The sequence below is a fragment of the Hypanus sabinus genome, chromosome 4 (genome assembly GCF_030144855.1).
Source record: "Hypanus sabinus isolate sHypSab1 chromosome 4, sHypSab1.hap1, whole genome shotgun sequence".
Taxonomy (NCBI): domain Eukaryota; kingdom Metazoa; phylum Chordata; class Chondrichthyes; order Myliobatiformes; family Dasyatidae; genus Hypanus; species Hypanus sabinus.
In genome coordinates, this window is record NC_082709.1 from 119349952 (window position 1) to 119494130 (window position 144179).

At 39.6% G+C, this 144179-nt stretch overlaps 2 protein-coding genes across 4 annotated transcripts in view; one reads left to right on the forward strand and one right to left on the reverse strand.

The window, feature by feature from the left end:
* Positions 1-15901: 15901 nt before the first annotated feature.
* mospd2 (motile sperm domain containing 2) lies at positions 15902-120538 on the reverse strand. 3 transcript variants are annotated; one of them, XM_059968019.1, is made up of 15 exons: positions 120317-120538; positions 120164-120221; positions 99842-99997; positions 95804-95890; positions 87885-88039; positions 83624-83684; positions 68311-68349; positions 68102-68226; positions 57624-57800; positions 46600-46688; positions 38757-38853; positions 37705-37801; positions 27918-28050; positions 19951-20056; positions 15902-17962 (listed from the first exon to the last, which is right to left on the reverse strand). In XM_059968019.1, exons 1-15 carry the CDS (start codon positions 120335-120337, stop codon positions 17837-17839), a joined length of 1527 nt encoding a protein of 508 aa, XP_059824002.1. In that variant the 5' UTR covers positions 120338-120538; the 3' UTR covers positions 15902-17836. The 3 variants fall into 3 exon arrangements, with proteins under 3 accessions (XP_059824002.1, XP_059824004.1, XP_059824003.1); XM_059968021.1 differs by having other exon boundaries at positions 120175-120221; positions 120317-120367; XM_059968020.1 differs by having other exon boundaries at positions 17824-17962; positions 19947-20056.
* Positions 120539-124529: 3991 nt separating this feature from the next.
* fancb (FA complementation group B) overlaps positions 124530-144179 on the forward strand; it is a 22791-nt gene continuing 3141 nt past the window's right edge. Inside the window, exons 1-6 of the mRNA XM_059968018.1 lie at positions 124530-125956; positions 126825-126980; positions 127464-127562; positions 135375-135503; positions 136189-136355; positions 138594-139030. Coding sequence (XP_059824001.1) covers positions 125024-125956; positions 126825-126980; positions 127464-127562; positions 135375-135503; positions 136189-136355; positions 138594-139030 — 1921 coding nt within the window. The 5' untranslated portion in view covers positions 124530-125023. The remainder of the gene's footprint in view (positions 125957-126824; positions 126981-127463; positions 127563-135374; positions 135504-136188; positions 136356-138593; positions 139031-144179) is intronic.

Here is a 144179-nt window from a genome sequence, read left to right on the forward strand (position 1 = left end):
ATTATTTCCAACAGTACACAAGTGACAAAGTTGGGATAAAACTTAAACTCAGTCTTTAATAACTTTTACACGTTCACTCACAGCTCCAGTAAAGATGTGCATGGACTGTCAGTCATGCTAATGAAGCATTATTGAAAGAGTGAAGAGCTGCCATTACTGTGTTTCTTTATCCTGTAGTTATCAACATTTGTTATTGTTAACAGTCCAGAATATTAAAAAGGAGAATAGGGTTTATGAAAGCAAACCTCACTTGAAGCTTGAGACTGAGAGCTCCCAAAAAGGAAGGGGGTACCTTAAACACAAGAGCTTCTACCTATGCTGGAAATCCAGAGCAACAGACAGAAAACAGACAGAACTCAGCAGGTCAGGCACCAACAATGACAATGAATAAATAGTCAATGTTTCATAAGAACTGAGAAGGAAAGGAGAAGATAAGAAGATGGGGAACAGGAAAGTAGTAGAAGCTGCAAGGTGATAGGTGAAGCCAAATGATTGGGCGAGGGAGAATGAAGTAAGGAGCTGGATGGTGATAGGTGGAAAAGGTTAAGGCTGGAGAGGAAGGAATCTAGTAGGAGCATGGACCATGGGAACAGGAGGAGGAGGAGGGGCACTAGAGGAGGAGATAACAGGTGAGGAGAAGAGGTAAGAGGCCAGAGTGGGGAACGGAAGAAAAGGAAAGTGGAAAAAAATATGGAAATTGGAGAAATCGATGTTCAGGTCAGAGGCTACCTAGATGGAATATGAGATATTGCTCCACAGTCTAAGAGCGGCTTTCTTGAAAAGGAGGTTATGGACTAACCTCTTTGTAATAGGAAGGGAGACGTGAATTAAATTGCTTGGCCACTGGCAAATTTCGCTTTTTGCGGATAGAGCGGAGGTGCTCAGTAAAGCGGACACCCCAGACTAAGTCTGATGTCACCAATGTAGAGGAGAAAGCATCAGGAGCACCAGAAACAGTAGATAACCCCAACAGATTTGCAGGTGAAGTGTTGCCTTACCTGGAAAGACTGTTTTGGATCCTGAATGAAGGTGCATGGGCAGGTGTAGCACTTCTGCCACTGACAGGGATAAGGGCCAGAAGGGAGATTAGTAGGGAGGGATGAATGGACAAAGAAATACTGTAAGGTAGCCTTTCACAAACTTATTGCCCTGGAAGAACCCTTGAACCCTTCAACCTGCACAAAAATTGTTATATCTACAGCTCACAGTATGTTAGCATGATCAGAAAGTTGCAGGTATAATAATCCAAAAATAATTGTCAATGCTGTTTCGAGTAGAGAATGAATTTTTAGCTTACCTTTCTTGAAATTAATCTCTTTCCCTTTCATATTTTTTAAAAAACTCATAAGGCAAATATGATTAGTGGGAAGACAGAGATTGGAAAGCTTTTAAAAACCCACAGAGAACAACTAAAAGAATCATTAGTAGGGAAAAAAATTGTAATATGAAAGCAATCTGTCAAACAATATCAAAGTCGATAGTAAAAGCTTTTTCAAGTATGTAAAAAATAGAAGAGAGATGAGAGTGGATATAGGTCTGCTAGGAAATGAGACTGGAGAAATAATAATGGGGGACAAGGAGATGGCAGATGAATTAAATGCGTATTTTGCATCAGTTTCACTGTGGAAGACTCTAACAGTGTGCCAGATGTTGAAGGGTGTGAGGGAAGAGAAGTGAGTGCAGTTTCTGTTACAAAGGAGAAGGTGGTCAAAAAACTGAAAAGACCTGAGGATACATAAGTCACTCAGGCAAGATCAACTGCACCCCAGGATTCTGAAAGAGGTAGTGGTAGAGGTTGTGAAGGCATCAGTACTGATTTTTCAAAAATCATTGGATTCTGGCATGGTGCCAGAGGACTGGAAATTCGCAAGTGTCACACCACTCTTTAAGAAGGCCGCAGAAAAGAAATTATAACCAGTTAGCCTGGCCTCAGTGGTTGGAAAGATGTTGAGTCAATTGATAAGGATGAGGTTATGAGTTCTTAGTGACACAGGACAAGATGGGGCAAAGTCATCAGTTTTCCCTAAGGGAAAATCTTGTCTGACCAACTTGTTGGGATTCTTTGAGATTGAGGATAGATAAAGCGGATGCAGTCGATGTTGTATATTTGGACTTTCAGACTTTGACAAGGTCCCATACAAGGCTGCTTACCAAGTTATGAGCCCAAGGTATTCCAGGGAAGTTACTGGCATGGTTAGATCATTGGTTGATTGGTAGGAGGCAAAGAGTGGGAATAAAAGGATCCTTTTTTGGTTCGCTGCCAGTGACTAGTGGTGTTCCGCAGGGGTCGGTGTTGGAGCGGCTACTTTTTTTGCTGTACCTCAATGATTTAGATGCTGGAATAGCTGGCTGTGTTGTCAGATTTTGCAGATTATATGAAAGGGCATTAGGTAGGTTGCAGAAAGGACTTAGATTAGGAGAATGGGGAAGAGGGTTGCAAATGAAAAACAATGTTGGAAAATGTATGGTCAAGCATTTTTGTAGTTGAAATAAATGTGCAGACTATTTTTTAAACAGGGAAAGATTCCAGAAATCTGAGATGCAAATTGATTTGGGAGTCCTTGTGCAGAGCACCCTAAAGGTTAACTTACAGTTAGGGTCAGTGATGAGGAAGGCAAGTGCAATGTTAACTTTAATTTCAAGAGGTCGAAATACAAAAGCAGGGATGTGATGAAGAGGCTTTATAAGGCATTGGTGAGGCCTCACCTTGAGTATTGTGAACAGTTTTGAGTTTCTCATCTAAGAAAAGGTGTGCTGGTATTGGAGAAAGGTCAGAGGAGGTTCACAAGGATGATTCAGGGAATGAAAGGGTTATCGTATGAAGAACTCTTGATGGTTCTGGGTCTGTACTCACTGGAATTTGGAAAGATGAGGAGAGATCTTATTGAAACCTTTCAAATATTGAAATGCCTAGACAGAATAGTTGTGGAAATCTTGTTTCCTATGATGGGGGAGTCTAGGACAAGAGGACATAGCCTCAGGATAGAGGTGAATCCATTTGACAGATGTAGAGACATTTCTTTAGGCAAAGGGTGGTGAATTTCTTACCACAGACAGCTGAAGAGGCCAGTTGTTGAGTGTATTTAAGGCAGAGTTTGATCAGTTCTTTATTGGATATGGCACCAAAGGTTACGGGGAGAAGTCTGGGGAATGGGGCTGAGGAGGGGAGAAAAGGATCAGCCACGAATGAATGGCCGAACAGGCCTAATTCTGCTCGTGTCTTATGGTCTTCTAGTCTATAATAAGTACCTCAATTCTGTTGATAAGCACACACAGATTTCGTCTTCAACTGAAATGAGACAATTTCTATCCTTGCTCTTGATGCTTGTTAAAGAAGAAAAAGCTTGCTCACACAAGTAAGAAGTTGAAAACTGCAGCAAAATATTCATTGCTTTCCTCTGAATTGCAGAATACTCTTTCACAGAAACCCAGGACTTGTCCAGGGGTAGGTCAGTAAATCTCATCTTGAATGCATGATCAGACTGTAGCTCATGTGTGTGTCCTCATCTCTCAAAGTCAAGTTCTCAGGCTGAGCAGAAGATTCTGAGAAAGAGTTCCTCAGCCAGTCATACACTTGCATTGAAAGGAAGGAAAATTACTGTTCAATTTTGTTTTGCAGTTGCTCCGCATGGTTTTCAATAAGACTCGAGACTTTCTCATATCCTTCTTCACTCTGAAGCCCAAGTAGGAATGGAAATATTTCAAGATTTCCTTTTGCAGTATAATTTTTCCAAAGAGTTGGTTTCCTTTTAAATCCAAGAATCTTTCATTTGAAGTCAAAACATTTTCTCCAGGGTCTTGCAGAGACTTGTTCAACTAGTTCATATGATGAAAAATGTCTGTTAAGTAGGCTATTTTCTGCAGCTCTTCTTCATCTTCAAAGCACTTAGCAAAATCTGGCCTACAATTGTCTTGAAAGTACTCTTGCAATTTACCTTTCAGCATAAACACCCTGTTGAGAGCTCTTCCTCTGCTAAGCCACTGGATTTCTGTATGTAGCAGCAGATTGGTGTGCTCTTTGTCCAGGTTTTCACAGTTTTTTAAAACATTCTCGAGGGTACTGGTCTTAAAGCTACCAAATAACTTGTTTCCAGAATCCCTTTACTGACTGTGACTTATTTTCAAAAGCTTTAAACTGTTCGTTTTGAGATTCCAATAGTCATTTATGATAATCAGCACTTTTATGTGGCTGTGATCTTAAGTTAAGTGTCTTTTTACTTTTGCTGTAGACATTGCTACAGACAAGGCACAATGGAATAGGACAACTCGGATCACCAGTCCATGTAAAACCCATTGATAAGTTGCTTTCTTTGTAAAGACACACTTTCTTTTTGTGTTCATTGTCGCACTAGTGCAGTGAAATGACTCAGAAGGTTGTAATTCATCATCATTAACCTTATTAGATTTGTCCGTAGGCCTAAAATCCTCTACTTCCATCTCACACCTCCTCTTCAAATATCGCCACACTAGACCGTCTTTAGAATGAAAGCTTCCCTCCAATTTTTTACTACAGCAGTAGAGTTCATTTGCTCCCATAAGTCAGTCAGAGGTGCATAAGGGGAAATTGAGGGCAGGGTTTCAGGAGGGAGAGGCTGATGTCACAGCCCAAGTTGGGAGAGTACATTCAATGTTCGGAAAGTGCTCTTCAACAGTCTGATGTCCTCCCTTCCATGCAATACAGCACTCACCAATTATCAGTCTACCGTCCTCCACTCTGCGCAGACAGCATTCATCAATTATCAGCCTTCTGTCCTCCGCTCCGTACAATACAGTGCTGACCAATTATCAGCCTACTGTCCTCCCTTCCGGTAATACAGTGCACACCAGTTATTAACGGCCTCCCCCATCTCACATGGAAAACTGAGAATAGATTCAACCAAATAATTATGGTCCAACTATACACTGCCATACTGGATTGAGATTGCCTCCAGAGCTGCTCGCTCACTGCCCATCATGCAAAGTTCAAAAACAATGTTTTTTTTAAATCATGATCTCTCACAGAACCCCAGTTGAGAAACCCTTCTTTAAAGATTGGTATGAAATAGGCATATAAACAGTTTTAACTTTTCCCACCCAAACAACCCAAACAACTGTTAATGTTATAGGTTCAGGAGAATATAGAGGTGCTGGTAAGTAATTCTGAAACATGTAAACTACAAAAAGCTAAGTGTTATGCACAAATAATTCAGAAATAAAATTACACCAAGTTTTTGGTAACCTCCTAAGTTGTAAGGTAGTACTATCTTTCAGGTTCTCATCCAGCTACGTGATTGACTGCAATTTGCCCATCACTATTATAGGTCTACAGCAGATGCAGTCACCTGGACAATGCAAATTCCTCTGTCAGGATGCTGTTTATTGACAATAGCTCAGCATTTAACATCATCGTTCTTACAGTCCTGATCGAAAAGCGAGAGAACCTAGGCATCTGTACCTCCCCCTGCAAATGGATCCTTGACTTCCTCACCAGAATTCCACAAACTGTGCAAATTGTAAATAACATCTTCAGTTTGCTGAAAATTAACACTGGTGCTCCACAGGGATATGAGCTTAGCCCACTGCTCTACTCTCTCTACCCCCATAAATGTGTAGCTAGGCATAGCTCAAACAGCATCTATAAATTTGCTGATGTTATAACTATTGTTGGCAGAATCTCAAATGGTGACAAAAGGGCATATAGGAGGGAGATATACGAGTTAGTTGAGTGGTGTAGCAGCAACAACCTTGCACTCAACATCAGTAAGACCGAAGAGCTGGTTGTGGACTGAGGAAGGATAAGACAAGGGGACACAAACCAATCCTCACAGAGGGATCAGAAGTGGAGAGAGTGAGCAATTTCAAGTTCCTGGAGTCTATACCTCTGAAGGACCTAACCTGGACAGAACATTTTGATGCACCTATAAAGAAGGCAAGACAGCAAATATACTTCGTTAGGAGTCAACTAAAACACTCAAAAACTTCTACAAATATACCGTGGAGAGTATCCTGACTGGCTGCATCACCACTTGGTATGGGGTGGGGGGGGGGGCTACTACACAAAATCAAAGTAAGTTGCAGAAACTTGTAAAATTAGCCATCTCTCTCTCATGGATACCAGCCTTTGTAGTATCTAAGACATCTTCAAGGAACAATGATTTTGGAAGATGGCATCCATCATTAAGGATCCCCACCACTCAGGACATGCCCTCTTCACACTGTTACCATCAGAAGGAGGTACAGAAGCCTGAAAACACATACTCAGTGATTCAGGAACAGCTCCTTCCCCTCTACCATTCAATCTCTAAATTGACATTCAACCCATGGACACATTTTTATTTGCTTTATTGCACCACTTGTTTTAATTTAACTATTTAATAGGCATATATAAACTTAATGTAACTCAGTTTTTTCTGAATTTATTTATCATGTATTTCATTATACTGCTGCAGTAATTTTAACAAACTTCACAATATATGCCGGTGATATTAAATGTGATTCTGACTCTGATTTTTCACAGCTGCTGTACAAAGACTTTTTTCCTGATCTTACTGAGTTTTTTTAGTTACAGATTCAGAGTAACAAGTCTTTTGGATTACTGGATGTGTGCCGACTGTCAGACCACCCGTTTCTCCTGCACTTAAAGGAGTGGAAAGCTCACGCCGCTGCTGCCTCATGCTACCAGACAATGGAGATTCAATCCCAACCTCTGGAGCTGTCTGTCTCTGTGGAGTTTGCACATTCTCCTCTTGACCGCATGGGTTTCCTCCCACATCCCAAAGAAGTGCAGGTGGGCTAATCTGCTTGTCAGTAGCTCGTTAGTGTTACGTGTAGGTAAGTGGTGGGATGGGGTGGGGGGGGGGCAGGGGAGTGACAAGACCATAGGACGAATTTTAAAATAAAATAGGATTGATATAGTGTTGGCAAAAATGGATGGTTTGAAGGCAGGCACAGAACCAAAAGTCCAAAGAGCCTGTTTACCTCTCTTGCAATGTTAGGAGCTTGCATATACTCACATCTGCCTTCACAGCTTCTACTGATGATTCCAAGGAATAAATGATGACAGATTGAGTTATACTGTGGATTGATGGCAAGCTGAAGCATTCTTTGCTTTTCATCAAAGAGCAATCATATTTAATCATTTCCCATCCTGAGTGTAGATGGGAATTAAAGTTTTGAAAAGATTTTGGTGACCTAACTTTAAGTTCCCAATATTAAGATAGAAGCGTCTCTTCTGCTATTTAAAGATTTAATTTGAATTAAATTGAAGCAAATGTAGGCTTAATTATGCAAGCCATCTGATAAACAGCTTGCTTTTTAGTTTGAGCAATAGTATGGTTCTCCATTAGCATATTAAATGATTTGATTACATGAATAGGGAGAAATAATTTCTGGGATGGGTGTGCGCTTCCAGGGATGGATCAAGAGCTGCTTCACAAAGGAAGCAAAAGAGGGGCGTATCTTGACTCAAAGGATAACAAATATGGAATTCTCTCCCTGAAAAGATTATGAAGCTGGGGCAATTAATTTTTCAAGACTGAAAGATTTTTGGGAGGACAATGGAAGCTTTGAATAATATGGAATATCATATAGAAATGAAGATACAGATCAGAATTGATCAGGGTGAACAGCACAGAAGTCTCCGTGGACTTGCTCTTATTCTCATTTCATTCACCATGTCTGACAATGACAGGAGACCGGTGCGGGACAGTTTTCCAAGTGGGGGAGTTCCACTCACTTGACCTCAGGAATCTGGCTGTGGTACGAACAAGCATCACAGTCTTCCTTGGTTGCAGTGAATGACCATGACGTCTTGTGCCTTGTCATGTACTTGACTCTGCAAGTAGCATTGCAGAAGTGCCTTCCTGGCCGTTAGAGCTCACTGTAGATCTCATCGTCCCACTGTTCCAGAGCTGACTTTGCACAGTAGGACAGGCATGTCCCTACCTCATCAGGAAATGAGGCCCTCCAGCCTCCCTCACCTGGTTTTGCCTGGCTGTTGAAGCAGTGTACCATTTCCTATCTACACTGGACTGGGATTTCAGATCTTCCAGCTGATTTATCTGAACAGATCGTATTAATATTTCACAACTCTTGAAATCCAGATCAAGACTTAGGCTCACAACTGTAAAAAGATTTCAGAATGGATTGTAGCTAATCCCCAGCATAGGCTCCTCTTCTCATGGGTCACGTCTGGTCACATTTCACAAATTAGACTCCCCATACGTTATTTTGACAAATTTCTGATTTAAATTTAAGAGTCATTCCTTTTGGGACCTACAGCCTGGACAGTTGAATAAGTTCAAAGCATTAACGTCACTGCTTGGCCAGAGTGAAATAATGCCCCAAGTCTTCCTCTTGACTGAATTGTCAATCAACCTTCAGAGCTACAAAGAGTCCCTTCAGTAGTCTTTGGAGATGTTACTGCACAACTGAATGGTTATAACAGAAACACTCCACGTTAATTGCTATTTCCTTCAAAGCCAGCCTTTTGCTCTACCTTAAGGTATTTTTTGACCTACTGAGTGCTTCCATTTCTTTCTTCATTTCAGCAGCCCTGGGGTTTTACACATTACACAACTTCACACATTTGTTGAAGCAAGCCTGAGCGCATCTTGACAGGAGCTAATATTGAGAACTATAGGTGGGTGATCAGCAAAAACAGGAAATAAATAAGTGAACAACTCAATTATAAAAAACATCTATAGAAATAGAAACAGTTAATATTTCCAGAATCTGCCATTCTTTATATTTTCAATGGTTTACATAAAAAACAAAGTGTTAACATCAAAGGCCTATTAATATCTATTCTATTATTTAATTATTTTAGCTGTACAGCTTGGATTAGGCCCTTCTGGAACTTTGAGCTATGCTGCCACAACAACTTCCGATAATCTTAATCAAATCATGGGACAATTTACAAAGACCAGTGAACCTAGCCGATAAATCTTGACTGAGAGAGGAAACTGGAATACCAGGGAAAAGCTCATGCATTCCACAGGGAGTACGTACCGAGACTTCTTTCAGAACATCGCTGGAACTGAACTTTGAAATACCTGAGCTGTACTAGCATAATGCTAACCACTTCACTACTGTGGCGCCCACAGTATTTTGATACACCAATTATTTCCCATGGCAATTGTCTGTCAATGTTCAATCGATAAAAGAGACTAATTGCATTCAATCCAAGTAGGTTTGGACCTGCAGTGTAAATAGATGGTTTTGAAATTTCATTTCTCAAAACTGCACTCGAGAAATATTAGGCTTCAGGAGAACAGCGGGGGGGGGGGGGGAGAGACAGGATTTTGAAAGGCCATTTTAGAAGATTCTTGTTTAAACTAGGAATTGTTTTGAGAGAGTCTTTTAAAAAATCTCTGAAGGGCAAAGCTGAAAAGAAAAGCTTAATTAGCTACAGAATGCTTAAAATGACAGGGATTTCTGGTATCAATTGTTTTAATGCAGCGTTAAACTACGTAAATGTGTTAGTGGACAGAAACAAATCACAATTTATGTAGCAGAACAATACTGTGTCACAGAGTGTGATGTCTTTCAAAATAAGTAATAAATGCGGCAGGGGGTGGAATAACATTGTGCCCAAAATAACCCATTTGACGTAGATGGGAGCTGGAGCATTCTGGTCTCAGTGCATCTGTCTGGCGGCAGCTTGCTTCTCTGAATTAGGTCCTCTGATTCCAATTGTCGTCAAATGGGATAATTTGAAAGATTGAAAAAAATATTTTGTATTTGTTCTGGTAGAATAGCACAGTAAGCATAAGTACTGCCTGACAGCTTGAACAACCTAGGTACAATGCTGACATACAGTGGAGTTTTCATGGTCTCTCTGTGATTGAAGCTTTAGTTTCTTCCCACTGCCCAAAGCACTGGTAAGTTAACTGGCCATTAAACTGCACCCAGTGTATAGGTGAGTGATAGAATTGCACTGTGGGTGGGGGGGGGGGGAGAATGCTGGTGGGCAACGGTGAAACTAGGACTTGAGCAGAATATAGAGATCAATTGGGATTAGAAAAAAATGGGAGCTTAATGGTTGGCATGAATATAGCCGCCCATTGGTCCTGTTTCTGTGCAGTAGGTTTATTGGCAATGATGATGTTGCATCATTGGGTGTTTAAAAAAAACTCAACATAACCATCACTAGAGCATCATTCAGGTAAGTGGATTTTCTAAGACCCTTTAAGAGACAGCATGTGAAAACAATCTTTGGGCCAACTGATCTGTCACTGTGCATAAAGAAAAAAGCACAAATGTCTTTCTTCACAGACAGCAGACACTTAACACACTCAAACTGCGGGGAGAGCACAGAAGTAGCCAGCATCTATGAAGAGGAATAAACGGTCAAAATTTTGGACTAGTACTCTTCAATCAGGACTGAAAAGGAAGATGGGAAAAAGCCAGAATAATGTGGTTGGGTGGTGGTGGGAGGGAGAGAGAAGTACAAGCTGGTAGACGATAGGTGAAGCCAGGTGAGAAGAAAGGTGGGTGGATGGGGGAGAGATTATGAAGTGAGGAACTGGATGGTGATAGGTCAAAGAGGTAAAGAGATGTAAAAGCCAGCTGATGAGACATTGGACCATAGGAGAAAGGGAAAGAGAGACTCCAGAGGGAGGCAAAGAGCAGGTGTAGAGAAAAAGCGACATGAAAGGGGAGTCAGAATGTGGGATGGAAAAAGAGAAAAGGGGGAGGGGCAGAAATTATATAATCAGTACTCATGCCATTAAGTTAAAAGATACCTAGAAAGATTATGAAATGTTGCTCCTCCAACCTATCTGTGGCCTCATCGTTTCAGTAGAGGAAGCCATGTTGGAATGGGAATGGAAAGCTGAAATGAAATGGATGGCCACCAGGAAATAGCACCTATCGTACCAGAAGCAAATAAAGTGCTTGACCAAACAGTCCACAATTGACATTGTGTCTCACCAATGTAAAGGAGGTTGTACTGGGCAAACAGCTACAGGAAATGAACCAGACAGATTCACAGGTGAAGTGTCGCCTCACCTGGAAGGACTGTTTAGGGCTTTGAATGGTGGTGAGGGAAGCAGTGTAGGGGCAGGTGTTGCACTTGTTCCACTTGTAAGGACAAGTGCCAGGAAGGAGATCAGTGGGGAGGAATGAGTGGGCTAGGGAGTCACGTAGAGAGCAAACGCTGTGGAAAACTGAGCAGAGATGGGAATCTAGTTGAATAAACCAGATCCTTAGTTTCCTTGTGCAGGTGTTGGGTTAGTTTGATTAAATTGTGATGATCACCTAGGTTACTAAATGATTCCATTTCAAATTAGCACATGCTTTTTGCTTCATGGGGAATCTGCCTGCATCTCAAGTACTCATAAAAAAGTTACAAGAAGGCAATTATCATAAATACTTTGAGAAGAAGGGGTGTAAGGACAGTGAGTTCCTAAGATCAAACAAAGAGGCTGCAGAATATCACTTTCTTGAGGATTTTTTTGGGGGCAGCAGACCTTTTGTTTTAGAGAAATAGAACAAGTTTGGGGATGCAAAAATGCAAAGAAGCAAAAAAGAGGTAGTGGGCTACATTGCCCTTCATCCTTGTTCCATTATTCAATAATAGCCAATTTTCTACGGCACAACCACATAATTTACAGGGAAGAAGGAATTGTAAAGTACCAAGGCAGGTTTTGAAGAAATAGGCAAAAGGCCCACGTTTCTTTTTGCACAGTGCATCCCAAGTGATTAAAAATCCTTAGTCTGTAAAGTATTTTCAGAGTAACTGCTGGGTCATTCAGGGAGAGGGGTGGATAAAATGTAGTCATTGCTGAGATTGAACTGAAAATATAAAGTTTGGGGCTAAAACTGTAGATCCAATATGCCAATGACCAAATTAACACAATCTCTTCAAAAATTTAAAAAAGCCATCAAATGTTTATTCAATTTTGATTAATGAAACTGGCTTCAGGAGCTAATTATCTACATTAAAGATGAATGCTTTATAAATCCTTAACGTTCAGATTCCAGCATTACAGCATAATGTAAAACTAAATAATCTAAAACTTAGAAACTTGGCTCCTTTTGTAAAATCAGAAGTAACTAGTCTAGGTGTTATCCTTGATTCAGATTTGAATTTAGAATTCCACATAAAGAAAGTCAGTGGAGCAACATATTGCAAAGGTATATCAGTTTCAATCATATAATGATGCTTAAGAATTAATTCGCACCTTTATAGCAAATAGATTAGATTACTGCAATACACTTTATACTGGCCTTTCAAAGCAATCTATTAACAAATTTCAACTCATTCAGTATGCTGCTGCTGACTTCTAACTAAAATCAGGATGAGAAAACATATCACTCCCATACTAGCTACTCTGCAGTGGCTTTCTGTGTCCTTTAGATTTGATTTTAGAGTTCACTTTCTTGTTTTTAAAGCTCTTAATGGTTTGGGACCAGAGTACATCACAGAATCATTTTTGCTTTATAATCTTGCTTGAGCTCTCAGGTCTTCTTCCACTGGTCCTAAATTAATTTGAACTACACTCCTAAACAGTGTAATTTAATATCTAAGACTATAATGGATGTAGACTCAGCTGACTGTTTTAAGCACCAGCTCAAAACCTATTTATTTAACTCTACTTTTAACTAACATCTTGTCTTTTATTCTTATGTTTGCTCTGTATTCCATTGAAAAGCACATTGAACTACATCAACTGTATGAAAATTGGCTTATAAATAAGTTATTATTATTATTAAATTAACTTCCATGTTTCAATTCTGGCATTAATAAATGCATTGGAAGTAGATTAATAGTGAAGCCTTTGGGAAATTCACTGTTAATTTTCAATAGCTCTCTAAAATTGTTATTAACTATTTATCTTTAATTCTACAGAAGTCTAAGTTTATGTAATGTTCTTATAGGGCCATTTAAAATATTATTTCAAAACCTATTTAAATATTTGCCAATAAGTTCCATTGTTTCAGTAAATCAGTATATTTTATTGCTTTTACTATCCCTGTACAGCAAACCTTGCAGGAAACAGTATATAAACATGGGTACAGACAAGGGTCATTTCAATTAATCTACATTCTGCAACGGACTTCTGAAATACTGGATTAAAAACAACTGTATTTCCAAAGTTCCACAATTGAAATGTATTCCACAGCACCCCCCCCCACCCAAAATTCATATCATGATTTCAGAATATAGGGAATGTTGGATCTGTTTAATCCTTACTTTCTTTACAGCTTAACAATGAATTGTCCGCTTGTATTTTTTTTACAATTACTTATATACAAGTAACTGTTTAGTATGCTTCCTTATGGCCTCAGTATGTATATGCAGTTGTTCAACGTATGTCCCTTCAAAGGTTATATTTGTATGATTCTGAAAACTCTCGGAAGCTTTTCTAGTGTTCCATCATTTGAACAGGCACTTGTGAGTATCACATGAATCTGCAGATGCCGTTAATACCTCTAGCTGATGGGTATGTCAGTATATACCACACACTTCAAAATATTCCATACAAGGCAATCCTATAGATTCAGATCAAACGTGTCATGTTCTTAAACATTCTGTTAACGGTGATGTTGATATTACATCTATGATTTATTATTCTCAAAGGAGACAAATATATGAGTATCATGACTCCCACATGCTATCTAAAATAGGATCATGTATGTAAATATAATCAACATGATTTAGGATGTCATATCATATCTGAGCCTATTCATGACATCCTGGGATATCTCTATATCTACATCTAATGTTCATGACAAAGCTATATCTTTCCATGTGCTCACTACAGCAATTACCTTTCACGAGTTCAGAAGGTACCATTCCACCAGGGCAGAGTTAATACAATTATAATTTTTTAATTTACAGTATTTCTGTTTTTGCTAATTTTAAAAAATAATCTATTCAATATACGTAATTGATTTATTTATTATGTTTTATTTTATTTTTTTCTCTCTGTGCTATATTGTGTATAACATTGAACTGCTGCAGCTAAGTTAACAAATTTCACATCACACGCTAGTGATAATAAACCTGATTCTGATTATACTTCACATTGTCCTAATGGGGTATTGACGCTGGGATTTTCATTGATGACACCCATCAGAATATTACAATTCAACAAGGCTCCTGTTGAGTAATAAGGAAAGTCCTACATTTATGGAACAATACATACTTTATGTATGGAAATGGAGCCGACATCTCTCTTCCACATAATTGATTAGGGTCTTGTTATTTAGGGTATGTTTTCCCTGCTATGAGAAATTTGCATATTACCTTTATGACCTGAGTCTAGAAGTAAACGAGATATTTCAGAAGGAGATGATGGATGGGATTTCTTTGAATGGATTCATTTAAGTCTTGGAAGCTGGGGTTACTCAATATTATGAGTCATATTATTCATACTAATATCATAATTCACATCGTTTTACTTGTATAAGGGAGATCATTAATAAAATAATTCAATTTCACGTAGGGTGCTTATTATTCTGCCAAACCATGACATAATTCTATGAATACTGTGAAGAATATATTTCCTTTGATATGATTATTTTTTCATTATTTTGTACTTAATATAGATACAAGCTTTCCTGCCTCAGGATTTTCAGATGTAATGATTCTAAATGGGGGGGGGGGGGGGAGAGAAGAGATTTTTCAATCCTACTGCTTGTTATTTACTTTGCAGCTTAACAATTAATTGTCTTTTATATTTTATATCTATATACAAGTAACTGCTTCAGTATGCTTCATATTAGCCACAGTATGTATATGCAGTTGTCCAGTATGCCCCTAGTGCTTACTTTTGCATGATTCTGTAAAGTTCTGGAAGCTTCTCTGGTGCTGCATCATTTAAATATAAGTTGCTGATTGGTTAACTTTTATCTGCAAATTTGAATGGATTTTTTTTTATCAATGGAGTACAAAAATAGCTGACATTACAGCACCATCTTTATCTTTGTTCTGCCTTCTGCTACTAGTTTGTTTCTACTATCCATTTTCCAACTTTCTTTGTTCTATTAAAGCATATTACAATGACTGTGAAGCAACAAGTTTTGTACCCCTTTCCTGAGTTCCAAAAGAACCATGGAGTAAAACATCAGAATCCAACAGGAAGCTTTACATAATTGTCAATTTTCCACTCTCTCACTGATTTCTGCAAACATTACCTACATGCATAACCACAGAAGCCCAATTCAAAAAATTCAACATTACTACTATAGAAAAAGCCAGTGACTGTTGTGCTCCCAACTAGTGTCAGAATGGAGATTAAAAACGAAATATTTTTGCTTTGTTTGGATTTGAAACTTTGTCTGGAACTACAGTGGTGGTGCAGCCATGATCTCCATACAAGTGTGGATAACAACTACACCTTAATATTTTTCTTAAACAATGTAGGACACATAATTAATTTCCATGCTAAGCCCGTAGTAGTAAAAAGGGGAAAAAAATTGTAAACATTGAAATTATTCCCAGGCCAGCAGAAATAGTTACTTTAGAAATAAATCACAGTTAAAAAATAAACATAGAGATGAACTAATTAAGGAAGATTTTGTACAAGAAGAGTGCAAAGTAATCAACATCAATATAAAGCACAATCAATGGAGTAAAGATAATCATTCTCCATTGTAGATGTTGCTCACTGATTTCTGAAAAACAGCAATTACACGATGTTCTTCATTTGATTAAAGGGCCAATTTTTACAGTCAGAGAGAACATGGAAACAGGTTCTTCAGCCTGTCCAGTCTGTACCAATCACTAATCAAACATTCATACACTTATACTACCATACTCACTGTACTCTTATATAAAATGAGCTTCTAATACAACAATCACAAATAATACACAACTTCTGCAATTTGTACATGCACTTTTTATTACTAACGTTTTATTCATAATTATATTTCTGTAATAACAGTCTATAATAAATACTCATTTGTTCTTGAAAACTGGTTACAAACAAAAGGTTTATTTGCAAATAATATAAAACACTTGCAATTTTTTTTGCAGTGTTAAGACATGATTAGCAATTTTATTATACCATAAAGTGCATTTTAATTTAGACTTCTAGCTCTGGAGTGATAATCTGTACAATAATATATCATGCATTACAGCACAATTCTTATCATGAAACTCAAATTAGATACTTGATAAATGCTTAATTTTTATAATTTTTGCTTCAAATATGAAGTCCCAAATAACAGAAATTCTTTCAGCTTCAGTGATGTACAACTCTATTAGTTTTTAAACAAGATCTGGGAAGGAAGCAAACACTACATAATGCAATCACCGCAATCCAGCAAGTCTCTCCTATACTCACAGAAGTAATTTAGCTTCATATTTTCTCGTTACTAACAGATCTGCATTTTTGCTTGAAATTTATTTTTTGATATTATTCTTTTACATCTCTATGAATCAAATTCAATCAGCATGCCAGTGGACCATTTGGGTGCTGGTTCTATAATGTCAATAGTTAAACCTAGTCAAATGTTTTGTCATTTATGCATATTGATGTACAAATATCATTTGCTTTTGGCACTACATACTTTAATATTAAAAGATCTATTGCCACTATTTATCAGGTATCCACTGAATGTGAGTTAACTTACAGGGCAAAACTTTTAACAAAGTAGGTAACCAAATTGCAGATAATAATGCAGTCCTAGAATTAAACTTCCTCACGTTGGTGGCACTTGTTTCTTCTTAAATATCTACGTCTTGAGTAATTATAGCATTCTCCTTTGAGGACTAAACCCAAGTTATCATTAAATATATCTTTATTTCCTGGTTTTTGAAATGAAATACAAACTCCTCCAGTAAGGCAGCAACACAAAGACTGGAGTTTGAAAATTTTATCAAAATTACAAAAGGCAAATAACTTTACACACAAGCAAGCACAAGTTATATGAGGTTTAAGGGCAACTTTGCCATTGCTCACTGGCATTGGTTTCCCAGCACTGTGCTTTTGTTCTTGTGCCAAGAGATGGACTTCTGGTATTTAGCATTTAGTTATAGGATTCTGAATTTTGTGCATGGCACTAAATATCAAACAGGAAGGAAATTTAGATCAAAAGGAAAATTATCTTCCAAAACGAAAATGAAAATGGACCAAGATTATTTACAACAATTTAAGTCATGTGGTATTCAATTGGTTTAAACAAAAATCAATGTTCATGTATTAACTATAATTACACTATTTACCCCAAACATCCAGTATAAACCCAGTAATTTGCATTTCTGTTAATAACTCATTGGAATAGAAAAGTTCAATATCATTTCTCTGGTAAACATTATCTTCTAACCTTCTCCTTCTGATTATAAAAAAGGTACATTCGATAGTCATCACTATAGCACTTAAAGGGGGATAATAAATGGCTAGTCATTTCCCCAGAACCTTCTTGCCAGAAGATTCAACTTGTTCTAGGAACTTCAGGACTGAGCACATAAATTAAGGGACTATATAAAACAAATCAGTTGTACATTTTGCTTGTCACATTTGACAAGCACCAAGAGATCAATGTGAATTACTACCTGCTTTTATTCATCTTATAGGCTTCAGCATTACACCAAATAATCCTAGGGAGAATAGTCATTTTTGCATCGTGTTGTTAGTAGCACCAAGATATATTACAGACCAACTGCCAAATCACAGTCATGATTCATTACTAAACAGCTTGTTTACAACATTAACATTAATTTCTTACATTATAAATCTTATCAAAGAGTTTCAAAAATGGCAAAATATAAAACAAAACTGGTCATCTTGTAGCCTTCAGCATATCACATATGATTGGCAACTTGTGAAGAGAAAATGCAAAACAAGTCAGCAACTTTGGTATATCTTGTGTGGATCAAGAAGTTGGCTGAATTACAGCATGAAGGTTAGAAATGCCAGGATAGAACGTGTATGACCAAAAATGCAACCATGATAGTTAATAATTGCAGAAAAAAGAGACAACGATCAATCCGCTCTTCCAGATGTCTATTGGACACCATTAACTTATTTATCTGTTAAAACAAAATGCAACATAAAATACAGAACTTAATTCAATTTGCATTACTGTATACAATACACCATCAAAATCATGCATAGTGGATAAACACAAAAGTTGAAAATTTGTTAAACATATTGAAGAAAATAAAAACTTAACAACCTCACCCAATTAAGTTGCTGCATCCAATAGATTCAACATTTATTCTTGAATGCTATGTTACTGATTATAAACACCAGCAAGTTAAATTAAAATATACTCAAAGTAGTAAAGACAAGAATTATTTTTGAATATTAATATATAGTTTAACCCAAACATTGAACTGTTGCACTTCATAAAGATCAGATCACCAGAAACAAAATTGGAATATAGTGTGATAAGTAAATTTTACAATGTGGCACAGGTCATTTGTTTTTAGAATTTGATTTCTTTTCCAATTAGTCAAGTCCTTGAAATTTGAGACCATTCTTTTCTTTTGATAAGATAGACCAAATGGACTTCTAGTTACAGGCATTTTTGTAGAGTATTAAGAAAAGGTACAGAAAGCACACACTCTGCGATTCAGGAACAGCTTCTTTCTCTCTGACATCTGATTCCTAAATGGACATTAAACTCTTGGACACTACCTCACTTTTTAAAATATACAGTATTCTGTTGTTTGCATGTTTTTTAATCTTTCCAATATACGTATAATGTAATTGATTTAGTTACTTATTTATTATTATTTTTTTTCCTCTTCTATGTTATGTATTTCATTGAACTGCTACTGTTAACAAATTTCATGTCACATGCCGGTGATAATATACCTGATTCCGATTCTGACAGGAGGCCTATCACAATGTGCCACAGGAATCTGTACTGGGTCCATGGCTGTTTGTCATCTACATCAACAATCTAGATGATAATGTAGTAAACTGGATCAACAAATTTGCGGATGACACCAAGACTGGAAGTGTAGTTGAGAGCAAGGAAATCATGCAGTGGGATCTGGACGAGCAGAAAAAATGGGCTGAAAGATGGCAGATGGGATTTAATGCAGACAAGTGTGAGGTGTTAGACTCTGGGATGACAAACTAGGGTAGGACCTACACGCTGAGTGGTAGAGCACTGAATAGTGCAGTAGAATAGAGTGATCTGGAAATATAAAATGATAATTCTTTGAAAGTGGTGTCACAAGTAGATAGGGTCATAAAGAGAGCTTTTGCCACATTGGCCTTCATAAATCAAAGTACTGAGTTCAGGAGTTGGGATGTTATATTGAAGTTGTATAAGATGTTGGTGCAGCCCAAATTGGAGTGTGTGTAATTCTGATTACCCCTCTACAGGAAAGATATCAATAAGATTGAAAGACTGCAGAGAAAATTTACAAAGATGTTACCAGGACACAAGGACCTGAGTTAGAGGGGAGGGTTGAATAGGTTAGTACTTTATTACCTAGAAAGTAGGAGAATGGAGGGAGACAAAATTATGAAGGGTATGGTTAGAGTAAATACAAGCAGGCTTTTTCCAGTGAGGCTGGGTGAGACTAGAACTAGAGGTCACAGATTAAAGGTCAAAAGTGAATTGTTTAAGGGGAACATGAGGGGGAACCTTTTCACTCAGAGGGCTGAGCTTGTGGATTGTGCTGCTAGCGGAAATGGTGGATGCAGGTTTGACTTCATCATTTAAGAGAAATTTGAACAGGTACATGGATGGGAGGGGTATGAGGGCTATGGTTCAGGTGCAGGTCGATGGGTCTAGGCAGATTAATAATTTGGAATGGATTAGGTGGGCTGAAGGGCATGTTTCTGTGCTGTCGTATTCTAAGGCTTAATGATTCTAGCATGACTGCCAGATTACAGTAATTGTCTTGTCAATAAAATGCATAGAGGCATAGTAAATTATGGGTGTTAATTATGCATTACCAAGTCTAATGTTTCAAAATCTAAATTAGATGAAAATTAGATTAACATTTCATTTTGCATATGCATTACTATAAATAGTTCAAAATCTTTGCTTACCTACCTTTGAATGCAAATCGTCTTGGTTTGAAAAAGCTACATGCCCTTTAATGAGATTTTCTTTGGCAACAGCAGAAGCCTTAGAGCTTTCAACAACATGACACCTCAATCTGCAGAGTACAATAATCAAAAGTAACTTCAAAATTATTGTACAAAATGTTATTAGCAAAAACATACCTCACAAGTAATCTAATGGCTACACTTAGTAATTCAGAGAAATATAACACTGCCCATTTCAAATTAGGTAAAACATTATTTTATAAGACTTCCTAAAGCAGCTTTGGATCTAATTTCATGGAACATTGCAGGGTATGTCATTTGTCAGTGGGACAGCATTTTGAAGATACTGACTATAATTCAAAGTTTATTGAAAGGGCAAGGGTAGACTGCAAGCTAAGGTCCCAAATCGGCCAATTTCATTATCATAAAACTGGACCTGGATTTAGACTGAAAACGGCCTCCTTCACTGTCACAATGAGGCTGGAGGTGCAGCACCTTGTTTTCTGTCTGGCTAGCCTCTATTTCTCAACTAATGTTGATTTCTCAAGCTTCTGGTAATTCACCTTTCATCCCCCTGCTCTTTTTTTCCATTCCCTAATCTGGTTCTCCTCTTACCCCTTCTTTTCGCCTCACCTGCCCATCACCCCTCTCCTCCTTCCATTATTATATGATTTATTGTCCGCTTGTATTAGATCCCTTTTTCAGCATCCAGCTTCTTATATCAACTCTCTCCCACCCACCCATCTTCCCCTCAACTGCCCTGACCTATCACCTGCTAGCTTTTGTACCTCTCCCTTCACTTCTTATACTACATTCTGCCCCCTTCCTTTCCAGTCCTGATGAAGGGTCTTGGTCTGAAACATCAACTACTCATTTGCCTCAATTGATGCTGCTTGTCTTGCTCAATTCCTCCAGAATTTTGTGTGTGTTACCCAAGAATAGCCGCTTGAACATCTGACTGATGTTAAAAATGTGAAATCGTGGTAGTTCAGGATCAATGTGCTCCTGTAAGGTTGAAGAATCATGATAGCAAACCCAAGGAATCCTGGATTTCAATCGTTGGATAGAGTGATGTCTTTTCGGGAAGAGAAAATGAATGGCAAAGTCCTAGGGTTTACGTAGGACAGAAGTCCATGGATTCACAAATGCAACAGCAAGAAGGTGAAGGTAGCTTGTAAGATGCTTGGTTTCTTTAGCCAGGGCACAGAACATGTGACAGTAGGGAGGTAACGATACAACCAAAATATTAGTTAGGTCATAGCTCGAGTACTGGGAACTTTAATGGCTGTCACATTATGGAAGGGATTTCACTGTGCTGAGTTTCAGTTTAGAGGACAGACTGGATAAACCAGGTTGGAAGCTGAAACAGCGGGTTAAATGGTGCTTAATTGAGAAATGCGAAATTATGAAAGGCACAGACGGAACAAAAAGTGAACAACTTTCATCATCTTTGAAATATATAAATATCGGAGTATTTCAGTGGATCCAAGGGGAAAAAGAATTCAACCACTGAATGTGGAAACCAGAATACACAACCTGAGGAGAAGGTGGTGGGAGAAACCCTCACCAATTTAACATCTAAATGAACACTTGAAACTCAAGGCATGGAATGCTATTAAGTTGGAAAATGGGATTATATATACATGGCTCTATAACATGCCTTGATACGCTAAATAATTCAAAATTCTACCATTGTCTTCTTGCTCTATTACATTGTTCCCCTCAACTAACTTTGAATCTTCGTATTAAGAGGTTACACACTTGCAATCTCGAATAACATCACAGAAAATCTGGTAACTTTCTTACTGCTTTTTGTTGGGATTTGCAGTGTTCAAATTCATTGCTAAAATTTCATTATCACACCAGTAAACATCTCAAAATAACCCACTGGTTACAGGCTGCTATATGAATTGAGATTGTAAAACAAGTATTTTTTAGTTTCATCAACATGTAGAATATCAGATGAAGTGCAAGGGCAGCAATAGGTGAAGGAAGGATAAAGTACAAGTGTTATAGCATGGTCAGCACAAACCAGGAATCTAACAGTATTATCAAAACAATTTGCTCTGGATAGCTGTGCATAATACATTGTTTAAATTCAAACACTGCTTATCTTCATCCCTCAAAAGCTTCTGATAACATTTAAATAATTGCTTGGTTTTGAAGATATTCTTCAAGCAACTTAATAGCATAAATACATTTGATTTTCTGTATATATATCATGGCTGTGATATTTCTATTCCCTGATCTTAACATGAACACAGACCTTTCTAAGTTTTTCTTATCAAAAAGATAAAAATATACCTAATGAACACTCTTTACATAAAATATCGATCCAATAAAAATTACACCATTGTTCGGAACTTACTTCTGTTGCTCAGTTCTACAAATATTATTACAAGACCATAAGATAGGAGCAGAATTAAGCTATTTAGCCCATTGAGTCTGCTCCACTATTCCATCAAGGCTGATTTATTTTCCTTCTCAACCCAATTCTCCTCTTAACCTTTGATGGCTTTACTAGTCAGGAAACTATCAACCTCTACTTTAAATATACTCAGTGACTAGGCTTCCACAGCTGTCTGTGGCAATGAATCCCATAGATTCAGCACCCTCTGGCCAAAGAAATTTCTACTCATCTCTGTTCATCCTTCTACTTTGAGACCATGCCCTTGGGTCCTAGATTTTCCCAGTATGTCTGCTCCATCCATACTTTTCAATGAGACACCCCCTCATTCATTAAAACTTCAGCAACTACAGACCCAGAGCCAAACACTCCTCACATATTAACCCTTTCATTCCCAGGATCATTCTCATAAACCTACTTTGGACCCTCTTTCATGCCAGCACCTTTTCTTAGATGAGGGGCACAAAACCGCTTACAATACTCAAAGTACAATCTGACTAATGCCTTATAAAGTCTCAGCATTACATCCTTGCTTTTATTGTCTTGTCCTCTTGAAAAGAATGTTAACGTGCACCTTCGGATTCAACCTGCAAGTTATCCTTTAGGATATCTTGCACTAGGACCTCCACATCCCTTTGCATCTCTGATTTCTGAATTTGTTCATTGTTCAAATTATATTCATATCATAGGAATGACAGTACTGCATGAACAAGTTTCACAAAACTGCAATAAGAAATTCCACATAACAAAATAATATTCTATGCTTCATCGAATATAATTGCATAATTACTTCTACAGTTCAAATGTAGTTGGAACAGCAGAAAACATCAGTGTATTGAGTCACAGCATATTTCTGGACATAATAGAAATAGGCTAGTATACAAAAAATTAAAGAGCTAGTGGACTTAAGTGTGTTGCTGCGAAGAGTTCAATGGTATTGAATCAACAACACAAGCACACATTGCCTCAACCAAAATGGAGGATTCTTTACGAGTTACCGTTTCCCTGCATCAAAGTGGAAGCTAGAGTACTGAATTCAGTGTCAAAATAGATATGAATCTGATGAGAAGACCGGATGAATGAACAGATTGAGTGGAAAAAGTACAGGTCATATTTTAATTAACACCAAATGCTGGAGGAACTTAGCTGGTCATGCAGCATCTATGGAAAGGAATAAAGAGACTACGTTTCAGGCTGAGACCCTTCATCAGGACCGTGCTCCTCCAGCATCTGGTGTGTGTAAATTGATTTCCAGTATCTGCAGAAGCTCTTGCATTAGGGTCATATTTTAAAATCACAAATAAAATAAGAAATTATCAGCTACTCTAGCTCCCATTGTTTTGTTACAGGGTTTGAGTGTTTGATTGTTGGTCATTAACAACTTTCACATTAAAAACTGTTTACATTAAAATGGGGACTGTCTAGTCATTATCTTTGTAGAACAGAGGTTTTGGACTGTTCAAAACATCTCTATGAGGTAGTAAATATTAAGATGACAATTCTGTAGCATAATGGAGGTGTAATCCAACTTGGACTGTAATTTTCAGGGCTTCATGATTAAACACACGATGCATAACTAAGATTTTGAATCCATTACTTGATAAATTTAATGGCAGCCTTTTGAAGGCATTTTTGAGGAACATTTCTATACGAATGGGCACTATTAAATCCTCTAGTAAGATAATATGAGTAAATTGTGATACAATGATTATTTAAATCATGAATAATCTAAATGGTTTCAATCCTACAGATTTAGACACTTCAATTACAGTACCATCCCAATGGTCCTGAAATTCATCACTATAATTATTACAGTTTTATTTAAAATTATACTGTATAATTTTTCATTCAAGCATATTTCTTACTTAATATGCCATTTGCTTCAACACAAATCTCCAGTACATATTCTCTCTTGATAACTTAAAGTGACCTTTTGTTCTAAAAGGTGGATTTAATCAAAAATCTGAATGTGATATATATATCAAATTATTCTAGTGCCTAAAATTAGACTTAACAAATAATTTAAATTAAGAGCAGGATGAATTTACTTGAGTAATAAACACTAAAGGACCTCACGGTATCATAAATAGTCCAAAGGCATTCAGTTCATGACAGCATAGCAACTACAGTTAATGCCCAATTAAATTTTAAAGTGGAATTTAAAGTTGTTTAATTAATGGAATTCTAAATATATTGTTAAACCAATCAGGATCTCAGATCAATATCCGTTTCTGGCTTTACCACAATGTGAATATACTGTCCTTTCAAGCCTGTTGATCTTATTTATTTTAATTTTATTTAGACGTGTAGCGTAGAACAAACTCCACCTATTTAATCCTAGCCCAATCACAGCACAATTTACCATGACCAACCAACCTGTACACCTTTGGAAAGTGGGAGGAAACTTGAGCACCTGAAAGAAACAGGTGGACTCATGGGAAGGACATACAAACTTCTTACACACAAAGTTTGCATTGAACTCTGCTGCCCCAAACCCTATTAGCCAGTTTTCTCTGCAGGTGGTTTGCCATCTGGATAAGCACTGAGACCATCTGGCATTGTTTTGTTCAAAGTTCAAAGTAAATTTCTTGCCAAAGTACACATACAGTGTGTTCCTATATACTACCTTGAGATTCGTCTTCCTGCAGACATTTACAGGGAAAAAAGAAATGTGATAGAATATATAAACTGACAAACAACCAATGTGCAAATACAAGCTGTGCAAAAAAAAAAGTTAGGACCATGAGTTGTAAAGAATCATTGAAAGTGAGTCTCTAGACCGCAGGATCAATTCAGAGTAGTGAACCTGATGGTTGTGTGGGAATAAGTGTTCCTAAACTTGATTGTGGGAGCGAGAAGAGAGCATGGCCTGGACGATAGTTTTCCTTGATGATGAATGCTTCTTTCTTGAGGCAGCACCCATGTAAATAGTGCAGAGTAGTGGGCACATTTGTGTATAAAGCTTAGATCAGTACTAATTATTTGAAATTTGAGATGTCTGATTTGTACATGGTTTTACAAAGAACTTTGATTGTAATTAGTGAGATGTAAAATTCCAAGTGCAAGATATCCTCCTAACAAATTACCTTTGTGATGACACTTATCTGCTGGTCCCAGAGCAGATCCTCTGATATCTTAATGCCTAGGAATTTGGATATTCCACTATATTAGAAGCAATGGTACAATTTATTTGAGAATGCAGAAATGCATCAGCTTGGCAATATACCACACCTATGCTGAGAAACATCACCAGACAGAAAAATAAAGTGTTCTTCAAGCTTCTGAGTTCTGTCGCAGAACCAAGGGTTTTTTCTAATTATATAAAAAATGTAAGAACCAGTGGCAGCCATGACTCAATTCCTGTTTGGATATGCTCCACTCAAGATTAAATATCATCTTCTATTTAATGCAGGATCAGCCAAACTGCTTGGACAGGGAAAGAGAAAAAGATGACCTTTCTTTGTTTCCATTGTCAAATATTTTTAAAGACCAAACACAAAAAATATAGTTTATGTTTATTCAACTAGAGTGGCCCACATTTGTACACCCCTGCTTTCTCAATTTAGTCACTCAAGAAAGTTGAGATGCAAGTCCCTCTCACTGAAATGGATTACTCACATTCAGATTGCATTGCGCCTTACGATTAATTACATGTTTCTGTTACCCACCAAAGCTTGGCACTTGCAAAAATTGCACCAAAAACACACATTGGATCAGACAATGAGGAACCTCAGTTTCATGGTATGAATGAGCACGACTAAGTTTATGTACTATTCATAATTTAGAAATAGTTCTGAAATGAAAAGCATCCAGAAAAATTGCCAACCTTCCTGCGCATCCTCAAATGTAATTAAACAATCTGCTGGAAATCCACTGCTCACATGAAACAAAAGATATATTTTAAAAATCATCGCCACTTTTGATTAAATATTAGACTAAGTGTTCTATTTCTAAAGAAATAATCAATCTCTGAATGGCTTGGCGACCAAAGTAGGAAAAAAGCCTGCAGTCAGCTTGCTCACTCAAGTGGATAGTCACGAATGAGCATGACTACACATGGATAGCTGGATTATACTTCACTGCCCCTCATCCATTTATTCAATCTGATGAAATTTTTAAGTGGGTAAAGTAAACCTCTGAACACCATATTATTGATGCAGTCACATGAAACCATGCTATCAGACAAATTGCTTGGAGGAATTTTTACACTTGGATTTTAAAGGACTCACTTCTTTGTAATACCATATAAAAATAAGTCATCTCAGATTTCAAATAATCAGTACTGATCTAAACTTTATACAGCAAAGCACAATTCTTTTCTAAAACTTTAATCAACAAATCCAAGAAACATCCAGAGCACACTACATGACAGTGCAAGGACCCTGCCGTTAATCTGCAAATTGTTGGAAGAATAACACGATGATCAGCTCAGGAGATGGATGACTAACATGGGCCAATGAAATTTACAAATGTAAAAGCACACAGTAATTTGAGAACTAATAACTGAAAATTATTACAAAACTCAGGTCAATGTTACACGCTAGGACAGAAAAAAACACTTCATTAACATTTAGAACATGAAGGAGCCAAACGCTATCAGTGCAATTCAAGCATCTTAGAGATAAACCGTTAACTCATAACCTAAAATATCAGCACCATGCACCATTTCGCTATAGGTTAAGTGTATTTCATTTTGGCATCATCAACATTCAATCTTCAGTTCATTTCATAACAAACATTTGTCCTTTGCTACAAATTTACCATTTTAGAATACCATTTCAGGATAAGCGCAAGAGATTCTGCAGATGCTCGAAATCAAGATAAAATGTTGGGTAAGGGGAAAGAGGACAAGGTGGCAGGTAATAGACGAAGCCAAGTTAAGAGGGAAGGTGGGTGGGTGAAGGAGAGAAAATGAAGTCAGAAGCTGGGAGGTGATAGGTGGAAAAGGAAAACAGCTGAAGAAGAAATCTGATAGGAGAGCAGAGTGGACAATGAGAGAAAGTGAAAGGGGAGGGGCACCAGAGGAAGGTGATAGGCAAGTGAGGAGAAGAGAAGGGATAAGAGTGGGTCTAGAATGTGGAATGGGGAGGGAAGAGAGGGAAGGAGAAATTATCCGAAGTTAGAGAAATCGTTGTTCATGCCAAGTTGGAAGCTACCCAGACAGAATATGAGGTGCTGTCCTCCAACATGAGTGTGGCCTCATCGTGGCAGTAGAGGAGGCCATGGACAAATGTGTTGGAATAGGAAAGGGAAGTGGAATTAAAATGAGTAACTACGGAAAATTCCACCTGTCGTGGCAGGCGGAGCAAAGGAACTTGATGAAATAGTTCCCCTGTGTCTATGTCAGATCTTATTAACATAGAGGAGGCCACACTGGGAGTACCAGATGCAGTAGATGACCCTGATAGACTTGCAGGTAAAAAGTGTTGCCTCAGCCGGATAGGCTGTTTGAGGATATTTTTCTTGCAAACAAAAAAAAATACACACAACAATCTGCTAACTTCAATTTAGTCAAAGTTATGGATGTGTTAAAACTACATTCAGGCAAAAAAAATCTTCACCACCTGTGTTCCATCACTTGGTCTCTAGCTACTTCCTTCCAGAACTGACTCAGATCAGGGGGGGCTGCTGCTCCTGCTGCTTGGTTCATCTCAGCTGCCATCACTAAAAACCTGTCCTGTGGGGATGCCTCGACACCTAGGAAAACAAAAAGTTATTTTATGGTTTTCTAGCTTAAATCTATAGAAGTACCCTACATCATTGACCAATACTATAAAGTATCACATAATATACAGATGGGACTGCAGCTATACAAGTTAATAACAATTATAACATTTTAAATTTTGATTCAGTTTTCCAATACCAGGATAACTCTGGATTAAACATTAAAAACTGTATTTGAAACAGTATACCAAGTTTTGTGCTGTAATTTAGCTCAATGTGTTGAATAACATTCTTGGACTAGAGACAGTGGACAATGTCTACATGGACTTGAGCTGCCAGAAGTGGTAGATGCATGTTTGATTGTAACATTTCAAGAGAAATTTGGCTAAGTACATGGATGGGAAGGGTCTGGAGAGCTATGGTTTAAGGTGGGGAGGGAGGGTCAATGGGACAAAGCAGAATAAAAGTTTGACATGGGCTGAAGTGCCTGTTTCTGTGCTGCAGTAGTCTACAAAGGTAGCCCTAAAATATCTATTGCAGTCTGTTCCTTCTGCCTAAAAAAATTCCATGAGGGAGAAATAGAAGTGGTATTATTGCTTACAGTATTAAAAATTGCAATTAGTCATAACCATGGACAAAGCCATTTGCCCATAGGTTGATATCCATTGCCTTGGATGTTTAAGAACATAATGGATTTTTCACATTTAAAAATAATGTAATAAAACTTGCATGCTTGAAATATAGCCTCAGACATTAAAAAATGTTAACTGCTAAGATGCCTGGTTTGCCATGTAAAAATTCTTTAGTCTGATTGGCTTGTTGACCAACTTGATGACAGTACTATTGCTAAATACCATGGAGGAACAATGAAATACTAAGTGACAACTGATGGTGAAACGTGGAAGTCCAAAGCACAAGATCTTTGTGGATAGCATTGCAAAGTCAGCAACAAGTCGGGTAGTCTGTTGCTGGATGTAGAACAGGGCAGGATTGTCCTCGCCTGATCCCCTATCCTTAACACTGACTCTTCACACATACTTGCCTAGTTTGGTGGATCTATGTTGCTAGCCTAAAACACATCACAGACAATATTACTTTGCAATGGATAAAAGGGCCTCTGGAAGTGGAATGAATAAGCTACACCCGAAAACCTGCCTCAAAGCTGTTAACAGCCAAGAAAGTTCTACTCACCACCTTCTGAACAGTAAGTTTTCAAAATGGATTTGTCATCAAGTTAAAATTGAAATTTAAAAAATTTATTAAAATATCAAAATATCATTAAAAGCATCAAACCCAAAATAGATATATATTTTCAGTCTCACAACTCCCATCACAAATTAGTAGAAACTCATATTCAAATTTATTTATCCATATAGCTGAGAAGTCATCGATGTCTTCAGTTAGAACATGAAATGATGTGATGTCATCAGAAAATGGATTTCCAAGTATAAGTGTTTAGTTTGTTTCCAATGGTGTGACATGAGTGGCCACCTTTTTTCTGGCTTGTCCTCAAACTGTTGGGACTTGTTTGCGTTTCCTTGAAAGCTTCTAATTTGGCTCCATCTTCCTTGGAGCAATTCCCAGTCTGCCTTTGCTGATGATTGTAGTCAACTAGGAAGGGCGCCATCAAGAAATAGGACCATCATTAGGTTATAGACAGAATATAGACAGCTGCAAGGCAGCAGGACCAGTCAGCAATCCCAGGGCGGGTACCTTGGATGTGTGTGGCACAACTGGCAGATGTGTTTATAGACATTTTTAATATCTCCCAGTGTAGAGTGCCCGCCTGCTTCAAAACATCCACCATTGTCCCTGTACCCAAGAATACCAAGGTCACATGTATGAACGACTGGTGTCCTGTCGCACTCACCTCAATAATAAGCAAATGTTTTGAGAGGCTGGTCAAGGACTACATCTGTACATGCTACCACCCACACTGGACCCCCTACAGTTCACCTACTGACACAACTGATCCACAGATGCACACTGTCCTTACACACCTGGATAAGGGGGATGCTTTTGTGAGAATGTCATTCTTGGACTACAGTTCAGCATTCAACACCATAATTCCCTCCAGGCTTGAAAAGAAACGCAGAGAATTCGGTCTACATCCTGCGTTGTGCAGCTGGATCCAGGACTTCCTGTCAGATCACCAGCAGGTGATAAAAATGGACTCTCTTTCCTCTGCCCCTCCACACAGGAGCCCCCCAGGGCTGTGTCCTGAGTCCCCTCCTTTACTCTCTGTAAGCCCATAACTGTCACCACACATAGCTCTAATCTGCTAATTAACTTTGCTGATTGGCCTCATCTCAAATAATAACGAAGCAGCCTTCAGAGAAGTCATCACCCTGATACAGTGGTGCCAAGAGAACAACCTCTCCCTCAAAGTTGCAAAAATCAAAGGAGCTGGTTGTGGACTACAGGAGGAATAGAGACAGGCTTATTGACATCAATTGATCTGGTGTTGAGGGGGAACAGCTCTAAGTTCCTCGGTATACACAGCACCATGGAACTCACTTGGTTTGTACATACGGGCTGTGTGGTGAGAAAAAGCACAACAGTGCCTCTTTCACCTCAGACAGCTGAAGAAGTTTGGCATGAATCCCCAAATCCTAAGGACTTTCTACTGGGGCACAACTGAGAGTATCCTGACTAACTATATCACTGTCTGGTATGGGAACTGTACTTCCCTCAATTGCAAGCCTCCGCAGAGAGTGGTGCGGACAGCCCAGTGCATCTGTGGATGTGAACTTCCCACTATTCAAGACATTTAGAGAGACAGGTGTGTAAGAAGGGCCCGAAGGATCATTGAGGACCCAAGCCACCCCAACCACAAACGTTTCCAGTTGCTACCATCTGGGAAGCGGTACCACAGCATTAAAGCCAGGACCAACAGGCTCCGGGACAACTTCTTCCACCAGGCTGTCAGACTGATTAATTCACGCTGACAATTGTATTTCTAAGCTATATTGACTGTCCTTACTGCATATACTATTTATTACAAATTACTACAAATTGCAAAAAAGAAGACATAACTTAAAGATTATTACTCCTCATGTACGTGAAGGATGTTAGAAATAAAGTCAATTTAATCCAGCCCACGAACATGCCTTACAGCCCACAATTTTGTCCTGAACTAATTAAATTAGTGAATAAATGCCCTACTGAATTAATCCCTTCTTCCTACACAATTTCCGTATTTTCCACTCCTGCACATTCATGAGCCCATCTAAGAGCCTCTTGAACATCTCTACTGTATTGTCTTTGCCTCCAGCGCCAACCCAGGCAGCACACTCCAGGCACCCACCACAATGTAAAAAAAATGCCCCACACATCCCCTTTCCACCTTAAACACATCCCTCCTAGATACTAAACACTGCAAACCTGGGAACAAAGATACTGGCCGTCTACTTGAGAAGACAGGTGTATAGGGTTGAGTGGGATCCGGGATCAGCCAGGAGGAAATGGTGGAGCAGACTCGATGGGCTGAATGGCCTAATTCTGCTCCTATGTCTTATGGTCTAACTCTGTCTATGCCTCTCATAATGTTATAAACATCTATCTGATTTCTCCCCAGCCTCCCATACTCCACAGAAAACAAACCAAGTTTGACCAACTTGTCCTTAAAGCACATGCTGTTTATCAATGTAGATCCTTGTAAACGTCTAGTTTCCAAAGCCTTGACATTCTCCTAAAATGAGACAACCATAATTCAATGCAATACTACAGATGTAGATGATTTGCAATTATAGAAGCTAATGCACATATATCCAATGTTCCCTCTAATTTTTTTATTATTATACATCTGTGTGCACCAACCATTGCTCTGAGCAGGAAATTTTTACATGGCCTAAAAACTGCATGGATATTTTAATGTTTTTTTGGAATATACATACTACGAATATTTAGAAAGAAAACTGAAAAATCACATACTTTTTGATTTTATTATTTGAAGGGTATAATACAGTACAAAGAAATTCTTTCACGTTTCATAAACATTTTCTCATCTGTCTTTATCACAAATCCATTTCCAATAAACACTGTCCAGATTAATTTTGCATCCAGTTGGAAGATATGTCTTAATCCGCTTTAGATCATCCAAATGTTCTGCTTCTAATCTGTTTATAGATTTACATTTGATTGAATTCATGAGACTGAATCCACATTCGCAGTCAGCACTAAAAGCTTGAAATATTCCAACAATGTCAACAAGAATTGATGGCTCTTCAAAATCTTCATTTCTAAGCATGTGGTTCAACATATTAGTGAATGCACTGACTTCCTCAGAAACAACAAGTTTGAAATCACAACGTTATAGTGATAATTTTGAGGCAATACCTTTGGAGTTCTTCATAGCCTAGTATTTTTTGTCAAGTTATACAACATTCTCTTTTCCAAAATTGGTTGTTTTTGAAATAGCAACAGGGTCAGAAACTTGCCTTTCTCTTAGTCATCGTCAGGAAATCGACAGTCCAAGTGATTCAACACATGTTAAAAGAAATCAAAGAATAGGTACTGCATTGATGCAAGAAGAGATGCATGCAGATCCTTCACTTCATCACTCCATTAAACAGTATTGCCAAGATGCTGTGACTGTAACTTTTGCATACTGCAGCACTACAATTGTACTCAAACAGCTTTTCTGAAGGAATTTACAAAAAGATGCCAGATCTTCTAAAACATTAAGGACAGTTCAATGCTACTTGACATTGTGAATTGGTTAAAATCTTCAGGCAGTAGTTGTTAATTAGATTGTTACATTTGTTATCTTGCTGTTTGCATTACTGGATCAAAACTTTGCAATTCTTCATTAAAGCAGTAACGGCAAAATGCCTAGGCAGCCAACTTATTTCATTTAGTGGTCTAAATGACACAACATCACATTCTATGATATCAGCTAGTTCTTTCAGCTTTCCTTTTTTAACCTATAACCTACTGAATATTGCATACCCTACTCGTCACAGTTCTTCATTATTCTACATAACTGATACTTTTCTTGCCAACCATCATCTCATCCCCACCATACTTTCTAAACATAAAATTTGCCCCATCTGACGTAAACATTATCATCTTTTGAATATTACGATTGCTGTTGATATACTTTTATTGCTTCAACAATAGTGATACTGCCAAGTGCAGCTAGTTTCAAAATACGCCATAGTCCTATAGGGAGTTTCATTTTCTGGTAGAAACTTAAACACAAAATTAACATCTTCTGTATAGAAATGTCTGTACTTTCGTCAGCAATTTGTGCATGGAAAGCAGATTTCTGCAATTCTTCCACTGTCCGTTTTTTGAAGCATAAAGCTGGTGTACTCAACAAATTCAAACACATGGTCCTTGCTGCCCCAACTCTCTTGCATATTTACATATTAGGCCACAAGTTAATTAATTTCTTGCACTGAATGCATAGAAGCATTAATATTAATTGCTAAGAAAATGTTATCAATTACCATTTTGAGCATATTAAGAGTTAGACTTGCTTTGTGTATCTTGTTCCACTCTTACTTCATGCTCTTCCGCAGTTTCAGTTAACATGTGCAAAATTTACATTTGTTCTGGTTGTGTAATTTGTTTACTGCATCTATGAATTCTCTGATTAAGATGTCATTTTAAGTAATCTAACTTCCATTTTTCCCACGACTGAACTCTCCTCCAACTTTCAACTTCCACATAAGTGGTGCATAGAGCATTGTCAGTATATTGGCATATAAAAATATGGTCAATTTTTATTTTTGATTCAAAGAGGGCAGTTCAATAACCATAACTTCCAAATCTTGAAAAAACTTTGATCTTCAAAGCATTTAACTCTTCTGATTTTCTTTTCAACATTAACATGCTAAAAATAATTTTGAGAATACTAAAAATAATAATTTGAAAAATGTAGTAAATCAAAAAATATAATTTTAATAAATAACCAGTCTTGCAAACAATTTTATAATAAACTTTTACCTTGTTCAAACAATTCTTTAATTTAAAAGTTCTAAATAGATTATTTCTTTAATAGATTACTTTCAAAGAAATCTAGATTAGAAAACCAAAATAAAGAATTTTGCACATCAAACACAAGTAAACGATGTCACACAGTCAAAACAACTGAAAAGCAGAATGGCAAAAGTAAAATGTTTTGACTTGATGGTGTCAGATTCAACAGGTCAGCTGCTTATGAGAATGAACTACTGACTTCCATTCTGTGTTAATTGTTACAATTTGTAACAAAGCTGTAACTTCAAAACATTGATGCTCTAAAATGTATTGAAGTAAAGGTTATAGCACTTTTATTATTTGGAAACTATGGATTATATTCATTAACATAATTAGTTACATGGTATTTCAATTAGATTTCAAATTTATATATGCATAAAAATTATATTAACATAATATAGAAGAAAATCCCAGCTGTGTGTCAACAAAGGCTACGTGTGCTTGAGCATTTCAGTTATTGTACAGCTGCACATCCACACAGCTTAGAGGAACAGTGCTACATTCTCTTTAAATTTGGATTAAATACTCTAACAATGGGATAACACTTAAACATGGCATTTCAAACAAGAAATCAAATTTGTGACTGCATTCTAGCTCAATAATCTATGAAGGGCCAAGTTTGGAATTATTACATTCCTTGTGTTTAGCCTTATTAATGGCCTTCATTTCATAACTTGTGTTCCTTTGTTCAATCTGTCTCCATTAAACCACTGAAATGATAAGCTTGTTTACGATTTACCTCATGGCATCACTCTTCAACATGCTCTGCAACTTAAAAACCATTCAGTTTCCCTCTCTTTCCATTTGTAACATAGCAATAGTGATCTGAAATATTAACTCTTTCTCCTTTCACAAATCATGCTGAGTGCTTCTACCATTTTTATTTCATATTACCAGCACCTGATTTTTAAATATAGTTTTGGTAACTGACCAAAGGAACACCAGAATAATCAACAATATGCACACTGCATATTTAAAGTCCACTGATGAAACACCAAAGTATTTATATGAATTTCCAAAGATCAGACAAAATTGTTTATCTGAGTTCAGAGAAATTTTTAGTGTACATTTATGTAATTTACTAATGTTAAAATATTTTTATTAAACTTACAAAGTGAGCAAAAAAATATTCCTTTTGAATTAAGTTTATTAAATATTAACATATTTAAATGCCTATTCTAAAAACATTACACCTACTTTCACAAATGAGTTCTCAAAGCTAGGTTTAAAAAAAAGAAAACCATTTCAAAACGATGCATTGTTGTACTTTAATATTTAATGCTAAGATATTGCAAGGCTATTATTGGAACAAACATCTCATGATGTTTTGCTCTTCACTGAAGCATGAGAATTTCTACGAGCAGTTAAGAGCACTTTTTGTTGGATATAAGAAAAATATGTGATAAGGAAGCATAATTTGCAATAATTTTAATTTTACCTTAACCAAAGGCCCAGTGCTTAATAAAAACAAGTCCCTCACATGGTAAATGCTAGTTCTGGTAGTCATTAGGGGACATCACCATGGTTCAGAAAATCTTGATAGGAACAATCCTTAGAACAATATCATCTGCCAGTTAGAGTTGCAGTTCATAAATTACAATGATTTCCCAAATGCTCCATGAAAAGAAGCACTGATAGGAGAATTGCAGGACGATACAAAACAGAAATTAGAAGCTACTGTATAAAAACAATTGCTTCTGAAGAAAAAATTCTCAAAAGTTGTTACTTATCCTAGAACCTGATAGCAAACACCTTGGATTTGGATGGGAAATATTGGACATCGAGTTGAAACTGGAGCATTCAGAAGAAACCTGCGTGGTCACGGGGCGTACAGACCAACTCCTTATGGAGTGTGGCAGGGATTGGACCCAGATTGCTGGCAATGTAAAATCTTACACTGCTACGCTACCATGCCACCCATTTGGTTTCACCAGTGCAGAGGAGGCCACAGCGTGTACACCAAATGCTGTAGATCAGGATGGAAGAGGTGCAGGTGAACTTTTGCCTCATCGGGAAGAAATGTTTAGCTCCTGGGGGAGGTGACAGGAGAGGTGTTACACATTCTTCGGTGCCAGGGATTAGGAAGCGATGCAGGGAACGGGAAGGAATGAGAGGATAAAAGAGTCTCGTGAAGTAGAAGGTGGGGAAAATGAGAAAATGCATAGCAAAAAGAAAGGGGGGAGGTTATATGACTGGTTTTAGAATCCTACTAGAGCTGGCAGATGATGATGTGATAGATACAGGGGTGTGAAAGAAAGGACAATGGGAACTCTATTGCTGTTCTGCCTCCCTAGTACATGATCTCAACCTGAAATATTAATTTGTATCTTTTGCCCCACAGATGCTGCCTGAGCCAGAGGTCTTCCATCATTGCTTTTTTTAAAATTCGAGATTCAAGCATCTGCAATCTGTGGTTTCTTTCTAGTTAAGCTGTTTTATACAACTGTATTGCTTGCAATCATTTACTGTTACAAACAGGTGAACTGAAGGACTATCTCCAGTTACAGAAGCAATATCATTTTCTTTTATTTAAGATGAGAAGCATGAAAAGTAGAAGCAAATTTCATTTATTACTAACTTTTAAAACCCTCAAATCCAAATGTCAACACTAAATATATTTTTATTATTTTCTGCATGATCCTTCAGAGTTCAGGCAACATTCATACCAATTTCTGCTATTTGTTTGAAAACAGCCTAGTAAAGACATTTACATAGATCTTTCTTCCTTTTTCCACAAAAAAAGATCATTTTTTGATCTTTTCTTCTTGGAAAATTAACTAAATTGCTATTTTCAAATTACTGATGATATGTTTTCATTAGGAGGACAATAGAGTTGAGAGCTGAGACACATGAATAAAAGACTGCATTCAGCATTTATATATTCTGTAGCAATACAGTAAAACATGCTTCCTTTTTAAGATAAACTTCCACTACATGCGATATGAGCAGAAATTTTTTTTTAAACTAGCTGGACCAAGCAAAATGTATACTCAGTGGCCACTTTATCAGGAACACCTGCTCATTAATGCAAATATTTAAATCAGCCAATCACATGGCAACAATCCAATGCATAAAAGCATACAGACATGGTCAAGAGGTTCAGCTGATGTTCAGAACAAACATCAGAAGGGGAAAGAAATGTGATCTAATTGACTGATAATTTGATAAGAATTTGATAAGAATAATTGTTGGTGCCGTCATAATGATTGTGATTTGAACATCTCGGAAACTGATCTTCTGGGACTTTCATGCACAGCAGTCTCTAAAATTTACAGAGAATACTGCAAAAAGCAAATAAATAATTGAGTGAGTGGCAGACCTGTGGGCAAAAACGCCTCGCTATTCTGGGAGATCAGAGGAAAATGGGCAGACTGGTTCAAGTTGACAAGAAGGTAACAGTAACTCAAGTTATCAAGCATTGCAACAGTGGTGTGCAGAAGAGCATTTATGAATGCACAGGATGTCAAACCTTGAACAGATAAGCTACAGCAGAGTACCACACTGGGTTCCACTCCTGTACCTAATAAAGTGGCCACTAAGTGTATATGTTTAATAAGTTGAAATGCTGAGGGAAAGTATAAAAGTCAGATGGCTTAACGATTACTAAATATGCTTGCTTAAATTCACTGCATTACTAATTTTTTTTTTACATTTAGCAATGCGCTTGACAGAGAACAGTTAACATAAAAATAGCATTTTTACCTCCATGAAGTGATACCAAAATATCCATTGAAGTACCAGGTTCAAAGCTGCCATTACTGGGTTTCACTCTGTATTTATCAGGGGCTGTTGTTCTAACCTATATTTAAAAAAAAAACACAAAATAAGAACTTCAATATTAATCAGTTTTATTCCATTTTGGGAATCATGTCACAATCCTATCTAAAAGCATTTTAAAGATGTATTTAAAAAAATCTACACTTTAGGATGTAAAAACAAACATCAAAATAGAAATACAAGTTTCAAGCAATTACTACAAAAATTCAATACAGTAAACAAGCCTGCTCACTAATTGCTTGAATATACATGGAAAATATTCAGCCTGGTGTGGATGGTTAATGCTTAGAACAAACTACTTAGAACATCTTAGAGCAAACTACTGTGAATGATGAAGTATTCTTTGCCACTCCAAACTTCAGTATCAATATTCAATACAATGTTAAGTGAGCGCTTCATAGTAACATGAAAATCAGCAGCTTGCAGCTTAATACAGTCATGAAGTATTCAAAGTAGCAGCAGCTGGTGCAATCTTGTCATTCATAAATTAACAACTCCATTTTCTACATAATAGATAACCCTTAAAGTACTTAATTGGTCATGTCTTGCAAGAGGATATTGTGCAACAAGGTTGAACATAAACCACCTCCTGTGTGTCTGCACAGAATCATACATGTCAGGCTCCTCAATCAGCACCTCGACTCAACCAGCAAAAGTCCAATGAGAAACAGCAATGGCATAGAGGCACAATTTGGGAGTGGTCAGCCCCGGAGGTCTTTAACATTGACTCCAGATTCTGAAATCTCATGGCATCACATCAAAAATGGACAACAAACTTGTTGGACAACAAACAAACATTGCCCCAATGAATCAAGTATTATTTGTTCACCACGGAATGACAATAGGAAAACAACTTAAATCAAATCCATATTTCTTCTGACATAATTCAAGAACATTTGTTCTAATTACAGCTAACTTTCACAACTATACAACTTTTATTACATGATGGCAAACTGAATGATTATCAAACAACTTACCTTGAAAGCAACAGGGTTCCTCGTCACATTGGTCAAAACTATCAAACATTTTGTTTCTCCACTTTCTTTACAACCAAAGTGAATATCTTCAGCAGGACTGTTTCAAATAAAAAGAACTATTTAACACATGACTTGTTGAAAAAAGCACATATATTGTGTGAACACAGAAAGTTGGTTATATGAGCTAGCATTTGTAATGTTGCCCACAAAATTAACTTATCATGAATAACCCTTTAGGAAAGGGAATGTGTGCCTCTCTTACCCAGCATGACTTGTGTGACTCAAGATCAATATAAAATGTAGTTTAAGTTAAATGCCTTGAGCTGTGCTAAGAGAATCATAACTCAGTCTTCAAGTCCTTTTGACTTAACCTGGAGATTGGTACAGGTGAGGTGGGTTTGGCACTGGGAGTCTTCAAACTTGATTGTTCAAAGCCTCACTGCACTATACCAAATATGTACAAAGAAACCTTCTGATTACAACCCCTTGCTTTCTCTCAGCTAATGAATATGCATTCCTCAATCTTCAGAACAATTTTTGAGAAATGCATGAGTAGCAAAAAGGACAGAATGTATCTTCAATTGGTGAAATCTGATGTTCATCATTAATATAACTTAGCCAAGTCCTTAATATATAATTGCCATCCAAACTACCAGGAGAGAACAACATGACTGAACCTATCAACTCCTGTCTGAGAAGTACCCAAGAACACAAGAAATAGGAGCAGGAGTTGGCCATTTAGCTTGTTGAGCCTGCTCGCCATTCAATAAGATCATGGCTAATCTGGCCATGGATTCATCTCCACTTATCAGCCTTTTTCCCATAACCCTTAATGCAAAAATCTATCCAGCCTCGTCTTAACTATATTTACTAAGGTAGCTTCAACGGCTCATTGGGCAGAGGATTCCACAGATTCAACACTCTCTGGGAAAAGCAGCTCCTCCTCATCTCTGTCTTAAATCTATTCTCCTTAATCTTGAGGCTACGTTCCCTAGTTCTAGTCTCACCTACCGGTGAAAACAACTTTCCTGCCTCAATCCTATCTATCCCTTTCACAAGTTTATGTATTTCTATAGGATCTCCTCTCATTCTTCTGAATTCCAGTAATACAGTCCCAGGCGACTCAATCTCTCCTCATAGCGCAACCCCCTCATCTCTGGAATCAATCTAGCGAACTTTCTCTGCATGCAGTACTCCAGGTGTGGCCTCACCAGTGCCCTGTACAGTTGCAGCATAATCTCCCTGCTATTAAATTCAATTCATCTGGCAATGAAGGCCAACATTCCGTTTGCCTTCTTGATAGCCTGGTGCACCTGCAAACCAACCTTCTGTGATTAATGCACAAGCACACCCAAGTCCCTCTGCATAGCAACATGCTGCAAATTTTTAAACTATTTAAATAGTAATCTGCTCTTTCATGTTTTCCTTCCAAAGTGGATGACCTTACATTCATCAACATTGTACTCCATCAGTCAGACCCTCGCCCACTCACTTAAACTATTTATATTTCTTTTTAGATTCTCCCCATCTTCTATAAAATTTGCTTTTCCACTCAATTTAGTATAATTAAACTTAGGCACACTATACTCGGGCCCCTCTTCCAGATCATTAATGTATTTCGTGAGCAATTGCGGGCCCTGCGGCACACCACTCATCATTGATTGCCAACCAGAGTAACAGATGTATCCCAACTCTCTACTCTCTATTAGTTAGACAATCCTCTATTCATGCTAATACATCACCCCTAACTCTATGCAACCTTATTTAATGGATAAGTCTTTTATGCTGCACCTTATTGAATGCCTTCTGGAAATCCAAGTAAATAACGTCCATGTTTCCCTCTATTAACTGTGCTTGTTACATCCTCAAAGAACTCCAGTAAGTTTGACAAACAGGACCTGCCTTTGCTGGATCCATGCTGCATCTACCTGATGGATCCATTTCTTTACAGATGCTTCACCATTTCTTCTTTAACAGCTTCAAGCAGTTTCCTAACTACAGATGTTACACTAACTGGCCTATAGTTACCTGCATTTTGCCTACATCTTTTTTTGAACAGTGGTGTGACATTCACCATCTTCAAATCCACTGGGGCCTACCCAAAGTCCAGAGAAATTTGGTAAATTATCACCAAAGCTTCTACCATTTCTTTCAGTACCCTGGGATGCATTCCATCAGGACCACTGTTTATCTTCAAACCCACACGTTTATTTAGCACTACCTCTTTTGTGATAGCTATTGTATCGATGTCCTCACCTCTCATTGCATCTATAACATCTTTCTTTGGTATGTTAGACGTGTCCGCCACCGTGAAGACTGATACAAGATAGTCATTCAAAGCCTCTGCCATTTCCTCATTACCCAGTATCAATTCCCCCTTCTTCTCCTCCAAGGGACCTACATTCACTTTAGCCACCCTGTTTTGCTTTATATAATTATAAAAACCTTTACCATCTGTTTTTATATTTTGTGCTAGTTTATTTTCATAATCTAGCTTCCCTTTCTTTATTGCTTGCTTAGTGGTACGTTGTTGTTTTTTAAAGTTTTCCCAATCTCCCAGTTTCCTACTACTCTTGGCTACTTTGCATGCATGAGCTTTTAGTCTGATGCCTTCTTTTATTTCCTTAGTTATCCAAGGCTGGCTTTTCCCATCCTTACTGTCCTTGCTTTTGACTGGAATATGCCTTTGTTGAGCACCATGAAAAATCACTTTGAAAGTCTTCCACTGTTCCACCATCCCCACCATATAGCCTGTGTTTTCAGTCTATAACAGCCAAATCCTCCTTCATCCATTCCAGTCTCCATTGTTTAGGCATAATCTACTGGTTTTAGAGCAAACTATTGCATCCTCCATTTGAGAGGATGAGAAACTCAATCATACTGTGATCACTCTTTCCAAGAGGGTCACTAACTACAAGATCACTATTTTTACTTGTCTCATTGTGTGCAACCAGATCTAAGATAGCACATTCCCTTGTAGGTTTAGGAACATGCTGTTCAGGAAAGCCATCACAGATGCACTTGGTGAGGTCCTCCTCGAGACTACCTCGATCAACTTGAATCACCCAATCTATGTGCAAGCTGAAGTTCCCATGATGACTGCTGTTCATTCTTACGTGCCTCTGATATTTCTCTGTTTATTGCCTGTGCTGCCACTGTAATGTTATTGTTCAGTGGTCAATAGACAACTCCCACCAGTGATTTTTTTCCCCTTTGCTATTCCTAATCACTACCCGGGTGGATTCAACATTCTGTTCTTTAGAACTTACTCACTATTGCCCTGATCTCATCTTTAATTAAGAGTGCTATTCCACCTGCCTATCCTTCTGTATTACCTGCTATCCTTGGATATTTAATTTCCAATCCTGTCTACCCTGCAACCATATCTGCCTTGTACTGATTTGTGCCTCAAGTTCACTGATCTTGTTTAAAAAACTACCAGCATTAAAATAAAGTGTCCTTACACTCATTTTGCTTTTAAAATCTTATCTTTTACTTCTTTGCACTTGACTTTCCTTCACTCAGCTCTTTTCTTTTTTTTAATCTTTTGCTTTTTCTTTACCTTTATCCATACTTTACTTCTCCAATCTGTTGAACCCATTCCCCTACTATTTAGTTTAAACCTCTATCCATAGCCCTAGTTATGCAATTTGCTAGGATCCAGGTCCATCACGATTCAGGTGGAGCCTGTCCCACTGGTACAGCTCCCTCCTTCCCCAATACTAGTGCCAATTTCCCATGAGGAGCAGATAGGAAGACAGATTCTGAAAAGGTGCAATAATAACAGGGTTGTTTTGGTGAGAGATTTTAATTCCCCAAATATCAATTGGTATCTCTCTAGAGATACCAATTGATAGGGTTTAGATGGGGTGGAGTTTGTTAGGTGTGTTCAGGAAGGTTTCTTAACACAATATGTAGATAAGCCTACAAGAGGAGAGGCTGTATTTGATCTGGTATTGGGAAATGAACCTGGTCAGGTGTCAGATCTCTCAGTAGGAGAGCATTTTGGAGACAGTGATCACAATTTTATCTCCTTTACAATAGCATTGGAGAGGGATAGGAACACACGTTAGGAAAGCGCTTAATTCGAGTAAGGGGAAATATGAGGCCAACAGGCAGGAACTTGGAAGCATAAATTGGAAATAGAAGTACTAAGTACTCAGGGAAACAAACAGAAGAAACGTAATAAATATCAGGGGATATTGTTTGGGGTTCTGCGTAGATACGTTCCAATGAGACGGAAAGGATGGTAGGGTACAGGAATCGTGGTGTACAAAGGCAGTTGTAAATCTAGTCAAGAAGAAAAGAGGTAATAAAAAACTAGGTAATGATAGATATCTCAAAGATTATAAGGGTAGGAGGAAGGACCCTAAGCATGAAATTAGGACAGCCAGAAGGGGCCATGAGAAGGCCTTGGCAGACAGGATTAAGGAAAACCCCAGGGCACTCTACAAGTATGTGAAGCGCAAGAGGATAAGGTGTGAGAGATTAGGACCAATCTAATGTGACAGTGGAAAAGTGTGTATGGAACCAGAGGAGATAGCAGATGTACTTAATGAGTACTTTGCTTTAGTATTCACTACAGAAAAGGATCTTGGTGATTGTAGGGACGACTTACAGTGGACTTAAAAGATTGAGCACGTAGATATTAAGGAGCTTTTGGAAAGCATCATGTTGGATAAGTCACTGGGACCAGAAGAGATGTACCTTAGGCAAGGTATCTTGCGGGAGGCAAGGGAGGAGATTGCTGAGCCTCTGGCGATGATCTTAGCATCATCAATGGGGACGGGAGAGGTTCTGGAGGACTGGAGGATTGTGGACGTTGTTCCCTTATTCAAGAAATGGGTATACAGATAGCACAGGAAAACAGTGATTCTTACTGCAGTGGTTGGTAAGTTGATGGATGACCTGATAGAGGTGTATAAGATGATGAGAGGCATTGATCATGTGGATAGACAGAGGCTTTTTCCGAGGGCTGAAATGGCTAGCATGAGAGGGCACAGTTTTAAGGTGCTTGGAAGTAGGTACAGAGGAGATATCAAGGACAAATTTTTTTATCTTTTTTTTTTAAAACAGAGAGTGGTGAGAACATGGAATGTGCTGCTGGCGAAGGTGGAGCCGGAAACAATAGGGTCTTTTAAGAGACTCGTGGATAGGTACATGGAACTTAGAAAAATAGAGGGCTATGGGTAACCCTAGGTAATTTCTACGGTAAGGACATGTTCAGCACAGCTTTGTGGGCTGAAGTGCCTGTATTGTGCTGTAGGCTTTCTATGTTTCTATGAATTCAAATCCATTTCTCCCACACCAATCCTTGAGACACGCATTTAACTCTCTAATCTTCTTGACCCTGTGCCAATTTGCACATGGCTCAGATAGTAATCCAGAGATAACCACCTTTTTGGTTCTGCTTTTTATATTAGTCCTGAGCTGTTCAAATTCCTTTAGCAGAACCTCTTTCCACATTCTACCCATGTCATGGTATCCTCATGTACCACAACAACCGGATCTTTCCAGTCTCACTGCAAATTCCTCTGCAGGTCAGATAAGATGTACTGAACCTGGGTACCAGGCAGGCAACACAGCATTTGGGACACTCTATCCTAGTGATAGAGAACTCTGTCTATTCCCCTGACTATGCTATCCCCAATTACCTCTATATTTCTCTTCCCTTCCCCCCTCTTGAATGGCTCCCTGAACTATGGTGCCACAATTAGGATGCTTATCCTTCCTACAGCCCCCCAAAGTCATCCACATGGAGCAGAAATCTCAGACCTGTTGGGCAAGTTCAAGGGCTGAGGCTCCTCCAGCATTGTCTCTTGAATCCCACTACCCACCTCTCTCACAGTCACTCTCTCTTGCCCCCAACTTGGCAAGAAGTGTTTGGATCTGCTCCAATTTGCCTACCGGACCACCAGGTCACAGCAGATACCAAGTCATTGACTCTTCACTCAACCTTGGAACATCAGGACAGCAAAGATGCATATATCAGGATGCTTTTTATCGATAACAGCTCAGCGTTCAATACCATCATCCCTCCAATAATAATCGATGAGCTTCAAGATGTTGGCCTCGATACCTCCTTGTGTAATTGGATTCTCGACTTCCTCACTTCGGATTGGCAACATCTCTGATCTCCATCAGCAGAAATGCATCACAAGCCCCCTGCTCTACTCTACTATGTGGTTAAACACAGCTCCAATGCCATATTCAAGTTTGTTGACAACATCATTGTTGTAGGCTGAATCAAAGGTGGCGATGAATCAGTATTCACTGAGACTGAAAGTCTGGCTGAGTGGTGCCACAACAACCTCTTACTCAGAAAGACCAAGGAGCTGATTATTGACTTCAGGAGAAGGAAACAAGAGGTCCACAAGCCAGTCCTCATCGGAGGACCAAAGATGGAAGGGGTCAGAAACTTTAAATTCCTCAGTGTTATTATTCTGGAGGATGTGTCTGCCCTGGGCCCACTACGCAACTGTAATTACGAAGTAAAGGAATGCCCTCTGCTTCCTTAGGAACTTGTGAAGATTTGGCAAGATATCTAAAACACAGACATGCTTCTATAGATGTGTAGTGGACAGTATATTGACTAGCAGCATCACAGCCTGGTACAGAAATACCAAAGCCCTTGAACAGAAAATCCTGCTAAAAGTAGGATTCTGAGTGGAGCTATGATGACACCAAATGGCTGCTTCCCTGTGGAAACAGCTTAACTTCCTCTCTTTAATGTCTTTTCTCTCACCCTTTCCAAGGCGGCTAGGGGTCTGTTGAGGTCTGTGATCTGCAACAGCACTCAAACTGCAGCTTTTCACTGTGGATAAGTTTCTGCTCCTGGAGCTCACCGACCAACCGCTTTCCAACGTTCTCCAGCAGCAGCCTAGAATATGGGCATCTCCCCTGTGCAGTCCTGTGAACAACTGATTCTAGGCAGGTACTGCTGACTGAGGCGTCGCAGAAGGAACAGCAGCATTTTGTGGCAGTGGATGCTATGGAAAGATGGTCTCTTTAGTCGAGTGATCGCTCTTTCTCTCTCTCTGTCTGATGGTGAGGAGAGTTTTCTGCCAATTCTCTGACAGCAACGAGGGGGAGAGACAAAGACAGGGACACACAGTCACATGCAGACACCTTCCTCCTGCAGCAGTGAGCAAGAGGCTGGTAGACTGTACTGAATACTTGGCCACCCTCCACACGCGCCTTGACAATTTCAATCTTCCTCAGTGCTTCAGTCAGCAAAATTGGTGAGAAATGGAGTCGATCATAGGCCCAAAACCCATATCCAGGCTTCCTGCATACATTGCTTGCAGCTTCATGGAACCCTCTCAGAAACCGCAAAGCCCCAGTTAGATAGCTCAACTGTCCCAAACATACACCAGCAGAACGTAGATCACAGGCTCCACCAGTAGCAGAGCCACATTTGAAATAAAAGGAAGACACAAAAGAAGTGAAAGGAGTAGCTTTAAAAGCCGTCTTGAGGGTGTCAGCTTTGGTAGCGTTACTCGCTGGCATAATCTTCCCCTTGATCCTCCCTATTCTGCTGAAATTACCAAACCATCCCCTTCTCTGTGCTGTTTAGATGCTGCCTATAATTATAAACGCCAACATTTTCTTTGCCATTTTCCTGTTTTAATTAAGTTTTAAAAGGGCCTTAAAACAAAAAACAATTCAGAATATAGATATTCAATTACCATTAAACCAGTGACAGCCAAATTCCAACCAGAAATACAATTAATCAAATATCTGACAGTTCTGATCTAATCACTATAAATAATTGCCTTGATTGCATGCTATTTAGTTTGATATTGAGTATATGACAAGAGATGTGTGAACGTAACCAATGTACCTTATATGCAGCAATGATCCTCTAAACATAGTTTGTGGTTTCTTAACTGATTTAGACTTCATATCTGATCGATCAATTTCAAAGGTGACCTGCATGTAAAAAAAAATCATTAACTAAAGAGAAAAATGATATTCAATTTAGATCTATTTCCATATGAAAAAAAACAATAGACATGCAGACTTCTGGATGAATTTAGAGTATAATGTATCTGAGTGAAAAAAATTCCACAATGCAGCTATTGCCATCAGCAACATCTGTACATGCTGAATATCTTGAAATCACACATTACAAGCTTATGTATTCAGATTATATAACTGGAAAGAAAGCCATCCTGGAGGTACTGGATTTGTAATGCATTTAATATTTGAAATGAGATAAAAAGACACTCATACATCCCAAACCTATTAGTTCTGTATCATATAACAGATCACGAGCACAAGAGGAGGTAGGTATTGCCCAGCTGACCTGAGTTGAACAACAAATTACACTGGATTTTTACTGGCTTTGTTGCATCTTAACTCTATGGCATAAAATAGGTATTAATAATCAATGAAAAGGGTGTATTGTGCACTGGTCCTTACTGTGATTTTTTTCACCTCCATATATAATTTTCTAAAGTCGTCAGGAACATTGGTTAAGAAAATTTCATAAAAAGGGGTGGATAAGATAATGTTGTGTAATTTCTGGTAGTTCTCCTAGATGATATATACCAAGAGGACCTTGATGTTTGTGAGGACACCGTAAAACAGGCTTGCATGCTAGAACATGTCAACATTAAGAAAGAGGACACACTGGAACTTTTGGAAAACATTAGGATAGACAAGTCCCTGAGACTGGATGGGGTATACACCAGGAAGTGAGGGAAGAGATTGTTCGCCTTTGGTGATAATCTTTGCATCCTCATTTACAACAGGAACAGTACCAGATGATTGGAGGGTGACAAATGTTATTCCTTTATTCAAGAAAGTGTATAGGGAAAACCCTGGGAATTGTAGACCAGGGTGTGATACTTCTGTGATGGGCAAATTATTGAAGAAGATTCTAAGAGACAGGATGTACAAGTATTTGGAGAAGCATCGTCTGATTAGGGATAGTCGGCATGACATTGTGAGGGACTGTTCATGTCTCAAGACCCTGATTGACTTCAAGGAAGTAACAAAACAAATTGAAGAAGGTAGAGCAGTGGACACAATATATATGGATTTCAGTAAGGCTTTTAATAAGGTTCCCCATATTAAGGTCATTCAGAAAGTTAGGAGGTATTGGATCCAGGGAAATTGTCTATGTGGATTCAGAACTGGCTTGCCCATAGAAGACAGAAGGTGGTTGTAAATGGAGGTCAGTGATCAGCAGTGCTCTGCAGGGAACTGACGTGGGAACCCTGCTCTTTGTGATTTTTATAAATAACTTAGATGAGAAGGTAGAAGGCTGGATTAGTAAGCTTACAAATGACCCAAGGGTTGGTGGAGTTGTGGATAGTGCAGAAGGCTTTTCTTAGGTTACAACGGGACACTGGCAAGAAGCAAAACTGTGCTGAGAAACAGAAGATGGTGTTGAACCCAGAAAAGTGTGAAATGATTCACTTTGGAAGGCCAAACTTGAAGGCAGAATACGTGGCTAATGGGTTCTTAAGTGTGAAGGGACAAAAGGATCTTGGAGGTCCATGTCCATAAATCACTTTGAGGTTGCCACACAAGTTGATAGGATGGTTAATAAGGTAAACAATGTGTTGGCCATCATTAGATGGGGAAATGAGTTCAGGTGGCATGACACAATGTTGCAACTCTGTAAAATTTCAGTTAGACCACACTTCATTTCTGGTCACCTCAATACAGGATGTAGAAGCTGTAGAGGGTGCAGAAATTTACCAGGATGCTGCCTGGATCAGAGTGCAAATCTTACGAGGATTGGTGAATGAGCTAAAGCTTTTCTCTCTGGAGAAAAGGAGAATGAGAGGCGACTTAGTAGATAAGAGACAGATCAAGAGGGCAGTCAGAGGCTTTTTCCCCGGGGCAGAAATAAATAAAATGTGGGGTCATAAATTTAAGGTGATTGGAGGAAAGTATAAAGAGGATGTCAGAGTTAAGTTCTTTACACAGAGCGGTGGGTGCATGGAATGTGCTGCCAGGGGGGTGGCTGCAGCAGACACATTAGGGCATAGGTGTCAAACTCAAGGCCCGTGGGCCATATCCGGCCCGCGAGATCATTTTAGATAGATCTATTATTTTAATTAATGGCCCAGCGATATGAAGCCTATGATTGTAAGTTAATACCAATCATAAAAATAATGCTTGCTCAGCAGTCTTCTTCATAAGAAATGTAATTTGTGAAGTGAAACTCTTTGTAGTTGTAGCACAGACTGAGACACATGAGAACAGGCTGAAAAAACGGAGGCAAAGAAAGCTGCGTTCACACGCGCCCGACTGATCCGGCCCGCATGAAGCTGCATTTTGCCCAATCTGGCCCGTGACCTAAAATGAGTTTGACACCCCTGTATTAGGGACATTTAAGAAACTCTTGGATAGGCATATGGATGATAGAAAAATAGAGGGCTACATAGGAGGGAGAGAATAGATCGACCTTAAAGTAGGTTTATAAGCTCGGTCCAACACAGTGGGCCGTAAGTTCTATACTGGATGCAGTGTTCTATGTTCTAAATGACATGGCCCAGGAAGATTAATAAAATCAAAAAAGATGTGACAAAAGACTCAGAAAAAGTATACACGACAAACTGTAAATGTATCTAGATGGAATGGGGTGGGGAAAGAAGAGAGAACATCTGGGGCAGGTGGGGTCTTTGATTACATTGGCCACTTTACCAAAATAATGAGAAGTGTAGATAGAGTTCATGGAGGGAAAGCTGGTTTCCATGATGTGCTGAGCACAAATCACTGCAGGATTTTTTGAAGTCTCATGGACAGTTGTTACCAAACCAAGCTGTGATGCCCTCATAGGATACTTTCTATGGTGTATCCATAAAAATTGGCAAAGGTTAAAAGGGACATGCCAAATTTCTTAAGCCTTCTGAGAAACTAGAGTTACTGGTACACTTTTTTGGCCACGGTGTCTATGTGGTTGGACCAGGAAAGGCTAGCGATGATCTTCACTTCTTGGAACTTGAAGCTCTGAAATCCTTACTTCAGCACCATTAATATTAACAGCAGCAGGTGTGGTGCCTTTTTATTATCAATGACCAGTTATTTTGTTTTGATGGCATTGAAGGGAAGTTTATTGTCATGACAGCATGCAACTAGGCTTCTTATCTCTTTCAGATACTCCAACTAGTTGTTAGCTGACATTTGACCCACTTTGGCTGTGTTATCTACAAACTTGTACATGAAATCAAAGCAGAACCTGGTAGGGGGCTGAGGATACATCCATGTAAGAGGCAGTACTAAGGATAATTATTCAAAAGTTCAGAGTTCAAAGTATATTTATTATCAACGTATACTAGAGGTTGACCACTGATTTTTCACAAACGGATTGTTCAGCACCTCTTTTAATATGGATGAAATTACGAGACGTAGTTTACTAGGCAGCCACCAGATGGCACTGTGTGTAGAGCATGCAGTGTCATCAGTGGCAACACTTGACAAAAGCGCACTATTTTTATTGTTTACTTTGCACTTGTTGGTGGTGGTACCAATATTTTGAGCTTATTTTACAGAAATTTAACCCTAGCTATGGCTTCAAAGACAAGCACAAGTACCAGTATTGGTGTCAAACATAAACACCTGTCCATATCAATCCAAGAGAAGGTCGAAATGTTGAAAAAATTGGACCAAGGTGTTTCTGTGTGTAAGCTGTGTAACTTGTACGGTATTGATTCGTCAACTGTATATGATATAAAGCACCGAAGGAAAAAAATTGCAATGCTATGTAAACAATGATTTGCTAAAGCAAATGAGCATTATAAAAACTATGAAAGTTGGTAAAAGAATTAAGTGTAATCGAGTGATGATTGAATGATTTCGCCAGCGTTGGAGTAATGGTGTTGACTTGTAGGGCAGTATGATAATGAACTGTTCCATAAGCTGTTCCATAAAGAACTTAAATTAGACTATGCATGCAACTATAGTGAAGGATGGCTTCAAAGGTTTAAGAAATGCCATGGAATTTCCTGGCATAAAGTGTGTGGAGAAAAATGGTCTGCAAACCACAAAGAAGCTAACAAGTACGTGAATGAATTTAAGAAGCCCATAGCTGATGAAAACCTCAGTCCTACGCAGATGAAACTGCATTACACTGGTGCTGCACACCTAGGAAAACATTAGCAATAGAAGACGAAGAAAATCCCACATGATTCAAACAATATAAGGACAGAGTTACCATTTTGGGGTGCTCCAACACAGCAGGTACTCACGGATGTAAACCACCGGTGACTGGTAAAAGTAAATTCCCTAGGGCCTTGAAAGGTGTTAAAATTTTTGTGCCAGAAGCCAGAGCTCATTGCCCATAAGGAGGGCTACTCGAAGATTGCAAAAACTCTTACTTCTGATAACTGTTCAGCTCACTCCAAATCTAAACTCCTGTATAAGAATAATGATTTTACAGTGTATTTACTACCAAACTGTACACTACTTATCCAAACAAAAGCCCAAGGAACATTGCACTCTCTAAAGGCCAAGTATCGCTCACTTTTCATTGAATGTCTGTTAGATGAGGTGAATGCTGGCAATTCTGTGGGTATTTATTAAAGAATTTAACATGAAGGATGTTCCTTGGTTCAACTGCTTGAGGGTGGGAGAAGGTAGAACCATCAACACTAAACAATGGCTGGCATAAGTAGTGGCCTGCCTTGATGTTTCATAATGTGCCTGAAGAAAAGTTTGATGATTTTACAGGATTTTGTTCCTGATTTGCTTGCATATGCAAAAAAAAGTGTCACACAACTAGCTTTCAAAGATATAGTAAATATTATAAATGAAGAAAATCTACGCGAGTAGATGATTGCCGATGATGAAACAGGGTTTGTGGATCACCTTACAGACTCAGAAGTTATAGACAGTGTTCTGAATGCTGACAAAAACACTGCAAGTGATGAATGTAGCGATGATGATGAAACAGATGAAACAAGATTAATTATGGACAAATTGAGTTGTTGGATGATTTAGTCAAAGGATTAGAGAAAGGTATCTTTATGATGAAGCACGTTAAGTAATTTTTATTAAATGCAAGAAAAATTACACAGGGAGAGATCAAAACGCATGAAGCAACTTCACCTAGATGTTTAAAAAGATAACCGAGAAGCAACATTCCTTGTAAACACAGTAATTTACATTTAATTTTTGTTTAATTAATAATCCTTTTTGAGATTCCAGAGTCCATTTTTGCATTATTGCATGACCTCTTTTAATCTGGCAAGGCTCAGGAACTGAGGATGCTGAAAAATTGGTGGTCAACCTGTATCTACACACTTGTGATTCATCTTGCAGGCAGCCACAAAAACAAAGAAACACTATGGAGCCCATTAAAAAGAACTCCACACAACAAAGACTGTCAAACACCCAAAATTTTAAAAAAGAGCAAATTGTGCAAACAACAAAAAAATAAACAATTAGCACACAAAACATGAACTGCAGAGTCCCCGAAAGTAAGTCCACAGCCATGGAGCCAGTTCAGCACTGAATTAAGTGAAGCCAGATGGCTGCAGAATCAGCTCAGCACTGAGGCTAGTAACCCTCGCAGAGCAATGAGCTGACCACTGCTTTGTCCTTCACCCTCGCAATTGACGCCTTGATCTTTTACATCGGCCTCAGCACTTAAACTGGCCAAACACTGGCACACTTTTTGCTCTCAGGCTTGGCCGCAAGTCCGTTCCAGCAACAGCCACCACAGCTATACCTGCACCCTCAAGAGCACAGTTCACTGAATCCTTCAAGATACCGCAAAAAACGCCAGGTTGTACAGGTGTTGCTGGCTATCCTTATTGATAGTGGCCTGTTGTTCACAATGTCAAGGACCCAAATGCCAAGGGATGACTCAAGTCCCAGGATGAGGATATTGGAGGTGAGTTTGCTTGGAATTATAGTATTGAAGGCAGAGTTGTATTAAGTAAATTATAGTCTAAGATAGAGATCTTTACTGACCAACTGCTGTAGAGATGAGTGTAGGACCAAAAGATCCACTGTGGATCTGTTTTGATGGTAATAACAATTGCAGTGGGTCTAGACTCTTCAGGAGGTTGTAGCTGATGTTTGCCATGACCAGTGTCATGCTGATGGTAGATGTCAGAGCCACTGGCCTGGAGTCGTTTAGGCACATTACATTTTTTTTAATGTATCAGGATGGTGGTCCTCAAAGCAGGTGGGCATCCAAGATTGAAATAAGGTTAAAAAAATGCATACAAAAACTCCAACCAGCTCACCTTCTGGTCTATTTTTATGTAATAAAATGAAAATCTCTCAACCATCAGGCTCTTGAACAAAAGGGGGTAACTACACTCAATCTATTTCTGGTGTTCCCACAACCAATGGTCTCACTTTAAGAACTCTAACTTGTTATTTCATGCTCTCTTTATTATTTATTGCTATTTATTTATATGTGTACTTGCATAGTTTATTGTTTGTTGATCCTGTTTATAGTTACTGTTCTATAGATTTGCTACATATACCTGCTGGAAAAAGAATCTCAGGGTAGTATGTGGTGACATGTATTAACTCTGATAAACTTTAGAAACATAGAAAACCTACAACACAATACAGGCCCTTTGATCCACAAAGCTGTGCCGAAAATGTCCTTTATTATCTAGGGTTGCCCATAGCCCTCTATTTTTCTGAACTCTATATGTGTGTTCAGGAGTCTCTTAAAAGACCCTATCATATCTGTCTCCACCACCGTCCCCGGCAGCCTATTCCACGCACTCACCACCCTCTGTGCAAAAAACTTACCCCTGACATCTTCTCTGTACCTACTCCCCAGCACCTTAAAACTATGCCCATTCGTGTTAGCCATTTCAGCTCTGTTCACTCAACCACTGAACCACTTACTTTGAACTTTGAAATTCCTTTCTACTTCAATGGCCTTAAACAGCTGTCTCTCTACAAGTCCTCTACTTTAAAATATTCTTTCAAAGATTCTAAATTCATTAATATAGTTAACTTATATATTTTTGGAACTTACCATGAATACTTCAACATTCTAGAAATGAATACTGTAAAAATTTCAGGACCAGTAACTCCTTCCAGTACTGGAGAACCCAAAACAGAGTCCAAGAGCTTTCATCAGATCATTTATCAATAATTCTAGCACTGCCAAGATTGCTATCACAGTATTCTTAATTTTTTTAAACCTGCTTATAAAGCTTCAATAAGATAAATCTCTCCTTCGGGCAAGATGGCAATGCTCTCAAACATAGTGACTTCTACAGGGCCAACCAAAAGTATTATTGTCTTCTTTTTAAAAACTTATTTTGTGTGATCGCAAGCCCCTGCTGGATATTAAGAACTTAAGTACTACCCCATCAGCAAGTTCCTCGTTGGCGGAGAAACTGATAAGGCTGGACTTAGTGCAGACCGTGACGTTGCCTGTGACAGAAGCATGGAGGTGTGCAGTCTAATAGCGAGTAATCGTCTAAGTTGTTTAGTTGCCTGTTGGACATTGGTGGAGTCCAAAGCAACAAGACTAGTTCTTTGGTTTATTGGTGAACAGCGAGGCCGATGGCGAGGGAGTTTTGTGGCCTCAGTCATAGCGAGGACTAAGTTTCAAGCTGCAGTATCGCTTGTTTACAGCCACCCAGGGAGAGGCATCACAGTTGGATGCTCCACCAGAGCGCTGGAGTGCCTCTCCATATTCGCTCAGCAGAAGATAAACTGCATTGTGTTCAACTGCAGACTGCTTCAACATGCATGGACTCAGGGACGTGGACTATATTTTTTGTTATGTGACTGTTTTATGTGCTTACTATCTTATATGTGCCTTGTGCTGTGTACAACTTTTGGTATTGTGTTTTGCATCTTGGCCCCAGAGTAACACTATTTCGATTGGCTGTATTCTTGGGTATTCATGTATGATTGAGTAACAATTAAACGTGAACTTCACCTCGGATAAATAAAACTCACTTTCTTCCTTTGGAGATCTGGAGATCCATTAAGAACATATTTGGTGCTCTCCTACTCAAATTCAAGTTGGGTGACTTCATACCTAAAGAATTTGTAGCCCAAAATCAAGTCATTACCAGCTTGGATTTAAAGGAATCAGAGAGGTGTGTCCAATGATAAATCTACCATTTCTTGTAACTTCATTTGCTGTCAAAGTTTACTAGCCTCTACCTTGACTTTTTCTTCTATGTTTCTCAAAGTACTAGAGACTTATTGCACATTTTAAAAAATGTGAAATGGAATAATACTCATTTACAAGTCAGGAACCTTGCTACTGCTTGTTGCAGTCTTGCTTAAATGTGTCTTTAATAGCACTACAATCCTCTTAGGCATTATTTGGTTTTATTTTGAGTCACCAAAAAGTTCTTCACATTGTTCATTTCATCTCAATATTTTTTGTTTCCTTTTGTTGCTTTGGTAACTTGCTCAATTTGCTTATTTGTCCTCACATGTCCTGATGAAGGGTCTCAGCCCAAAATATCAACTGTTTATTCATTTCCATAGACGCTGCATGACTTACTGGGTTCCTCCAGCGTTTTGTGTTGCTCTGGATTTCCAGCATCTACAGACTTTCTTATGTTCATGTTTAATTATTTTTATCTGCCTCAGACTTTTTCATGGTTACTACTGCTTAACCACACCTTATCTTTTCAAAAAAAAAAGGGGATTAGACTTCAATCTTTTTCTGAATTTCCAAAGCCCTTGAGTATAACTAAAGACATTAAAATATCAAACACAGGGAAATCTGCAGATGCTGGAAATTCAAACAACATACACAAAATGCTGGTGGAACACAGCAGGCCAGGCAGCATCTATAGGGAGAAGCACTGTCGATGTTTCAGGCCGAGACCCTTCATCAGGACTAACTGAAAGGAAAGATACTAAGATTTGAAAGTAGGAGGGGGAGGGCGAAATGTGAAATGACAGGAGAAGACTGGAGGGGGTGGGATGAAGCTAAGAGCTGGAAAGGTGATTGGCAAAAGTGATATAGAGCTGGAGAAGGGAAATGATCATGGAACTGGAGGCCTAAAGAGAAAGAGGGAGAGGGGAGCACCAGAGGGAGATGGAGAACAGGCCTCGTAATGGGCAGAGAGAGAGAAAAAAAAACAAACAACTAAATATGTCAGGGATGGGGTAAGAAGGGGAGGAGGGGCATTAACAGAAGTTAGAGAAGTCAATGTTCATGCCATCAGGTTGCAGGCTACCCAGCCGGTATATAAGGTGTTGTTCCTCCAACCTGAGTGTGGCTTCACCTTGACAGTAGAGGAGGCCATGGATAGACATATCAGAATGGGAATGGGACGTGGAATTAATGTGTATGGCCACTGGGAGATTCTACTTTCTCTGGTGGACAGAGCGTTGGTGTTCAGCGAAAAGGTCTCCCAGCCTGCATCGGGTCTCACCAACATATAAAAGGCCACACCAGGAGCACCGGACGTAGTATACCACACCAGCTGACTCACCGGTGAAGTGTCGCCTCATCTGGAAGGACTGCCTGGGGCCCTGAATGGTGGTGAGGGAGGAAGTGTAAGGGCAGGTGTAGCACTTGTTCCGTTTACAAGGATAAGTGCCAGGAGGGAGATCGGTGGGAAGGGATGGGGGGGGAACGAGTGGACAAGGGAGTCACATAGGGAGCGATCCCTGTGGAAAGCAGAAGTCAGAAGTGGGGGGGGAGGGAAAGAGGTGCTTGGTGGTGGGATCCCGTTGGAGGTGGCAGAAGTTACGGAGAATTATACATGGGAACTGGAGGCTGGTGGGGTGGTAGGTGAGGACAAGGGGAACCGAGTGGGGTGGCGGGCGGATGGGGTGAGGGCAGATGTGCGGGAAATGGGAGAGATGCATTTGAGAGCAGAGTTGATGGTGGAAGAAGGGAACCCCCTTTGTTTAAAAAAAGGAAGACATCTCCTTCGTCCTGGAATGAAAAGCCTCATCCTGAGAGCAGATGCGGCAGAGACGGAGGAATTGTGAGAAGGGGATAGCATTTTTGCAAGAGACAGGGTGGGAAGAGGAATAGTCCAGGTAGCTGTGAGAGTCTGTAGGCTTATAGTAGATATCAGTAGGTAAGCCATCTCCAGAGATGGAGACGGAAAGAACAAGAAAGAGGAGGGAGGTGTCAGAAATGGACCAGGTAAATTTGAGGGCAGGGTGAAATTTGGAAGCAAAGTTAATGAAGTCAATGAGCTCAGCATGCGTGCAGGAGGCAGCACCAATACAGTCGTCGATGTAGCAAAGGAAAAGAGGGGGACGGGTACCCATATAGGCTTGGAACATGGACTGTTCCGCAAAGCCAACAAAAAAGCAGGCATAACTAGGAGCCATGCGGGTGCCCATGGATACACCTTTGGTTTGGAGGAAGTGGGAGGAGCCAAAGCAGAAATTATTGAGAGTAAGAACTAATTCCGCTAGACAGAGGAGAGTGGTGGTAGAGGGGAATTGGTTAGGTCTGGAATCCAAAAAGAAGTGAAGAGCTTTGAGACCTTCCTGGTGGGGGACTGAGGTATATAGGGACTGGACGTCCATGATGAAAATAAAGCGCTGGGGGCCAGGGAACTTAAAACCATTGAAAAAATTCAAAGTGTGAGAAGTGTCACGAACATAGGTGGGAAGAGATTAAACAAGGGGGGATAAAACAGTGACAAAGTATGCAAAAATGAGTTTGGTGGGGCAGGAGCAAGCTGAGACAATGGGTCTACCTGGACAGGCAGGTCTGTGGATCTTGGGTAGGAGGTAGAAACGGGAAGTGCGGGTTGTAGGAACAATGAGGTTGGTGGCAGTGGATGGGAGATCCCCAGAGCTGATAAGGTTGGTGATGGTATAGGAGACAGTGGCCTGGTGGTACTTAGTTAAGTCCTGAAAACTCAAGTGATCACTGGAGATTTTAAATGATCATTTAGGGAGACAATTCAAGCAAATATAAAATGCTACCTTTTTAGTTTTCTGCAAAGATTCTTCACTGTGGTTGGTATCAACAGTATCTTTGCAATCTCCATCTCCTTTTTCTTTAACATCCACTTCATCTTCACCAGGGATTGGACCATTTTCGCATATGGGTGTTTGAAAATCATCATCCGGCAATGGTGGGTAGCTGTATTTAAAAGGATCCTAAAAGGGGAATGATTATATCAGATCAAAATTTAGATGAAAACTATCAAAATGTATCTAGCCTCCACATTTAGACATCACATTTTTTCAGAAGGCCATTTAGCCCATTCCCTGATTCCCAACTCTGAGCAATTCTATATTTCCATTCCTCACTTACTTCCCTGTAATCTACATCCAAGTCGTCCATCTGAAATTCATCTGCTGCCCGACTAAACGTGGGCAATTTAATTACCCAAAAAATTTTAAAACCTACAGAGCACCTGGTGAAAACTCATATGGACACAAAGATATGCCACATAGAAAGAACTAGAGGTCAGAATCAAACCTGGGTCACTGGAGATATAAGGCAAGCAGCATCACTCATATTACTGAACAGTCTGTTGAAAGGTGTTTTTTTTTGGAAAAAGAAAGCACCTTCCTGTTAATTAAACACTCAAAATGAAGTGTTTTCTCCATAAGCCCATTTAAAGTATCAATACATTTTGCAACAGAGAAGCAAAGCTTCGGAAAATGCTGTTGTGTTTCAATAAACACTGCAGGTTAAAATATATGTGGATTGTAAATAAATTCATTTATCAGTTAGATACAAAAGTCTCAGAGTTTATGTTCCTCAAAAAGATTTCCTGATCTGTCCTTCATTTCGTATTAGCCGTGGTAGTTTTGGCAAGAAAAGTTAACTAACAAGTTTTACAGACTAATAACAGATGGAACATCCAAAAATATTGGCAGGAACTGGAAGCAGCAGCATAGGAACAGGATCATACGCCAGGACCATAAGCACTCTACATCTGGCCAAGGTAGGTTGAAGGGGAATGCATACAAAACTCTTAAGGTGCTGGAAAACATATAGCCTCTTACCATCTGAAAGGAAAAAAGATCAGTTAAACAAACTGAAATTGTTATACCTGAAATAATTCTGAAGTAAAAGCAGAAAATCCTGGAAATATACATCTTTTCAGATGCACTTAAAAAATTATATGCTTCATCTAAGAGATATTAAGGTTGTAAATATTGTTGGAATTTAATGTCTTGCACTTTTTCTTTCAGTTTTGCCAAACTAACTTACAAAAGAAAAATGTAACAATCACTTTGAAGTGTGAGGAGTCCATGAGTCACCTAATTCAAGAGGGGCAATATATACAACCTTGTTAAAAAATTAAAAACATTTTGCAGTTTTTTCAATTGAAGCAATTATTTAATTTCATTACCATAAGACACGGGAGCAGAATTAGGCCAACTGGCCCATCAATTCTACTCCAACATTCAATCATGGCTATTTTTTCTATCCCCTTGTCAACCCCAGTTCTCAGCCTTCTCCCCATAACCTTTGATGCCATGTCCAATCAAGAACTTACCAATCTCTGCCTTAAATACACAATGACCTGGCCTCCACAGCTGCATGTGGCAACAAATTCCACAAATTCACCACCTTTTGGCTAAAGAAACTTACCTGCATCTCTGTTTTGAAACGGTGCCCCTCTATCCTGCAACAGTGCCCTCGTGTCCTAGACTGTCCCACCATGGGAAACATCCTTTCCACATCTACTCTGTCTAGGCCTTTCAACATTTGACAGGTTTCAATGAGATTCCCCTCATCGTTCTGAATTCCAGCGAGTACAGACCCAGAGCCATCAAACGTTCCTCATGTGTTAACCCTTTCATTCTTGGAATCATCCTTGTGAACCTCCTCTGGACCCTCTCCACTGCCAGCACATCTGTTCTAAGATGAGGGGCTCAAAACTGCTCACAACACTCACGGTGAGGCCTCATCCATGCCTTATAAAGCCTCAGCATCACATCCTTGCTCTTGTATTCTAGACCCTTGAAATGAATGCTGACATGGCAGTTGCCTTCCTCACCACCAACTCAACCAGCAAGTTAATCTTCAGGGTGTTCTGCACAAGGACTTCTAAGTTCCTCTGCATCTCAGATTCCTGGATTTTCTCCGTTTAGAAAATAGTCCGCACATTTATTTCTACCACCAAACTGCATGACCATGCATTTTCCACATGGCGATTTGCACAATTGCATTTTGGTGGTGTACAACCTTCTGGGAAAAGGGAAACTGAGGCCACATCTCCACTGTAGCAGTATTAAATGTACTGCCAGCATGAATAACTACTGCAGGTAAAAAGATAATTAAATAGTTAATTACTCATTCCACTTTCCTAAGTCAATGGGTACAATTATGATCTTAACTAGGAACTAAGGAATATAAAATTTCCATCTAGAAAGGTCTTGCTAACAAATGATACAAGTATGAATCAATTCGGGTTACTATCATGGAGAACTGTGCCATACATGTCAATTTTAGCTAGTAATCATTTCTTCCTGCAAGTCAGAAGATTGCTAGTTTCATCACCATACACAACTTCGGAGAAAGAAGCCTGTCTGAACATTATGCCTGTCCAGTCTCAGTATCTCTCTCCTGATTCCATATCCTTTGATTCCTTAAGTAGCTATCAATCCCTGACTGAAATGATCTCTAAGCCTCCACATCCCTCCAAGTAGAGATACCCAAACATTCACCCTCTCTAAAAATTTCATATCCTAGTCCCAAATTGCTGGCCTTTTATTCTGAGATTGTAACCTCTGGTTTTGGACACCCCAGTCAGGAAAAGCAGCATCCTGCACCTGCTGTGTATTAAAACTGCATTACAGTGACATCACATCTAATTCTTCTAAATACTTTAAGAGTACAAGACCAGTCTGTCAAATTTCTATGATGAAGCTGAGGTCCCAGAAATCAATCTAGTAAACATTCATTCCACTTCCTTTATCTTAAGTCTATCCTACTGGGATGGGAGAGCAAACCTGCACACAATCTTCCAAGTGTGGAATAATTCGAGATAATTCAAGGGCACATCTCATCTCTACACAGTTGTATCAGTATGAATTGTGTATAATTGTGTACTCCTTTGAACACCAACATTTTTCAATGCATTCCTATCCACATTGGATGAAAGATTCTAAGGTTAGCATTTTATTTATCACCTATTTGTTGAAACATAGTGAAATGCACAATCGGTGTCAAATCGAATCATCGAGGATTGTGCTAGGTAGCTCGCAAGTGATGCTATATTTCTGGCACCAACATAGCACACCAACAATTCACTAAACCAAACTGCACATTGTTGGAATCCACACAATCACAGAATGTGCAAACTCCTTACAGGGATTGGTGGGAATCCACTTGCAGGAAAACCAGAAGATGGCAAATGAATTCAATGGGTACATTACATTTGTCTTTACACAGGGGATACAAGTAACATTGGAGAAACACCTTTATTCAAAAACAGCGGCAAGCAGAATCTATCATTTTTCACCCTTGCTTGCTTCACCTATCACTTTCTAGTCCCACCTCACTCCTCCCTTTCTCCACATTATACCGACTACCTTCCCTCTCCACTCAGTTCCCATGCAGGTTTTTGATCCAAAATATTGACAATTCCTTTTCCCTTCTCAGATGCTACTTAACCTGCTGAGTTCCACTAGTGGTTTGTTTTGTTCCTCCATATTCCAGCATTCACCATCTCATGTCTACAGAGGCGGCTGAATGCATCATTCATAGAATGCCAAAATGAAATTAGGGAAGCCATCCGAATACTTCCGCTTGTTACAACGGGAACTTAAAACAAATGAATGGAGATTATACTTCAGTTATACAGGATCAGAGCGAGAGTACATCTAGAGTACTATGTACTGCTCTGATCTCATTTTTAAGTAAGCATGTTAGTGCGATTTAGAGAAGGGGTGTAAGGAGCTCCTTTTCTTTGCTAGCCTGCAGATCACCCTTGGGCAAGGTGTAGCACCTGCTTAGCACCACCCCCCACCCCTGATCAGTGCCACGTGAAGATATGGGAGCAGGTGGTGGATAGTATGAGCAGTCCTGGTAATGTGACCACTGATGCCAAGTATACAATCTCTGAAGAGTATTAATAATGTTTGGGGCCACCTGTCTTGTAAAGACACTGCCCAGATCACTTCTGCAGAAAAATTTGCAAAGAACAATCATGGCCATGGACAATGATCACCTATGTCATATGACACGGCACATAATGAAGATGAATGAGGAAAAACTATCTTAAAAAAAAATTCTAGGATGCAGACCAAGTATCGAAGGACCAATGACATTTCTAAAACAGAATTGCATATGACATGGCAGGTGGAGTCATAGAGAAACCCGTAGGAGAAGGTAGTCCCATTCGTCTGCTGTAGAGGACATAGTTTGGCAGGTGCTGTCAGTTAACCTGTACAAGTTACAGTAGAGTATTTTTTATATAAAAGTAGTAGATACTACAGCTGGTAATGGAAGGGATGAATACGCAGGCTGATTCTTTACTTCAATTAAACAGGGTGCTTTGTCTGACACTTCTGAGCTTTTTGAGAGTTTGCATTTATACAGGTAGGTGGAGTATGTTCCATCACATTTCTGACTTCTACCTCACAGATGGTAGAAAGGTCTTGGTCTGCAGGTTCACTTTATTCTGCGCTGTGTTTAGTGCTTGAAAAACAAACAAAAAAAACATTATTTCCCCCTTTTGATACTTAGAAGACTGCAAACTTCAAAAGATCTTTAACTTCCTCCAAGCCCAAACCCCTGTCAGATCTTCACCTTCCTTTCTGATTGTCACTGATTCAGAAAGATCAGACAACAACAGGGGACTTCATCTCCCTACATACTATCTTCATGAATTAGAAACGCAACATGACACTGAGAGCCTTTTTTCTGCTGCTTTAACCATACCCCTTCCTGCAGGGATCATCATCCCAGACCTCCCCCCCCCCCCCCCACTCCCCACATCTACAAAATTGTTCCAAATGAACTATTTGACTTCTTACAACACTCCCCCTCCCCAAATTGGTTGCTAACTGCCAGCACAACATTGACTGCAAATTTGCCCAACCATTTTACTCACCCCACCGTCTGAATTTACACTTGGCGGAAAGACCAACTCAGACATTATCCTCAAACCAATTGATAGTTAATTGCCTCAATTACTTTTACTACTGAGTTCTACATTTTTGACTATGTTCAAAAATGTCACAGCCTTTTGATCACTTTTATTGCAGTATTTACAAAAGCAAGATAATCTTAAAATTGTTTTCTAGATTTGTCTTTGATGGAGTGCACAATACAATTGCCATACTTCTAATTGCAAGTAAAACTCTACTTTATAAACAGAAGCAAGTCTGCAGAAGGTGGGAATTGAAAGTAACACATTGAAATTATCAGAGGAACTATGATCGATAACTACTATCATAGTAGCAGCTATGGAAATGAATGAACAGCCAACATTTTGGGCTGAGACCCTTCTTCCAGACTAGAAAAAATGGGGGTAGGTAGACGCCAGAATAAAAAGGTGGGGGGAGGGGAAGGAGGCTTGCAGGAAGGGGATAGGTGAAACCAGGTGAGTGGGAAAAATAAATGGCTCGAGAAGAAGGAATCTGATAGGAATTGTGAGTGGGGGGGGGGGGGTAGGAGATCCTGGGGAAGTGATAGGCAGGTAAAAATGAGGGTGACCCCAACTTGGCATATATCGGAACAGCAATGGAAATTGGAATTAAAATGTTTGGCCACCGGGAAGTTCAATTTTTGGCGTATGGAGCAGAGGTGCTCGACAAAACTGTCCCCAATTTATGACAGGTCTCGCCAATGTAGAGGCAGGCACATCAAGAGCGCTGAATGTCATTTACTATGTCAAAAGATTAGGTGCTACTGTTGAAATTTCTGAAATTAGTTGGAAAACTCTCACTGGAAATGTATCCATTGTTCTCATGGATACAGCTGACAAAAATAAGCACAGTAACACAGTCAGCCAGTACTAAAATTTCAATGAACCTTAGTGCAGCCTAAATCAGAGAAAACAAAAACAGCCTTTGACCCCTTCTGAAAATTTCAATTTAGATTTGCTCACTGAAAAAGAAACTAGCTCACAATTGGTGTAGGAAAGGAAGTGCACTCCATGAACAAGCTTCTCATCAAATGACATCAAATTTCTACTAAGTAGGCCAATGGCACCCATAACGCCTGCCAAATCAATAACTAAGAAACTCTATTTTAATTCAAGCAATTTTCATTTTCCTTTCATACTGCATTTACTCAGGCCCATGGTTCAAAGATTTCATTGACAGCTTGTTACCCCAGGTCCAGCTACAATGATCATAAATTTTTATATTGTAAAAAGCTTCAAGGGAAATACCAAATTTAGCCTACAGCTATTAAGTTTCACAGTTCAAAACTGGGAACCAATCTGACATGCTTAAATATAAGCAGCACAAGATAATGCAGCATCATACATGCAGGTTTTACCATTTGTGAATCAAATTGGAAAATTGTAGAAATTTCCTTCAGCAGAGTTTCTGAAAATAACCCTTATGCTAATTACTCCCAGTTCTTTGCTAAAACCCAGATTTGTAAATTAGACACTGGCACCAAATGCTCAAGTGCAGAGATACATAATGGTGTAAAGTGAAATAGCACTAACTTATTACAACTTTTAAACACAATTTTACTTTGAGTTACTGAACTTCTGTTAGACACAGTTGACTGTATTGAGGAAAAAAAGTATTCAAATAACTTACTTTAGAATTATGGTGGAACAGAATCTGGTATCGATGAGGTATATTTTAACCCTTTGGAAAGAACTATAATGTTAAGGAATGGACCAGGAACAGTTCAGAAAAGTCTGAGTTACAAAGGGGCATATCCAAACTCCCATTCAAATTCCTGCGGGGCATGCAACCAGGTTACCAAGAGACCTCTAAACAACCTGGTCTAACTACGCAGATGCCATGGCCATGAAAGCTCCCCTTTTGTTATCGTTTTACCTTCTACAACCTCAATGCACTGCCGAAATGATCTGCATAGACTCTATGCAAGACAAGTTTTACACTGTACCTCAGTATATGTGACAATGAAAAAAAGGTTACCGATTTAATTTACCAAATTATTGTTGCCGTACACAGTGGAAGAAAACAGCGCCTCAGTATTAGAAACCAGAAATTAGCTTAAAAACAACAGAACTTCAAAAGATGATAATTTGTTTCTCTCCACACCCCAAATTAAACCCTCTTAAGCAGCATATTATATACTTGCCTTTAACATGCACATTTCTCTAGTCTTTCCATTCAAATGCACTAAACTTCTTTCATGTACTTGAAACCACAAATCTGCAAATCACTCAATTCCCCATACTGTCTGTGCATTAGGCATTCATTGCTGCTCCAGGTGCCCTCAAAAGATCCATCCTTCATACCTTCAGTTTCTTCCATCTCTATTCTAACCCTTGACATCATTAACCACCACTTAATTTTACATTCTAATTTACCCGAATTGTCAGGTATCCATAACTTTCTTCAGCTAAATTAGTTTCTGTTCAGCACGAAGACCAAAACTATTCCATGGCCACAGCACCAACTCCATTCCACAAGGCCACAAGACAGAAGCAAAATTAGGCCAGCAAGCCTATAGATTCTGCTCTGCCATTTCAGCATGGCTGATTTATTATCCTTCTCAACCCCATTCTTCTGCTCTAAAATGCCATCTTGTAGGCATTCTACAAATTCCCACTCTTGGGATCCAGCACCAACCTGATTTTTTAAAAAATCTATCTGCATATTGAAATCCCCCATGATGATTGTAAAATTCCCCTTATATGCTTTTTCTATCTCCAATGGTAATTTGTAGCCTACATCCTGGCTACTATTCAGAGGCCTGTATGTAACTCTCATTGGGGACTTTTTACCCTTGCAGTTTCTTAACTCTACTCATGATTCTACATCTTCTCATCCTATGTCAACTTTAAGAACTTACTTTCTTTTTTTTTAAAAAAAGAACAAGACAGCCACGCCACTGTCCCCACCTACCTGGCTGTTGTTTTGATACAAATTGTGTTCTTGGATGTTAAGCTCCCAACTACAATGATCTTTCAGTCCCAACTCAGTAATGCCCACATACCTGCCAATCTCTAACTGTGCTACCGTATCATCTACCTTATTCCATACACTATCTGCATTCAAATGTAACACCTTCAGTCCTATCACAAACACGAGAAAATCTGCACATGCTAGAAATCCAAGCAAAATACTGGAAGAACTCAGTAGGTCAGGCAAAAGAGTACAGTCGACGATTCAAGCCTAAACCATTCAGTAGGACCCCAGACCTATATTCATCACCCTTTACGATTTTGTCCCAACGTTACACTTTAACTCATTCCACTGACTGCAATTTTGCCCATTCATCCCCTTGACCTTCTTCAGTCTCACTGCACACAGCATCTAGTTGTATACCAACTGCCCCATTCTCAGTCTATCACTCCAGTCCTCATCACTCTGACAAATGAGTTTAAATGCTTCCCAACAACTCCAGCAAACTTGCCCGCAAGGATATTGGTCCCCCTTGTGTTCAGGTGTAACGTGTCCTTTTTGTGCATGTCATACCTTCTCCAGAAGAAATCCCAATGATTGAAAAATCTGAAACCCTGCCCCCTGTACCACTTCCTCAGCCACTCATTCATCTGTACTATCATCCTGTTCCTGCCCTGAATAGCAGGAGTAATCCAGAGATTACTACCTCGGAAGTCCTGTTCTTCAGCCTCTTCTTCAACTCCATTAACTCATTGCACAGGACCTCTTACCCCTTTCTGTCTGTGTTACTGGCACCTAAATGCACTACAACAGCTGGCTCCCTCAGGAAAATCTTCTTCACCCTGTAGTGATTTTCTGAAAAGCTGATCACAATTTATTAATCCAACCTCAATGAGATTTTAACCACATACTTGTTATCACCTGGCCTTTTATTCCCACTCCCAAATCAATCCTCGTTCAGCACCAAAGGCCATTGAAATCTGCTACTAAAAACTAGCATCCATGGTAATATTAACTATGTCTTTACCCAATTCTAACTAGTCCTAAACAGCACACCCGAAATCACTGCAAAATCTGTTCATGTCCAGCTTCAGGACAAGATAGCGCACCTAATGATGTGGCTATCTCACAGTTGACAATGAAGGCCCAATCTTGATCCAGTATGCTGTTGATGTGGAATTTGCATATTCTCTCTGTACCACAAGCTTCAGCTTTGTGATCTAGTTTTCTCCCTCATCCCAAAGACATGCTGGCTAGTAGGTTAATTGGCTGCTGTAAAAGTGACGGAATAGGGTGGAGGGAATAGAGAGAAAGTAGAGATAATTGGCAACGTGAAGAGAAAAGATTAAAGAAAAAATAGTGGGAAATTGGGTAGTTCTGTGAGCTGGCATAAACTTTGATATTTTAAAAGGAAATATGAAAATTTTCATTTTATGTCATCCTTCTCATCTATTGCCCATTATTAACGGCCTACGTTAACTGGTTAAGCTTCAACCTGATGTTACAGGACTCCTCACATTTTAAATCCCTTCAGAGGATTAACCCTTCATTATTCTGTCTTCCAACCCCAAAAATCTTCAGATATATCAGCACTCTTCAAAGCCTTGGCATGTTGCATTAATGAGTAGAAAGGTAACAAGTCAAGTGGCACATTTCCCATAACATAGAGATTTTCTGGATCACCAAGTACCTTCAGCAACTTCTGCTTTTATTTTCCAGCATTCACAACGTTTCATTTTTATGAATTAAGATGCAACTAGAATTATAGATCAGGAATATCTATGGATATTACTTGCATTGCCAACAAGACTGGGAGCTACAAAGCTTATGGTATTGAAAGCAAAATCATCTGTTCAAGGACAGAGTAAGACTATTTGGTAGTTTTCCAAACGGTAGATTATGGTATTTAAACACTAAGGATCAGAGTGGGGTCTTCAAACATTTCCTCTGTTACTGTAAAGATGATACCATAGAGAAACTTCCAATTCTGTTGACATATCAAGTCAATCTATGTGCAGACCTAAAGGAAAGAACATGATCTTTAGAATAATAAAAGCCAGATACAGTGGTGTCCAAAAAAGTTCAGAGGCCCCAAGTTCACGTCATTTGCATGACAGTCAATAATTCAAAAGGCCAATATAATGTAGGATATAGGGATAAAGTTATGAATGTCATACTAATGCTAGCCTAAACTCCATATGACAACTGGAATACATTCAAATTACGCACCATACTTAAGAACATGGTATCCTTGTAATTCAGATCCACTTCATGTGAAGTCAACAGCTCCATTATTTTTAAATTCATAAAATCAAACCACATTTAAACATGGAAATTTTGGAGAACATTGTCTCACTATCAAACAAACAGGTTAAGTGTTATTTTATCAACAACATAAATGGCAGGAATTTGTAATCAGTGATACAACTTACAGTTCCTCCCATGTGCGTTGGCAGATATTCGACATTGATGTACTCCTGCACTTCCGTTTTGTTGGCAAATTTCAGCATGCTTAAGGCATCTGGTCCTAACCAGGATTTCACAATCTTCCAGGCAGCTGCAGATAAAAGAATTATCTTTATGCAATGATCAACATTCATCTATCCAAAGTTAATAATTAAATTTTAAATAAACTGATTACCATTCATAATCCATGGCATTTCGTATATGACCATTTTGGCTGCAAAAAAAATAAAGCAAACATTACAAAATTTTGAAAGCAAGAAACCACACGGTAATTTAAAACATTCCTCAATGTAATGCTTTTAGGTAATCTAATCAATGAGTAACTGCAAGATCTTCATAATTCAAGACTGCAAACTCAGTTAAAAGTTAAAACATTGCTCCAGCTTGTTAAAACATTAGTCTAAAGCAGATTAATGAGAAACTTTTCATGTATCAATTGCATCTAAATATATATTATACACGGGTAGCAAAGAATGCACAACAATTAGATCTGCACCAGAAAAATATTTCATACCTTGGGCCTTCCTAATAGATATGACATCCAAGACAATCAAAATTATTGCCAAGAGTAATAAAACCTTGCTTTTAAAAACACTGAACAGCATCCGTTCAAGTAGTACAAAGCTTAGTATGATACAGCCCATCAGTTCTACTTGGGAAATGGATGAGTAGATTTATGGTACAATAGATAGTAAAGAAGTATTGATTTTTTTTCATCATTTTTCTTTTTAAGAGGAAACTTAATCTGAATCCCGGCATGTTCTATGAACAACTGATGGCATAAAGTCCTGTTTTTATTCTTGTGAATGCTGAAGCACTGCATGTAGGTTACTGTCATACACCCAGAAAGTGACAATCCTTATGAATTCCTATTGTAGTCTCTCAAGGATCCAGAAATTGATCTTAACCACATGGCTACTGACCCAGTGCTCCAATATTCTTAAAGTCAAAGCACTACAGAACAGAAACAGACTTTTGGCCCATCTACTCCATGCCAGCCTAATTTCTGCTTAATCCTATTTACCTGTACCCAGATCATAGCCCTCCATCTAGAAGTTCTTCAGATTTGCAGTTTGAACCAGGGCGATTTAAGAGGAGTTTCAATTGCAATATTCAAAAGTGAAAAGCAGGTAAAGGTATTTTTCTCATCGTGAAATTAGCAAATGGAAAGACTATCAATGTCTATTTTACTATTTTGTAAAATAGCAGATTGCTAGAAAAATCAAGTTACCCATAGAATAAATTTAACATAAACATATAAAAACTAAAATAAAAACTTAAAAAAAACTCTTATTTGTTCTCTTTCAATGAACACTGGTGTTAGTCAAAAAACCAATAGCTCTCTAAACAATCAAAATTCCAAACAGTATAAATTTCAGTTTGAGGAAGTGAGCATAAAACATTTATAAATCTGTCTTGTAAGACAAGATTTGTTATTCTGTACAGTGCAGAAACACAAAACTACCATAAATTACAAAACAGATAAATACTGCAAAAAAAAAGGTAGCACTCTGGGTTTATGAACCATTTGTTGGGGGGGGGGGGGGAACAAGCTGTTCTGAATCACTGACTGGGGTCTGCAAACCCCTGCACTTCCTCCCTAACAGTAGAAAGAAAGAACATGCCCCAAATAGTGAGGGCCCTTCATGTTGGATGCTGATTACTTGAGGAACCACCTCTTGAATGATGAAGAAGGTTGTGCCCACAATGGAGCTTGCCAAGTCTATAGCCTCTGCAGCCTCATGTAATCCTGTGCACTGAAACCTTACAGGGATGGGATACATCCGGTCAGTATGCTCTTTACCATACAAAAGAAATTTGCAAGCATCTTTAACAACACACCAAATCTTCTTAAGCTCCTAAAGAAACTGAGATACTGGCATCAAAGTGTTGAGTCCAGGACGCATTGTTGGAGATGTTGACACCCACGAATATAAAGCTGCTGACCCCCCAATGAAGGCTGGTGCATCTACTTCCAATTTCCCCTTCCTGAAGTCCACAATCAATTCCTTAGTCTTGCTTACTTAGGGGTGTAAGCTTGTTGTTGCTACACTATTCTTTCAGCCAATCACTTTTGTTCCTGTCTGTCCCCCTGTTGCCATTTAACACTAACAGTGATGCAACCTATGAATTTATAAATGGCATTTCAGCTGTGCTTAACCACACAGTCACAAGCGTAGAGCAGTCAGCTAAGCAAGCATTCTTGAGGAACACTTGTGTTGTCACTGAAGAGATGTTTCCATTAATCTATTTATTTATCTGGAGATACAGTGCAGAACAGACCCCCTTTGGTCCAATGAGCTGTACTACCCAGCCACCCACCTATTTAACCCTTGCCTAATCACAGGACTATTTGCTTTTTCTTTCTTTTTCAATCTTTTTATTGAATTTCATATATAAAAAAAACATATTGTGAAATTGAATAGGTTATGGATACATTAGACTTAGTTAAATTAGTAATAGAATAACAATATCTTATTAAAATATCAGCAAAAAAAAGTACATTAATCAATGTAACCTATATTAATTATATATGAAAAAAAACAAGAATAATCATCAAAAGAAAAAAAAATTAAAAATGCAAGAGAAAAATATATATTGAAAAAAAACCTAAACTAACATGGGCAATAATAACAGTTTATATATATATATATATTGTAACGTTCTCCTTCGCGTGTAACGAACGCCGAATTTAACGTCGAGATAAACCACAGCCAATGAAAACCAGATCGCAGTAAGATTAACCATTTACTGTTCACTCTTCACATTAACATATGGTGAAAACTGTTGATAAAACAATACAAGATTGATACAGTATTTGTTCCTTCCTTAATATCACATTTCAAGTGTAAATACTTGCAAAGGTGACTATAACTACATTACACTAAGGTGCAGTATACAGGGAGAGTTTACCTGCTCCATTGACTACTTTAAATACACTTCCATGCAAACTATCCACGACTCTTTAACTAACGAAAGCATAAACATTATCTACCGTCGTTACTTCTAACAGGATCGGCATTAACATCTTAGTTCAATATATCGATTATCTATTAACTTACAGCGTTGCTCTCACTGTGATTTCTCATGCCTGCAAACAACTTCTGCTCAGGTGAGCCTCGTGGAAAGCCCCCACCCTCGCGCTAATTTCAAACCGGTGTTTTCCCACAAGACGCGGCGAAACCGGATGTGACGTCATCTCATGCCGATATATTTTACATGCAATGAATATACTTTAAACACTTCTAATTCTAACTAGAAAATACTATTGAATGAATTACTAAGCGAAAATATTATAAACTAAATAACTGTCGTAAAGACAGCACACTCCCCGCTTGACCTTCGTAAGGTCACAATGAGCAGAGTACAAACTTAGTCTCTTAATCAGTCATTGGGTAGAAGTAGAATAACTTCTGTAACTGGCCTTTGGTAAATTTTCACATCGCCTTGGTCGGTAGTCTTCAATTCGATCTTCCTGACATGTCCATCCTCGTTAGGGAATGTAGCAGTGATTCTGGCCATTGGCCAGCTGTGGCGGGTGATCTGCTTGTCCCTGAGCAGGACTAAGTCTCCAACTTGAAGATTCCTGCGGGGTTCTGTCCACTTTCGTCTCTGTTGCAACGAGGGTAGATATTTCTGTCTCCAGCGGGACCAGAACTGATTTGCCAGAGCCTGGACTTGTCTCCATTGCTTTGTGTACAAATTCTTGTCTGAGAAGTCTCCTGGTGGAGGAGGTGCTCCTGCCTTCTGCGTAAGGAGCGTTGATGGCGAAAGTATAAAGGGGTTTTCTGGGTCAGAAGACACAGGTAGGAATGATTGTGCGTTTATAATGGCTGTGACCTCTGCCATTAGGGTGCACAGTACCTCGTGGGCCAATCGGGTGTGTTGCTGCATCTCAGGTTTCCTTTTCCGGGTTTTCCGTAAGGACGTGAACCGTTTGACTGCCTGCTCTTTGTTATCTGGTGAGCGCTGGCATGGTTCTCTGATAGGCAATGGGGCAACCCCATTATTTGCTTCATCTCTGAAGACCTTGGTGTCTTTGGTTTTTAAAGAAATGGTATCTTGAGCTGATTGTGCAAGTTTGTTGTCATACTTCGTTTGAGCGAAGACTGACTGGCCCAGCGACTCGTCGCTTGCCTCGCGCTTGTTAACGCCTTGTTGTGCTTCCTTGATATACATGGAACTTGTGCAGGGTTGAAAAATCGAATGGCGGCCACTCTCTTGCACATTGGTCTTGAGTGTGTCGACCGTCGGTTTGTGTACGTCACCGAGACACACCTCTCCTATCACCACCCAGCCCAGATCCAGACGTTGCGTGAAGGGGGCGTCGAGTGGTCCATTGACCTGCTGCCTAACCTTGTGTACCTGGATAACATCTCTTCCTAATAGCAGGAGTATTTCCGCTTTCGGATCCAGTTCTGGGATGTGTTTGGCGATGTGGTGGAGATGCGGCTGGTGTAGCACCGCACTTGGTGTCGGGATCCCAGCGCGGTTATTCATGATTTCATTGCACTCTAAGAGCGGAGGGAGACAGATGACGACTTTACCATCCAGGGACTCGATCTGGATGCCTTCTGCCTTCCTTCCTTGGGTTTCCATGTTGCCTGAGCAAGTTTTGAGGTAGTATGGGAACCGCTCACTCTCAATGTTGAACAATTTAAAGAACTCTGGACTGACTAGTGAACGATTGCTCTGATCGTCCAGAATCACATAGGCTTTGATGGCCTTGTCTTTGGCTCCTTTAGGGTACACCTTAGTGAGGCAGATCTTAGAACAAGAACGACTTGACTGAGCTTGATCGCAGACTTCTGTACAGTTCGAGCTGACAACTGTTGTCCTGGGGTGAGCCTCTCTCTCCCCGCCGTCCTGTTGTGGGGGAGAAGGAGCGCTGTCGGTTTGCAGTGACAGGCCGGGATGCATGGCCCCGACGTGATCCGTGCTATCACATTCCGGACACTTCACGGCGATCGTACACTCTCTGGCGAGGTGAGAGGTTGAGGAACAGCATCTAAAACATATTCTGTTCTCCTTGAGAAGAGCCGTCCTCTCTTCAAGGGGTTTTTCCCTAAACATTCTGCATGCTTTCAGGGGGTGAGGTTTGTTATGCAATGGACAATACTCGCCAGGGTCGTTGTTAGTTGTAAGGGCTTCAGTCTTGAGCACTGACACAGGTTTATCAATGTTGAAAACATTCGAAGAGGATCTACCTGGACCCACGAGGCTAGGGTCGTTTCGCCTCTTCGCCTCCTTGCGCACAAACTCAGTGAGGTGCTCAAAGGGAGGAAATCGACCACCGTGCTCTTCCTTGTACTCTGAGGCAACAGTCAGCCACTTGTCCTGCAGCCCAAATGGAAGTTTGTCCACGATTGGTCTAATCCCGGATGGAGTATCTAGGTATACTAGACCAGCTGAATAGCCATCTTCTTTGGCGCCTTGGATCTCCATGAGTAAATCTCCGAATTCTCTTAACTTAAAGTGATCTTTGGCTGACACCTTAGGAAAGTTTTCCAGACGTCGATATAGCGCCGCTTCAATAATGTCGGGGGCCCCATATCTCTCCCAAAGTCTCTCCCACGCTTCGCTTAAGGCTAGCTCAGGTTTGTTGATGTACACTGAACGCATGCGTCTCACCTGGTCGCGTGATTCTTTCCCCAGCCATTTCGCCATAAGGTCCAACCTTTGGGTTGCACTGAGCTGGACCCCGTCGATCACGTTGGTGAATGTGGAGTGCCATGCACGGTAATTTTCGGGTTTATCGTCAAACTGGTACAGTCCTGAAGTGACGAGATCCCGTCGTGCTAAATACTGCAGCGTGGGATCGGCTGTAAGCGGCATGCGGGCTGGAGAAGTACGTTGGCGCCTATATGACTGAGAACGCACGTTTCTCATGGAATTTGCCATCCTGGATTCAACCTCCGCGTCTCTTCGCATCGAACTTTGTAACTTTGGTGTCAAAGAATATCGGTTGTCAGCTCTTTCATTCTTGACTTCATCACGGAGCCGCGAGGGTAAATTTTCTTCCTCGTAGCTGGGGAAGTTATTGAATAGGTATGGTGAGGGGAGACAAGCCTGCCAGTCTGTTTGATATTGTACATAGTCGCTCGTGCGTTCCAGTCTGGTCCTTTCTAAAGCAGAACTTGCTTCGGTCAGATCACGCGACCCTTCAGCTTCTTCTATGTACTCTGCTTCCGCCATGGCAGCTTCTCCTTCTCTTTCTAGCTGCAGCACTTGCAACTCTGTCGATATTTTTGCCATTTCCAACTGGGTTTCGGCTTCACTGGCGGCCTCTTCTCTTTGTCTGGCAGCCTCTTCGGCTTCTCTGGCGGCCCTTTCTTTCTGGATTACGGCTTCTCTGGCAGCCTCTTCTCTTTGTCTGGCGACCCTTTCTTTCTGGATTTCGGCTTCTCTGGCAGCCTCTTCTTTCTGGATTACGGCTTCTCTGGCAGCCCTTTCTTTCTGGATTACGGCTTCTCTGGCAGCCTCTTCTCTTTGTCTGGCGGTCCTTTCGGCTTCTCTGGCGGCCTTTTCTTTCTGGATTTCGACTTCTCTGGTGGCCTGTTTCATTTTCAAAACTGCTTCTTGTTTGGCATAATGCAGTCGCACCTTGGCGGCTTCTGCCTTGGCTCTTGCCTGTGTGGACTTACTTGATGTCGTTCTACTGCCCTTGTCGCTGGGCGCCATCGACTTGATGCTGGATTGAGCTGACATTGCAGCACTTGAAACACCTGATAATGCCGCTTTTTCACTCTAACGTTCTCCTTTGCGTGTAACGAACGCCGAATTTAACGTCGAGATAAACCACAGCCAATGAAAACCAGATCGCAGTAAGATTAACCATTTACTGTTCACTCTTCACATTAACATATGGTGAAAACTGTTGATAAAACAATACAAGATTGATACAGTATTTGTTCCTTCCTTAATATCACATTTCAAATGTAAATACTTGCAAAGGTGACTATAACTACATTACACTAAGGTGCAGTATACAGGGAGAGTTTACCTGCTCCATTGACTACTTTAAATACACTTCCATGCAAACTATCCGCGACTCTTTAACTAACGAAAGCATAAACATTATCTACCGTCGTTACTTCTAACAGGATCGGCATTAACATCTTAGTTCAATATATCGATTATCTATTAACTTACAGCGTTGCTCTCACTGTGATTTCTCATGCCTGCAAACAACTTCTGCTCAGGTGAGCCTCGTGGAAAGCCCCCACCCTCGCGCTAATTTCAAACCGGTGTTTTCCCACAAGACGCGGCGAAACCGGATGTGACGTCATCGCATGCCGATATATTTTACATGCAATGAATATACTTTAAACACTTCTAATTCTAACTAGAAAATACTATTGAATGAATTACTAAGCGAAAATATTATAAACTAAATAACTGTCGTAAAGACAGCACATATATGATAGTGTCAAAAACTCCAGAACTCCATACCAGAACAAGAATAAAAAGAGAAAAGGTCTGGAAGAGATCAAATTAATTCATATGAAAGTGTCGAATGAATGGTCCCCAAGTTTCTTCAAATTTAATTGATGAATCGAAAATAGTACTTCTAATTTTTTCTAAGCTCAGACAAGAAATAGTTTGAGAGAACCACTGAAACGTGGTAGGAGGGTTTACTTCTTTCCAATTTTGTAATATAGACCTTCTGGCCATTAATGTTGCAAAGGCGATCATTCATCTAATTGAAGGGGAAAACCGGTTACCATCCTCAATTGGTATACCAAAAATTGCGGTAATAAAATGAGGTTGTAAATCAATATACCAAATTGAGGAAATAATAGCAAATATGTCCTTCCAATAGTCATGTAAAGTGGGACATGACCAAAACATGTGGGTCAATGAGGCCACATCTAAATGACATCTGTTACATTGAGGGTTAATATGAGAATAGAATCGAGCAAGTTTATCTTTAGACATATGGGCTCTATGTACAACCTTAAATTGTATTAAAGCATGTTTAGCACATATAGAAGAAGAATTAACCACTTGTAAAATTTTTTCCCATTTTTCTGTTGATATATTGTATTGAAGTTCTTTTTCCCATTCTTGTTTAATTCTACCTGATATTTCTGGTTGTATTTTCATAATCATATTATAAATAAGAGCCACTAATCCCTTCTGACAAGGATTCAAGGTAAAAATCATATCTGAAAAGTCTATCAAAGTTGAATTGGGGAAGGATGGTAGAACTTTATGTAAAAAAATTCTGATTTGTAATTATCTAAAAAAATTAGATTTAGGTAACTTAAATTTGTTGGAAAGTTGGTCGAAAGACATCAAACTACCTTCAAAAAAAAGATCTCGAAAACATTTTATACCTTTCCTTTTCCATATGCTAAAAGCTTGATCTGTCAGAAGGTTTAAAAAAGAAGTTAAGTAAGATAGGGCTATCTAGAATAAAGTTTTTCAGAGTAAAAAACTTACGAAATTGAAACCAAATTTGTAATGTGTGCTTGACAATAGGATTGGATAACTGTTTATTGAATTTAACTAAATCAGCAGGAAGAGAAGAACCAAGAACAGAGAATAGAGAATATCCTTGTGCATCATTGCATTCTAAATTTACCCACTGTGGGCACAATGGTGAATCCAAATCTAATTTCCAATATATTAAATTTCGAATATTATTCGCCCAGTAGTAAAATCTAAAGTTAGGTAGAGCTAAACCACCATCTTTTTTAGATTTTTGTAACTGCCTTTTACTTAACCTGGGGTTTTTATTTTGCCACACAAATGAGGAAATTTTAGAATCAATGTTATCAAAAAAAGATTTAGGAATAAAAATTGGTAAGGCTTGAAATAAATATAAAAATTTCGGTAAAATCATCATTTTAATAGCATTAATCCGGCCAACTAATGATAAAGATAAAGGAGACCATCTTGTAGTAAGTTGTTGAATCTGATGAAGCATAGGTAAAAAATTCAATCTGAATAAATCTTTATATTTCTTAGTAATTTTTATACCTAAATAAATAGTTATCAGTAACAACTTTAAATGATATCCTGTCATTCAATAAAGTTTGCGCATTTAAAGGGAATAATTTGCTCTTATCCAAGTTTAGTTTATAACCAGAAAAACTACCAAATTGAGCCAATAAGGATAAAATAGCGGGAATAGACCTGTCAGGATCGGAAATATATAACAACAAGTCATCAGCATAAAGTGATAACTTGTATAACTTCTCATTACGGGTGATACCAAAAATATTAGGGGATTCACGAATAGCAATGGCTAAAGGTTCTAATGCAATATTAAATAATAAAGGACTTAAGGGACAACCTTGTCTCGTACCACGAGATAATTGAAAAAAAGGGGATCTGTAATTATTTCTAAGAACAGAAGCAACAGGTTTATAATAAATTAATTTAATCCATGATATAAAATTAGGACTAAAATTAAAATTTCTCAAGGCATTAAATAAGTATGTCCATTCAACTCTATCAAAAGCTTTTTCAGCATCTAATGAAATAACACATTCTGGGGTTGTGGATGAAGAAGTGTAAATTATATTAATCAATTTTCTAACATTAACAAAGGAATACCGGTTCCTAATAAAACCAGTTTGGTCTTCTGAAATAATTTGTGATAGAAACTTTTCTAATCTAATAGCTAAAATTTTTGTAAGAATCTTAGAGTCTACATTTAATAGCGATATAGGGCGATAAGATGCACATAGAGTAGGATCCTTATCTTTTTTAAGAATTAGAGAGATAGTAGCTTCATAAAAAGACTGGGGTAGTCTCTTCTTAGTAAATGCATCATTAAAAATTTCACATAACCAAGGGGAAAGTAAAGAAGAAAAAGTTTTAAAGAATTCTATAATATAACCATCAGGACCAGGAGCTTTCCCTGAATTCATTGATGAGATAGCCTCTCCTATTTCAGCCATAGAAATAGGAGCATCGAACAAGCTCTGATCTTCATCTGTCAGTTTAGGAATATTCAAATTGTTAAAAAAATTATCCATCATTGATAGATCGCCATCAAATTCTGACTGATATAAAGATTTATAAAAATCTTGGAAAGTATTATTAATTTCTTCATAATCAGTAGTCAGATTACCATCTTGTTTACGAATTTTAATAATTTGTCGCTTAGTCGAAATAGCTTTTAATTGGTTAGCTAACAATTTACCAGTTCGATCACTATGAATACAAAATTGAGCCCTAGTCTTAATTAATTGATTCTCAATTGAAGAGGATAATAGTAAACTATGTTCCATTTGAAGCTCAACTCTCTTCTTATAAAGTTCTTTGGTAGGAGTCACGGAATAAATCTTATCAATTTCTTTAATTTTATCCACTAATAAAGCAATATCTAAATATCTTTGTTTTCTTTTACCGACAGAGTATGAGATAATTTGTCCACGGATAAAAGCCTTAAAAGAGTCCCAAAGTATTCCTCTGTCAATCTCTTTGGTATAGTTCGTTGAAAAAAACAAATCAATTTGCTGTTTTATGAAGGTGATAAATTCTGGATCTTGAAACAAAGTAGCGTTAAGTCTCCAAGATCTAGTATTATTGAAAGAGTCCGAAATCTTGATAGATAACTTCAAAGGTGCATGATCCGAAATGGCAATAGAGTCATATTTACAATCAGTAACATCTGTTAATAAACGATGATCAATAAGGAAATAATCAATTCTAGAATAACTGTGATAAACATGTGAGAAAAACGAAAATTCTTTATCTTTAGGGTTCAAAAACTGCCATATTTCAGTTATTCCCAAATCAACCATAAAAGAATTAATAAGTAAGGCTGATCTATTCGGAAGAATTCAAATAGGTTTAGATCTATCCATCGAAGGATTCAAACAACAGTTGAAATCTCTACCCATTATCAGCATATATTCATTTAGATTAGGGAGGGAAGTAAATAACCGTTTAAAAAATTCAGGGCAGTCAAAGTTTGGAGCATAAATATTAACTACAGCCACTTTTCGATTGAAAAGTGAGCCAGTTATCAACAAAAATCTGCCCTGTGGATCAGAAATAATTTCATGATGTGTAAACGAAATTGAGGGGTCTATAAAAATAGACACACCCCTAATTTTGGCGGTACAATTCGAGTGAAATTGTTGACCCTTCCAGAACCTAAAAAAGCGTTGATTATCCTCCCTCCTAATATGGGTCTCCTGTACAAAAATAATATTAGCATTTAGTCTATGGAATACTTTAAATATTTTTTTAAATTTAATCGGATGATTTAAACCATTAGTATTCCAAGAGATAAAATTAATAGACTTATCCATCATGCCAATACTAATTGTATATATCATAAAAGGTTAAAAAAATACATAACCCATAATTCAGGAAGAAGGAAAAATAATTCAGGAGCAACCGGAGAACATGACACTTCAACAATATTAATAATCTAAAGTTGGCCCATAAACTAAAAGCAAAAAAATAAAAAGCAAAAGCGTGAAAAAAGATCCCTACCCCCCTCCCCCAACCACACGAAAAAAAGCCAAACGGCAGGCGCACAAACTAATACTAATATTACCCCCATTTCAAGATGGCAACTTCATTAAAAGAAAGAAAAAAGACTATATAACACCCAGATATAAATACAGGGTTGTAAAAAGAAAGAATATATCAATCAAAATGAAAAAATATAACAAAGCAAAAAAACATTAGTAAAAAAGGATAAACATTAAAGTTTAAAATAGTGTAATATGCCTTTAAGAAAAGATTCCATATTCAGATACAAGAAAATGACGTTTCAAAAACAGAGACTTATGGGAAGAAGAAACGGCATTTTGTAAAAACCATATTACAGAATATAAGTGTAAATTCACCAATCTATTAAAAAAAGGTCATCAAAAAAGGATTAAAAAAAGGTCATCAAAAAGGATCAAAAAAAGGATTCAAAAATCACTTCAATATATATATAAAAAAAAGGTCCAAAACATTTGTCCCATTTTCAAGTACAAGCAAATAAATGCATACGGAAAGCAGTCTTACGGGAAGAAGAAACGACATCTTAAAAAATAAATCATTATTACAGAATATTAACATGTATATCCAGTTCAGAAGAAAAGAACTAAGAAAGAAAAAAAACATTGTAGTAAGATTAGAAGAGCTTCTATAAACCATGATAATAAAAAAAAGACCAGGTCTACAGACCAAAGTAAAAAGCTATACCACAGTTTCATAAGTTAAAGCCCAAAACGAAATGGCATCTTCTCTCCAAAAATTCTTCAACATAACACATAGTTCAACTTGTACTAGAAGACCGATATTCTTCGACGAATTTCTTCGCTTCTTCCGGAGTATTAAAGAAACGCTGACTGTTGTCACTCAACGTAATTCTGAGATTCGCTGGGTATCTTAAAGCTTGTTTAAGTCCAATCGAATGAATCTCTGCCATCAATGGTTTAAAAGCGATTCTAGCCTTCATTACGTCAAATGAATAATCCTCAACAATTCGAAACTTGATGTTTCTGTGAGAAATCATACCTTTCTGACGAGCTAATCGGATTAAAAGCTCTTTCTCCCGAGGATAATGGAGGCGAACAATCACAGCTCGTGGTTTATCTCTCGAGATCGAAAATCTCGAAACTCTGTGAGCACGATCGATAGTAGGTTTAGCCCGCAAAGCGTCCTCACCGAAAATTTCCCACAATAAGTTAGAGAAATATTCAGTTAAGTCACCAGACTCAACATTTTCGGGAAATCCGATAATACGCAAATTTTGTCTGCGAGATCGGTTTTCAAGATCGGTGATTTTAAACTTACTCTGCTCCACTATTTTAACGGTCGACCGTAACTTCTCCTCCAAAGTTTCAAGAGTACGTATTTTTTCACAAATTAACTTGTCAAGAGCCCAAAACTTTTCTTCATGCCGTTCAATAGCTGCTGCCTGCGATTGAAGCTTGGTATCAAACGATCTAACGACTTCTTCAAGCTCAGACATTTTTGCAGTAAGCTTATTTTCCAGACTTGCAAATTTAGTATCCAGTTTAGTATCCAGAAGACTGGAGATTGCCTCAAGAGATGGAGGGTCTTTAGACGATTTCTTAGATACAGACATTTTAAGTTTGAAAAGATTAAATCAAGTATTATTTTAAAAAAAGAAGTAAATCGTGACTATCAACCCATGTAATTAAGTACAAAAAGATTTGATTAAAGGGTGATTATAGTTTAAAAAATGAAGAGCACCCGAAGGCAGATGTCTACGTCGCCATCTTGAAACTCCACCCCCCAGGACAATTTGCACTGATCAATTAACTCAATAATCTGTACATCTTTGGATTGTGTGAGAAAAGTGGTGAATCTGGAGGAAATCCATGCACTCACAAGGAGGGCGTACAAACTTGTTACAGAGAATGCTAGAATTGAACTTGGAACTCCGACTCGCCGAGCTGTGTCTCGTTAACTGCTATACTATCATGGCACCCCACTGTACTGACTGTGGTCTCCTGAAAAGGAAGTCAAGGGTCCAGTTGCAGAGGAAGGTACAGATCCAGGTTTAAAATCTGTTTTTAGTGAAGGGATGATGGTATTGAACACCGAGCTGTAATGAATAAACAGGAGCCCAACTTGCTGTTGTCTCGTTGTTCCACAGAAGAGTGAGAACCAGTGAAATTGCATCCACTGTAGAACTGTTACCGAGGCTAGCCTAACTGCAATGGGTCCAGATATTGCTCAGACTGGATTTGCAGTACTTCTAGTGACAAAAAATCTCTCAAGGCACTTTATTACGCAAATATAACAAGTTAGTTATTATCGAGGCAGCTCATTCCTTTCTTGGGCATCAGTGTGACTTTTGAAGCAGGTGGGAACCACAGAAGACACACTTCAACACTTCAGCCAGCTAGTCTGCACAGATTTTCAACAGCTGCCCAGATACACCAGATTGCTAGGTTCACCCTCGAAGGATGATCTGACACCACCGTCCAAGACAGAGATCACAGGATGCTCTGGGGATTTGTACAGGTGTAGTGTTATTCTTCCTTTCAAAGTGGGCCTAAAAGTCATGAAACTCATCTGGGACTGAAACATCACAGCCATTTATGCTGATAAGAGTTTTGCCTTATAGGAAATTATAACATGCAAATCCTACCACAGTTGTGCATTTGATTGTGTCTAATTTTACACAGAGTTGCCTTCTCATTCTCATGATGATCTTCGGTAGGTCATACCGAGACTTTTTATAGGATTCTCAACCAGATCTTAACCACCAGAGATCTAGCCCTCAAGAGACTGAATCACCTTGTTTATTCAGGGATTCTGGCTTGGGAAAACTTAGTATATTCTTGAAGGCATACCAACTGAATGAAGTCGGTGGCATTCAGATCCAAAGATGAATCCCTGAATATGGTCCAGTCCACTGACTCACGGCCATCCCATACATGCCCCTCTACCTCCCTTGACCATACCATTGCCATCCTTACTGCTCATGCTGCAGTCTTCAGCCTACGTGCTGAGTGAAGTGTACAGCCAGGTGATTAAACATGCCAAAGTGTGGGATGGAAAAAGTTCTTGATAGTTATGAGAGCAATTTCAGTATGTTGAATATGTTCTGCAAGTGAAATGTTGATGATAGCTTGTCAGACTTATTCAAACTGATGAAGTACCCCATATGACCAGGAATATTGCATGCAGTTTATTCCATTGCAATTATCACTCATGTCAAATTTCCTCTCCTGCAATTCACAATAACTTGGAGACTTCTGAATGTTGTTGCTTATTTAATTTTATTTATTAAATTTAATAAATACATGTTGCTACTTGAGACGAGTTATTGAGATTGAAGGTTTTTCCCGAGCAACAAGAATATTTTTGCTGAATTAAAACTTGAACAGCATCATCATTCTTATTACATGGTCACAGTGTGACAATATTAGAGTTCCAGAAATGAATATATATATATATCGGGTGGTGGTAGTCTAAATTTTAAAAAAAGATCAATAGCATCCTATCTACTGTGATATTGGCATTCTCAACCCCTTTTAGGTTTTCCTATTTTACATTTAAAGCCTTTTACTTTGTTACCAATGCTGAAGTTTACCGATAAACAGTAATATAGTGGTTAGCATAACATTATTACAGTTTAATTCCACTGCTGACTATAAGGAGTTGATAAGATCTCCCAGTGAACGTTCAGGCTTCCTCTGCGTGCCCAGATTTCCTCCCAGTTTTCATAGAGATATGGGTTAGAGGATTAACTGATCACATGGGGAATTGGGCAGCGTGTGTTCGTTGCGACAAAGGGTCTGCAACCATGCTGCATCCAAATAAATCATTGCTGTTTTCTAATTACATGGGGCAGTCAGAGGCCTATTTGAAAACTAAAACAGACTCAAGATTCAGACAGGCATAGAAAGCTTTAATGCCTTATTATACATTCTTTCTCGGTCCCTCATAATCATCCATCATCACTATGAAATGTATCATTTACTGAGAGAAAAACAACAAACAAAAAAATGAATATTTGAAGTGGTAAAATGTGACAAAGTACTTACAAAGGTACTTAGGATAATATATCTTAAAGCAGTAGATGATAAAACGCACAAAGTCCATATCCTAAAAATTAAAAGAAAATACATTAAGTCAGAAAAAACTATTTGGAAGATCCCATCTTAGATATGAACAAACCACTTCCACATCTGTAAAACAAGTAGATTTGTGATTCATAGCTGCTCAAAAATAAAATCTGAATCAGACTTCTTATTAATGATGATCTAACCCGATCCCATTCATCTATGTAGATAGGGTGAAGAAGGCAAGACAGCGGCTATATTTCGTTAGGAGTTTGAAGAGATTTGGTTTGTCACTCAAAACACTTGAAAACTTCTATCGATATACTGTGAAGAACATTCTGAAAGGCTGCATCACTGTCTGGTATGGGGGGGTGGGGAGAGAATGTTATTGCACAGAATCAAAAGTAGCCACAGAAAGTTGAAAAATTATTCAGCTCCATCTTGGGTACAAGTGTCCATAGTACTCAAATCATCTTCAAAGAGCGGTGCCTCAGAAAGGCAGAGATTCAGGAACAGCTTCTTCTCCTCCACCGTAAGATTCCTAAATGGACATTGAACCCACGAACATTATCTCATCTTTTTAAAAAAATATAATTTCTGCTTTGCACTATTTTAATCTATTTAATATACATATATAATATACAATGGCATGCAAAAGTTTGGGCACCCCAGTCAAAATTTCTATTACTGTGAATAGCTGAGTAAAAGATGACCTGTTTTCCAAAAGGCATAAAGTTGAAGATGACACATTTCTTTAATATTTTAAACAAGATTAGTTTTTTATTTCCACCTTTTACAGTTTCAAAATAACAAAAAAGGAAAAAGACTCGAAGCAAAAGTTTGGGCACCCTGCATGGTCAGTACTTAGTAACACTCCCTTTGGCAAATATCACAGCTTGTAAACACTTTCTGTAGCCAGCTAAGAGCCTTCCAATTCTTGTATGGGGGGATTTTCACCCATTCTTCCTTGCAAAAGGCTTCTAGTTTTGTGAGATTCTTGGGCAGTCTTGCATGCACTGCTCTTCTGAGGTCCATCCACAAATTTTCGATGATGTTCAGGTTGGGGGACTGTGAGGGCCATGGCAAAACCTTCAGCTTGCACCTCTTGAGGTAGTCTATTGTGGATTTTGAGGTGTGTTTAGGATCATTATTCTGTTGTAGAAACCATCCTCTTTTCATCTTCAGTTTTTTTTTATTATACGGATAGTGTGATGTTTTCTTCCAGAATTTGCTGCTATAAAATTGAATTCATTCTTACCTCTACCTGTGAAACGTTCCCTGTGCCACTGGCTGTAACATAAGCCCAAAGCATGATTGATCCACTCCTGTACTTAACAGTTGGAGAGGTGTTCTTTTCATGAAATTCTGCACCCTTTTTTTCCCTCCAAACATACCTTTGCTCATTGCAGCCAAAAAGTTCTATTTTAACTTCACCAGTCCACAGGACTTGTTTCCAAAATGCATCAGGTTTGTTTAGATGTTCCTTTGCAAACTTCTGACACTGAATTTTGTGGTGAGGTTGCAGGAAAGGTTTTCTTCTGATGACTCTTCCATGAAGGTCATATTTGTGCAGGTGTTGCTGCACAGTAGAACAGTGCACCGCCACTTCAGAGTCTGCTAAATCTTCCTGAAGATCATTTGCAGTCAAATGGGGGTTTTGATTTGCCTTTCTAACAATCCTACGAGCAGTTCTCTTGGAAAGTTTTCTTGGTTTTCCACAACTCAACTTGACCTCCACCATTCCTGTTAACTGCCATTTCTTAATTACATTACGAACTGAGGAAACGGCTACCTGAAAACACTTTACTATCTTCCTATAGCCTTCTCCTGCTTTGTGGGCATCAATTATTTTAATTTTCAGAGTACTAGGCAGCTGCTTAGAGGAGCCCATGGCTGCTGATTGATGGGACAAAGTTTGAGGAGTCGGGGTATTTATAAAGCTTTGAAATTTGCATCACTTGGCCTTTCCTAACAATGACTGTGAACAAGCCATAGCCCCAACAAGCTAATTAAGGTCTGAAACCTTGGTAAAAGTTATCTGAGAGCTCAAATCTCTTGGGGTGCCCTAACTTTTGCATGATGCTCCTTGCCTTTTTCTTCTACTCTAAAATTGTACAAAACAAAAATGATACACTAATCTTGCTTAAAATGTTGAAAAGAATGTTTCATCATTAACTTTATGACTTTTGGAGATCAGTTCATCTCCTATGCACGTAACTATTCACAGTAACAGAAATTTTGACCAGGGGTGCCCAAACTTCTGCATGCCACTGTACATACTTATTATAATTAATCTGTTTTTTTATTTCTATTATCATGAATTACATTGTATTGCTTCTGTTAAGTTAACCAATTTCTTGACACATGCTAGTGATAATAAACATAATTCTGATGTGATCTTATCTCATAATTTGCTTATTGCTGGAAAGTGTGAAGAACTTCTTTTAAAAAAAAAGTGACTTCTCAGACTGATGCTACCTAATAAATTCAATACTGAAGCCCAGACATGCATTTTCATCAATTTAACGTGACTCCTAAAAGAATCTTAAGCGTTTCCAAATCAAAAGGTTTATCTAATTCTTTACTTAAAAACCAAACCATGGAATCGTACCAGTTGAAAATGTTCCCATCTCAAAACATGCTGAAATATAACGGAGTGGGATTTATGACAGTAAAACACCATCACTTTTCTCCTCTTTACTGTACTGCACTGTTTTTAACTGAGATTGACAGGTAAGGGATCCAATTGAAAGAATAACAGGTCTTTAAATGATTTTGGGCTTGGTTCTTCAATCGGTCTGTAGTAGCAACTAAGAACATGAAAGCAAGACCGCATTCAAATTTTGTTTATAGAAGAATAAAATTTGCCAACGCTGAATTTATGAACTTAAAAGATTCATTATGGGAATTGTAAAGTAGATTCCTGGTAGTTTTATCTGTTATTTGCATCGCAACCTCCCCTTATTACAGTAAACCACGACAAGATTCATTTTCTTGCAGACATTTATAGAAAAAAAAACAGGATTTTATATAAAACTCTACATAAACAAAGACTGACAAACACCAATGTGCAAAAGAAACTGGAAATAAAAATACTGAGCGCACAAATTGTAAACACTTAAAAGTAAATCTGTAGATTCTATAATCAGTTTGAGTTGTGATGAATTAAGTTATCCACACCAGTTCATGAGCCTGATAGCTGTAGGGTAATAAATGTTCTGAACCTGCAGTTTGCTTCTGTACCTCCTACCCAATGATGTGGTGGTGGTGTGGGGGGGGGGGGGGGGTGGGAGTTTTATTTGATGGATGCTGCTTACTTGTGGTAGTCCATCATGCAAATGTATTCAGTAGAGGTAGGCTGTATCCAGCAGATTCTGAAGACTTTTTAGTTCCTCGCCATTGGTGCTTCAAACAGTGATGCACTCAGTTAAAATACTCTCCACTACATCAATAGAAATTTGTCAAAGTATTTGGTGACATGCTGAATCTATGCACACTTCAAAGAAAGTTGAGGTGCTGGTGTGCTGGTGACACTTGTGTGCTGGTCCCAGTTGAAAGTTATGTTGACTGACAGAAACATCTGCAGGAACCCTGCAAGAATGCCCCTGCTCTTTCAAATGGTGCATTAGCATCTTTTACATCCACTAGAGAATGGAGTGAGGTTTCAGGTTAATACCTAATCTGAAAGGTTGCATTTCAGACACATCCATAATACTACTGAGTATCATTGTGCTTAGGCGTTAAGAGTGGAAATGACTTTTATAGAAAATAGGCACCCACTCAGTGAAGGATGACAGCTTATTGCCAGGTATTAACAGAGCTGCTCTTTGTAAATGTATTCATTTATACTCAGCTAGCTGTCTATATGCAGCTAAAAGATTAAGCAATAGGCCTGCTATGATACTGAAACTGGGCCCTGGAAAAAAGCACTGCAAACCATCGACTGCAAAAGAGTAAGCAGCTTCATTTGTTCATTCTGTGAATAGTTTATAACATAGGAAAAGCAAATTCAATATGGTTACACTTCATAATACTACTCCATCATCTATTTTAGATATTCTTTTGAATTTGCTAGAGACTAAGGGAATCAAATTGTGGATTAAAACATGAATAAAAACAAAATTGTTAAAGTGCTACAACAGATTTAATAGTTAAAAAGATGAAACCCAAGCACCTCCCACCCCATCAGTATCTCACCCTCCACCCAACAGCAAGTAAGAAGAGATGCTGATGTGGCACTTACTACATTGCTTATTCCGGTTTCAGTCAGGTCGAATACCACCGTAAGAGGTTTTCCGTGCTCCCTTTTGGAATAGCGTTCTAACCAGAAGGCAACATACTTCTTTTTTTCCAAAGCTGTCTTTGTATCTTTGTTGTGCAGTTTCACTCTAAACCAAACTGCAAAACAATGTGTCAACTAAGCTTAATCAACCGTGAGGGACAATAATATAGATTGAATCAAGACAGTGTGAGTACTGCTCTCTACAATATTGTTAAGCTAGCTCAGAAATACTGATCATTTTTATGGAACTACTGACAACACAGTTTTATTTTTGCTCTTCACTGAAAAATGAAAATATCAGAATTTTTAATAGGTCAATGATATCAGAGTTATGACTATCAGCAAAAAAAAGTCTTGAGAATAGGCACTGGTTACTTTGCCATTTCAGCTGAAATAAGTCAAGTTATTTTGTATTATTAAACCGTGGAAGTCAGTTTTTATCATCAATGAAATTGAAAAGAAACCATTGAAAAGGCAGTGACTGGCCCAGACATTGAGGTAAAATAACTGAAGACGTCAGGATTTACTGGATCTCAGTTTCTGATTCCAAACATGCATGGTTAAAGGGACCAACGTGGCTAGCTCCTCTCAAGAAATCACTACATTGTTATTACATTAAGAAATTTGGCATTCTGGATGCAAAATTAAACACATTGGAAAATGTTAGTTAAAAATTCAATTATGAATTAATTTAATGGCATAATAATTTCTAGTGCTGCCAAAGTCCTACGTGCAATAATTCTTTTTTTGGTAAAAAGAAGTGAATCTTTGAATAATGGCTCAACATTTGTCTCTAATGTTCCTTAAGATATGTTTTGTTTTCTGTACTTTTAATTGAATTTTTATCTGTGCTTCTTTGTTTTGGCTTTGTCTGAAATCCGCAACTCCTCCTCAAGGCCCACTTTGACTGGTTGCTTAGTCCGTTCAGAAAAGCGACAGAAGCAAAAACAAAACTGAAGATGGTGGAAATTTAAAACAAAATATACTAAATGCTTCCAGCACATGAAGAAGCATATCCAGGGAAAGAACAAGTCAACACCAGAAACAAAGTAATAAACAAAATCATGTTTCAACTTACAAGCAAGCAGTGGAGTAAACAGAAGAAACATCTGTGTTAGGGTATAGACCAGAGATGAGGGCGAGTTAGTTGACATAGAGCACGTTGACTTGTGGAAGGTCTTCAGAAAGTGCAACATTAGATTTTTAAAAATATTGATTAATGGGCCAAAAACAGCATTTGAATTAGGAGACTATTACTGTAGATGCTACAGGGATCGATGCTGGGATCACAGTTCACAATCTACGCTCAGTGGCTACTTGATCAGGTATAGGAGTACAACTTGGTGTGGTTTTCCACTACTGCAGCTCATTCACTTCAAGGTTCAATATGTTGTGTGTTGAGAGATCATTTTCTGCACACCACTGTGGCAACTCATGGTCGTTTTGAGTTACTGTTGGTTTCTGCCAGCTTGAACCAGTCTGGCTATTTTCCTAACCTCTCAGACTAACAAAGCATTTTCACCCACAGAACTGCTGTGTACTGGATGTGGTTTTTGTTTCTCACGCCATTCTCTGCAAACTCCAGAGACATGTGTGTGAAAATCCCAGGAGGTCAGCAGTTTCTGAGGTACCCAAACCACCCCATCTGGCACCAACAGTCATTCCACTGTCAAAGTCAGTTAAATCACATTTCTTCTCCATTCTAATGTTTAGTCCGAACAACAACTGAACGTCTTGACCATGTTTGCACATGTTCATGCATTGAGCTGTTGCTACATGATTGGCCGATCAGGTGTTTGCAATAATGAGGAGGTGTACAGAAGTACCCAATAAAGTGCTTGCTGAGTGTATTTCAGTGATATGGGTAAAATGGATCAAATGCAGTATTTCCATGTATGCTGGATGATACAATGCCACGTGGCAGTGCAGGCTACAATGACAATAAAGGCCTAACAGAATAGAAATATTGTAAATGGGCAAGAAAAATGGAGCATGGAATTATCATAGAAAAATATGAGAACTGTTTTGGTAAGGAAAAATAAAGGAAGTATTTTTAAATGGCAGCAGAATTTAGAAGGAGTCAAATCCTTATGTACAAATTATTTATGCTAACACACAGGTTCAGCAAGCAATAAAGGGCAAATGATGCCTTGGTTTTTCTGCAAGAGGATTTGGGTATAAAAGTAGATATGTATTTATATCCAAATCCTTTTACAACAAAATTGCTTCAATTACTGATATCCCTGGGTATATTGCATCCAAAATGCTATATAAAGATTTGTTATTCTTACCCCAAAATAAAGGATATTATTATAGATTCTAACAGAGATTCATCAGTTTGATTCCAAGAATAGCAGATTCATTGCATGTGGAGTGAATGAGCAATCTATACCTGTGCGCTTGTATTTTTCTGAATAAACAAAATTGATATACAGTCGACCCTCCTTATTCACGGGGAGTTGATTCCAGGACCCCTCCACGGAGACCAAAAAGCACAGATGCTGAAGTCCCTTATTTAACCTGTCTCAGAGCAGTGGACTTTAGGACCTGGTGGAGCTGAACCCGTTTCGTTGACAGAAAACGATCACGTTTGAAAATAAAGTGGAAATAATAAAGCGGTCAAAGAGGTGAAACGCCATTGGTCATCGGAAAAGCGTTAGGCTACAGTCGGTCAATGATCGGAACAATTTTAAAGGATAAAGTGAGAGTAATGGAGCATGCGAAAGGCCCTGCCCCAATGAAAGCTACAATTATTACTAAGCAACGCAGTGGTTTAGTTATTGAAATATATACGTTTAAGTGTTTTATATGCATAGAAAGGTAAAATATATACTATATACTAAGATAAATGTTTGACTAACTGACGCTAAATAATACCAGATGTACCTGTTCCGACTTGCGTACAAATCCAACTTAAAGATTGCCTGCACTTTAAATCATCTCTAGATTATAGTACCTAATACAATGTAAATGCTATATAAATAGTTGCTATACTGAATTGTTTAGGGAATAATGACAAGGAAAAAAAAGTCTGTACATGCTCAAACGAGTGCTAGAGAGAGAACTTCCGGGGTTTTTTTCGATCCCGATTCGCGGTAACCTATGCACATCCTCCTGTATACTTTAAATCATCTCTAGATTACTTATAATACCTAATACAATGTAAATGCTGTGAAAATATACTGTATTGTTTAGGGAATAATGACAAGAAAAAAAGTCTGTACATGCTCAAACAACAAGTGCAGGAGAGAGAACTTCTGGGTTTTCCCGATCCACGGTTGGTTGAATCCACACATGTGGAACCTGCGGATAAGGAGGGCTGACTGTATGTAGAATTCATGTTTCTTTTGCCTGAATGCCGAAAACCAAGGGGTCATTCTCAAAACAAAAGTTTGGGTGGTCAGAGATAAGAAATTTCTCCACGCTGAGAGGAGTGTTTATTTCTACTTCACTAACTAAGAGGACTGTGAAGGCTCAGTTACATTATTCAAGACTAAGACTCCATTTTTTTTAAATCAACTGGAAGAAAAAATATGAACATTAATACAGAAAAATGCACTGAAGTAAAGAATCAACATGACCTTACTGAATGGTATTGAGAGAACAAATCTCACTTCTACCTAATAATCTTATGTTCCTCCTTATGACTTATCAACGTTGAAAACTGTTGGTCTTCAGACATGAGCAATTGATCCTCTAAAGAATTAAGCATTCAACAGTAAAATGTTTAAAAACATGGCCCAAAGGCCAAGAGCACATGGACAGATTCAAAAACCTTTAGTGAATGCAAGTCACTGTATATTAGAATACTTGCACAGCAGTTTCATCGAGACTAATGCAAAAATAAGACTCATGCCAAAATCAGGAAAAGACCAGCAAAACAAAACAAGGTCATAAGCCCAGATATATTTTCCCAAATTCTAAAAAAAATTATCAACTTACTACAAACAAGAAAAAATCTGCAGATGCTGGAAATCCAAGCAACACACACAAAATGCTGGAGGAACTCAGCAGGCCAGGCAGCATCTATGGAAAAGAGTATTGTCGACATTTTGGTCTGAAACATTGACAATACTCTTTTTCATAGATGCCATCTGGCCTGCTAAGTTCCTCGAGCAGTTTGTGTGTGTGTGTGTGTGATCAACTTATCATACAGGTGTCCCGTTTTTCGAACGTTCGCTTTATGACAACTCGCTGTTACGAAAGACCTCCATTAGTACCTGTTTTCGCTAACCAAAGAGGATGTTTGCTTTTACGAAAAAAAGACGTCCGCTTTATACGTGTATTTACCCTGAGAAAGACTACAATGACCATGAAACCTTGTACTGGTAGTTGCTTGCTTAAGCGTGTACATGTGTACTCACGTGTTTAAGTATGCGTGTACATGCCTATTTTTTTCCTCCAAATCGACTTTGGTTTGCTGTCTTCCTGATTTTGATAAGTGAAACTACACCGTACATACAATATTTCAACTTTATATAGGGTGTATATTTATCATATCATTCCTGCTTTTACTATATGTTAGTGTTATTTTTGGTTTTAAATGTTATTTGGTATGATTTGGTAGGTTATTTTCTGGGTCTGGAAATTCTCAAAAAAATTTTCCCATATAAATTTATGCTAATTGCTTCTTTGCTTTACGACATCTCGGTTTACAGATGGTTTCATAGGAACACTCTACCTTCCGATTGTGGGGGAAACCTGTAATACAATTTTTTAAAACTGATGGTCAAGAATGTGTCTTTCCCAACAAGAAAGGTCAGGGAAAATAATAAGTAATTTTGAACATCCTCATTGCCAAATATGCTCCATTTACTACCACCATCTGTCTTCTAAAAGCAAGCCAATTCCAAATCCATTTCCTGGATCCCATGCCTCCCAAATTTCTGACTAAAAATCCCTTACAAAAATCCATATACGTTCACCACTCTAGCTTCATCAGTTTGCTTTGTCACTTCACCAAAGTCAATCAGGCTCATGAGGCACGACCTGCCCCTCACAGAGCCATGCTGGCTATCCTTAATCAGATAATGCTCTTCAAATACTCATAAATCATCCAAGTATCCACTCCAATAGTTTGCCCACTACTGATGCAAGACTCACTGGACTAGAATCCCCAGTTGAGAGATTATTTCTCTTACCTTTCTTGAATGAAGCAGTAACATCTACAACCCTCTAGTTTTCTGGTACTATTCCTGTGGCCAGTGAGGACACAAAGGTAATTGCCAAAAACATAGTAATCTCTTCCTTCACTTCCCGTAATTACCTAGGGTATATCCCATTCATCCCCAAGGACTTATTTATCTGAATGTTTTTCCAAAAGTTGCAGCACGTCCTTTTTTTTAAAAAAAAAGACTGAAACTAAGTATCCACTACCTCCTCAAACATGTTTCTACTTTTATCCCTGATCAGCTTTACCCCCATTCTAGCACTCCTCCTGTTCTTCATGTGTGGAATGCTATGGGGGTTTTCCCTAATCCTCTTCGACAAGATGTTCTCCTGCCACATTCCAGTTGTACCAAGTTCCTAGCTCTTTCAAGTCCTTTCCTAAGCTCCTCCCAGACTATCTTATAACTCAGGAACCTTGTCTGATGTTTGCTTCCTAAATCTTAAATATGCTTTCTTCTTCCTCTTGACTAAATGTTCTGCTTCTCTTATCACCCTACCATTATTTCCTGGCCTCAATGAAACAAACCTCTCCAGATCCCCATGCAAATGCTTCATTAGCAACCTCCACATTTCCGTTGCACATTTCCAAGTAGACTAGTTCCCAATTTACATACCCAAGTTCCGCCTAATAGCATCAAAACTCACCCTCCCTCAATTAAATGCTTTCCTGTACCATCTGTTCCTAGCCCCGTCCAAGGCAATGCTAAAGGTCAGGGTGTTGTGGTCACTGTCTCTAAAACATGTAGATGTCACTGCCAAGAAAGCTGACTGACGCCACTACTTCCTCAGAAGGCTAAAGAAACTTGGCCTGCTCAGTCATCTCTTAACTAGAGAGTCATTTGTGCTCTATAGAAAACATCCTATCTGAAAGCATAATCAGAATCAGAATCAGACTTTAATCGCCAAGTACCTGTACACATACAAGGAATTTACTTCCGGCAGATGTTGTCTCTCTGCTCATAACAGATGATAAATATAAATGAAAATATAGATTATACATACAAGTAGTGCAATCCAAGTAATAGTTAGCCAACAGTTAACTGTTCAGCAAAGTGACAGCAGTAGGGAAAAAACTTCTCCAGTGCCTATTAGTCTTAGTCTGGAGGGATCTGAAGCGCCTACCAGACGGAAGCCGTTCAAACAGTCCGTGCGCAGGATGGAAGGAGTCCTTTATGATGTTCCCCACCCTCTTCTTCAACCTGGAAGAGTACAGGTCCACAATAGAGGGCAGGGAGGCTCCAATGATGCGCTCGGCAGTCCTCACTGTGCGCTGTAGTCTGGTTCTAACCTGCGTGGCCTGTTTTAGCAATTGCCTTGTTAATGACCACAAGAAACTGCAGAGAGCTGCAGGCACAGTTCAGCACATCACAGAAACCAGCTTCCCCTCAATGGAACGTCTATGCTTCTCACTGACACAAGAAAATCTGCAGATGCTGGAAATCCAAACAAACACAAAATGCTGGAGAACTCAGTAGGCCGGGTAGCATCTATGGAAAAGAGTAATCAGTTGACATATCGGGCTACCCTTCACCAGTGTCAATTTAGAACTTTGGGCCCAATAATTGATATTATTTTACTCAGATATTGGACAACCAGCAGCAATCTCAAAAGAAAACCCATGTTTTTTTGTATGTGTATCAACAGGAAATGGGAATAAATCGTACCACACAATTTTTAATGTCATCTAGTTTAGGACAAACAGGACAAGTCTAAATCTTCTTTCAATCAGAACACATGTCTGAATTTCACACATTTCTAAAAAGTAGGCAGCCCACAGAGGCAGGTCCCAAATCTGAATGAGGGACAGGAGTCGTCAAAAGGGGTTTGTGATGAAAATTATCCCTTTAACAGTGGTCAACAGCAAATGAAGCGTTATGATGCAAAGTGGATAATAGGCCATACTTGAAAGATGTAAAAATACATTTTTCTAAATGAAAATTATTTTTCCTTAAATTAAATGGGTAATAAATTCATATAAAAGAACATTACTTATAAGAAAAAAAAGGGTTCTTTGATCCAGTCCTGATGAAGGCTCTCGGCCCGAAACACTGACTGTTTACTCTTTTCCTTAGATGCTGCCTGGCTGGCTGAGTTCCTCCAGCATTTTGTCTTTGTTGGTTGTATACTTCTCATTAATCAGCAAATCAGCCAACATGATCAACACCCTGCATATCATGCAGAAGGTAAATAAGCCTGAAAGCACGTACCACTTGGCTCAGAAACTGCCTTTACCCCGCTGACACAAGACTAATAAATAGTCCCTGAGTCCAAATTGGACTCTTGACCTCAATCTACATTATGACATTGCATCCTGTTTACCTGCACCGTACTTTCTGCATAGCTGGTGCACTTTATCCTATATTGTTATTGTTTCACCTTGACCTATCTCAATGCACTTTGTAATGGCTAGTATGCATTTCAAATTTTTCACTGTATCTTGGTATATGTGATAACAATAAATCAATTCTAAATTTTCCTATCCTGCCTTACTTAACCAAGTAATATCTCATAACATTTCATATTATTGGCTGCAATGAAGAGGGAAATGTAATCCTAAGAGGGAAGAAACATTTTGTGTCATCAGTTTAAAAAAACATAACCAGTATTTCCTCAAATCTATTTCAGTATTCAATTCAGTCATGTGCGATGTGTGTTTAATTTCATTTATTCACCTAATGTGCAAATTATACAGCAAACAAAATGAAACTCACATATTTTGTTGCCCTCTTTATCGTATCCATGAAGGTAAACAGCTCCAGTTTCAAAGGTCCATTTAGGAAGACTGGACTCACTTAAATCTACAAGTATACAGAATAAAAATTATTTTCCCATTGCCTCTACAAGTCAACACATTCTTCTTAAAACTGAATATTTCTGGGAATGACTTCAAAAATATGATTCACTAATTACACACAACTTTGCAACACCATGATGAAACTATTAGTCTCTCATACAGTTATTAAGGCATTATAAACTGAAGGGGAAAAAAGTACAACCAGGGTTATCAGTCAAGAATTCTTATTGCAAATTCAATTGAAAAGAACAAGGTTAAAAAATTTAAGAGATTAACAGATCTGGACCAAAAAAAGATCACTTTTACAGACAACCAGTGCCTGTTTTTCCTGTGATTAATAAAAGAACCCTCAGCTGAGGCCAACTCTATGCACCTATTCTTAAGGGGGTAGGACAGAATACCTCTTTAGTGGATTTGGCCCAGACCATCAAGGGTAAAACCCTACTTCAGCATTGAGCAGATCTACACAGAGCGCTGTCGCAGGAAAGCAGCATCCATATTCAGGGACCACCACCACCCAGGTCATGCTCTCTTGTCACTGATGCCATCAGGAAAGTGGTACAGGAGCCTCGAGACCCACCAAATGAGGTTCAGGAACAATTATTACCCCTCAACTATCAGGCTGTTGAACTACAGGGAATAACTACACTCAACTTCATTGCTCTCATCGCTAAACTGTTCCCACTTTCAAGGACTCCATTTCATGCTTGCGATTTTGTTTTAAACTATTATTTTTTCCTCTTTCTTTTTGTATTTGCACATTGGTTGTTGTCTGCCCTGTTGGGTATGGTCTTTCTTTGATTCCATTGGGTTTCTTGTATTTATTGTGATTGCCCACAAGAAAATGAATCAGGGTTGCATATGGTGGCAAATATGTACTTTGAATTTTGAGGTCAACTGTCTAATTTTAGGTATCTAAATTCCAGTCTCTTCAGGTGTAAAGACAACAAACATTCAAATTAAACATGGGTCATGAACATCTGTTAACATAGAAACATAGAGAACCTACAGCACAATAAAGGCCCTTTGGCCCACAAAGCTGTGCCGAAAATCTCTTTACCTTAGAAATTACCTAGGGTTACCCATAGTCATCTATTATTCTAGGCACCATTACCTATCCAGGAGTCTCTTAAAAAACCCTATTGAATATGCCTCCACCACCACTGCCGGCAGCCCAATACACGCACTCACCATTCTCTACATAAAAAACTTACCCCTGACATCTCCTCTGTACCTACTTCTAAGCACCTTAAAAATGTGTCCTCTCGTGTTAGCTATTTCACCCTTGGGAAAAAATCCTCTGACTATCCACACGATCAATGCCTCTCATCATCTTGTACAACTCTATCAGGTCACCTCTCATCCTCTGTTGCTCCAAGGAGAAAAGGCTGAGTTCATGGAACCTATTCTCATAAAGCATGCTCCTCAATCCAGGCAACATCCTTGTAAATCTCCTCTGCACCCTTTCTATGGTTTCCACATCCTTCTTATAGTGAGGCGACCAGAACTGAGCACAGTACTCCAAGTCCCACAGTTGATGAAGGCCAATGCACCGTATGCTTTCCTCACCACAAAGTCAACCTGCACAGTTGCTTTGAGTAACTCAAATGCCAAGATCCCACTGATCCTCCACACTGCCAGGAGTCTTACCATTAATACTATATTCTGACATCATATTTGACCTACCAAAATGAACCGCCACACATTTACCTGGGTTGAACTCCATCTGGCACTTCTCAGCCCAGTTTTGCATCCTATAAATGTCCCATTGTAACATCTGACAGCCCTCTATTCACATTATCCACAACACCCCCAACCTCTGTGTCATCAGCAAATTTACTAAAACATCCCTCCACTTCTTCATCCAGGCCATTTATAAAAATTACAAAGAGTAGGGGTCCCAGAATGGATCCCTGAGGCACACCACTGGTGACTGACCTCCATGAAGAATGTGACTACAACCACACTTTGCCTTCTGTGGGCAAGCCAGTTCTAGAACCACAAAGCAAGGTCCCCTTGCACTCCATGCCTCCTTACTTTCTCAATAAGCCTTGCATCAGTACCTTGTCAAATGCCTTGCTGAAATCCATATACACTACATCTATGGCTGTATCTTCATCAACATGTTTCATCACATCCCCAAAAAATTCAATCAGGCTCGTAAGGCACGACCTGCCTTTGACAAAGCCATGCTGACTATTCCCAATCATATTGTGCCTCTCCAAATGTTCATAAATTCTGCCTCACAGGAACTTCCCCATCAACTTACCAACCACTGAAGTAAGACTTACTGGTCTATAATTTCCTGGGCTCTCTCTCCTCCCTTTCTTGAATAATGGAACAACATCCGCAACCCTCCAATCCTCCGGAACCTCTCCCGTCCCCATTGATGATGCAAAGTTCACCACCAGAGACTCAGCAATCTCCTCCCGCGCCTCCCATGGTAGCATGGGGTACATCTCGTCTGGTCCTGGTGACTTATCCAACTTGATGCTTTCCAAAATCTCCAGCACATCCTCTTTCTTTAACATCTACATGCTCAAGCTTTTCAGTCTGCTTTAAGTCATCCCTACAATGCCAAGATTCTTTTCTGTAGTGAATACTGAAGCAGTTCGATACACACTTTTCCACTGTCACACTCGATTGGTCCTGTTCTCTCAGATCTTATCCTCTTGCTCTTCACATACTTGTAGAATGCCTTGGGGTTTTCCTTAATCCTGTCCACCAAGGTCTTCTCATGGCCCCTTCTGGCTGACCTAATTTCTTTCTTAAGCTCCTTCCTGCTAGCCTTATAATCTTCTAGATCTCTAAAATTCCATCGTTAAATCAGGCTTCAAAAAACTCATGAAAATAGAGCTATTAATTTAAACGAGAATAACTGAACTTAATTTCTTAATTATCTTAAAATAACAAACTTTAAATTATGAAAATATGAAAATCACATATTAAACAAAGAATTTGGTCTTTAATGTGCTGGTTTAAATATCTATTCACAAATCATCCATTAATTTTGCAATTAGCTTTATACTTCCAATACCAGCAATGGCATAACTTCATTCAATCTGTAATAAATTATGTAACTGTGAAACTGATAATCAAAATAGTTATTTCTTCTTACTAAATGACAAAATGAAACTTCCACAATGCTTCAGAAAATTAGTGTGGTCAAGCAACTTCTAAAGTGATCAGTTCAGTAATAATTAAATTACACAATTTCTACATTAATCTTTTCCACAAATTTGCTATAAACGTTTGTTTGGCACAGGAGCTTACCTCCTTCACATTCAGACATGAAATTACTACAATGGTGTTAGCAAATAAATAAATTCCTGGTTAAAAATCCTACCAAAGTTCTAAAAAAAAAATTACAGATCAGTATAATACTTACTTTTGTTAATAGGGAAAGGATGCCCGTATGTCTGTTTATCTGACGATAATACTTTTAAAATACTTTTTAAAAAACTTCAAATTTTTAAGTTCACTAGCTGGATGAAATCAATCCAGGTTGTGTGTTACGCTAGGAATAATATATAACACTAATATTCTGAAGATTGTACATTATAGTTCTACTTTAAAATCCTCCTGCACATGTCTCTTAAGCATCATCTTCTTGCTTATTGCTACATACTGGAATTGGGCAACATGTACCTTTCCCTACCCACACACTGCCAAGTAAAGATCCAAATAAAGGAGACTGAAAAGTGGTTAACCAACTATTTATCCATTGTGCAAATTTGGCAAGTACAAAGCAGATATTACTGTACTCTAATAAAAACTGATTACAATATAATTGTTTAAGGTGCTAAGTTTTCAATAAGTTGCCATGAAAGAATTACAAGCTTTTAGATAACCTTTTCATTCATAGGCTGAAATGCAGAAATATTCTTAGAACCTGCTTTAAAAGGTCTACTAAAAAATTTGAAGTAAACAAAACTTCACATTGCCGACAACTTACCATGAACAGAAAATTCTTTTCTCCATTGAAAACTCTCATCAATCATTTTCAAACTCTCATCCACATTGTAATGTCTCCATTGCAAATAGCTCTCAACCCACACATTATCTTGTTTTAATCTTTCAATATCTCGAGAATCATATTTCTCTGCCTTATCTACAGAAAAAGAAAACCATATTAGTAATGTGAAGAAATCCTTGACAAATATAATTAAATTGGACATCAGTCATAAAGATATGTATTTTTAAGTAAATGCTGATACTCAGACATTAAAACAAAGGTTCACTACCTTTCTACCAAGTCATACCTTGCAGGTCCTCAGTCTCTGCTAAATCTCAAATGTCTGTAAATTCATTCATTTATAAAGTTCTACTCTGCATACATTATCATATCTCTCTGTAATGCTTCAGGGTCAAGTAGAGGTAACAATACAGCTGTATAAAAGTAAATTTCAAATGAGGTCTATTTGCGTTAAATACCTCAACAATTGCTGACATAGTGGTGTGGGTGCCAAAGGTGACATACATAAAGCACACCGGACCAAACTGCAAGAATTCTGACACATCATGTAGCAAGAATGTAAATACAACATGGCAAATAATATTTTAAAAAATCCTACTCTCTTGGTGTGTAACTTTGAATTTTAGTCATCAAACAGCAATATCATTTATACAAAAACCTCAAACAAAAGTGAATATTTTCAGACACCAAACCTAAAAGCAATTGATGACATTTTATGATTTAATTAGAAACGTGTTTAATCTAATTCCTTATTAAAAAAGCTTTATTGACAGTCCAGTATATAGAACTCATTAAAAACTGTTGTAAAGGCATTAGGGATCAAGATAAAATTTGAGAAGTATTGAATTTTAAAATACACAAATCTTTGAGACTACTCAAACCAACCTAGGTCAAGTGAAGAATTCTCACCAATACTTCCTTAACCCTCATCTGAGACCCAGGACTAACTTCCAGGATTATCCCCATTTCCCTCTTGAATAATGGAATATAATCTACTCACCAGCCCTCCAGGATCTCCTGTGACTAGGGTGAGCATGAAGATACTGGTCAAGACACCAGCTATCTCAATTCCTGCCTCTCTAAATTACCTGAGGTATATCCCTTCAAGTCCTGAAGGCCCAGCTACCATAATGAGCTTTAAGAAATCTAACGATGCCTCAATTTATCTCAAAATGCCCTGGCATATTAGTATGCTCCACAATGATATCTCTTTCATCCATGTCCTTCTCAATGGAAAATACTGATGCAAAGGACTTATTTATTTGACATAATAGACAGACAGCGTGGAGAGTTTAAAAAGGAAGGGGACTTCCAACGGTTGTTTTTTGGATCGAGATAAGAAGGGCGGTGTGAGAGCTAAGGTCTGAAGGAAGGCAGTTTTTTTTTTAAAAACTTCTTTGAGTACAAGAAGGGTGAGACTGCACAGGCGCATGATGTCGACAGGACAGTGCAGAGAGTTTAAAAAGACCACCCTATACAGCGGGCAACGGAGTGAGTGGCTGCAGAGTGTAGGGCTTTGGGGGTAACGGGAAGAGGCGAGCGCGAGGCACCAACTCTTTTTTTTCCCTTTGCGAATCAGCCCGGACAGACGGAGGAACAGCAGGGCTTACACAGCTAACGGTACGAGCAGACGGTTTGAAAGGTTCGTGTTTGGCGAGGTAAGTGGGTGAGTAGACTTATTTTTCCTTGTTCATTCCTGTAGAATTAGGTCGCATGTCTGCAGGATTAGTGCTTTGTTCAGGGTGTCAGATGAGGGAATCCTGGGACACCTTCAGCCTCCGATGGCCACATCTGCGCCAGGTGCACCGAGATGCAGCTCCTCAGAGACCATGTTAACTGCAGCTTGATGATCTCCTGCTTATTAGGGAAAGTGAAGAGGTGATAGCCAGGAGCTACTGAGAGGTAGTCATCCCTAGAGGTCAGAAAACTGGGTGACTGTCAGGAGAGGGAAGGGAAATGCCCGGATAGTGGAGAGCACCCCGTACCTGCCCCCTTCAGCAACAAAATATATCGTTTTGGATGCTGTTGAGGGGGAATAACCTGACAGGGGATGGCCATGGTGACCAGGTCTCTGGCACTGAGCCTAGTGCTGTTGTGCAGGAGGGGAAGGAGGGAGAAGAGGAATGTGGTAGTCATAGCGATTCCATAGTCAGGGGAACAGACAGGAGATTCTGTGAGCCTGACAGAGGTACCCACATGGTGTGTTGCCTCCCAGGTGCCAGGGTACGGAATGTCTTAGATCAGGTCCAGAATATTCTGAAGGGAGAGGGAGAGCAGCCATCTGTCTTGGTACATGTTGGTACCAATGACATAGATAGGAAAAGGGAGGAGGTCCTGAAGAGAGATTTCCGGGAGTTAGGAAGGAAGCTGAAAAGCAGGACCTCCAGGGTAGTAATCTCAGGATTGCTACCTGTGCCACGTGCTAGTGAGGGCAAGAATAGTAGGATCAGGCAGATGAATGCATGGCTGAGAGACTGGTGCAGGGGGCAGAGCTTCAGATTCTTAGGTCATTGGGATCTCTTCTGGGGAAGTATGACCTGTTCAAAAAGGACGGGTTACACCTGAACCTGAACGGGATAAATATCCAGGTGGGAAGGTTTAATAGAGCTGTTAGGGAGGGTTTAAAACTAATTTGGCAGGGGGATGGGAACTGGAATGCTAGAGCAGAGGAGGGGGAAAACAGAAATAAATCTAAGATAGCGAGCAGTGATGCTGTCAGGAAGGACAGGCAGGTGATGGGGGCAAGTTTGCAGCCATTGGGATGAGTTATAGTGCAATAAAGTTGCAGCGCAATCAGAGCAAAAAGTACCAAATACTGGATTTAAGGTGTTATACTTAAACGCACGCAGCATAAGGAATAAGGTGGATGATCTTGTTGTACAGTTACAGATTGGCAGGTATGATATTGTGGCCATCACTGAGATGTGGCTAAAGGATGCATATCTCTGGGAGCTGAACATCCAAGGATACACGGTGTATCGGAAGGATAGGCAGGTAGGCAGAGGGGGTGGCGTGGCTTTATTGGTAAGAAATGATAGTAAATCATTAGAAAGAGGTGACATAGGATCAGAAGGTGCAGAATCTTTATGGGTTGAGCTAAGAAATCACAGGAGTAAGAGGACCCTGATGGCACTTACATACATGCCCCCTAACAGCTGCAGTGATGCAGACTACAAATTACAACAGGAAACAGAAAAGGCTTGCCAGAAGGGCAGTGTTATGATAATTGTAGGGGATTTTAAAATGCGAGTGGATTGGGAAAATCAGGTCGGCACTGGATCTCAAGAGAGAGAATTCGTAGAATGACTATGAGATGACTTTTTAGAACAACTTGTTGTTAAGCCCACTAGGGGATTGGCTGTACTGGATTGGGTATTGTGTAATGAACCAGAGGTGATTAGAGATTGAGGTAAAGGAGCCCTTAGGATACAGTGATCATAACATGATTGAGTTCACTGTGACATTTGAGAAAGAGAAGCCAAAATCCAATGTGTCGGTATTTCAGTGGAGTAAAGGAAATTACAGTGGCATGAGAGAGGAACTGGCCAAAGTTGACTGGAAAGAGACACTAGCAGGAAGGACGGCAGAGCAGCAGTGGCTGGAGTTTATGCGAGAAGAGAGAAAGGTGCAAGACAGATATATTCCAAAAAAGAAGAAATCTTCGCATGGAAAAAAGATGCAACTGTGGCTGATGAGAAGTCAAAGCCAAAGTAAAAACAAAGGAGAGGGCATACAAAGAAGCAAGAATTAGTGGCAAGACAGAGGATTTGGAAGTTTTTAAAAGCTTACAAAAGGAAACTAAGGTGGTTATTAAAAGGGAAAAGATGAACTATGAAAGAAAGCTAGCAAAAAATATCAATGATGATACTAAAAGCTTTTTCAAGTATATAAAGAGTAAAAATCAGGTGAGAGTAGATATAGGACCGATAGAAAATGATGCTGGAGAAACTGTAATGGGAGATAAGGAGATGGTGGAGGAACTGAATGGTGTTTTGCATCAGTGTTCACTGAGGAAGACATCAGCCGTATATCAGACACTCAAGGGTTTCAGGGAAGAGAAGTGTGCGGTCACAGTTACAACAGAGAAAGTACTCAGGAAGCTGAATACTCTGAAGGTAGATAAATCTCCCAGACCAGATGGAATGCTCCCTCGTGTTCTGAAGAAAGCAGCTGTGGAAATTGCGGAGGCATTAGTAATGACCTTTCAAAAGTCAATAGGTTCTAGTATGGTTCTAGAAGATTGCAAATGTCACTCCTCTATTTAACAAGGGGGCAAGGAAGCAAACAGGAAATTATAGACCTGTTAGCTTGACATCGGTGATTGGGAAGTTGTTGGGATTGTCAAGGATGAGGTTACGGAGAACCTGGAGGCATATGACAAGATAGGCAGAACTCAGCATGGTTTCCTTAAAGGAAAATCCTGCCTGACAAACCTACTGCAATTTTTTAAGGAAATTACAAGTAGGCTAGACAAGGGAGATGCAGTGGATGTTGAGTATTTGGATTTTCAGAAGGCCTTTGACAAGGTGCTGCACATGATGCTGCTAAACAAGCTAAGAGCCCATGGAATTATGGGAAAGTTACATATGTGGATAAAGCGTTGGTTGATTGGCAGGAAACAGAGAGTGGGAATAAAGGGATCCCATTCTGGTTGGCTGCCAGTTACCAGTGGTGTTCCACAGGGGTCCGTGTTGGGGCTGCTTCGTTTTACGTTGTATATCAACGATTTGGATTATGGAATAGATGGCTTTGTGGCTAAATTTGCTGATGATACAAAGATAGGTGGAGGGGCTGGTAGTGCTGAGGAAACAGAGTCTGCAGAGAGACTTGGATAGATTGGGAGAATGGGGAAAGAAGTAGCAAATGAAATACAATGTTGGAAAGTGTAGGGTCATGCACTTTGATAGAAGAAATACACAGGCAGACTATTATTTAAATGGGGAGAGAATTCAAAGTTCTGAGATGCAACAGGACTTGGGAGTCCTCATGCAGGATACCCTTAAGGTTAACTTCCACATTGAGTTGGTGGTGAAGAAGGCAAATACAATGTTGGCATTCATTTCTAGAGGAATAGAATATAGGAGCAGGGATGTGATGTTGAGGCTCTATAAGCTACTGGTAAGACCTCATTTGGAGTACTGTGTGCAGTTTTGGGCTCTTTATTTAAGAAAGGATGTGCTGACGTTGGAGAGCGTTCAGAGAAGATTCACTAGAACGATTCCGGGAATGAGAGGATTAACATATGAGGAACGTTTGACCACTCTTGGACTGTACTCCTTGGAGTTTAGAAGAATGAGGGGGGACCTCATAGAAACATTTCGAATGTTGAAAGGCATGGACAGAGTGGATGTGGCGAAGTTGTTTCCCATGGTGGGGGAGTCTAGTACGAGAGGACATGACTTAAGGATTTAAGGATGCCCATTCAGAACAGAAATGCAAAGAGATTTTTTTAGCCAGAGGGTGGTGAATCTGTGGAATTGGTTGCCACGGGCAGCAGTGGAGGCGAAGTCATTGAGTGTATTTAATGTAGAGTTTGATAGGTATCTGAGTAGCCAGGGCATCAAAGGTTATGGTGAGAAGGCGGGGGAGTGGGACTAAATGGGAGAATGGATCAGCTCATGATAAAATAGTGGAGCAGACTTGATGGGCCGAATGGCCAACTTCCGCTCCTTTGTCTTATGGTTTTATTTAGGATCTCACCCACTTCGTCCACCTTCAAGCACATATTCCCTGCTTTATTCTTGAGTGATCCACCTCACTCACTAGTTATCCTGTTGCTCTTAATTCAATGCCCTGGGGTTCTCTTTAATCCTACTAGCCAAGAATTTTCATGGTCTTCTCTGGCTTTCCTAATTTTTGAAGTTCTTTTCTGGCTTCTTTATAATCCTGAAGGGTTCTGTTTGATTCTAGCTTCCTCAGCTTTACACACCTTTTCCTTTCCTTCTTAATTAAATTCATTACCTCCCTCAACATCCGAGGTTCACTTGCCTTGCCATCATTATCCTCCCTTCTGACTGGAACATACCTGTCCTGTACTTTACGCAGTTGGTCTTTAAACACCTACATGTCAGATGTGGATTTGCCCAATATACTGCCTGCCTATCTGTTCCTCAATTGGGGGGAACTCTCTAGTATAAACCCAGAGTGACTGAACCTTCTTTTGTTTCTGCCTATATAGACTCAGTGGTTGAGCCTTCCATTATGGACACCTGAGTGCAGCTGTGATACCGTCCCTGATGAATACTGCAACTACCCTCTTATTGCCATCCCTAGCTTTTCTAAACCATCAAAACCCTGGAAGATTAAACATCCATCCTTGCCCCTCTCTCAAACAAATCTCTAATGCTTACAACATATCCATGGATCAGTACATGGGAACTAAGTTCATCACCCTTAACCACTACACTCCCAGCATTAAAATACATACAATTCAACCCATCTGCCCCATTGTACTTATTACCCCACTCCTGCAGGTTCCTATTAGTCATGGCATTAACCTTTCTCTCCATTCCCATCGAAAAAAGTCGTTGCAGGAGTGGCTCGGTGTAACAATCGGATCTGGAGATATTGCTGTGAAGAGGTGGAGCAAGTGATTTCTCCCCATGAGCTTACCTTCTTTGTATTGGCATCTGCTGCCTAAAAAGTTAATTAATGAGACTTGCACTTCCTCCCAGCTCTCACTCCTTTGAAGTAATCTTTCGATGACTCCTGGTGCCACATGCTACTCAAGGAAGGTATAGAAAGGTAGATCAGATGAATGAGTGGTTGAGGAACTGCTGCAGAGTACAGGGTTTCATGTGCTTGGATCGATGGAATCTCTTCTGGCGGAGGGGTCACCTGTACAAGCCGGATGGGTTGCACCTTCACTGGAGGGGAATCAATATTCTGGTTGGCAGGTTTGCCAGCATTCCTCAGAGTGTGTAAGCTAGTCTGGCGGGGGATGGGGGGCTGTTGGGAACCAGAGCACCAGGTCATAAAGTGGGGGGAAATGGAGAGAAAGGTAAATGCCATGACTAATAGGAACCTGCAGGAGTGGGGATGCATAACTTAAATTAGCAACCAGGGTACTCAACAGTTCCCCTTGACTCGTGGCACATAATTAGTTCACGCAATTTAACAGCTGGTAAGTGAAGTACACCCTCTCAAATTTCACTACAGAAAACAGGTCGTGCAACAACACAGCACTGATCGGAACCAAATGTTAAATAGAGCCAATCAGTGAACCTGCCAACCAAGGATTCCTCTGAGGTGTTCAAAAAGATCCCAGCTTCATAAGTGTGGTCATATCTTACATACCTGGGATACGCCTCATGTGTCCTATTTGTATTACTGTGCTAACGAAGCCATGAAATCAAAAAGATTGCAGGAATAGATCTGTAAAAAACACCCTGAAAAGGATACTTGTGATATTACTCAGTTCCAGGTCCTGCTCAGGGACAGGCAAATCGCCCGCAACAGCTGGCCAATGGCCAGAATCACTGCTACATTCCCTAGCGGGGATGGACATGTCAGGAAGATTGAATTGAAGACTACCGACCAAGGCGATGTGAAAATTTACCAAAGGCCAGTTACAGAAGTTATTCTACTTCTACCTAATGACTGTTTAAGAGACTAAGTTTTGTACTCTGTTCATTATGACCTTATGAAGGTCAAGCGGGGAATGTGCTGTCTTTACGACAGTTATTTAGTTCATAATAATTTCGCTTAGTAATTCATTTTATAGTATTTTCTAGTTAGAATTAGAAGTGTTTAAAGTATATTCATTGCATGTAAAATATATCGGCATGCGATGACGTCACATCCGGTTTCGCTGCGTCTTGTGGGAAAGTACCGGTCTGAAATTAACGCGAGGGTGGGGGCTCACCACGAGGCACACCTGAGCAGAAGTTGTTTTGCAGGCATGAGAAATCACAGTGAGAAACAACGCTGTAAGTTAATAGATAATCGATATATTGTACTAAGATGTTAATGCCGATCCTGTTAGAAGTAACGATGGTCGATAATGTTTATGCTTTCGTTAGTTAAAGAGTTGCGGATTGTTTGCATGGAAGTGTATTTAAAGTAGTCAATGGAGCAGGTAAACTCTCCCTGTATACTGCACCTTAGTGTAATGTCACCTATACAAGTATTTACAATTGAAATGTGATATTAAGGAAGGAACAAATACTGTATCAATCTTGTATTGTTTTATCAACAGTTTTCACCATATGTTAATGTGAAGAGTGAACAGTAAATGGTTATTCTTATTGCGATCTGGTCTCATTGACTGGTTTATCTCGACGTTGAATTCGGTGTTATTTGTACACGCGAAGGAGAACGTTACAGTGAAAAAGCGTTGCTCTCCCTCACCCTCGCGTTAATTTCAGACCGGTATTTTCCCACAAGACGCGGCGAAACCGGATGTGACGTCATCGCATGCCGATATATTTTACATGCAATGAATATACTTTAAACACTTCTAATTCTAACTAGAAAATACTATCGAATGAATTACTAAGCGAAAATATTATAAACTAAATAACTGTCGTAAAGACAGCACACTCCCCGCTTGACCTTCGTAAGGTCATAATGAACAGAGTACAAACTTAGTCCCTTAATCAGTCATTAGGTAGAAGTAGAATAACTTCTGTAACTGGCCTTTGGTAAATTTTCACATCGCCTTGGTCGGTAGTCTTCAATTCGATCTTCCTGACATGTCCATCCCCGCTAGGGAATGTAGCAGTGATTCTGGCCATTGGCCGGCTGTTGCGGGCGATTTGCTTGTCCCTGAGCAGGACTAAGTCTCCAACTTGAAGATTCCTGCGGGGTTCTGTCCACTTTTGTCTCTGTTGCAACAAAGGTAGATATTTTTGTCTCCAGCGAGACCAGAGCTGATTTGCCAGAGCCTGGACTTGTCTCCATTGCTTTGTGTACAAATCCTTGTCTGAGAAGTCTCCTGGTGGAGGAGGTGTTCCTGCCTTCTGTGTAAGGAGCATTGATGGCAAAAGTATGAAGGGGTTTTCTGGGTCAGAAGACACAGGTAGGAGTGGTTGTGCGTTTATAATGGTTGTGACCTCTGCCATTAGGGTGCACTGTACCTCGTGGGTCAATCGGGTGCGTTGCTGCATCTCAGGTTTCCTTTTCCGGGTTTTCCGTAAGGACGTGAACCGTTTGACTGCCTGCTCTTTGTTATCTGGTGAGTGCTGGCACGGTTCTCTGAAAGGCGATGGGGCAACCCCATTATTTGCTTCATCTCTGAAGACCTTGGTTTCCTTTGTTTTTAAAGAAATGGCATCTTGAGCTGATTGTGCAAGTTTATTTCCATGCTCGGTTTGAACGAAAACTGACTTACCTGGCGTCTCGTCAGTTACTTTACGCTTGTTAACGTCTTGTTGTGCTTCCTTAATGCACGGGACACTCGGGCAGGGTTGAAAGATTGAATGGCGGCCACTCTCTAGCACATTGGTCTTGAGTGTGTTAACCATCGGTTTGTGTACGTCTTCAGGGCACACCTCTCCTATCACCACCCAGCCTAGATCCAAGCATTGCGCAAAGGGGGCGTCGTGTGGTCCATTGACCTGCTGCCTAACCTTGTGTACCCGGATTACATCTCTTCCTAATAGCAGGAGTATTTCCGCTTTTGGATCCAGTTTTGGGATGTGTTTGGCGATGTGGCGGAGATGTGGCTGGTGTAGCGCCGCACTTGGTGTCGGGATCTCAGTGCGGTTATTCATGATTCTATCGCACTCTAAGAGCGGAGGGAGACAGATGACGACTTTACCATCCAGGGACTCGATCTGGATGCCTTCTGCCTTCCTTCCTTGGGTTTCCATGTTGCCTGAGCAAGTTTTGAGGTAGTATGGGAACTGCTCACTCTCAATGTTGAACAATTTAAAGAACTCTGGACTGACTAGTGAACGATTGCTCTGATCGTCCAGAATCACGTAGGCTTTGATGGCCTTGTCTTTGGCTCCTTTAGGGTACACCCTAGTGAGGCTTGACTGAGCTTGACCGCAAACTTCTGTACAGTTCGAGCTGACAACTGTTGTCCTGGGGTGAGCCTCTCCCTCCCCGCCGTCCTTTTGTGGGGGTGAAGGAGCGTTGTCGGTTTGCGGTGACAGGCCGGAATGCATGGCCCCGACGTGATCCGTGCTATCACATTCCGGACACTTCACGGCGATCGTACACTCTCTGGCGAGGTGAGAGGTTGAGGAACAGCATCTAAAACATATTCTTTTCTCCTTGAGAAGAGCCGTCCTCTCTGCAAGGGGTTTTTCCCTAAACATTCTGCATCCTTTGAGGGGGTGAGGTTTGTTATGCAATGGACAATACTTGCTAGGGTCGTTGTTAGTTGTAAGGGCTTCAGTCTTGAGCACTGAGACGGGTTTATCAATGTTGAAAACATTCGAAGAGGATCTACTTGGCTTGGTGTAAATCATACTGCTTCCTGGACCCGCGAGGCTAGGGTCGTTTCGCTTCCTCGCCTCCCTGTACACAAACCTAATGAGGAGCTCAAAGGGAGGAAATCAATCATCGTGCTCTTCCTTGTAATCTAAAGCAACGGACAGCCACCTGTCCTGCAGCCCAAAAGGAAGTTTGTCCACGACTTGTCTAATCCCGGATGGAGTTTCTAGGTATACTAGACCAGCTGAGTAGCCATCTTCTTTGGCGCCTTGGATCTCCATGAGTAAATCTCCGAATTCTCTTAACTTAATGTGATCTTTGGCTGACACCTTAGGAAAGTTTTCCAGACGTCGACATAGCGCCGCTTCAATAACTTCGGGGGACCCATAGTCCTCCCGAAGTCTCTCCCACGCTTTGCTTAAAGCTAGCTCGGGTTTTTTGATGTACACTGAACACATACGTCTCACCTGTTCGCGTGATTCTTTTCCCAGTCATTTCGCCAGAAGGTCCAACTTTTGGGTTGCACTAAGCTGGACTCCGTCGATTGCGTTGGTGAACGTTGAGTACCATGCACAGTAATTTTCAGGTTTATCGTCAAACTGGTACAGTCCCGAAGTGACGAGATCTCGTTGTGCTAAATACTGCATCATGGGATCGGCTGTAAGCGGCATGCGGGCTGGAGAAGTACGTTGGCGCCTATATGACTGAGAGCGTACGTTTCTCATGGAATTTGCCGTCCTGGATTCGACCTCTGCATCTCTTCGCATCAAACTTTGTAAGTTTGGTGTCGAGAAGTATCGGTTGTCAGCTCTTTCATTCTTGACTTCATCACGGAGTCGTGAGGGTAAATTTTCTTCCTCGTATGGATGTGATGCAATCGTGACTCTCTGAGGTTCCTCGTAGCTGGGGAAGTTATCGAATACGTATGGAGAGGGGAGACGAGCCTGCCTGTCTATTTGAGATTGTACATAGTCGCTTGTGCGTTCCAGTCTGGTCCTTTCTAAAGTAGATCTTACTTCGGTCAGATCATGCGACCCTTCATCTTCTTCTATGTACTCTGCTTCCGCCATGGCAGCTTCTTCTTCTCTTTCTAGCTGCAGCACTTGCAACTCTGTCGATATTTTTGCCATTTCTAACTGGGTTTCGGCTTCTCGGGTGTCCCATTCCTTCTGGGTTTCGGCTTCTCTGGCGGCCTCTTCTCTTTGTCTGGCGGCCCTTTCTTTCTGGATTTCGGCTTCTCTGGCAGCCTTTTCTTTCTGGATTTCGGCTTCTCTGGTGGCCTGCTTCATTTTCAAAACTGCTTCTTGTCTGGCGTAACGCAGTCGCACCTTGGCGACTTCTGCCTTGGCTCTTGCCTGGGTGGACTTACTTGATGTCGGTTTACCGCCCTTGTCGCTGGGCGGCGTCGACTTGATGCTGGATCGAGCTGACATTGCAGCACTTGAAACACCTGATAATGCCGCTTTTTCACTGTAACGTTCTCCTTCGGGTGTACTAATAACGCCGAATTCAACGTCGAGATAAACCACAGTCAATGAACCACATCGCAGTAAGATTAACCATTTACTGTTCACTCTTCACATTAACATATGGTGAAAAAGCGTTGCTCTCACTGTGATTTCTCATGCCTGCAAAACAACTTCTGCTCAGGTGTGCCTCGTGGTGAGCCCCCACCCTCGCGTTAATTTCAGACCGGTACTTTCCCACAAGACGCGGCGAAACCGGATGTGACATCATCGCATGCCAATATATTTTACATGCAATGAATATACTTTAAACACTTCTAATTCTAACTAGAAAATACTATCGAATGAATTACTAAGCAAAAATATTATAAACTAAATAACTGTCGTAAAGACAGCACAAGGCTACTTGTGATATTACTCAGTTCCAGAGGTGAAAGAAGCACTTGAAAAGCGTTGCACACTCATTATTTTCCAAGAAAGCTAAAAATGACCTCGATAGTGGTTTCATTGCTTCTTATAGCATTTCCAAAATGATAACAAAGTGGGGAAAATCTCATACAATTGGTGAACAATAATGCCTGCTGTATCAGAAGTGCTCACCAAAATGGATACCAGTATTTTAAAAGCAATTTCTCTGAATAAATCTGTAGCTCATCATATTGATGAAATGAATGAAGACATTAAGCATCAGCTGTGCAAAAAGCTATAAAAAGCAGAACTTGGCATACAACTGGATGAGCCAACTGCACAAAAACGAAGCATTGCTAATGGCATATGTACGGTTTATCAAAAACGGAAAAGTTTATGAAGAGATTCTCTTGTGCAAAAAGAGAAAAAACATAGCAACAGAGAATCTACAACAAGTTCAAAGTGGATATTGAGAAAAATATTTCAATTAGGAACATGATCTCTTGTACAACAGATGGAACACCATGTATGACCGGTTACCATGCTGGTTTAGTGGCACTTATGAAAAACGAAATTCCAAATCTGTTTACAATCCATTGTGTAATTCATCAACAATATCTTGCAGCCAAAAACCTCAATCTGCGACTTTTTTCAAGCATGACTCTTGTAATATCTGCTATCAAACAAATTAAAGCTCATCCATTAAATACAGAATATTTCACCCATTATGCCAAGATAATGCTGAAGAGGTTGAAACCTTGCTACTTCACACTGAAGTCCATTGGCTGTCAAAAGGCTGCTGCTTAAAACATTTCTTTGAACTTTTTGACACTGTAGTCAACAAAAGCTTGGGAAATAAGACTAAATGTCTACCTGGAAGTGTGGCATACCAAGCTGATCTGTATGACAAAATGAACATTCTAAATTTGAAATTACAGGGTGAGAATTTCAATTTAATCCAGGCAAAAAGTGCAGTATCCATTTCTATCAGAAAATTGGAAAAATACAAGCAAGTTCATTGGGAGAAGAATGTTCTTAGTCCCCCTGCTTGGCATTGTCTTTCACAGACAGTGATTTGCAAGAGTACTGTTTACACATGCAATTACTGAATGGTTTTCAGAATCTATTCAAGGATTTGAACGATTTGGAAATTCTGGACTATGGTATATAACCCATTTCATTGCAAGGTACATGAACAGGAAGAGAACTCGCAAGAAGAAATTATCAAAATTCAGAATGAAACAAAAATGCTTTTCTAAAATGTTTCCTTTTGTGGTATGTGGCTACACCGTCTTACGAAGTTTCCAGGTTTTTGGAGAAATGCCAAACTACTCCACTGCATTTCCACCCTACCTTGTTGAAAGAGGCTTCAGCACAGTGAACCACATTCACAAATAACCGAAACCACTTGGACATTGTTACGCGTTTTGCTGTCACAACTTGAACCAGATATTTCAACTCTTGCGAGAAAGCATAAAGCTCAAGGATCACATTGATACTGAAGCAACTATACAACACACAGGTACTGTGTAAGCTAGGCTTGAAGACAAATAAAAATTTAAAGCAAAATCATTATTCTTATTAACATAATGTAGATATGGTTTCACACTATAGATATCAGAAAGTATATTGTTCTTAAGAGAGGTATTGGCAAGTACGAAGGTGCTTTGGGGGGCATTGGCAAGTATGAAAGTGCTTTGTGTGTGTGGCGGGGGGGGGGGGCGCACTGGGCTATAAAAGGCTGAGAGACATTGCACTACCCTAACTACCATCCTGCCTATACTGAATCAAGGATGAAGAATGAACAACAACATAAAACTTTACTTGTTCTTGCATGTCCCCACTGAAGCTTTTTATACAAAAGTGCTACTCTGACACCCCACAACTGGACCATTTACTCTGCCTCTTCATGCCAAAGCCTTGAGCCAAAGTTTCGGTGCTTACTCTTTGGCTGGCCCACTTTCACAATGGTTGCAATGTGTGCTACCAATAAGCCAATCAATTATTGACTAACAATTTGCAAACTGGTCACTTTTAGGATGCTGTTGGAACTCACTAGCAAGTCCCAAGACCTACTTCTTTTAAATCTTTTCTGATATTCAATGTGTCTTAGTAGCATTTCAAATTTGTAGTTTAAATTCTATTTAAGTAATTATATGAAATGCAAATAAGAATAGAATTATCAAGAAAATATCGCAAGGTAGGAATATGTTATTCAGACTTTTAGAATAGTTCTGTCACTTTAATCAGATAATGGCTGGTCTGTGAATGGACTCTGCAGGCCACACCAAAACCCCATCTCTTAATGGCCAAAAGACCAAAATTGTGTTGGAAATTCTGAACTATTTTCTGTATCCATCCTCCTCCACTTCAATAATCTATGTAAATACACTTCAAGTATTAAACTTTCCCCATTTCCAGACTTCACTTTTTTTAATTTGCAAGATAAGCTCAAATTTGTCTACACCACATTGAATTTGCCAGAACTCTGCCTAATTTTCAATCTACTATTTACAACTGTATAGTTTCATCTATACTACTTCTAATGGCCTTAGGATTGTAAACACATTCCTTTAACCTACCAGTAAGGAACAGTTCAGGTCAAACACGCTTTTCGAGAACATCACAATTCACATCAGTCTAATCCAAGAAAATGACGATTATTGCCTCCCCAACAAACACTAATTAATTTTGTAGCCAAGTCAATAAATTTGACTTCCTTTGCAAGCTTCAGTTTTTGTTGACCAGTCTCTTAACAAATGTGGATACTTAACCTTCAGAAAGGAGGCATTCTCAATTGTTTCTGAGTATTAACAAAATAGGTTCAAGTATAAAAATGTATGAATTATTCTTACACTTACATTTAATTAGGTAGACATAAAAGCTTATTTGAAGACAAATTAAACCACTGTCTGACAAACATAACCCCATATTTGAATTGTTTCTATTGACTCTGCTTCTGAAGAATCCAACATCAACATAAGTTACAAATAAAAATGGAAAATGCTGGAAACAGCAGATCCAGCAGTATCCATGGAAAGAGAAACAGAGATAACTTTTTAAATCCAAGACCCTTTGCCATAACTGAGAAACAGAAAAGCTTGTTATCCTCTGTAACATAGAGTTGGGGGAAGAAATGAATAAATGAATGAAAATGTATCCAAAATAGGACGAAACCAGGGTTGCTGCAGATCTAATTAGTGGTTGGTGGATTAATAGTGGCTGTACAGTGATAATGCATAAAGAACTGTAAAATATTAACAAATGCAGAACTGTCACACATGTCTAACAGGTACAACTAATCTACTGGAAACAAAAACTAAATCAAATGTCTGAAAGATGACTTAGAGCAGAAGTGGCCAGTCAGGTGTCAGAACTTGTACAATTTGATAAAGTCCAAAAAGTTGCAACAATGTGTCAAAACAAAAGAAGAGGTGCCACTGCACAAGCTTGGGTTGGACCTTACTGTAATAGTGCCCAAGATCACAGACAGAAGTTAAACGGAAGTGAGACGTTCTATTTTTCTCTCTCCAACATGTTTGTTCAGCAAAACATTGTGGGCCGAAGGGTCTGTTCCTGTGCTGTATTATTTTATGTTCTAAAGCAAAAGGCAAGTAACATTTACAAGCATATCATTACTTGAAAGGGAAGTACTGCACTATAATATGAGGCTTCTAAACTTCCCCAAAAGCCAAGAAAAATTACAAACCTATTATTGCCAGTTCAATCTTTTCCCATCACAAAAATCACCATAACTACCACCCCAGAGTTTGCGTTCATTTGTTCTAGGTGCAGCATGTCAAAACAAATGGTCCTTCACATTACAGTCCAGCAGCATGGTCAGAAAAACTTTTCAGGTGTTCCCCCCCCCCTTACAAAGGTAGAGTTCCTATGAAACCTTTTGAAAGCCGAAATGGCGTAAAGAACCATTAATTTATACAGGAAAAAAATTTGTAAAAGCAAAAATCCTCTTTGTAATGCAAAAAACAGATTACTAATGTAGGTCTTTTGAAAAGCGAAGTGGAGTAAAGCAAACATTTGTAAAGCGGGAGACACCTGTAGTTCGGAATTTGCCACCCTCTAAATGCTGCAATTAATTGAGAACGGATTTTAAAGTGGCTCCATTAGAGGAATTTAATTTTTGCTAAATAAAAAATTAATTAAAATAATGAAGTAGAATATTTACTGAAAAGGTAACATCTTCCCTCAAGTTTCAATCTTTTGCCTTATAATCAAAGTTCCAAGTAAATTTATCCAAGTGTATACACACACACAACCCATTTTCTTGTGGGCACACTCACTTAATGAAAGACTACACCAGGTGTACAAAAGACAACAAATTGTACAAATACAAGAAATAAACAAACAAGCAAAAAAAAATATTTAAAATATGAGTTGAAGAGTCCTTGAAAGAGAATCCACAGAATGTGGGAACATTTCAATGATGGGGCATGAAGTTAGCCCTAATAAAAAGGATCACAACAATGTCATTCCTAATTTGGCATAGAATCCTAGAGGTTATTCTCCAGATTTTCAAATTCTTAAATCCTAGGGTTTTGTAGTTTGACAGGTTGTAATCCTGTACAATTTATTCAATAGATCAGACAATCCCAGAAGTACAGTGAAAAAGTAGATAGACAAGGTCCTGGACATTGGTGTTAACTGCATTCAGTACTTCGGCTATCGTCAGATCTCGATGGAAAGATGTTGCTGTTATCAACTATTTCTGTCTTCAAACCAAATGCAAAGCAATATGCCATTGAAGACAAAGGTAACCAGTGTAGCCAAATTACTCTTGCCACATCACATTCTCACAGTTCCACGCAGATCTCTTCCAGAAATCAGTGGCAGCAAATAAGTATTAATTTAAACAACAATTTGTGCATGGTTGTTGGACATTATTCCCAACAGGTGACAGAATGCAAACACAATGAAGGCAATTCCTATCTCTTGGAGCAGGAAATATCATCTTGACAGTTATTAACCAACTTTGAGTAAGACACCAATGGCAAAGAAATGGCAGTAACTGATTAGAATGATAAAAATCACAAATACAATGGCACATTTTCAAAGTAGTAATTGTGGCCCATAGATTTAGTGGTAGAGTAAGGCAATGGTTAAGTTATTGTACTGGAGGCCAAGATAATGGAACAGCACTGTAGCATAGTGGTTAGCACAACACTTTATAGTACAGGCAACCCATGTTCAATTCTCACTGCTACCCCTAAGGAGTTTGTATGTTTCCTCCGAGTGCTCCAGTTTCTTCCCAGTCTAAAGACTCACTGGTTGGTAGGTTAATTGGTCATTGTAAATTGTGATTAAGCTCAGATTAAATTTGGGGGAATTGCTGGGCAGTGTGGTTCAATAAATGAATAAAAAAATTAATACAAAGAAATTAAGCCAAAATAAACTGAATCTAATTGAAACTAATTCATGAAAAATAATTATAAATCTATGAAGTTTGGCAAAATATGTTCACCAACCTCACTGCCTTGTCCTTGGTGGTAGGTACCATGGATCTGAGAGGTGCTGTTAGCAGTTCCCTGAATAAGTAACTGCAGATAACTTTGTAAAGCTGTTCGCACTACAGCCACAGTATGGTGGTGGTAAGAAATTAATGTTTAGTGCAGTTGATGAGATGCCAATCAAATAATCTGCTTTTCCTGGATTGATGTTTGAGATATTTTTGCACTGTACCTATCCAGGCAGTTGGAAAGTACACCATCACACTGTTGACTCAGGCCTTATAGACAGAGGAAAAGATATGGGGTATCAGTCACTAACTAAATGTGGCTGATCAACTTAAGTTTCTAAATCAATGATGACTACAAATGAGACAGATCAGCTGGTTCAACCGTGTCGCAACAACCACCTTGCGCTCAACATCAGTAAGATGTTGGACTTCAGTAAGGGGAAATGGGGGGTCAGCTGTAGAAAGGGTGAGCAACTTCAATTCCTGTGTGTCAACATATCCCGGGCCCATATAATCAATGAAATTATGAGGGAGGCACACCAGAGGCAAGGCTTCATTAGATGTCTGAAGAGAATTGGTATAATACCAAAGATTCTAACAAATGCTTACAGATGTACCATGGAAAGCATTCCATCTGGTATGGCGGCTCCAAAGCACAGGATTGATAAAGCTGCAAAAGGTGGCAGATTGAGGCAACTCCATCACAAGCACTACCCTCACCACCATCAACTACATCATAATTTTGCTGTTGTTTCGCACTCATTAACTTCCACTGCTGCCGCAAAGCAACTAATGTCATGATGTATATCACTGATAATAAACCGGATTCTGAGGATTTTGTTAGAGAGGGATTTCACACTGGCAATGCTACTGAATATTCCAGGTCAGTGTCAGGCCCTCTTGTTAGCAACTGTCATTACCTGCCCATGAAGAATGCATGCCACTGGAATTCATTCTCACACCCATCATTCAGCTTTTAGTGCATGCGACTAATTCATTTCCTGAGGAGTTGCAAATAGAATCGAACATACTGCAATCAACATATATCACCACTTCTGACCGTACCATCAAAGAAAGATCATTGATAAAGCAGCTGAAGGTGTTTGGGTCCAGGACTCAGTCCTAGGGGATTCCTGCAGCTCTACTGATTGACTCCCCCCCTCCTCCTACAATGATAACTTTCTCACTTGATTCATATTATGACCCTACCCAAAGGCATTTGACTTGAAGCCCAATAATTTCTGTTATCAGTTGAATGTTATTTTGATTTACAGCCATTTTTACCTTGCACTCAGAACGCATTTCCTTTGTTTGAGTTTGGATCATTCTGTACAAGGCTAACAGGGCAGTGAAGGAACCACTCCAAAAGAGTCAGCCATTCTTTCCATTACTTTAATGACAACTGAGAAGGGAATACCTTTAAGTGAATATCAACCATTCCAAAATACATCTCAGAATGTCAATACAAAAGTCAAACTTGAAACTATGGAAGCTATGAACCCAGGATAAAATAGGGCATTTAGGTCACAAGTTGTCATTAAGCTAGCCGAAGCATTGGATTTTGACATTATATACAGTTTGCAGTTGACCACAAATACAAGAAATGTATCCACCACCACAACCAAAAGACATAGAAGCTCCTGAAACAGCAAAATATTAACTTACACATTAAAATATTGTCAGAGATCTGCAAATATTTCAAGATCTTTCAATAAAAAGGTATATATAGTGGACATGCAGAAAATGCTTCCAATAATGGGAGTTTAGGACCCAAGTGCACACACAGCCTCAGAATAGAAGGGTGTCCCTTCATTGCAGAGATAAAAAAGATTTTTTTTAGCTAGAGTGGTGAGTCTGTGGTATTCATTGCCACAGACAGCTGTGGAGACTGTCAATGGCTATATTTAAAACAAAGATTGGTAAATTCTTGATCAAAGGTTATGGGGAGAAACAGGAAAAAGGGTTGAGAAAGAAAATGAATCACTCATGATTGAATAGTAGAGCAGCCTCAATAGGCCTAATGGTCTAGTTCTGCTCCTGTCTTATGGTCTTAAGGAAATTAATCAATTTTCAAAACAGTTACAACTGGCCTGACAAGCTTGTCACACTAACACACAAGCAGAAATTGAAGAAAACATTTAGTGACTTATTCCCGTCAGTGTTAATAATTTTACTCAGTCAGATGATATACTAGGGGATTGTTTGGAATGTATTTATACAGGTTGAGAATTTGCATATATTTACATGGAAAGTGGCAGTTAGAGAAGAACTCAATGTTTCTGCAGTTGCCACCAGAGGCGACTGAAGGAAGGTGCAGCTGAAAACACAGGATTAACCAGTAACCCCAGGTCCTTACAGCTGCACATTTCCACTAAGAAAAAGTAACTCTCAGCCAGCCCTGCCCACTCACCCAACACTATAGAGAATTGAACGGGGAGGAGACGAGAACGTAGAAATACGAATTATGTCGAGCGCACAGACATAAATTGAGGCCGGGAGCCACAGAGATGAACTGGGACGAAAGCTCAGGTTCATCACCCGTCCTCCCCACGTAAGCAACACGAACAGTACCTTGTACATACTCGCTGGTAAAGCGCTGCCTCGTTTCGCTTATTAACTTCTCTTTGTCCTGGAAGAGACAGGAACATGAGTGGTTTATAGGAAAACAGCTACCCCCGAGCCCTCAATACCGAGCACCCCACCATACTCCGACACGGCTCTCACCGGCAGCTGATCGGCAGCCATCACAGCGCTCCAGCCGCAGTCACGTGAGCGGCCTGACCTCTCACCCCGAGCGCCGCTCCCGTCGTCAGGGGACGCGCGCCAACTCGGACAGCGCCGAGGCGGGAGGGAGAGTTAACTCGCCACCCGTTTCGTTTCCCGGGCGGACTCTCGCTGGCGTTCCGCCCACCTCCTCGCACTTCCAACCGGACAGGAAGGCGCGGCTGAAGGCAAGAAAGAGCGTCGCGTTCAGGGACAGGGGCGGGTGGGTCAGCGGGTTCAGGGACAGGGGAATGGTGGGTTCAGGGACAGGGGCGGGTTGGTCAGCGGGTTCAGGGAGAGGGGAATGGTGGGTTCAGGGACAGGGGCGGGTTCAGGGAGAGGGGAATGGTGGGTTCAGGGACAGGGGCGGGTGGGTCAGCGGGTTCAGGGAGAGGGGAATGTGGGTTCAGGGACAGGGGCGGGTGGGTCAGCGGGTTCAGGGAGAGGGGAATGTGGGTTCAGGGACAGGGGCGGGTGGGTCACCGGGTTCAGGGAGAGGGGAATGGTGGGTCACCGGGTTCAGGGAGAGGGGAATGGTGGGTCACCGGGTTCAGGGAGAGGGGAATGGTGGGTCACCGGGTTCAGGGAGAGGGGAATGGTGGGTCACCGGGTTCAGGGAGAGGGGAATGGTGGGTTCAGGGACAGGGGCGGGTTGGTCAACGGGTTCAGGGAGAGGGGAATGGTGGGTCACCGGGTTCAGGGAGAGGGGAATGGTGGGTTCAGGGACAGGGGCGGGTTGGTCAGCGGGTTCAGGGAGAGGGGAATGGTGGGTCACCGGGTTCAGGGAGAGGGGAATGGTGGGTCAGCGGGTTCAGGGAGAGGGGAATGGTGGGTCACCGGGTTCAGGGAGAGGGGAATGGTGGGTCACCGGGTTCAGGGAGAGGGGAATGGTGGGTCACCGGGTTCAGGGAGAGGGGAATGGTGGGTCACCGGGTTCAGGGAGAGGGGAATGGTGGGTCACCGGGTTCAGGGAGAGGGGAATGGTGGGTCACCGGGTTCAGGGAGAGGGGAATGGTGGGTTCAGGGACAGGGGCGGGTTGGTCAACGGGTTCAGGGAGAGGGGAATGGTGGGTCACCGGGTTCAGGGAGAGGGGAATGGTGGGTTCAGGGACAGGGGCGGGTTGGTCAGCGGGTTCAGGGAGAGGGGAATGGTGGGTCACCGGGTTCAGGGAGAGGGGAATGGTGGATCACCGGGTTCAGGGAGGGGGGAATGGTGGGTTCAGGGACAGGGGCGGGTGGGTCACTGGGTTCAGGGACATGGGCGGGTTGGTCAGCGGGTTCAGGGAGAGGGGAATGGTGGGTTCAGGGACAGGGGCGGGTGGGTCAGCGGGTTCAGGGAGAGGGGAATGGTGGGTTCAGGGAGAGGGGCGGGTGGGTCACTGGGTTCAGGGAGAGGGGAATGGTGGGTTCAGGGACAGGGGCGGGTGGGTCAGCGGGTTCAGGGAGAGGGGAATGGTGGGTTCAGGGACAGGGGCGGGTGGGTCAGCGGGTTCAGGGAGAGGGGAATGGTGGGTTCAGGGACAGGGGCGGGTGGGTCAGCGGGTTCAGGAAGAGGGGAATGGTGGGTTCAGGGAGAGGGGCGGGTGGGTCACCGGGTTCAGGGAGAGGGGAATGGTGGGTTCAGGGACGGGCGGGTGAGTCAGCGGGTTCAGGGAGAGGGGAACGGTGGGTTCAGGGACAGGGGCGGGTGGGTCAGCGGGTTCAGGGAGAGGGGAACGGTGGGTTCAGGGACGGGCGGATGGGTCACTGGGTTCAGGGACAGGGGCGGGTGGGTCACTGGGTTCAAGGACAGGGGTGGGTTGGTCAGCGGGTTCAGGGAGAGGGGAACGGTGGGTTCAGGGACGGGCGGGTGGGTCACTGGGTTCAGGGACAGGGGCGGGTGGGTCACTGGGTTCAAGGACAGGGGTGGGTTGGTCAGCGGGTTCAGGGAGAGGGGAATGGTGGGTCACCGGGTTCAGGGAGAGGGGAATGGTGGGTCACCGGGTTCAGGGACAGGGGCGGGTGGGTCAGCGGGTTCAGGGACGAGGGTGGGTTGGTCAGCGGGTTCAGGGAGAGGGGAACGGTGGGTTCAGGGACAGGGGCGGGTGGGTTAGCGGGTTCAGGGAGAGGGGAACGGTGGGTTCAGGGATAGGGGCGGGTGGGTCAGTGGGTTCAGGGAGAGGGGAACGGTGGGTTCAGGGACAGGGGCGGGTGGGTCACCGGGTTCAGGGAGAGGGGAATGGTGGGTTCAGGGGCGGGTGGGTCAGCGGGTTCAGGGACAGGCATAGATATAAGTTTGACTGGAATAGCAGGGCTGTTATATACTCAGACAGCCTATAGCAGGGGACCCCGAATTTTTTTTATATGCCATGGACCAATACCATTAAGTAAGGGGTCTGTGGTCCCCAGGTTGGGAACCTCTGGTCTAGAAGTATATAGCCTGTCAACCAGTAGCTGGATTGGGGGTCATTTTTAAGCTCAGGGACATGGAAAAGGTTGACTGTGATAGGTAGCTGACCATATACAGTGGCATGCAAAAGTTACTGGTCACCTCTGGTCAGAATTTCTGTTACTGTGAATAGTTAAGTGATTAGAAGATGAACTGATCTCCAAAAGTCGTAAAGTTAAAGATGAAACATTCTTTTCAATGTTTTAAGCAAGATTAGTGTGTTTTTGTTTTGTACAATTTTAGAATAAAAAGGAAAGGAGCACAATACAAAAGTTTGGGCACCCCAAGAGATTTGAGCTCTCAGATAACTTTTACCAAGGTCTCAGACAATTAGCTTGTTAGGGCTATGGCTTGTTCACAGTCATTGTTAGGAAAGGCCAAGTTATGCAAATTTCAAAGCTTTATAAATACTCTGACTCCTCAAACCTTGTCCCAACAATCAGCGGCCATGGGCTCCTCAGCTGCCTAGAACTCTGAAAATTAAAATAATTGATGCCCACAAAGCAGGAGAAGGCTATAAGAAGATAGCAAAGCATTTTCGGGTAGCCGTTTCATCAGTTCATAATGTAATTAAGAAATGGCAATTAACAGGACTGGTGGAAGTCAAGTTGAGGTCTGGAAGACCAATAAAACTTTCTGAGAGAACTGCTCATAGGATTGTTAGAAAGGCAAACCAAAACCCCTGTTTGACTGCAAAAGACCTTCAGGAAGATTTAGCAGACTCTGGAGTAGTGGTGCACTGTTCTACTGTGCAGCGACACCTGCACAAATATGACCTTCATGGAAGAGTCATCAGGAGAAAATCTTTCCTGCATCCTCATCACAAAATTCAGCATCAGAAGTTTGCAAAGGAACATCTGAACAAGCCTGATGCATTTTGGAAACAAGTCCTGTGGACTGGTGAAGTTAAAATAGAACTTTTTGGCTGCAATGAGCAAAGGTATGTTTGGAGAAAAAAGGGTGCAGAATTTCATGAAAAGAACGCCTCTCCAACTGTTAAGCACGGGGTTGGATCGACCATGCTTTGGGCTTGTGTTGCAGCCAGTGGCACAGGGAACATTTCACTGGTAGAGAGAAGAATTAATTCAATTAAATACCAGCAAATTCTGTAAGCAAACATCACACCGTCTGTAAAAAAAAAAAGCTGAACATGAAAAGAGGATGGTTTCTATAACAGGATAATGATCGTAAACACACCTCAAAATCCACAATGGACTACCTCAAGAGGCGCAAGCTGAAGGTTTTGCCATGGCTCTCACAGCCCCTCGAGCTAAACATCATCGAAAATCTGTGGATAGACCTCAAAAGAGCAGTGCATGCAAGATGGCTCAAGAATCTCACAGAACTAGAAGCCTTTTGCAAGGAAGAATGGGCGAAATACCCCAAACAAGAATTGAAAGATTGTTAGCTGGCTACAAAAAGCGTTTACAAGCTGTGATACTTGTCAAAGGGGATGTTACTAAATACTGATCATGCGGGGTGCCCAAGCTTTTGCTTCGGGTCCTTTTCCTTTTTTGTTATTTTGAAACTGTAAAAGATGGAATTAAAAAAGGAAAGTAATCTTGCTTAAAATATTAAAGAAATGTATCATCTTTAACTTTATGCCTTTTGGAAATAAGGTCATCTTTTACTTGCTTAGCTATTCACAGTAACAGAAATTTTGACCAGAGTGCCCAAACTTTTGCATGCCACTGTAGCATATACATTTGGTGGTTCCTGAATTAGTTATATCTCCATTCATTGCAGGTGATGTGCAAAAGTGCCATTTCCACAATTTGGAAATAATGTTCTGAAACGACTACCCTGCTTATATCGTATCATGTCTCTGAAATGAAGTTCCACACAGTCCAAAGATGGAGTGCTGAATGTGCAGAACAAGATCCTAAGATATTGATGCATGTTTGTGTCTGCTAAAATGAGGCTACAATATCCAGAATGGAATGTCATAACATTCATTGAAGAACAGTTCCAATGTCATAAATATGATGTTGCTACCCACCCACCAAGGAAGTCACCATATACTTTTCAGATGATGCATGTTGTTTTTACTAAAAAAAATGAATAATGTACTTTCAAAACTGAGCTTGCTGTACACAAAAATCTTTTAAAGCATTTCAGAATGAACTTGAAATTAAATCACACTACAACATCATTGAAGAACTTGTTTTTGTAATTGTAATGTACAATTTTCATCTCCAAGTCCAGATTTGTTCAAGTTTTAAAATAAAGTCATATTTACAATGGAGCTGGAATCCATTAAAAAGAATGTAAATGTAACAACTTTAAATGGAGAGGTGATCTCTTTTATTGTATCCAAGGAAAAACATCCTTGTGGGAAAAATGTTCACATGCTGAAGTTCAGAAGAATGGTGTTTAATTCAGAATCAGGGAAATGGATGAACAAATTTGCAGGGAAATACGTCACAGATAAAAAAAGTTCCTATTCGCAAATTGTTGCATGTAGTTGCACTATTGATTCAAGAACAGGACAGAATTTTCCTTGCATCTTGCTGAAGAAGCATAAAAAAGGTTCTACCTTTGGATATATTTTACTAATATTGCAGAATTCAAATAAAATTGAGCATCATTTGGACTTTGAACTGGACTATGAAATGAAAGAGAATCTAACGCTCTTGACTGGGCCTAGTGTTTATTGGAGTTGTGGCAATCAAGTTTTACATGTATCTCTTCAAACAAATGGCATTTTAAGCATTCCACTTTTGTTTACTGCAGTTACATGGATTGGAGAGATTTCTGATGGAGATATTATTATTCTGGGTACAAGGAAAATGGATAGACCTATAAAACAAGATAAAGCTGCAGTACATAAAGCTGATAAACAGATTTGGGGTAGTGAATTTATCACTTATTCTATAAAAAAGAAACAAATGTGCAATCGCCGTTTCATTCCAAATGCTTACAGCTCAGTGGTTACACATATACTCAACTGTCCTTTTGTGAATGCTGACAATCCATTAAAGACCACGATTATAGCAATCACATGCAAAAATCAACTGATTATATTTGAAAATTGTATCCCCAAGAATATTTGCCAGCTTCCTTTTGAAGATGCCTGTGAAATAAAAATGGCTACAACTGGCAGAGAGAATCATCTCATCCTTTTATCTTCGAGAAGTGGAAATGTTTGTGCTGTCTCAAAGGAAAGTTGGCAGGTACGGTTGCGTGATTATGTTTGTTTTCAGTCTCTGGCAGGTCTTACACACCAACTTTTCATAGGCTGGCTTAAACAAGTGCAGTGACAACCTCTGCTGTTGAAGAGTTTAGGTATTGCAAAGAAGTTAAGAATTACTTCAATAGGTGTGAATGTAAAGTGTCAGGAATTTCTGCTGACTTGAGCTGTTCAAAACAACATATACTATGACTAATGTGGTAAAATGCCAAAGGGATTTGGTGAAGCACTGATAAACAAAAAGTGGCAATCTTTGCCTTGATAACGCTGGATAACAAAGTTTTGCAAAGTGTGGCTTCCTCAGAGTTTTTTTTTTGTTTATGAAAGACCGCTTGAAGCTGAGCACAAATACAATTTCAGATTATTACATGTAGAAATTTGGAGAAATTAACTTTTATTGAATATAATGTGTTTAATTGCATGATGATATTGATGCTTTGCAATAGTTCAACTAAGCTAAAATTGTTTTGGTGATGATTTCCAGCACCTGCAGATTTTCTCCTGTTTGTGGTTGCATTATTAGTTTTGTTTGTCATCTTTGCCAAATAAGGAAAGAATCTAAAAGTGGAGAAGGGTGGTATGATAGTCAAAAGTGACTTAGTTTGTAAAATGATTTAGTTGCCTGGCCAAAACAGTAGAACATTTGCCAAGTTATTTGTACTCCTTGAACATTAAGATTCCATGAGTAAGAATGACTGATTCCTTTTCAATAATTTCTGCAAATTTTCAAATAACATGCTTTATTTCGGTAATTTATTGGAACTGTTTGAGGTTTATATAGCAGTCCCTTGGATAATTGCGTGAAATTTAAGATACGTTTAGTTATATGAATTAACTTCATTTTACTTTAGGTTGTTGCTGTTTGGGAAGACATATGGTCAATACAGTTGGATGATTTCTTAGGTATTGGGACAGAACAAATTTTATTGTTCGCTAGGGGATGTTCCACTATTGAAGATTGTTTGAAAGATTTTATACTGACTGATCTCGGCGAATATAGCTACAGAGTAAGTTAAAGATCTCTTATTTTAGAATATTTTTGCTATTTTCTATTAAGCATACTCAATCTTCAGCTCCCTCTTGCCTTCTTATCTTCATTTTTACTCAAAGTTCAAAGAGCTATGTCTGTGTTGCAAAAATGCGGTAGATTTGCACATTTACTCCATGCCATGATGATGGCTATTCAAATTAGAAAACTATTAAAACTGACGCTTCGAAGATTATTTTCATTTGAGAATTTAATAAGTTACACAAGACAAAGTGTTGTCTCTTGTTGAACATAATTATGTACTATATAATGGAAGTGGGCTGAAGGCATCTTTCAAATTTTCCATAATTCCTTATGATGTAGAAAAATTAATGCATGAAAGTAACTCAATTTAGTAAGTTTGCATGTGTAGCAGGTTCACAGAAATAGGAAATGGGGTATTTCTTGACATTTCCATTTCCACAATCTTCAAATCCTTTTAAAAAATATTTTTGTGATTTAGGATAACTCTGAGCTTGCCGAAGACAAAACAATGCAAATTAATAACACAGCACATGTGAATCGTCACCACACAGTTCAAGCCTTGGAGGCAAGGCTACAGGTTTGTAATTTTAAGTAAAATATTTATGTTTGAAAAATGCTCAGTATTCTGGAATACTTATTTGAATTGTACTCGATAACATTGACAACTGGAGTTAGCAGAGGACATTGCTGTTACAGAAACTATAATGTAACATTGGGATCTAGTCAACACACACAAAATGCTGGAGGGACTCAACAGGTCAGGCAGCATCCATGGAAAAAAGTACAGTTGACGGTTCAGGCCGAGACCCTTTGGCAGGACTGGAGGAAAAAAAGGTTTAAAACGTGGAGGCAGGGAAGAAAGAAACACAGAGTGACATGTGAAAACTGAAGGGGGAGTAAAGAGAGTGGAAGAAAAGAGCTGGGAAGTTGATTGGTGAAAGAGATACAGGGTTGGAGAAGGGAAAGTCTGATAGAAGAGGACGAAGGCCATGGAAGAAAGAAAAGGGGTGAGGAGCAGCAGAGGGAAGCGATGGACGGGTAAGAAGATACAGTGAGATAGGGAAAAGGGGATTGGGGGGGGGGGGGCATTACCGGAAGTTTGAGAAATTGATGTTCATGCCATCAGGTTGGAGGCTACCCAGATGGAATATAAAGTGGTGTTTCTCCAACCTGAGTGTGGTCTCATAACGACGGTGGAGGGGAGCATGGACAGGCATATTGGAACGGGAAGGGGAATTAAAATGGGCGGCCACTGGGAGATCCTGCTTTCTCTGGCAGACGGAGCGTAGGTGCTCAGTGAAGCAGTCTTCCAGTCTACATCAGGTATCCAATATACAGGAGGCCACACCAGGAGCAGCAAACACAGTATATGACCTCAACAAGTGTTGCCTCACCTGGAAGGACTGTTTGGTGCCTTGAATGGTAGTGAGGAAGGAGGTGTGGAGACTAGACACAGGTGTCACACTTGTTCTGTTTGCAAGGATGAGTGCCAGGCTAGAGATCAGTGGGGAGAGACAAATGAATAAAAGAGTTGCGTAGGGAGCGCTACCTTTGGAAAGCAGAAAGTGGGGGGGGGGGGGGTGGGAAAGATGTGCTTCATGGTAGGATCCCATTAGAGATGGCGAAAGTTTCAGAGAATTATGTAATTATCCGCTAGACTGGAGACTGGTGGGGTGGTAGGTGAGGACAAGGAGAACCTATTCCTGATAGGGTGAGAGCAGACTTGTGTGAAGTGGAAGAGAGGCAGTTGAAGGCAGCGTTGATGGTGGAGGAAGGTAAGCCCCTTTCTTTGAAAAAGGAGGACATCTCCTTCATTCTGGAATGAAAAGCCTCATCTTGAGAGCAGATGTGGCAGAGATGACTGAATTGAGAGAAGTGATGGCGCTTTCACAAGTAACAGGGTGGGAGGAGATATAGTCCAGGTAGCTGTTTGATTTATCCAAATGAGTAACACAAGCAGCTAAACAAATGTGGCAAAAGACTAATTTCAACAAATACTCTTCTTTTGAAATATCCCTGCAGGCGTTACTTAAAGGAATTCAAACAAAATCTACTCATGGTTCAAGAGAGGAATAGAAAATACTGCATTTATTTAGAAATGAGAAATTACCCATGTATTGTCAGATAAGATTAAAATACAGCTTTTTGACTCTTGTTTAAAAAAAAAATTACAGATTAAACTTCTCTATCTTCTGGAGATGTTGAAATTTCTACCTGTTAACTCAGTTAAGGTTTTGCTTCGGAATTGCATCTTTTCTTCAAAGAAACAGAGTAAAACGTTTCTGATTTAATTTCAGGATCCTGATTTAATGACATACGTGTAATTGTACACAATATAAACATATACTTTGTTGTTTAAAATACAGTGGGTTCCAGTTAATTGGGTCATCGTTAATCAGGGCAGCTGCTTACTTGGGACAACTCTTAAACAAAGATTCATCAAGATAATAGCTGGGAGATAGAGCTGACCCCCAGCCTCCTGGGTGGCCACGCCTGCGCCAGGTGCGTCGAGCTGCAGCTCCTTAGCGACTGAGTTAGGGAACTGGAGAGGCTGCTCGATGACTTTTGGTCAGGGAGAGTGAGGAGGTGATAGAGAGGAGCTATAGGCAGGTAGTCACACTGGGGCCTCGGGAGACAGATAAGTCGGTAATAGTCAGGAGAGGGAAGGGCAAGAGGCGGATACTAGAATACCCCAGTGGCTGTCCCCCCCTTAACAATTACTCCTATTTGAGTACTGTTGAGGGGGACAGCCTACCTGGGGGAAGCAACAGTGGCCACGCTTCTGGCACAGAATCTGGTTCTGTGGCTCAGAAGGGTAGGGAAAGAAAGGGGATGGCAGCAGTGATAGCAGACTCTATAGTTAGAGGGTCAGACAGGCGAATCTATGGATGCAGGAAAGGAACATGGATGGTAGTTTGCCTCCCAGGTTCCAGGGTCCAGGATGTTTCTGATCACGTCCACAATATCCTGAAGTGGGAAGGAGTACAGCCAGAGGTTGTGGTACATATTGATACTAATGACATAGGTAGGAAAAGGGAGTTAAGAAGGGTTGAGAAGCAGGACCATAAAGGTAGTAATCTTGGATTACTGCCTGTTCCATGTGACAGTGAGTATAGGAATAGAATGAGGTGGAGGATAAATGCGTGGCTGAGGGATTGGAGCAGGTGGCAGGGATTCAGATTTTTGGATCATTGGGTCCTCTTTTGGGGCGGTTGTGAATTGTACAAAAAGGACGGGTTGCACTTGAATCCCAAGGGGACTCAATATCTTGGCGGAGAGGTTTGCAAAGGCTATTGGGGAGAGTTTAAACTAGAATTGCTGGGGGTGGGAACTGAACTGAAGTGACAAAGGAAGAGGTGGTTGGCTCACAGATAGAGAAAGCTTGAATACAGTGCGAGAGGGAGGATAGGCAGGTGGTAGAGAAGGGACACAATCAGTCCGATGGTTTGAAATGTGTCTATTTTAATGCAAGGAGTATTATGAACAAAGCTTATGAGCTTAGAGCGTGGATCAGCACTTGGAGGTATGAAGTTGTTGCCATTACAGAGACTTGGATGGCTCAGGGGCAGGAATGGTTACTTTGAGTGCCAGACTTTAGATGTTTCAGGAAGGACAGGGAGGGAGGTGGGGACGTGGCACTGTTGATCAGAGATAGTGTAGCGGCTACAGAAAAGGAGGAAGTTATGGAGGGATTGTCCACAGACTCTCTGTGGGTGGAAGTTAGAAACAGTAAGGGATGTTCTTTTATAGACCACCCAATAGTAACAGGGAAATCAAGGAGCAGATGGGGAGACAGATTCTGGAAAGCTGTAATAATAGGGTTGTTGTGGTGGAAATTTTAAGTTCCCAAATATTGATTGGCATCTCCCTAGAGTGAGGGGTTTAGATGGGATGGGGTTTGTTAGGCGTGCTTAGGAAGGTTTCTTGATATAATATGTAGATAAGCCTACAAGAAGAGAGGCTGTACTTGATCTGGTATTGGGAAATGAACCTGGTTGGGTGTCAGATCTCTCAGTAGGAAAGCATTTTGGAGATAGTGATCACAATTCTATCTCCTTTACCACAGCATTGGAGAGGGATAGGAACAGACAGGTTAGGAAAGCATTTAATTGGAGTAAGGGGAAATATGAGGCTATCAGGCAGGAACTTGGAAGCATAAATTAGAAACGTTCTCAGGAAAACGTACAGAAGAAATGTGGCAAATGTTTAGGGGATATTTGCATGGGGTTCTGCATAGTTACATTCCAGTGAGACAGAGAAAGGATGGTAGGTTACACGAATCGTAGTTTACAAAGGTTGTTGTAAATCTAGTCAAGGAGAAAAGAAGATCTTACGAAAGGTTCAAAAATCTAGGTAATGATAGAGATCTAGAAGATTATAAGGCTAGCAGGAAGGAGCTTAAGAATGAAATTAGGAGAGCTAGGAGAGCCAGAAGAGGCCATGAGAAGGCCTTGGCAGACAGGATTGAGGAAAACCCCAAGGCATTCTGCAAGTATGTGAAGAGCAATAGGATAAGACGTGAGTGAATAGGACCAATCAAGTGTAACAATGGAAAAGTGTGTATGGAACCGGAGGAGATAGCAGAGGTGCTTAATGAGTACTTTGCTTCGGTATTCACTATGGAAAAGGATCTTGGTGATTGTAGGGATGGCTTACAGCGGTCTGAAAAGCTTGAGCATATAGATATTAAACCTACAGCACCATACAGGCCTTTTAGCCTACAAAGCTGTTCCGAACATGTCCTTACCTTAGAAATTGCCTAAAGTTACCTATAGCCCTCTATTTTTCTAAGCTCCACATACCTATCCAGAATCTCTTAAAAGACCTTATCATTTCCGCCTCCACCACCATTGCCGGCAGCCCATTCCACGCACTCACCACCCTCTGTGTTTATAAAAAAAAACTTACCCCTGTCATCTCCTCTGTACCTAATTCTAAGCAGTTTAAGACTATGCCCTCTAGTGCTAGCCATTTCAGCCCAGGGAAAAAACCTCTGACTATCCATATGATCCATACCTCTCAGCATCTTGTACAACTCTATCAGGTCACCTCTCATCCTCTGTCACTCCATGGAAAAAAGGCTGTGTTTACTCAACCTATTCTCATAATGCATGCTGCCCAATCCAGGCAACATCCTTGTAAATCTCCTGTACACCTTTTCTATGGCTTCCACATCCTTCCTGTGAGGCGACCAGAACTGAGCACAGTACTCCAAGTGGGGTCTGATCAGGGTCCTATATAGCTGCAACATTACCTCTTGGCTCTTAAACTCAATCCCACGGTTGATGAAGGCCAATGCACCATATAACTTCTTCACCACAGCGGCAACCTGCACAACAGCTATGAGTGTCATGTAGTTCGGACCCCAAGATCCTTCTGATCCTCCACACTGCCAAGAGTCTTGCCGTTAATACTATATTCTGCCATCATATTTGACCTACCAAAATGAGCCACCTCACACTGATCTGGTTTGGACTCCATCTGCCACTTCTCAGCCCAGTTTTGCATCCTATCAATGTCCCACTGTAACCTCTGACAATCCTCCACACTATCCACAACACCCCTAACCTTTGTGTCATCAGCAAATTTACTAACCCCTCCTTCCACTTCCTCATCCAGGTCATTTATAAAAATCACACAATCGGGTTCCCACAACAGGTCCCTGAGGCACACCACTGGTCACCAATCTCCATGCAGAATATGACCCGTCTACAACCACTCTTTGCCTTCTGTGGGGAAGCCAGTTCTGGATCCACAAAGCAATGTCCCCCTTGGATCCCATGCCTCCTTACTTTCTCAATAAACCTTGCATGGGGTACCTTATCAAATGCCTTGCTGAAATCCATATACACTACATCTACTACTCTATCTTCATCAACATGTTTAGTCACATCCTCAAAAAATTCAATCAGGCTTGTAAGGCACGACCTGCGTTAAAGCCATGCTTACTATTCCTAATCATATTATCTCTCCAAATGTTCATAAATCCTGCCTCACAGGATCTTCTCCATCAACTTACCAACCACTGAAGTAAGACTCACTGGTCTATAATTACCTGGGCGATTTCTACGCCTTTTCTTGAATAAGGGAACAACATTCGCAACCCTCTAATTCTCTGGAACCTCTCCAGTCCCCATTCATGATGCAAAGATCATCGCCAGAGTCTCAGCAATTTCTTCCCTCGCCTCCCACAGTGGCCTGGGGTAAATCTCATCTGGTCCTGGTTATTTATCCAACTTGATGCTTTCCAAAAGCTTCAGCACATCCTCTTTCTTAATATCTATATGTTCAAGCTTTTCAGTCTGCTGTAAGTCGTCCCTACAATCGCCAAGATCCTTTTCCATATTGAATAAAGTATTCATTAAGTACGTCTGCTATCTCCTCTGGTTCCGTACACACTTTTCCACTGTCACACTTGATGAGTCCTATGCTCTCATGTCTTATCCTCTTGCTCTTCTCATACTTGCAGAATGCCTTGGGGTTTTCTTTAATCCTGAGTAAATGGAATTATGGAGGCATGAGAGAGGAGCTGGCTAAAGTTGATTGGAAGGAGACATTAGCAGACAGAGCAGCAATGGCTGGAGTTTCTGGGGGAAAATTCGGAAGATGTAGGTTAGATACATCCCAAAGGAGAAGAAGTATTCTGAAGGCTGGCTAACGCAACTGTGACTGACAAGGGAAGTCTAAAGCAAAAAGCGAAACAGAGGGCATAGAATAGAGCAAAAATTAGTGGGAAGAAAGAGGATTGGAAAGCTCTTAAAGGCGAACAGAAGGCAAGTAAAAAAGCCATGGGAGATAAAAGATGAAATATGAAAGTAAGCTAGCCAATAAAATCAAAGAGGATACCAAAATTTTTTCATGGATAAAAAGTAAAAGAGAGGCAAAACTAGATATTGGTCTGCTGGAAAATGATGCTGTAGAGGTAGTAATGGGGGACAGGAAATGGCAGACGAAATAAGTAAGTATTTTGCATCGTCTTCACTATGGAAAACATTAACAGTATGTTGGAAGTTCAAAAGTGTCAGGGGCAGAAGTGAGTGCAATTGCTATTACTATGGAGAAGGTACTTGGAAAGCTGAAAAGTTTGAAGGTAGATAAGTTACCTGAACCAGGGGACTACACCCCAGGGTTCTGAAGGAGGTGCCTGAAGAGATTATGAAGGCATCAGTAATGATCTTTCAAGAATTACTCGTTTTTGACAGGGTTCCAGAGGGCTGGAAAATTGCAGAAGTCACTCCACTCTTTAAGAAGAGAGGGAGGCAGAAAGAACAAAATTATAGGTCAGTTAGCCTAACCTTAGTGGTTGGGAAGGTGTTAGAGTCAATTGTTAAGAGTGAGGTCTCCAGGTACTTAGAGACACAAGATAGAATAAGCCAAAGTCAGCATGGTTTCCTTAAGGAAAAATTTTGCCTGACAAGCCTGGATTTCTTTGAGGAAATGACAAACAGGATAGACAAAGGAGAATCAGTTGATGTTATGTACTTGGATTTTCAGAAGTCCTTTGACAAGAAGCTACACATAAAGCCGCTTATCAAGTTAAGAGCCCATGGGATTACAGAAAAAATAGTAGCATGGATAGAGGATTGATGATTGGCAAGAAGCAAAGAGTGGGAATAAAGGGAGCCTTTTCTGGCTGCTGGTGACTGTTTGTTTTCCACAGGGGTCGGTGTTAGGGCTGCTTTTTATGTCAATGATTTGGATGATGTATTTGATGGTTTTGTGGCCAGGTTTCCAGGCAATATGAAGATAGATGGAGGAGCAGGTACAGTTGAGGAAGCAGGAGATTAGAATGGGCAGAGAAGTGGCAGATTGAATACAATATCAGGAAATATATGATATTTTGCACTTTGATAACAGGAACAAAAGTGTAGACTATTTACTAAAAGCAAAAATTTCAAAAATCCGAGGTGCAAAGGAACTTAGGAAACCTCATACAGGATTCCCTAATGGTTAACTGCAGATTGAATCAGTGGTGAGGAGAGCAAATGGAATGGTAGCATTCATTTTGAGCGAGCTAGAATATAAAAGGATGTAATGCTAGCAACACACACAAAATGCTGGAGGAACTCAGCAGGTCAGGCAACATCTATGGAAAAGAGTGCAGTTGACGTTTCGGGCTGTGACCCTTCAATGGGAGAAAAATGTTCTACCCCTATGCTTTATCATTCATATATCATACTTCAAAGTGTTACACAATATATTCCTTCCTTACGTAATTACTCAAAGTCACCTGAGCACTTAATCTTTAATTTGAGTAAATAGAGTTCTAGGGAAAATTTCAGAGTGCCAACATTGAATTTTGGATATCTAATATTAAATAAAATCTTTGCATATAGAACTGTTGTAATTTGCACTCTCAATGTGGATGTTTTTTGTTTACGTCTTTTAGTCAGGCTTAACATCTCTTAAAGAGCTGAAGCATCTGCTAAGATCCAAAGAAAGAGTATTACTTCAGTCTTCCAAGGCCTTAATAAATCTTATTGAGGGAAAGCATTCCCCATTACCCAGTGCTGAAGAGGTAAGAAATTTACAGGCATTAACAACAAATAACATATTACTGAAGCCTTTAGCTAATGGGTGAAATGTTGTGCTGGTATCTTGTGTCATTCCATAAATGTTCATAAAGAATAATAAAATTGTGTGTAACAATTTCACCCTCCAAAAGAACCAAATCTGTGTCGTAGGGTTTGGAGGTTTGCGTGCCTCATTAACTGAGAAAGCTGTGTTGGCCAGAGTCAAGGTCTTGTGCTTTGGCTCTTAATAGAGTCACCCATGCCAAAAAGGTCAACGGGTAGAGACCAGACTATGAGTGGTCTGTCAGTCCTCCAGATTCAGGGGTTCAACTCGGGGCTAACAACCTTGACTGGCCAAAAACATTACTACAGAAACAATAATGAAGAATCCTTCTATATCTGTGTGCGACCAAGGACAGAAGGAGATGGAGGACCTTCATTGATGCCCTAAATGCCAGTAGCATTACGGACAGTAAGTAAGTATTAAGAATTCACACTGTGACTGAATTTGGAATTCTCTTTCAATCCATTTGCACAAATCATCAGTTGCTATATTTGTACTTTATCTGTAGATTCCTTGGTTGTCAATTTATACTGGTTTTGAAGTATCATGGTAATGAGGCTGTTTGTTGCAAGAAAATAGAATTCAATCTGATCATTATTAGCAATAAAACCTCTCTGTCTCCATAGGAAGGTTTAGTTTCTCTCTGGCATGATGAAGGTACTGACCTACAGATCTCTACTGAAAAGATTTCCTCTACCGATCAGACATTAACTAACCCAGTACAGAAGATCTGGCAACGTGTAGTAGATGACTGCTGGATTGTAGGAGCACAAATATCTGAATCCGCCACACTGTAAGTAAATTTAGTAAAAGACAAAATCTGATAATCACCAGTGGCCAATGGAATTAAACGTCCTGGGAGTTAGAAAGGGATATCTGTAATCAGTAGAAATGATTGTATGATGCATATTTTCCTTTTATTTAGATTATAATTTATTTTATTACTTTAGAACAAATTGTTAACACCTTGACTATAAAATATTTCTAAAATATGTGTGACACGGCTATAGAATTGCTATTTCACAGTTTCACCAACCAAATTCAATCTGAGGCTCTCTGTGTGCAGTTTGCTCATTCTCCCTATGACAGATTGAGTTTCCTCCTCCATTCTGAAGACATCCAGATAAATAAGTTAATTGGCCACTAAATTGCTACTTGTGTGTTGGTTAGTGGTAGAATCAGCCTTGTAGTTAGTGAGAATGTGGAGAGAATTTTTTAAAAATGAGTTAAAGTAGGATTAGTTAAAATGGCCGATTGACGGTAGGCATGTTTCTATGCATGTGTCTCTGTGGCTATGTGGATTCCTCCCAAATCTAAGAATGTGTTGATTGATAGGTTAATTGTCCCATGTAAATAGCTATTAGTATGTAGAAGAGTAGAGTCTGGGGAAAGAACATACGAAATGCTGGAGGAATTCAGCAGGTCAGGCAGCGTCTATGGAGGGAAATAAACAGTCAACATTTTAGACTGAACCTCTTCATCAGGATTGTAAATGAAGAGGGCAGAAACCAGTTCGGGAAGGTGCAGGAGGGGAAGGAGTACAAACTAGCAGGTGATAGGTGAGAACAAATGAAGAGGAGGGAAAGTGGATGGAGAGAGGGAATAAAATAAGAAGTTGGGAAGTAATAGGTTGAAGAGGAAAAGTGATGAAGAAGGAAGAATCGGATAGGACTATGAAAGAAAGGGAAGGAGGAGGCACACTAGGGGGAAACGATGAGCAGAATAGGGGTAGTGGGGAACCAGAAAGGACAATGGAATAAGAGAGAAGGGAGAGGGGAAGAAATTACCGGAAGTTAGAGAAATTAAAGTTCATGTTATCAAGTTGGAAGCTACGATACGAGTGCAGTGGGACAGGAGCAGGCAGAAACAATGAGCCTACCAGGACAGTCAGATTTGTGGATCTTGAGTAGGAGGTTGAAATGAGCAGTGCAGGGTATGAGAACCATGATGTTGGTTCGCAGTGAATGGGAGATCTTCAGAGGCAATGAAGTTGATGATGGTGTGGGAGATAGTGGCTTGATTGCCTTTATTGGGGTCCTGTTCAAGGGGCAAGAAAAAGAAGATACCCCTTGTTGAGTTGCCATTTGGTCTCAGCAAGTTGATTAATTCATTCTTGGCGACACATAGCAGAGGAATCAAAAGCACAAATATTCTTGGTGGGCATTTTTTTAAAAATGCCATTAAGTGTGCTAGATTTAGTATGGTTACTTGAGATTCTAATTTTAGTAAGTGATTTGATTCTTGGAAATTATATTTCTGCATCTTTTTAAATATACAAAACACTACATTGGAAGTATAATCAATGGTTGTAAAACACATAAAGACCTTTATCGGTCCTGAAGAAAAGTTTTGGTACAAAACGTTGACTGTTTATTCATTTCCATAGAAGCTGCTTGACCTGCTGAGTTCCTGCAGCATTTTGTGTCTGTTACTTTGAAGCAGACCTTTTTACATTCTGTGTCAAACCATTCTACATATATGCTGCTAGAATAGAAGATATAAATATTATGTACACAGTAAAAGTTCAGATGTCCAGCTGCCAGGTAATCAAGCACAAGGGTTACTTGTTAGTCAAACCAACCACATTCTCTGTTCTGCCTACTGTGCTGGCCTGTCTCTGCCTTGGTGCTGCTCCTGCATCAGCTAAATCACTCCCTAGGCAATGTCTGTGCTGGCCTGGTAACTCACTGTATGTCACTTTTACAAAGGCTTGGTTGCTCCTTTTGCAAGAGCAGTTACTGAAGTCTGCCGGATTATAAAATGCCAGTGAACTAAACATATGCTGTAATAGATCAGACAATAGAAATTGCATAATTTCTGTATTTCCCCAGTGTACTCCTTCCTTATTGTTGTATGCTAAATATTTAGTTTTGTTTTTAACCTACCTAACAACAATAAAGACATAAAATATCGTTTTTCTAAAGGACTCCAGTGAGAATTCAGACAGGTTGTTATGATAGAACTGTTTCTGGAACCATCTTTTAGTGGTCACTGATTAGTTAATTTGAACTTTGTGTCTGGTTCCTTACAGAATATTTGATTCCATGAGTTTGTCACTAGTGATGGATCCTGACCCTCTAAATGCTGCTCCAATGATTCACTCTCAGAGTAAAGTACTGAAGCTAAGAAAACCTGGGGTATCACCATTACTTCTTCAGTGTCCAGTAGAACCTCCATTTAAAAAATCAAGACTGGACTTGCAAGATATAAAAGATCTGAACAGCTGCCGTATAGAAGATCCATGTTTTCAGATTTACAAAGATCATACACAAACCATCACAGCAGTAACAAATCTTTCTCCACTGCTAGTTTTCAGTAATATTCACTGTTCTGTTTTACTGCATGGTATGATGATGGGTTCTAACCAGAAAACTATCTCACCATGTGGGAAGGTATCCTTAAACCTGGAGGACATCTGGAATGAAAAGTATACAACAGTCTTAATGCAGAATCCTTCGCTATGTACAGGTAACTTTAAAGTTTTTAAAATTTAATATTAGTTTTTGTAAAAGTAAGGATATTTTGTTATTTATTGAGCTGCCTGAAATGATTGACATTAAAAGGTCTTTCTTTATCTGATGGAAAAGGTTTGAGTGTGGAGAAACACTGGCATGAGCAGGTTGGGCTACAAGGTGTTCTGCATTCAATTTAGAAAATCTCGAAATCTGCCTGCATCTACCTGTATGCATAATTTAACAGCCTTGAAGTTTCTTTATCAATTTAATGTTAGACTTGACAATAACACACAAAGTCTCAAAAGTTGTAAATCAATTAAGAAGCTATTTTAAAATTATTATTGAATTTCTCAAGTCTTAGTTTTACAGGCAATAACAGATACTGGGTTATCTTCACTAGCAAATGTCTGTATTTATGTTTGTCCAGAATACCCATTATTTTGTAGACAACAGTCAGCCAGGGCTCCAATTCCTCTTTTTTTAAGCTTCCTTACAAATATAAATTAAGGTCAATCATGCAAACTTACTGTCCCCTGCACTTATAAAGTTTGTCTGCAGTGTGAATATATTCCCATTCTTCAAGAAAGTACACTGAAAAGTTGTACACTTCCAAGTGGTTTCATTTTACCATAGGGCCACACTCATGATTATTTTACCTGAAAGGTCAAGTTTGAACCCTGCCCTATCTAATAATAAAGAGTGTGCAAAAGCGATACTTTTCTCATGCATTAGTTAGATAAGGTAACCAGTTTTCTCAGTCAAAATAAGTTGGACTTGACAACTTTGTGCTTTCCGTAAGTATCAATTTAAAGTAGCATTTATTTTAGCAATTGATTATTAAATTGGAGACTAATTAAAACAGTATTAAAATATTTCTTATTATATATTTGAGTGCTTCATCTCTAAATATTTCAATTTTATTAACAGTAGAATAATTTCAGATTACTGTTGTTAGCCTAAAACTGGTGAGCTAACTTGTAAAGCACTTGATCAACTTCATTAACATCCACTAACTATGTTATCAGTTGGCTGCAGATTTAACTTTTTTGTGGCTTTTGTCATATCTTTCATAACATACGTCTAGAAAAGACTGCATTTTATAGAACTTGAGTTGCTTGAAGTACACTTGAAAATTTCCCCTTCACTGATCAAATTATCTTTCTATTTCCTTTTCATTGTGTCAATATTGAACATATACTTTTTCTCTAATAAAACAAATCCAATTTGAAATATTGGTACAGAAAGGATTTTAAATAATTTCATCTATGTCAGGATTGAAATACCTTAGCTTTTACATTTATTTTTAAAAGCTTTTAACTGGCCTGTAATAGGAAATACATCAATACATAATACATAAATATGACTGTTTAGAGTTGTACTTATTGATAATTTCAATAACCATGTGGAAAGGAAAACAATATGAAATCATTTCTTTGACTGGAATTTTGTACAAATTTTGCTTATGATTTTCACCATATGTGGCTAGAGATGGAATTTACAGTCAATATTCTGTTATATTTTTGTTTGATCATCTGAGAGTTAAGTTTAAGACTTTGTTCACTGTGTTGTCTTCCTTTATTAAATGTTTATGCACTCAAAGGAGCAAGAGCAGCCTCCAATGCTCTGTCAGGAATGCCATACAAACTATTTTCTAAATAAATGCATGTCAATTTTTTGTTTGTTAATCATAGTGAATCTAAAACAATGTGACAATGATAGCACTAGTTAAAGGAGATCACCTAGCATATGAAGGGTCTGGGCCCGAAACGTCGACAGCGCTTCTCCCTATAGATGCTGCCGAGCCTGCTGTGTTCTACCAGCATTTTGTGTGTGCTGTCACCTAGCATACATTATGTTACAGTTCTTTTTCTAAGAATAATTACATTGGTTTTCCTTCACCCTTTTAAAAAGTTAAAATAAATCTTTGAACATCACAGACTCCTAATCTTAAATCTATTCCACTATTTAAACTCCTTAACAAGCAGTCATTTTGTAGTTTTTAGTTTACATTTCAGGAAAATGAAATAATTTAACAATTCTTAAACCAGTAACAAAAGTGTCCTTCATCGCGTTATAGCAGCTAATTGGGGACCTTATTGTTTATAATGAATATTTGTAATCATCCCTGATTTAACAGCATTTTAAATAGTTGCCATTACATCTCTTTTGTTAAGGAGCTTGATCAATGTGTTAGCTATGGCTTTGTTGAAAGTACTTTTATTTTATAATAGGTTGTGAGTTCAAATTAAAGGAGAAAACAGTTTTGACTTTTTAGCTAAGTCATAAAACACCAATTTGTCCTGATCCAAGCACATAGATGCAGTCTATCTCAAAAACAATTTTATAACCATGGGCTTTGTCTACTCTTCCTACTGTCTCGCAATAGCAGCCAACATAATTAAAGACCTTTCCCACCTGTGGCATTCTCTCACCTCCTCCATTTCATTTGGCAGAAGATACAGCACCTTGAAAACGCACACCAGTAAGTTTAAGGACAATTTCTGTGCTGCTGTTATAAGACTAGTCAAACTTCTTGGACAATAAAGAAGAATTCTTGATCTTGCAAACCACTTTGACATGGCATTTACACCTTATTATCTGGCTGCGCAGCTCTTTCTAACTGGGATAGCCAACTTGCACATCTGCAAATGACTGGGGCTGTCTTGGTATTTCTCGCGCACTGGCCTCTTCGGGAAGAACATGTTGCAGCTGACACTGCGATCCATCAGCCTGGGGTACAAGCAGGACAAAACCCCACTGGTCATTGAGCTGAGGGAGTCCCATCAACCCACTGGTGAGGAGTACCAATCCCCCAATCCATACCAACCATAAATGGAGAGTTCAAGCTGAAGTAGACCAGGCCATACAGAACAAATTAGAATACTGTCAATACTGCTACAGTATTATAAAACTGTGTATTAGTTCCTAATAGTTATCAGTGGAAGAATTTATCACTACCATTATCTCTTGGTATAGTGTTTATTTCTTGCCAACTCTAAGCATGGTGTGGAGTCTAACAGCTATGCAAGTGCGCTCGACCGGCGCTAGTTGGAAACTGTTTGGCAACAGTCTTTCAAATCTATCTGTTTTTATTAACCACTTCAGATTAAGTGAAGTGAATGAAGCAGTAAATGATAAAAGCATGTATAATGCCCTGGGTATTATTTCTACTGCTATGCTGTGACATGTTTATTTTAGCAATTTTCTGCAAAAGCAGTGTGCTCTGCTAGTAAGAATGTTTTGGTTTTGGCTAAAGATAGGAGTCATGTTATCCAACTGTATCAGCCATTTGGGATTCTTTTGGTACTCATAACTTACTGTCCAGTGGGATGTCATGGAACATTCAAGAGGGCTGGGCAGGATCAGTGTCTGGAGGTAAGTAGTCTGGCGTCTTCCAGCAGGGCTGCAGAGTGGGGCACAAGGGAAGATGCAGAATGACGCTCGAAGGAGAGAGCCCATTGTAAGAAGTGCTTTGTTTAGACAAGTAGTTCTGAGGAGGAAGTGAAAATACTCCTGAGTTAGCCAGTTCGTTTGAGATGGTCTTCACAGGAAGTTTGAACTGTGACTAGTGTCTTTCACACAGAACATGGGATCAGCGTGAGAGTAAAGTGATACACCCAATTACTCCTGAAATGAGCTCCAACGGTTATGTGCACATTGGACTGGGCCTTTTTATTCTTTACTTTTCCTGTGAACTTTTTGATAAAGTTGTAAAATTGGTAAATATACTCTGTATAATTTTATGCTGGTGTACAATCTGTCATTTCTTGGTGACTTATCATTCTGTATGGGGCAGTATTTACACAGCATTCACAAAATCAATGTTTCTTAACTTTCATCTTAACTTTCCTATTTGGTTGAAACCCAAATCATGCCAACTCAAGCTTATGAAAGATGGCCTTCTCATGGCTGAGTCATGTGATTGTTAGCAGAGTTAGCTAACAAGCAAAGTCTGTATGTGAGCCAGTGAGGGGTTGCACATGAAATGAAAGAAAATAAGATGTTTGTAAATGAAATTTAAAATCTAGCAGCATAGTATAGTCTGTTAATGCGCAATAGTTCTCATAATTTTTGAAAAGAAAACAAAATAAATTGAGACCGATTAATTTATTACCCTCATTCAATTGCACAGTATGCATCATTTTCTGACTGGAAAATGAACCCTTCAGCTGAGAGCTAGAATTGCTCTAGGACCTTTTGGCATAGTGGGTAAATTCTGATTCATTTTATCTAAATTATTTCAGATGCATTACCTGTTTAAACAGCTTCAGTTTTGTAATTAATGCAATGATTTTTTACTTAATGTTTTTGTAAACTTTCTGTCCATTTCTACCCTCCCGGATGAGCCAAAACAATTTTCAGATGAAATACAAAATGTGAGGTTTATTCTAATAGGAAACAAATTATCAAATCCAATTTTAAATAATCCTTGGGTTTGGCTATGATTTAGGTTTTGTGAAACATCATTTATAAATTAGCTGTGTTACTGCTTCTACTATCCTTCTCAGAAAGACTTCTCTTAGGAAAAACTTGCCTACTGCTATAGATATTTTATGCTATGTAAATTTTAAATAAACTATGTCATGAGCAGTGTTGTTTTCTTACAGTTTGATACTGTGCAGAGATTAACTAACCTGGCAGACGGATGTAAAAATTTCTACTATCTGATTACATATTTCTGTCAAGTTCTCTTTACAGTTTACAGAATTCAGAATGCTACATTTTCAGGTTAAGCTTTCATGGAATAACAATAATTTGAATATATTGATAAAATACAGTGGATTCCAGTTAATTGGGAAATAATTTAAAAAGGTAAAAAAAACTGTATAACAAGTGATGTAATTAAATGAAATCCAGAACAAATTAGCACACTACCATTAGTACTGTTAAATGGTGTATTAGTTCCTAATAGTTATCAATGGAGGAATTCATCCAATGTGGGCAATGATCAAAGTAAGTGCAGGCACCTAGGACAGATAATGGGCTGCCTTAATAAAATGTTATTGATCATTGCATCCTCCAAATCTTTATTTTCATTATAACATTCAAGGTGATTATCGATCCCTTTAAATTCTTCACAGTTCCTAACTTGCTGACTTAGTGAAATCATTTCATTTTCACTTTCAGCTATTTCTGGCATGTCCAAGCCTCATTGCATGAAA

Excerpts from the sequence above, each read along its gene's own strand:
- mospd2 (XM_059968019.1), bottom strand. The coding sequence starts at position 120,337 with ATGGCTGCCGATCAGCTGCCG. Across the intron at positions 120,222-120,316 it reads TGGCTGCCGATCAGCTGCCG|GACAAAGAGAAGTTAATAAG; the intron begins GTGAGAGCCGTG and ends TGTCTCTTCCAG. Across the intron at positions 46,689-57,623 it reads CTTTGCAGAAAACTAAAAAG|GTCACCTTTGAAATTGATCG; the intron begins GTAGCATTTTAT and ends TTTTACATGCAG.